A 115,159-nucleotide genomic window follows, 5' to 3' on the forward strand; every position below is an offset into this window, starting at 1 on the left:
CATTTTAACCCTTCTTCATAGGGAAAGTGTTCCAAACCTTTAATCATGCTAGTTGCCCTTTTCTGCGCTTTTTCCAATGCTATAATATCCTTTTTGAGGTACGGTGACCAGAATTGCACACAGTATTCCAAATGAGACCACACCATAGATTTATACAGGGGCATTATGATACTGGCTGATTTGTTTTCAATTCCGTTCCTAATAATTCCCAGCATGGCGTTGGGCTTTTTTATTGCATTCGCACACTGTCTTGACATTTTCAGTGAGTTATCTACCACAACCCCAAGATCTCTCTCTTGGTCAGTCTCTGCCAGTTCACATCCCATCAACTTGTATTTGTAGCTGGGATTCTTGGCCCCAATGTGCATTACTTTGCACTTGGCCACATTGAACCTCATCTGCCACATTGATGCCCACTCACCCAGCCAACAGATCCCTTTGGACCACTATGAGCCATGACAGCTAAAACGAACCTCTAAATTCAGAAGAATTTTGTCCATCTGTGCCGGGGGCAAATGGGGAGAACTGCTATGTTATGATCTGCATGTCCGGCTGGCAATTGTTGGGTACAAGATGCTGGATCAGATGCAGTTTTGGCTTGATCTAACTGCGATTCCCATATGTTATTTTGAAAGCTGAGATCAGGTCCCTCCTTTGGAATCTGGGAAATAAATGGGAAATGCTATAACCATTTCCATTTATTTTAGCTATGCTATTCCCAACTTATGTCTTGCTCCCTTTGTAAGAAGAGACCACAAGATACCCAACTGGGTCTGTTGGATATTGTGCTTTCATATGCTATCACAGATTTACTTCCTGGATTGTCTTGTCCGCAACAAAAAATCCAGTTGCAAATTATTTCTAATGCACAATGAAAATGAAATATCCAATATCAAGTGGATTCAGCCTACATGACAAAAGCCCACCATTTAGCTAGGTGCTAGAGAAGGCCTGCTATCTCTAGGCTACACATTGATATGTCAGATTTGCATCCCAAAGCAACTGATATTTAATAATGCAGTAACCCTGAAAGAGAGGCCAAGTACCTGAATGGTCCCATCTTGAGAGAACAACAAATATAACACAGTGTTATTGGGTCCAACAAGGCAGTAGAAGTAGGAAATCATTTATCATACACAAGGTGCAAAGAAAGGGTCAATGCGAATGTCAGAGGATGATATGCATGAATTTGAGATAGTGCTTCTTCTAAACAAGTTAGAGAAAAAACTGAACAGAAGCGTAAAGCTACTATTGAAGAGAATTAAGAAAGAGACTCACGAAAGAATGAAGAAGTGCCTTTTCTGACTACCATTAGAAAAAAAGCCACGAGCAATAAATCCAGCAAGTCCATCATCACCGTATCTCAAGTGTCTCAATGCTGTGGCGAGAAAGGGCCCAGCATGTTCTTCATTTCATCCTCTAGACCCTGCAAATAGTTTCCAGGCAGTAGTTTCTCTGAGCTTCTTAGTTCTTGTGGTTTATTATCAGGAGGAAGCTGTCAGCACTCTCCAAGTCCTGGTGGCAACTCAAGCAGGCTGAAAAGAGCAGCAAATAAGAGAACAATATGTGTGCAGAGGCAAACTCAAAGTCTTGTGAAGTCGTTGGAAAGTAAGATTATTATATACATTGACCACCAGGATCCCCAAGGAATAATCATGCATGAAGAGCCAAAGCTTTTTTAATAATTATTTTTTTTATTAATTCAGGATTTTTGGTAGTAGCTTCTTCAGCTGCTGGTCTGCTTCCGTGAATAAGATATTAATGCTCTTTGAAGACCTGACTTTTAATGGAAACTGTTGATTCCAGTAAAATAATTAACATCCCAGTGAATTTCCATATCTTCTCATCTGATATTTCTACAATGCTATCGGGATAATAATTTAATTGCCATTCTAATATATCTTTTGTTTTAATTTCTTCTCACATTATAAAAATCAGTCAAACTTTGTGGCTGAAAAGGCTGGACATTTGAAGACAGGCATTAATAAACAGCATTCTTCAATGCTCTAATGTGAATGTATTGAAACGCTTTTCTTCAACCTTTAAGATGCTTGTGCTAATATTTCCATTGGACTAGCACACAATAAACTTTCATCTGATTCTCTTATATTGATAAATCAAAGGGAACCATGAAGAGACACAATGACAAAACTATCATCACCAGATACTTTTGCATTTGTCTTCTCCTACAGTTTTTCACACAAACCTTCCCAAACACCCTTCAGAATGCTTTGAAATACTGCCCTCTAAAGGAAACCAGCTAGTACTACAGAAGTACGTCAGTGGGAAAGACTATGAAGTTGACATCTACCTAAACCCTGACCTGGATGGCCCATCCTCATCAGATCTTGGAAGCTAATCAGGGTTGGCCCTTGTTAGTACTGGGATGGAAGGCCACCAAGGAAACCCTGGGTTGTGATCTGGAGGCAGACAATGGGAAACCACCACTGAACATCTCTTCTCTTGAAAACCTCAAGGGATTGCCAAAGGTTGGCTGTGACTTAACTGCGCTTTCAACTAGCACCATCTACCTGGAACGACATGAACAACTTGACCCTGTGTGGAGATGGTATAACACTGGCTTAAATATGGTCACTCCAGCAGAGGTCTATAAGGAAACTTGCTGCCACATTTTGAACAGACTGAAGTTTCAGAATTGTCTTCTGAGGCAGCCCCATATAGAAGTATGCTGTAGTAATCCTGGATGTTTGCAACGCTGGCAGAGTAATTAACACAGCAAAGGTGCACAACCTGACTAAAGTGTAGATAAAAGTTTATTCAGGAATATACTTATCAGGAATATACCTACATACTTATCATAAAGAGGAGAGACAGAGATAGGGCGTTTTTGCACAGGGCTTACCCTGGAGTGACGTCCCTCTTCACCGCGCAGCGTCTGCACGGATTTCGCACCAACTGCTCCGCAGAACCAGGAAGAGCTGCAAAGTGCCACGGCTTTTGCGTCGCAAATGTAAACCGCCAAAAACCAGTTTACATTTGCGCCGCAAAAGCCGCGGGACTTTGCGGCTCTTCCGGGTGCTCCGCAGCAATTGGTGCGAAATCCGCGCAGATCCTGCGCGGTGAAGAGGGACGTCGCTGCCGATTAAGGTCAGTGCGAAAACGCCCTAAGTTAACTTCCTAGAAGAAGCAGGATATTTCCTAAGAGTAGCAATCTGGAGACAGACAAGGAATGACACTCAACAGAAGGGAAGGTGCTGACCTCACTTTCCTATTTTATTGTCTTCTTGCTGCCCCCTGCAGGGTTTTCTCCTCTACTTCTTTGAACACCAGACATTGCCTATTCCAACATGCAAGGCGTATTTGATTGTGACCCCCGGTCAGCTATCTCAAGAATTATTCATCCAATTCTATCATAATTTGTATTCGAGCAGGTGCACACTTCGTACTGTTCAGCATATCTACTTTCCTTAACCTGTGTGACTGGTTTTAGTGAGGGAGAGGTGCACTGCTGGTGAAGTAGGCCACACTGGTGCTGGCCATGGGGGCAGTGTTGGCAAGATTCAGGGTTGTTCCGTCGACTGTCATATTGGGTTGTTTTTAGAGAGGAACAATTTTGTCAAGCTGTATTACTACTCCTTAAGCCAGTGAGGGAGCATGGATTTTGTACCACCAGAGACATTGCCTGAGACAGAGGCATACTTCGCTTTTGGTAACAAGCTACTTGGCTATAACTCAGGCAGAAGATATTCTTGGAGAAAAGCCTTTGCTGAATGGCTGTTTGGAATGTAATTTCCATGTCAGATGTTTTCCTCTTCCTCTTAATTTGTTATTTAAATTAGTTTAGATTGTGACTGCCAAAATCATCCTAGATCAGGAAGTGTGTAAGCAACATATGTCCTCTTAGCCATATTCAGTCCCACTTCAAGGTTGCTTAATGCCTCTTACTTTGAAGAGTTTTTCCTTATTCTAAAAAAACTGAAGCCAGATACTGGGATATAGGAAGTGGCCCTTTTAAAATCCTACTGAAAATCCCAATAAAAATCCCTACTGAAAATCCCAATAAAATCTGGGTGCTCTTTGAAAACCTACAACTTTTGCTTAAAGGTGACAAAAAAAGAGAACAAAGCTGCAACCACACTTATAGGTCAGAGTCACAGAGACAAAACTTTTAAAATGTTCTGATAGACTGCTCAGAAGGTTTAGACCAGGAGTGGCCAAACTTGCTTAATGTAACAGCCACACAGAATAAATGCCACATGTCTGAGAGCCAAAAGACATGAACATCAAAGGAAGGAAGGAAGGAAGGAAGGAAGGAAGGAAGGAAGGAAGGAAGGAAGGAAGGAAGGAAGGAAGGAAGGAAGGAAGGAAGGAAGGAAATAGATGCAGGGAGAGGTGGGAAGAAAGCAACTTTAATTTTAAGCTGGCTGATGGGGCGGTGGGGCTTTGAGACCCACAGTTTGGCCACTCCTTGCTTAGACATTATGAGTCTTATTTATTATTTATGATTTATATCCCGCCCTTCCCACAAAGATGGCTCAGGGCGGCTCACAACAGATAATAAAACAAAATTTGAATTAACATTTAAATATATAAGCCGTTAAAATAGTCAAAACGTTTAAAACCTTAAAACCTTAAAAGTTCAAGTGAATAGCATGCAAGCTAAAGTGATTATTTTAAAGTGCTCCATTACTATAATTTAAAACATACTTGGAATCTTAAACATCCCCCTTACAACTTCATGGAATGTTCCTCAGAAGAATAAACACTTCCCCCAAACCATCTGGAACTGCTTTCTAAAATAAAGAAACACATCATATAGGAAATTCAGGAAATTTCCTCTTTGGGGTGGTTACTTGTTTTCTCTCCTCCAATCTATTTAAAACAATTTATTGTAATATACTGTAATAACATATCATCATTTGTCATTAAATGTTAATACAAATATATAACATTTTCTCCACCACCACCCCTTTTGTGACCCCCAGCAGTGCATGCCCCCTTATCAAACATCCCCGTATTTTTATTTAATCTAATTTGTTGTAAGGTGATAAGCTCTGTCCATTAGAAAATCTTTCTCCAAAAAACTCAAAAGTTATAATCCCTCTTCATGTTATTTCTTCTTAATCATTGGGAAAAAGAAAAAAAATTATAATCCATTAATCATGTCTTTTAGACTGTAATCCGTATATCGTTTTTTAAAAAATTAACCATTGTCAAAGATCACCAAATGTCCTTTAACGTTCCATTGTTCACTCAAAAAGTTTGTCATTTGCTGAATGGTAAATGTCTGTCCTTTGAATTCAAAACTCAAACCCTCTGGAAGTTCCCATCTGTATCTTATTTCTTTTTCTCTCAGCTTTTCTGTCAACCTTTTGTAGAGTCTCCTGTCACTGATGACTTTCCTTGGCAGTTCTTTCATAATTCTTACTTTGCTGCCATCCGCCTCCAGTGGGCTCTTAAATTGTTTACTAAGAATTCTTCCAACCATGTCTCTTGTCACAAATCTTACCACCACATCTTTTGGTAATTTATTTTGGGGGGGCGTATTCCGAATTTACCCTATAGATATAATCATAGTAATGATCAGTTTCTTCTGGGTCTTCTCCTAAGAATTCAGCAATAATTTTAATTATATATGTCCTTAGATCAGTGGTAGTAGACTCAGGCACCCCTCTTAGCCGTAGTTGGTTCTCCATGAATTTACAGTCAGCTAGTAATGCTTTCTCCTGCAGTTTTTGCATAGTGTAATCTGCATAGTCCATTCTCATATCTAGGTCTTTCACCTTTTCTTCTACTTTTTGCACTTTTTGTAGAGCTGTTTGTGAATCTTTTCTGAGATCTTCAATATCTTTTTTCAAGTCTTTTTTCACATCTTCTGCACTTATCTTGCTTCCATAGCATCCATTGCTACTTGCCATCCTGCTTTATCTGTCTTATCTGGTTTAGATTTAGCCATTTCACCTTCAAGTGATCCAGCCCTCGTACATTGCTGCCTTACTGCTGATCTCAGCTCCATCATGGCTGCTTAGCTGTTGCTTTAAATAAGTTCAAAAATTGACCTCTCAAATCCACATTTTGAGCACACAGTCTTATAGATTAGATCATGCCCTGTTAAATAAGCCCAAAACCGCCATTCTCCGATGCTCCTAAGTCAAGATATTAATTTTTTAAAAAAAAATTTGCACAAAATGGCCACCACCGTTTTTCTGTCAGTTTAAAAGCTTTTTTACTTTTTTCTCCAAAACAACACCAAAATTAGTTCTAAATATATAGTCCAATAGTTTTTACCATTTAATGATGATATCTGCCAGCTCTGCTATTTTTCAATGTCCAGATTTCTTTTTATTAACTTTTAAAATTTTGACCTTCTTTTAATGGCGTCTGATACTTTTCTATGATTTTGAATCCTAGAGAGGGCTGGAGGACTTGCTATTTTTCCCTTCTCATAATGGCACCATCCTTTACCTTCCTTCCTTTCTTGACACTAGGTCTCATTTTCTATGGTTATGAAGTCTCACGTTGTTTCAATGACGACACTTCCTGTATTATAACCACCAGCTCAGCCGATCTTCTGGGAAGGGCTCTCTATTCAAACCGCAGGTATTCCAAACACAGTCTATTTTTTCTCTTTTTAAGCTCGTTTTTCACAATTTTAAAGTCCCAAATTCAGCCCCTCCTTTACGCTCCTAGATGTACTATTGCTTTTCTGGCTCCAGACCTTTGCTTTTAGTTTTATTTAATCTTTTATTTGCCCTTGAGTGATAGATATAAATCTATTACCTTCAGTTCTTTTAACCTTCTTTGCACTGCTCCATAAGTTCTCAGATGTTAATCAGTCTCATAGAAGCTTTGTATCTTGGTGGATTTAAGCCAATTTAATGGCCTCAGAGATCCTCTGTAGACGATAGAATGCAGTCCTTCTCGGGGGACTCTTCAAAGCCAAAGAGAAACCCCACTGGAGTTCCTCGTCAGCCAAAGTAAATCCCCTCAGAACTTCACATGCATATCTTGGCCCCCTCCCTACCTGGAAGGGGTAGGCAGCAGGTGTTAAGATCACCTTCTCTGCCCAGAACAGAGGTTCTGATCTGCCCGTCTGCTGAAGAGCAGCTCAATCCTCCATGACCAAAACTGGAAGCCTGTTTTCTCTCCTCCATTCAACCAATTTCAGTCATTATGACTTTAGCTCTACACACAGTCCTCTTGATACAAGTGAACACCATTTGTATGAATAGCGTAACATGTGTTTTTCCATCTTCAGTAGGCATGAATGTGTATCCTCAATTTTCTGGGTTTCTGTCCCCATTTACTGAATCTGGAAAAAGCACATGTTGCTCTGTTTACATAGAGAATCACACATAATGCAGTTTCTTGGTATGTGGACTGGGAAAGCAAATATCTTACCAAATGAAAATAGCTATAATGGGTCAAAATCAGACTAAGTTCCATTCTATCACTGGAAAATCAAGGTCCAACCCAACATCTGATAACTGGGACATCTAAAGTGTTCCTATACAGAATGGACTCTGTAACTACCATAACATCATTGACAAACTGCAACAATTAAGGGCATTTTCACACAGTACACTGAAAGTCATTTTGAGACTCCTTTGTGCTAGTTATTGTTCGAAATGCAAGAAAGAAAGCAAAAGAAACCTGTTTTGAAACAAAATGTATATCCTTGTCAAATATATATTTTTGTATTGCAGTTGCAGGAAATGGAACAAGTGCTTTCAATATCATATGAAAACACTTTTTAAGACAGCGAACCCTCAGTTTGGCTGGATTATGATAGTCCTGCACAGGGCTTTTTTTGTAGAAAAAGCCCAGCAGGAACTCATTTGCATACTAGGCCACACACCCTGACACCAAGCTTGCTGGAACTGCGTTCCTGCTCAAAAACAGCCCTGGCTCTGCATAGATCCCATACAGGTTTGCCTGCTCTGCTATGAATATAATTGTTCTTATTTTTAATATGTTAGTAATGATAACCCTATTTAGTATTTTGCATAATCATTCAAATTTGTTAGCACAGGGAATGGGAAAGGAATTATGTAGAGCACTGAAGCCCTTTCCAGCTTTCCCCCCTCCCCTTTCTCACCCCCAACTATTAGAAGCATGACATATCTTCATTGTCATATGAGCTAGAAATGTGCTTTTTATAAATAAAAACTGATATTCTCTGGAAAACAAATTACTCAGTATTAAATTCTACACTTTTTGTTGCTGATGTTATGCTCTCAAGAACTGTAGCAGTCATGCAATCCAAGTTAGACAGACAACCCAGGGTAGATAAGGGACGGAGTTAGCATTTGAATAAGTCTCTGGCTACCATCTCGGTTGATTCTCTAGTCTGTATGTCTTATTATTAGCAGACTTGGCATTTGGGTATAGCAGCTTGTCTCCAGCATCTCTGTACTTACAAGGGATCTGAAGAGCCTAGCTGATTGCGGGAGAAGGTTGTCAGGCTTGTAAGACTTTGGCTCCCATGGCAGACTGCATAACCTCTGCCTATCACATCTGTAGTTTAGCCTTCACTGTGTCCATCACTGCTATAACTCCACAACTGTTATGCAACACCCCCTCCCTTCATTCACACTATGCATGTTTGGTTCCCCATGCTGCCCAAGAGAAAATGTCATTCTTGATTATTTGTTAATTACCACCCAGAGCTGATTATTGTGGAGGCACACTGGTTAATGGCTGACTTGATTTATATGTATTCCAATTTGCCACTTAACTGCCCCTAGCAACGACTGTCTTCACAAATGCCTCATTAAGTCTCATTTAGTCAAATGTCTTTGCTTTGTTACTAAAAACGGGTTTTGAGAAGATACTAAGTATCTCAGCTGGTCAATACCTATTTTCTCATTATAGCTACAGGTTACAAGTGTATATTGAATTTTTAATTAATATCCATGATTCTTTCCTACCAATTGTGTCTCACATAATATTGCATTACTTAGGAACTGTGCTAGCATATATTAAATTCTGAATGTTTCAGGTACTTTGGTACTGAGACATGCTGAATGTGACCATATAGTGTGACATCTCATTGCAAAAAAAGAAAAGAGAAAACTGCAGTCTTATGGAAATGTGTATTTAAAGTTTATATTTCAAAATGGGGTTGGTGTTAAAATGGTTCTTGTTTTGCTTACTGCAAAATGCTGGGTAATTCCTAGCATTTCTGTATCTGTTCTGTATGTCCTTTGCAATGTTCTAAAGTTCCAGTCATTATAGGATTAACACTGTGCCTGATTCCCTATTGTCTGCTTGACCTAGGAAGAAGATACTGACTGCTGTCAATCAAGATCTAGAAGCGGAAAAATTGGTTTGTTTGGTCAGTTAGTCAGGTGACTTCCTTTGTTCAGGCAGAGAGGTCAAGGAGAAGGGGAAAGTAGCCTCCATTAAGCATGTGTTCTTCAATGTATTAGCATGTAGTTCTTAGGGTTTGTTATTTTCACCTCCCAGTACCCTTTCCCTGTAGTAATAAATATGTTTTTTGCTTTCTTGTTAAATGCCTCTCAATGATTATTTGATCCAGCGATCCATCGAACTGTTTGAGATATAGCGATTGATTTTTCAAACAGAATTCCCTACAATTCCAGACTGCAGTAGAATACCAAGGGCTGTGAAGTGTTCTACATGCACACTAGACCCCTCCTTCCTACTTTATCCTCCTGAGCATCCCAAGAAGCCCCTCCTGAAAGTCAGGGTGGGGGGACCCTAGAGTAGTATTGAGCATGGCACAAGGAACTGCAGTCTGAAACAATAATCAGTTCCCTGTCTGTGGGAACATCAAGTTCACAAAGAGGTAGGGTTCTGTGAGTTGGAAAACAGCTGGAATTTGGGGGGCAGAACCTGGAGAGGGTAGGGTTTGGGGAGGGACCTCAGCAGGGCTTAAAGGCACAAAGTGTTCTTTCAAAAGAGCCCCGTGGCACAGAGTGTTAAAGCTGCAGTACTGCAGTCCTAAGCTCTGCTCACGACCTGAGTTCGATCCCCGGCAGAAGCTGGGTTTTCAGGTAGCCAGCTCAAGGTTGACTCAGCCTTCCATCCTTCCGAAGTCGGTAAAATGAGTACCCAGCTTACTGGGAGGGAAATGTAGATGACTGGGGAAGGCAATGGCAAACTACCCCATAAAAAGCCTGCTGTGAAAATGTTGTGAAAGCAACGTCACCCCAGAGTCGGAAACGACTGGTACTTGCACAGGGAACCTTTCCTTTCCTTTCCTTTCCTTTCCTTTCCTTTCCTTTCCTTTCCTTTCCTTTCCTTTCCTTTCCTTTCCTTTCCTTTCCTTTCCTTTCCTTTCCTTCAAAAGTAGCCATTTCCCCCCCAGGAGAACTGATCCCTATTGTCTGGAGTTGGAGACCAGTTGTAATTCCAGGATATTTCCAGTAACCACCTGCAGGCTGGCGACCATCCCTGGGCCGAGAGAGGCCAGGCTCCAAAGCACCAGGGTGCGAGCCTTTTCAGTTGCGGCACCTGCACTGTGGAACCAGCTCCCGGAGGAGGTGCGGGCCCTGCGGAACCTCGACCAGTTCCGCAGGGCCTGCAAGACTGCCCTTTTTAGATACGCCTATAATGATACGGACTGCTGAGTTGCAATGAACGAAGAACCGCCATCTTTAACACCATTTAAACTGGCAGAATCAGCGCTAGAACAGCTATTACTGCCAGATATATATATAATGTAATTGTAAATTAAGTATTTTAACTGAATTAACGGGTTTTTATGTGTGTAATTTTAATTGCTAATCTAATGTTTTACTATTTATGTTAATATATTACTTACTGTTAGCCGCCCTGAGCCGCTTTGCGGGGAGGGCGGGGTAGAAATAAAATTTATTATTATTATTATTATTATTATTATTATTATTATTATTATTAGGACCGGCTTCTTTAGATCCCAGCTGGGGTTTGTTGGATGGAATAGAATACCTAAAATGGCCACAAGCAACTCAAGGGCTGTTCTGATACTCTTGCTAATTTGTGTTAGCTCAAACAACTCAGAGATAAGAGGATCTAGTCCAAAACAACTATTGCAGTGTAAAATCCTCACACTATTCCCTCTTGCAGTTCTGCGTTCTTTGTTTCTGATCAAGCACTACAGGACTAATACAAGCAGAAGTTGCCATTTGAAACATGGACATTTTGTTTCCTACATGAGCTGTATTGAACAATCTGAGAATTATCCCTGGGATCCCTGAGATGTTTCATGGAGCATTGTGCCCCAAAGCCATCTCTTTACATTGCAAGAGAAGGAATCAGGCACTCTGCTTCAGCACCTTTTAAGGCCCAACAAGTATTAGGTTTTCACCTTTTTCCTGCCAGAGTTTCTATGCCTTGAACCGTTACATAAGAAATATATAGCTGGTCACACTTTCTCCACCACTACATCTATGGACTGGGGGGGGGAAAGTCGTAAGTAGTGAATTTCTCTTACCATATAGCTGTTAAGACACAGGAGCCTACACAGAAAATACTGACATGACATTCCTACATATGCATAATGCCATAGAGTGGCTTGAACCCCATTGCTCGTATTGATGTGTCCAGATGATTTATTTTGGAAATACCTTACATGTAAATTAGTCTACTGCAACAGTGGGATATACATTATATTAAAAAGGATGGGGGGTTAATGACTTCCATATACAACAGCTTACTTCACAATAAAGGTACAAAAATATGGTTGCCAACTGTGGGTTGTGAAATTCCTGGGGATTTGGGAGTGGAGCCTGGGGAAGAGGGCTGGGAAGCAGATAGACCTTAGCAGGGTATAATGCCATAGAGTCCACTCTACAAAACAGCCATTTTCTCCAGAGGAACTGATGTCTGTCATCTGGAGATCAGTTGTAATTTTGGGAGATCTCCAAGCTCCATGTGGATATTGGTAACCCTATGATGGGGATCTATGATGATGACTGTGGCCGGATCTGCCTGTCCCGCATTGGTCTTGTCAGCCACCAGCGAGCCTGCAGCAGACGTGGACTACTGCACCCTTCTTAAATCTTCGTTCGCGAAGTCAAGCCGAGAGAGATGATGGGGAGAATTTTAGCATGTGCAACTTCTCCCATCATCACAGCACTATAACAGGTGAAGTGTCCACTAAATCTTCTGGACCATGAAGTTGATGAAGGACAGTAGTTCCGCTGTGTATAAAATCTTAATGAGGGAACATGGAGCATCCTGATATACAGCTCTCCTTTTGTTTCTGCTTCTTCAGAGTCCTGCTCGTGGTGTCTTACAAGTAAAAATGTTACATGCCATTAAAACTTGTAATTAAAAACAAGCTGTTGGACATAAAGAGCATAGTGCACTTTAATTATTGTTTCTGATTTGTCAATTTTATTGTATTCTTTTAAGTTTTGATCTGTGGGTTCTTATTGTTTTTTTAATATTATGTTGTGATCCGCCCTGTTTACGGGATAGGGCAGAATATAAGCCTACAAAATAAATAAAACTATCCATAAAACAGACCTCAGACCAGAACAGACTATTTAAAAACCTAGAGAGATAACTACTAATTAAAGGTGTTTTTACGTGTTCTTACCTGGTGCCTAAAAGAGCATATTGCAAAAAACATAAAGACCAACAATAAAAATTTCTTCAAATATATTAGAAGCAGGAAACCAGCCAGGGAGGCAGTGGGACCCTTGGATGACCAAGGGGTCAAAGGATTACTGAAGGAGGATAGGGAAATGGCTGAGAAGCTGAATATATTTTTGCCTCCGTCTTCACTGAGGAAGATGAGAAGTGTTTGCCTGTTCCAGAACCACTTATTTTGGGAGGGGTGTTGAAAGACCAGAGTCAGATTGAGGTGAAAAGAGAGGAGGTCCTAAAACTGATAGACGAATTAAAAACTAATAAGTCACCAAGTCCGGATGGCATACATCCAAGAGTTCTGAAAGAACTCAAAGGTAAACTTGTGGATCTTCTGACAAAAATATGTAATCTTTCATTGAAATCTGTCACCGTTCCTGAGGAATGGAAGGTAGCAAATGTCACCCCCATCTTTAAAAAGGGTTCCAGAGGAGATCCGGGAAATTACAGGCCAGTCAGTCTGACTTCAATACCGGGAAAGTTGGTAGAAACCATTATCAAGGACAGAATGAGTAGGCACATTGATGAACACAAGTTATTGAGGAAGACTCAGCATGAGTTCTGTAAGGGAAGATCTTGCCTCACTAACCTGTTACATTTCTTTGAGGGGGTGAACAAACATGTGGACAAAGGAGACCCGATAGATATTGTTTACCTTGACTTCCAGAAAGCTTTTGATAAAGTTCCTCATCAAAGGCTCCTTAGTAAGCTTGAGAGTCATGGAGTAAAAGCACAGGTCCTCTTGTGGATCAAAAACTGGCTAATTAACAGGAAGCAGAGAGTGAGTATAAATGGGCAGACTTTGCAGTGGAGGACGGTAAGCAGTGGGGTGCCGCAGGGCTCAGTACTGGGTCCCATGCTCTTTAACTTGTTCATTAATGATTTGGAGTTGAGAGTAGGCAGTGAAGTGGCCAAGTTTGCTGATGACACTAAATTGTTCAGGGTGGTGAGAATCAGAAAGGATTGTGAGGCACTCCAAAGGGATCTGTTGAGGCTGGGTGAGTGGGCGTCAATGCGGCGGATGAGGTTCAATGTGGCCAAGTGTGAAGTAATGCACATTGGGGCCAAGAATCCCAGCTACAAATACAAGGTTATGGGGTGTGACCAAGAGAGAGATCTTGAGGTCATGGTAGATAACTCACTGAAAATGTCAAGACAGTGTGCGATTGCAATAAAAAAGGCCAACGCCAAGCTGGGAATTATTAGGAAGGGAATTGAAAACAATTCAGCCAGTATCATAATGCCCCCATATAAATCGATGGTGAGGTCTCATTTGGAATACTGTGTGCAATTCTGGTCACCGCACCTCAAAAAGGATATTATAGCACTGGAAAAAGTGCAGAAAAGGACAACTAGAATGATTAAAGGTTTGGAACACTTTCCCTATGAAGAAAGGTTAAAACGCTTGGGGCTCTTTAGCTTGGAGAAATGTCGACTGCGAGGTGACATGATAGAGGTTTACAAAATTATGCATGGGATGGAGAAAGTAGAGAAAGAAGTACTTTTCTCCCTTTCTCACAATACAAGAACTCATGGGCATTCAATGAAATTGCTGAGCAGTCGGGTTAGAACGGATAAAAGGAGGTACTTCTTCACCCAAAGGGTGATTAACATGTGGAATTCACTGCCACAGGAGGTGGTAGCAGCTACAAGCATAGCCAGCTTCAAGAGGGGGTTAGATAAAAATATGGAGCAGAGGTCCATCAGTGGCTATTAGCCACAGTGTGTATGTGTTTATATATATATGTGTGTGTGTGTGTCTGTCTATGTATGTGTATGTATGTATATATATGTGTGTGTGTGTGTGTGTATGTATGTGTATGTATGTATATATGTGTGTGTGTATGTGTGTATATATATATATATATATATATATATATATATATAATTTTTGGCCACTGTGTGACACAGAGTGTTGGACTGGATGGGCCATTGGCCTGATCCAACATGGCTTCTCTTATGTTCTTAAGACGACAAAGTAGGCACCAGGGAAAGCTTCAAGGAGGAGGGTGTTTCAAAGAAAAGGTGCCATCAAAGAAAATGCCCTTTCTGGTTACTACCTCCCTCACCTCTGACGGTGGAAGCGCACAGAACAGAGCTTGAGAAACAGATCTTAACTGATGGGCTGGATAGTACAGAATTAATAAGAGCTTATGAGGCAGTCTGAATGGGCTCCTGGTTCTCTGTTTTAGTTACCTGTTTTTAATTATGTGTTTTAATTATTTTAACAGATGTCATCCACCTTACTGCTCAGGCCTGTTGTATGTCTTGCATGGAATGTGTGTCTAGATTATAGCCGCAGGACATTAGCACCTTCTTCGAGAGGGAAAACGTTCACTTCAAGGCCAGTAACTCCCACCTTAGAATGCCATTATCTGTAGCCATGCCCTGAGAGGATTGTTGATGTAACATTTAACCTTTGTAGTATGCAATGCCTGCCTTTGTAGTTTGAAATGCCTGACCGCTCTAAATTGGGCATGCTGTTACCTGTCAGTAACTGCCTATATAATCTTTGTCCTGTTCAAACTGGGACATTTCCTTCACTGACCCAGTGCCTGAAGTATACCATGCTACCTTCTATTAAAATGCTTATTTGAAAATACAAAGAGCCTCTTTATTGAAGGACTTGGGGACTTGACAAAGCCTATATTAAGTTTCTCCTCAACCTGCAGAAGCTGCACAATATGTGTGAAAGAGCTGCATGTGGCCGCTGAGCTGCAGTTTGGCCACCCCTGACATAGGGCCTTGAAGATTAATACCATAACCTTGAACTCAGTCCAGTACTCAACTGGGAACTGATACATCTGGCACAACACTGGCTGAATGTGCACCCGTGGGTGTGTGGCGACTGCTTAGATGGTCTACGCAGAATAGTGGAGCTCCCGTTGCCCTGAACCCTACCTGCCAAAAATTGCCTTCTTGACCGCTCAGATCATGTCCCAGATGGTACAAAAAGTTGGAACAAGAGTTCGACTGGACTCACCAAAAAAATCAACACTAAAAGTCTATCTTACCTCAGAAAATGCGCCGAAAAAAGCTACGCAACAAGCAGGCCCTCGGCAAAACATGGCCGCCGAAGCAGATGAAATGGAATTCAATCCATCCTCACCATCTAAACCAGGCATGTCAGATGTTCTTACCTCCTTTAAAAATGAACTGTTGACTGAAATTGCGCAGATTCACCAAATGTTAAAGCCCATGTCAGAGCTGCTTACCTCGATTCAGGCATTCCTCCAAAAGGTGTCTGAGACAGTGGACTCAGCCCTTAAAAACAGCATCACAAATCAAGAAAATATACAAGCTCTCCAAGGGCATGAAGACTGGGCCACTGAAATTCTAGCATACGGTATATTTTATAATCATTGTTAAGTAATGAAATTGGTCTGTAATTTTTTACATTCGTGGCGTCTCTATCTTCTTTCGGTATCAACGAAATTACTGCTTCTTTCCAAGTATTTGGTATTTTCCCATCTTTCTTATAGTATTCATCAACTTCTGAAGTTTTGGTAGTAGAGCCTCCTAAGCAAAACACCTGAAGCAGCATTCGAATAATTTTAGCAAAGAAGAGCAAGCAGGATTTCTTCCCAGGAGGCAAATAAGAGATAACATCAGAACGGTGATAGACATTATTGAATATTATGAGAAACATCCTGAAAAAGAAGTAGCACTATTTTTTGCGGATGCAGAGAAAGCATTTGATAATGTGCATTGGGACTTTATGTTTGCAGTGATGGAGAGATTGCAATTGGATGAAGATTTTATAAGAATGGTGAAGACGATTTATACTGAACAACAAGCAAGACCCTGCATAAAGGCAGATTTGACAGAAAAAATGATAATCAGTAAAGGAACGAGGCAAGGTTGCCCTCTATCTCCATTGATATTTATAATGACTTTAGAGGTATTGCTTATGCAAATCCAAAAAGACAAGGAAATAGAAGGACTGAAATTGAAAGGTTTTTCCTATAAATACAGAGCGTTTGCTGATGATGTAATGTTTATAAATGAAAATCCAACTCAAGTTACACCATTGCTGCTTCGTAAGATACAAGAATATGGTGAGTTGGCAGGCTTCTATATAAATAAAGAAAAGTCAAAAATTTTGTGTAAAAACATGTCAAAGAATAAACAGGAAGAACTACAAAGCTTAACAGAATGTGAAGGGACTTCTAAAGTAAAGTACCTAGGTGTAGAAATAACAAAAAACACTGACTTATATAAAAACAATTATGAGAAGCTTTGGCGGAAAATTGATGGAGATTTATTAAAATGGAATAAGTTGAACTTGTCTATACTGGGCAGAATTTTGGCAATTAAAATGAATGTGTTACCAAGAATTATGTTCTTGTTTCAAACAATTCCAAAAGTGAAAGATGACAAACAATTTAATAAATGGCAAAGGAAATGTTCAGAATTTATATGGGCTGGCAAGAAACCAAGAATTAAAATGAAAATTTTGACCGACGCAAAAGAGAGGGGAGGCTTCCAATTGCTGGATCTAAAATTATACCATGATGCAATTTGCTTGGTGTGGATCAAGGAATGGATAACGCTATTAAACAGAAAATTATTGACATTAGAAGGCCATGGAAATGTTTTCGGCTGGCATGCATATTTGCGTTATGGGAAAAGTAAGATGGATGGCTTTTTCTTACATCATTATATAAGAAGTAATTTGTTAAAAACCTGGTCGAAATACAAAAGATATGGGGATGAGAGGAAACTGCTTTGGATTGTGCCAACAGAAGTAATAAAGTTATATTCAGATATTAATGAAGAGAAATGGTTATCATATAAACAATTGTTAAAAATACATGGCGGTAAGGTGGAATTAAAATCGGCGGAAGAATTGGAATATAAGTATAATTGGTTTCAATTGCAACAAATTAAAAGTTTGCTTGAGCAAGATATTAGAAATGATGGAGTAAGACAAGAACAAACAGAACTGGAGAGAATGCTGTTTGGCGATAATGAAAAATTGATTTCAAGAATTTATAAACTATTATTGAAATGGTCTACAAAAAATGAAGTGGTCAAATCTCAAATGATAAAATGGGCGATAAATATAAATAAAGAAATACAGATGGAACAATGGGAGTACTTATGGAAGAACTCTATGAAGATATCGACATATAACAATATTAAAGAAAACTGTTTTAAAATGCTTTATAGGTAGTACATGACTCCTAATAAACTGTCGAAAATGAACAATCAGGTGTCTGATAGATGTTGGAAATGTAAAAAACATGAAGGATCTTTTCACCACGTGTGATGGACCTGTGAAATGGCAAAACAATTTTGGCAAATGATTCAGCAAGAGATTTCAAAGATTCTGGGTTACAACATAAAGGCACCAGAAATCTTTTTGTTGTGATTACAAATGGAAAATTTTCCAAAACAAGATAGAATGCTACTTGGGTACATGCTTTCAGCTGCACGGACATTATATGCGCAGATGTGGAAGCAAGACAAAACACCAGGAAAGTGAGACTGGATTATGAAAATTATGCATTGGAGTGAAATGGACAAGCTTACAAGAAGCATAAAAGAATATGATAAGGAAAAGTTTAAAAATGAGTGGGGAAAATTTCAGAAGTATGTTGAAAAACAATGGAAGGTGAAAGGACATTTGGTGATTTTTGATAATAGTTAAATGCTAGGGGAGATGTAAATGGACTATAGTTAAAAATGTGACTGAGATTATACCCTTTCTTTTTTTTCAACCTATTTTGATAAGGACTATAGTTGAAGTGAGACTATGGGAATATATATTTCTTCAATTTTATTTTCATGACAAGGATTGAGGACTAAAGGATTGTAACAAAGATGGATAATAATCATAGCAAATGGTTTTTTCCTTATCTTTATTTTACTATAGTTATAAGTTTTTTTATGAAGATTCTTAAAATGTTAAAACTGCCTTTTATTTCTTGTTAGTATTTCAAGTAAAATGCACCGGTGGAGGTCACGAAAAGGGAGAGAGGGAGGTGGAAAATGTGATGCAATGTATTGGTACTAAATTTGTAATAACAGTTGAATAATAATATAATATGTTGCAGAATAATAAAAATTGTTTTACACAAAAAAGACTGGGCCACTGAAAAAATTCTACTGCTGGAGCAAAAAATTAATGAAAAAGCTATCAAATTTCTTCGAATCTGCGGAAGGCAACACCAACCTCAGATCATTTATCTCATCTTGGCTGGCCACAACTCTGAAACTAAATGATGACGTCGCGCCATTAATTCTGAAAGCATTCCGGATTGGCCCGGTGCAGCAAGCAACAAGAAGAGGCCCGTGTGACATCATGGCCAAATTCACAGACTATCGCACATGCCACACTATATTGCAAGAAGCCAGAATAAAAAATGGACTAACGTATAACTCCTCAAAGCTACTGGCATTCCCAGACCTGCCCCCAGGTTAAACTGTTTATCTTTAGCGTTACTAAGGTAGTTTTCGAAGTGAGTCTTTTATATTTAGGTCATGTGTCAACTGTACCACACAGTACAGCACAAAGCACAATCCTTTTGACTTCTTTTGCTTTCAAAAAAATCCTTTGTACATTATTCTTTTAATCGTAAAAGCCAAAAACATCAATCTGAACTTATACCTCAACTTAGTGAGCCACCACTTCATTTGAAATTCAAGGAGCCAAACCCTTTCAGGCAAACCATCTCACCTCTCATAAACCAGATGGCTGACACTTTATACCTCATCACAGCTAACTGTAGGGGTCTCAACAATCCTACTAAACAGAAGCGCTTTGAGGCAGCAATTTCAAAATTACACCCTGACATAATTTGCCTTCAGGAGACCCACCTAAAATCACCCATGCACACTATTTTTAAATCCAAAAGGTTTGCCCACCAGTTCCAAGCTTGTGGCACATCTAAGGCAAGAGGAGTAGCTGTCATAATCTCCAACAATTATTCTTTCTCACTCCTGGATGCCTACTATGATCCAAGGGGCCAGTATATATTCATTAAAGGAACAATAAGAGGCTACAATAATGTCAATTTATGCCCCAAACAACCAACAGATACATTCTTGGAAGAGGTTTTTATCTACCTAACAACTTTTGCAAAATCTAGCATCCTAATTGGTGCTGATTTGAATTACATGATTGACCAAACTGGGTTTAGGGAAGGACGATCCAGGTTGGGACATAATTTGATCCTATCCCATTTGATTGACAAATATGCAACCAGTAGAACGGCCTCTCTTTATGCAGCCTTTATCAACCTAAAATCTGCTTTTGACTCCATTCCCAGAGGGAAACTATGGGAGAAGTTAAGTGCCACCTCAATTGACAGGAGACTTTTATTCCTGATCCAGGCATTATATACCAACTTTAGATAGATCGAACCCAAAGGCAACCAAACATAGAAAGGAAACCTCCACGCCACATACAAAACTTTATTTTCTTTTGGAAAAAATTAACCTTTTTGACATCTGGAGATCCTGTAATCCCTTTGTAAGAGGTTACTCGTACTTTTCACCCCGCTTTCAGCTACATACTAGGATAGACTTCCTTTTAGGCTCACCTGATTTAACAACCAAAATATTGACGTCCGAAATAGGCTCTAAAATATATTCTGATCATGCTTGGGTCAGTTCAAGAAATTCACTGGTCTAATACTATTAAAACATCTAGGCAATGGACCCTGAACACAGTGCTCCTATCTCACGACTTAATTAAAAATGAAATTGAAAAAGCCATATTGCATTACCTCCATGACAATGACAAGGATGACATCTCGAATGCCACACTCTTGGATGCAATGAAGCCCGTGGTACAAGGCCATTTTATTTCAACAGCGTCCCATTTTAATAAGCAGTGTAACCTCTTAAAAGCTCAAATACTGTCCAAAATAAAGGACCTAGAAGCTCTCCACAAACAGAAGTGTTGCCAAAAAGTTTTACAACAAACTTAATACACAACACAAGGCCTTGGAAGCCCTTGAATTGGCTGAAATCAGGAAGGACTCTTACAAATCGCAATTTAAGCATTTAATTCAAAATCCACACTCCATTCACACTTTAGCCCAAATAGTTAATCGTAAGGCACCTCTTAAATCCATTAAATTAATTCTAGATAATCATCGCAATCATTTTACTAATAACTCACAAATCCTTAATCAATTTTTAAAATTCTATAATTCATTATACAAATCAAATCAACCCAACAGTGATTCAATTAATTCATTCATACAATCAATTAAAAACCTCCCCAGTCTTAATACCTCTCATAGAAATCAACTTGATGCGCCCATTTCTGAGCAAGACATAATGCCATCAAACGGTTAAAAATGGCAAATCTCCAGGATCTGATGGTCTGCCTAGCGAATTTTACAAGGCTTTTCCCCATATCTTTTCCAAATACCTTATGAGGGCTTGCAATGACATTCTTAACAAATGTACACTCCCAAACTCCTGGGCAGAGTCAACAATAGTCATCCCCAAACCTGGTCGTGAGCCAGCAGATGTAAAGGTCTACAGGCCAATAAGCCTTCTGAATGTAGACGTCAAGATACTCTCCTCCATCCTCACACACAGACTAAATTTCTTTATATCCAGTTATATCCATAAAGACCAGGCAGGGTTCATCCCAGCAAGAAACATCACAGACAACATCCGCAAAACCCTAAATATAATCAATCATTGTTGCACGCAAAAAGTTGAATCAGCCCTCTTATCGCTAGACCTGGAAAAGGCCTTTGACTCTATTGAAATTTGCTATTTAATTCACCTTGTAACAGCAATGGGCTTTGTCGGAAAATTTATCACAGCAATAAAATCAATCTATGATTCCCCCAGAGTTAAACTCCAAGTAAATGGCATTTTCTCAGAAAACTTCTACTCTACCAGAGGCACCCATTGGGGTGCCCTCTCTCTCCCCTCTTATTTAATATTGCTATAGAACCATTGGCCTTACTACTGCGTTCGCACCCCAATATTACTGGAGTCACCATCTCAAATTCAAACTTTAAAATGTCTATGTTCTCAGATGATGTAGTCCTTTATCTCACTAATTCTTTGGAGTCATTGAAACATATTAAACCACATAAACAGCTTTAGCCAAATATCAAGGCTTCACTTAAATGACGCAAAATCAGAACTGTATCCGGTATTTCTTCACCATCCAACGCAACAGGCAATCAGATCACAATTTAATTATAAATGGATCACAAAAACTTGGAGATACCTAGGTTCCTCTTCACTTGGAAGATCTATGCTCAGTTAATTTAACTCCCACGATGTCAGCAGTAAACACAGAACTAAAGTCATGGAGTAAATTTCATCTATCATAGCAGGAAAAACTAGACCTTATCCGTTCATTTATACTCCCTAAGTTTTTGTTTTTATTTAGAGCTTTACCTTTAGAGGTTCCAAGAAAAGAACTCACACAATGCCATAAGGTACTTTTAAAATTCTTTTGGAATGCCAAACATCCAAGAATTAGCTACTGGGCACTGTGCAAAGTTCCACAAGATGGAGGTTATGGCTTCCCCGATCTGACGCTATATCATGACGCAACCCACTTAGCCTCACTTGTAAAAATTCTAAACTTAAACCCTCTCCCAGACTGGGCAATAATTGAAGGGTCTGTTGTAAAGCAGCCTCTTCAGAACACTATTTGGAACACAGCAAAATTGAGACCAAAATCAACTTTGTTGAACCCGTTCTTAACTAGCACTTTAAAGATATGGGATAGATATAGAAAAAAGATTGCACTGGACACATCTCCCCTATCCACATTCCTTGATCCACATTGGTTTATGCCAGCTTATTATAATACAAATTTCAAACCATGGCACAACAGTAATCTTGCCCATCTCATTGACATCTCCAAACAAGGGAGAATATGTGACAAACAAACTTTGGGGGGGAAAAAGGCAAATTCAAAATACCGTGGTACCAATACCTACAACTAAGTCACCTACTCTCATCCCATTCCTTTGCAAAGAGACTGTCCCTCCCTCTGACCCCATTTGAATCCTATCTGAAAACTCCACATCTAGGGAAACGGAATATAATATCAATTTTACATAAATGCCTCCTACAAGAAGTTGACACAGGTGAACCCAACTACATTAAGCGCTGGTCCAGAGATCTAAAAATCAATATACCCCTTCATCACTGACAAAGCCTCTGAGGCTCTAAGCTTTTTAAGTCTTCAAACTTGAAAATAAGAACTCAACTCTATAAAACCCTTGCAAGGTGGTTCCCCGGAGAGCACTTCGGTCAGGGTCACAAAACCTGCTCTCAATCCCTGGCCTTAAAAGGCCAGGCTCATGACAACTAAATCCAGGGCCTTTACTGTTGCAGCCCCAATCTGGTGGAATGAGCTCCCTGAGGAGGTTAGGGCCCCTGTGAGAGCTTGTACAGTTCTACAGGGTCTGTAAGACAGCGCTCTTCCACCGGGCATTTGTAAATTAAGATCACAGGATACAACAGACTTTGAAACAACTGGACCACCTTGAACATGAACCTGTGATCGGTCTTTCTATAGAACACCCAGCTGGAACAACAGAATAGGAAAATTCAAAGATTTTTATAGCACTTGAAGTGGTTTGATTTTTATGTTTTTATATTTTAATGTGATTTTATGTTCCATGTATTTACATGAGCGTGTAAGCCGCCCTGAGCCTGCTTTCATTGGGAGGGTGGGATATAAATTGAATAAAATAAATAAATAAATAAAATGCTGCATACCAGAGGGTAATATGGAGAATCCCTCTCCCCAAGCTCCACCCTCCGTTCCCAACCGTGGAGAAAGGAGACTAGCCATTGCAGGATTGTCTCCCATATCCCTGTATTGGTGAGGCAGTGGCTCATAAGATTGAAAGTAACTGTGCCCAAAGCTGCCATTAAGTCAAGCAACAACAGAAGGCTGTGTGGCCATTGTCTTGGCATTGTGAGACCTGACGTTTTGCCAGCAACTATCAGGACATCGGGACCACACAATGTAGCATCCAGACAAGAATAAAAGAACATGAAAGACACTGCAGACTTGGCCAATCTGAAAAATCAGCAGTGGCCAAACATAGCCTAACTCAAACAGGACACAGTATCTTATTCCAAGACACTGTAATGCTGGACAACACATCCAATTACCATGTTAGATTACACAGAGAAGCCATTGAAATCCATAAACATAAACACAATTTCAACAGGAAGGAAGGAATTTTAAAAATGAATAGGGCATGGCTTCCAGTCCTGAAAAACACAAAATGCTCTACAGCTTACAACAGCACTACAGATAAGATTAGAATTTCAGTAGCCAATCCAGATACAAAAGAACCCCTTCAGGTAAGCTCCTCCATTAGCATATCACAGCCCAGGAAGCTCCCACAACATAATGACTCAGCCCTACCCCACCTGCCTGAGTAGATATAAATTACATGCCTACCAACTTCTTCTCAATTTGACCCAGAGATAACGCCAGTTTCCTAGGTTACACCTCTGAGGAAGCCAGTCACAGTTGCTGGCGAAACGTCAGGTCTCACAATGCCAAAACCATGGCCACACAGCCTAGAAAATCTACAACGACCAATGGACTCCGGCCGTGAAAGCCTTTGACAACATATAACAGAAGTGCTGACACACCTCCAGAGGTCATCCATGAGGGTAGAAATTTTTTATCCCTCTGGCTCAATTGGCAGTTACTTTGTGGGGGGAGGAGGGGAAGAGTTCACCTACCCTACCCTGAAAGTGATACAGGTGCCATGTGGGAGCAGTGCAATAAAATGTTGCTTCAGTGGTATACGGTATAACTGGTGAGGAATCTGTTTGAAGGATGAAAGGATAACCCTCAGACTGGAAGCCTGGGGCCACAGTGCCTTCAGGGACCTGGGACAGGAACCCCTTGAGGAGTGGCACTATCCTTGACCCATAGACCTCATGGCTAGGGGGACTGGATGTGGCACACCTCCCTTGAGCACTAAAAGGCTTGGCAAGGAAGTTCATGAGCTGTACCCATGTGAAGGCCCAGGGCTCCAAGCTAGGGTGGCCTTGCCCATAAGATCAGGGATGCAGAAAACAGGTCTAATTTTTCTTCTGCATCCCACCAGTTCCCACACTGCAGTTAGCTCTGGATTGGGTTTAGATCTGTGTGCACTGCAGATCCCTCTTGAGCAATGAAAATAAAGTTGGCCCTTTGATTATCCCAGTTTATGCTGTCAGCTCTTCTTATTCTTCATCTGCAGAAAAGGCCCTGAGTCATAAATGGGTTTGCTTTTAGCACAAATGTAATATTATCTTAGCAAATGTAACTATTAAAAACCCGCAAATTTTTAACAATGTGTGTGTAGGGAAGATTTTAATATCAGAGAACAGCCTGACACATCTCCTTTTTATATTATGCAGCAGTTTAGACCAGAAATTCTTGAAACACAGGGCTTTTTTGAGCAGGAATGCACAGGAACGCTGTTCCAGCTGGCGTGGTGTAGGGGATGTGGCCTGATATGCAAATGAGTTCCTGCTGAGCTTTTTCTACCAAAAAAGCCCTGTGCAAAACACTGGCCCGGGGGTGTGGCCTAATATGCAAATAAGTTCCTGCTGATTTTTTTTCCTACCAAAAAGCCCTGTAAAAACAATGGTGATATCAGGGGGCATGGCCTAATATGCAAATGAGTTCCTGCTGCATTTTTATGCAAAAAAGTCCTGTTGAAACATAACTTCTCTACACACCTGTCTCCATCACCCCCACTCTCATTTTTGTATTTAATTGAACTAGCAAGCAAAACAGTGGCCTTTCCCCTCCCAATGGGGACTTTACACCCATCTTGACTACCTGTTTCCACAGGACAATGGAGAACAGCTCTTTATTGACTTGCAAGCTACTGGTTTCCCTATAAGGCTCCTCCTCCAGTAATAATACCTGCAGTAGTGCCATCTGGTTTTATTTCTTAGGAGTTGTTTGTTTCCAATTCAGGCTGAAGATAAAAGCGACCTTATCCTAATGTGTAGGTGTGGTAAAATGGAATGCATTGTTTTCTTGATTTAAAAAGGGAAAGGTAGTCAGTCCCCTGTGCAAACACCAGTCGTTTCCAATTCTGGGGTGACGTCGCATTACATTTTCATGGCAGACTTTTTGCGGGGTGGTTTGCCATTGCCTTCTCCAGTCATCTACACTTTACCCCAGCAAGCTGAGTAGTCATTTTACGGACCTCGGAAGGATGAGTCAACCTTGAGCCAGCTACCTGAACCCAGCTTCCACCAGGATCAAACTCAGGTTATGAGCAGAGTTTGGAATGCAGTACTGGAGCTTACCACTCTGCGCCACAGGGCTCGTTGCCTTGATTTAAGAAACCTGATTTCTAAACTTCCCTCTTTGAATGTCCTAATCAGGGAGATTTTACTGACTCATCAGCAGGAAAGATAACAAGGAAAGACTGATAAACAAATACCAAGAGGTCTTTATTTTTAAGACAGACTATTTCTTTTTGATCCCCCCATGAGTTTGTGATGGATGTACATCTGGAGCTAGAGCATGCACCAGATTCTATAGAACAGGGGTGACCGAACTTGCTTAATGTAAGAGCCGCATAGAATAAGCTTCCGATGGGCTGGATCTAGACTGATAGCTTCAGGCACTCCCACCTGAGTCACCCATATCCTGCGCGGGGGGCGCTTTGGCACAGTCAGGCGGTTGATGTGCACCATTCCCTTAACTCGGTTTGAGTTTCTTTTCCCCCCATTCATTTTAGTGGCCATGCGCATATGCGCTCGGTGGCTATTTTTTTACAATTTAAAAAATACCAGAAGCAGCTTGGGGTGGGTTCACACCACCAATCTGCTTCACTTGCACGCTTCCACTCCCAGGAAGATGGATGGCACATGGCAGAAGGATTTGCTACTACTTTTTGAGCTGCCTCAGAGATGCCAGAGGATAGGGTGAGCACAGGAGTGGGACAGGAGTCAGTTGTACATGTTTGAACTTGATTTTTTAATCTGTCTGTGAGCCGTCCCTGTGTTGGCTTAAACTGCCCATCTGGACCCAGCCATGTACTAGGCTGGCTTGGCTTGGAGAAGTGATTTAAAGAGACAAATGCCTTCTTCAAGCCAGCTGAGCCTGATGGTGATGTGAAGAGCCACACAATATGTGTGAAAGATCCACATGTGGCCTCAGAGCCACAGTTTGGCCACCCCTGCTATAGAAAAGGGGAGGGACGGTGGCTCAGTGGTAGAGCATCTGCTTGGGAAGCAGAAGGTCCCAGGTTCAATCCCTGGCATCTCCAAAAAAGGGTCCAGGCAAATAGGTGTGAAAAACTTCAGCTTGAGACCCTGGAGAGCTGCTGCCAGTCTGAGAAGACAATACTGACTTTGATGGACCAAAGGTCTGATTCAGTATAAGGCAGCTTCATATGTTCAATATACCCTCCTTTTCCAAAACATTGAAAAACTTTCTAAAGTTTTAATATCATCACTTCACCATCACAGAACTTGGACTGGCTTATTTGTGGCTAAAATTGGACCAGAAATAAGAATCGAAATATGAACCTTTGGATGTTTGTGCAGGGAGAGATTTAATCTGAACAAGCTTTTGAGAGAAAAAGGAATATGGTGTGGAAGGATTCTCTTACAGGAAGGGGGAAATAGAACTGGGGATATTTTTATTTATTTTTATTGTATGAGAAAGAACAATTTTTTAAGGGAATAGGGAAAGGGGGAGGGAGAAAACATGACGTAAGACTCATGTGAAAGGGGAACGTTCTCTGGCTAATGCAAAATGAAAGTTTCCTTTCAGGGAAATTTAGTGTCATATGATGCGTGTCCTGTGAAGAAATGGGGAAGTACAAGCAACACTGACAGACTTGGAGAAGGCAGGAGAACAAAAGACAGAGGCCAGTGAAGAAAGAGCCTGAGAAAAAAAGGAGAGAGAGAAAGATCTCCTGAGGCAGGGCTTGCATGGCCTCTCCAAGTGCCAGGGAGGAACAGAAGCCCTTGGTAGGCCAGGAGGTGATCCAAGACCAGCCTGCCATGTCCCGTTTTGAGGGCAGAAGGGCTGCCTGTGCAGCAGTGCTCATGGTAGAGATTCTGGAGCGGGCAGCATTTTTTGGCATTGTCTCAAACCTTGTCCTATACCTCAACAGCAGCAACTTTAACTGGGGCGGCCCCCAGGCTTCACGGGCAACTCTGCTATTTCTGGGGGCCTCCTATCTGCTCTCACCCATTGGAGGTTGGCTGGCTGATGCTTACCTGGGCCGTTACTGGACCATCACATTCAGCTTCCTACTTTATCTGCTGACAGCCTGCCTGTTGCCTGCCACGGCCTCACAAGATGGACAGGTCTTACTGTGCGGAGACAGGTCAGTTTATGCGATACAGCCCTCTTGCCAAAGAGGTGGCATTGAGTGCAAGCAACAATTACCAAGTCAGTACTGTGCCCCTATAATGTATGCTGGCCTGCTGCTCCTGGCCTTGAGTATCAGCTCTGTCAAGGCCAACCTCACACCATTTGGTGCTGACCAGGTAAGAGATCTTGGCTCGGATTCTCCCTTTCTTTCTTTAAGAGTGGGCCATTGTGGTGGGTCTTTCTCCAGCTCATTCCTTCTTGCCTCTTCAAAAGTGAATAATCTCAGATGTCTGTACCAAAAAGTTAATTTCCAGCATACTCATCATGCAGGAGTTTTAAAACTCCTGCCAACTCGCCTGCGATCATGGGAATAGATCAAAACATGTGATTCTCTGTTTTTCCCCAAGGTGTTTTTCTAGCCTTTGTGTAGCCTCAGCTGTAAGGTTTTTTTTTTTAAATCATCTTTGATAGTCTCCTGCTTTTAATTCTGTTAAATTTTGGAGAGAGTGGGTTCAGTTCCCCCTGTTCTGATCATGGAAAAGAACTAATGTTTTCAGCCTGCTTTTAGCAGGACAGAAGATTCCTCTCTCTCTTGCTACAAGCAGGCTGAAAATATCCCCAGACTGTGAAAGAGTCAATGCTATTCCTATACTGTGGAGTGTTCCTCCTTGCTCAAAACCTTTGCAGAGTTAACTCACTGTCTTCTGACTGTTTTATATTTCACTGCTGCTGAATTCCTCCACAGTTAACTTGCTAAATGAAGTAGGTTTGCCAGGTCTGTGTTGGGAAATACCTGGAGACTTTGGGGGTGGATCTGGAAGAGGGTGGGGTTTGGGAAGGGGAGGGGCCTCAGCATAGTACAATGCCACAGAGTCCACCCTTTAAAGCAGCCATTTTCTCCAAAGGATCTGATCTCTGCCAGCTGGAGATCAGTTGTAAAAGTGGGAGATCACCAGGCCCCATATGGAGGCTGGCAATCTTAAAAGGCATTCATGCACACTGAGATTCTCATCTGAAACACAATTTTTTTACATCTTTTTCAAACTTATCCCACCTCATTCCCCTTCCACTTCTTCAAAAGTTCCCTAAATGCTTTATTTTTAACTTTTATTTTAAATGTGTGTGGTCTAGTTGCAGTGTACTACATAACTTCCTCCCCCCTGCCCTAGAGACAGCTGTGCCTGTGGATATATGTAAACCAGTGGTTGCAATTCGTTCCGTTTCATTTTGCCTTTTCCTGCCCCATTGCTGCTCTCCATACATTTATTCTGTATTTGTTCTGTATTCATTCACTTAATTAAAACATTTCTATGCCATCTTTCTACCCATATGGGGTCCCCAAAGTGACAAACTTTAAAACATTAAGTGTGTGTGTGTGATATATATATAAACAATTAAATTAAAAACATATCAGCATACAAGGTCTGGAGACCAAGTCCTATGAGGAAAGGTTGTAGGAGCTGGGCATGTTTAGCCTGGAGAGGAGACCGCTGAGAGGTGATATGATCACCATCTTCAAGTACGTGACGGGCTGTCATATAGAGGATGGTGTGGAATTGTTTTCCATCACCCCAGAAGGTAGGATCAGAACCAATGGGTTGAAATTAAATCAAAAGAGTTTCCAGCTCAACATTAGGAAGAACTTCCTGACCGTTAGAACGATTCCTCAGTGGAACAGGCTGTCCCTCCTTGGAGGTTTTTAATCAGAGGCTAGATGGCCATCTGGCAGCAATGAAGATCCTATGAATTTAGGGGGGAGGTGTTTGTGAGTTTCCTGCATTGTGCAGGGGGTTGGATTAGATGACCCTAGAGGTCCTTTCCAACTCTATGATTCTATGAATCTATGATTCTAAGACACATAACACAAGTGGGGGGGGGGCTGATAACAGTTATTGAGGGTATACCAAGCCAAAATGAAAAAGTCTTCCCCCACTGGCAAATGACAAAGGGAGACCACTCACTTGGGAGGGAGTTCCAAAACAAGTAAGTCCACAGATGTTATTAGCCCACAGAAGTTTTTGTTAGCTGCTCTTGTGTGGCCTGTAAGGGTAAAGGCAATGAACTGACTTTGTAAAATGAACCCTTGTGTGGTCACCTACATGTTTTCCATATAAGGATGATTCCCCAAGGTGCTCTTGTTACTGCCATGGATGCAGTGGCAATGGAGAGGATTCTCCACACTATCCCCTTGTGCCTCCAGTTCCCCCTCCCCCCAAAACACACACACACAGCAGGAGTGTCTTTTGATGACTTGTTAAAACAAGTGGTCATAGATATCACTATAGTGTAGTAACACTATAATGGTATATCTGTTATCAATATTTTTGAAAAGAGCCTGTGGGGGAGGGAAGAACAGGCTAGCCCATAGGTACAAGAGGGCTCTCACCAGGCAAAGACCCCTCCCCAATTTGTCCAGCCCACTCAGAAGACTGATAGCAATGTGTCTGCTCTAGTAGACTTTACCAGACTTTCATGCGAAGTAAACTCCATCATGCTAAATCCCCCCTGCCTATCCACCCCAATTCCTGGCTATGGCCTTGATGACAGGTGCAAGAAGAAATGGTGTTGGATGTCACAGGGAGATGCAACTTTCCCTGCCTTCCCATCCACATGGATCCTAAACCTGCTTTGAGCACAATCTTTCTGCAAAGTTTATACCCAAACAAGTTTGGGGAAAATGCAGCAGTGGAAGGGAAAATGTAGAAGGTGGATGATTGCAGGGTGGTATTGTGTGGAAACACCCCCCCACCCCCAGGAAGTGCAGAACGGTTTTGTCCAGATGACCCCTCTTCCCCCAAAAAACCTGTCGTACGTTGAAAAGGAACCCTGAGCAAAACCCCCACGTGGAAGCAACCTGAAAGGCAATTCTAGTTTGGCAAATGGGGATTCACCAGGAACTTGTGGTGAGGGGGCGTTCCCCCGTTTTGGCTTCCTTCTCTCTCCCCTTATCTATCAATATACCCTCACTCCCTTCTCCCCCACCCCTTCTATATTAGTCTTTCCTCGCTCTTTCTTCCCCCTAACCCTCTTCTCTAGCAATCCTCTCACCCCCTCTTTCTCCTCTCATCCCCTGTATCTCAATCTGCCCCCTCTCTTACCTTCCATCCCTTCTCAATGTCCCAACTCTGTTCTCTCATTCCTTCTCAATCTGCTCCCTTTTCTCTCCCCTCTTTCCCTCAATTTATCTCCCCAATACTCCGTCTTCTTTCTTTTTCCCCTTCCAGATCCAGGCTGGGAAACTCCTGGGGATTCGGGGATGAAGCCTGGGAAGGACAGGGGCCTCAGTGGGGTACAATGCCAAACAGTTAACCCTTCAAAGCATCCATTTCCTCCAGGGAAACTGATCTCTGTGTTCTGGAGATTAGCTGTAATTCTGGGAGATATCCCACCTGAAGGCTGGCATTTCTACTGCTCTCTCTTTTTCCCTTAGGAAACCTTAGGAACCACTGCAGCTGCAGGAAGGCCACCCCCCTTCCCCAAAGAAGCTGCACCTGTGGCCTGCTTGTTGGGAGTCACAGTGTGTGTTAGGAGATGCTGCATGACCACAGGGCCCATGATAGCTGCTGAGGCATGGCCCCCTTCTTATAAGTGCTCTACACATGGTCAGAGAACTTTTTGGGAAGATTTAATCCCCTATGTGTGGGGTTTTTTTAAAAAATTTTGAGATTTTTCTGCAAATCTGACTTGTTCATGACTATGGCCTCATTCCCATGCCTTATTTTCCTTGCAGGTGACAGACCTTGGCCGTGATGCCACCCGACGTTTCTTCAACTGGTTCTACTGGAGTATTAACTTTGGTGCTGTGATCTCACTGCTGGTGGTTGCCTTTATCCAGCAGAATGTGGGCTTCCTTATTGGCTATGCCATCCCTGCTGTCTGTGTGTCCTTTGCCTTGTTAGTCTTCCTTCTGGCTGCCCCCCGCTTTGTCACAAAGCCTGCCACTGGCAGTCAAGTCTCCACTATGTTTCAGCTGGCCTTTAAGAGCAGCTGCTGCAGTCATGCTCTTCAGAAGATGACCACTAAAGCCAAGTAAGACACTGGATGACTGTTTCTATTGAGCAGGTTGGCTTCATTGTCACCATATTCCCATGAAGAAATTAGGCAACACTTGCAGACTTCATTTAGATAGTAATGGAGACCATCTTTGTTCACACGCTGAGAACTGAGTGAGAGACCAGAAAATAATCATGGCTGAACCACTTGAGAAGTCAGTCTATAGTCAATTCATAGATTTTCTTTGTATCAAGCATGACAACACAGTGGTTAGCGCATCAGAGTAGGACCCTAAACTGTCATGAAGCTCACTGGATGACTTGAGGCCAATCATTCATTTTTTAGTCTAATATACCTCAGAATCCTGTTGAAAGGATGAAATGGGAGGCCATGTATGCCACATTGGCTGAGGATTTTGGGGAAAAGGTGCAATACAAATATAATAAAAAATAAAGTAGAAAGGATTATGGTCATTTCCTGACAGGGATTATTCTTTACCTAGATTACAATAACATGGGCTCCAATCTACATGCAGATGTCAGAATCCTGAGGTAGTAGAAGCACTATTTTTTTAAAAAAGACTCCTAGCAATTTAAAAACTAACACACTAGAGATAAATATTTTAGTGTACCCTGTTCCCCAAACTACTAAATTTCTGTTTGCAAGAAAATTCTAGAAGAAAGGCATTACCATCTGCAGCCTGCCAGTGATAATAGGCTTAGCCTACTCTACCATTTCATTCAGCTGGAACTGTAGACACAGCTACAGCAACACATTCTGAGATGACTCATTTATTCTGATTTGTTGACATGATCAAGAAGAAATACAATTTAAGTAAGAATACTGAGAAAAGGAACCATAGAAATTATAGTATGGGAAATGCAAATAGTGCCCTCAAATGGGGGGGGGGGGGGAGTAGCTTCCAATTGTACTAGGAAAAACGATGGCCATTTCCACACAGGTGGTCTGTCTTGGGCTCTAATCTGTTGGGTGGCTTCCCACCCCCCCACCCCCCAGTATTATTGTGCAGTGCTCCTGTACAATACCTGAGTTTTTCTTGACTCTTCTGCTTATCTTTCCTACTCCTGCTTTGCTGTGACATGTCAGGAAAAACTGCAGCAAAGCCAAGCTAGTTGGGAAGTCTGGATTTTTCCTGTCCCAACCAATGGCCGTTATCCCTGCCCCAGTCCCCATTGCAGCTATCCCTCTCACATGTTACCAGCGGACTTTAAAAAAAATCCCCAGCAAGTGATATATTGATATAATGGTATATAAGTGTATCCATTAGCAGTTTAAAGGCGGAGGGAACTCAATGGCTCTGGGGACTGGGGCAGCAAAAATGCAGGCCCATTTAGGCCCATTGCCATGCATTAGCAGCTATAGTGATACCAGGACTTCCACAGGAAACTGTTGCTATGTGGAAAATCCAAATGTACTCCTCTTATTCTCCAGCTATATAGGTCACCCTTACAGGAAGGGTTGTGAACCTACAAGTATCTCCTAGGATTTATTATTTTATTTGCTTACAAAATCTGTTTCCCACAAGGGGCACCAATGTTGTCAACAATCTGAAGAAAAAAAGTTTTGTCCCTAATATGTGGAATTGGCAGATGAAACTTTTTATTACATGAAGATTGGTAGCATTGTGTGGCAAATAATGCCCCATTAAGTGTTTGTTAAAGGAACAGGCAATCTTTTTTCAGGCAATTGGAACTCCTAGTATCTGCTGATGTATTCTGTGCCCCGGCTTGGTGGGAACAAGATGGGTATGCTCTCTCCCTTGCTGAATTCCAAAGTATGGAATGTAACCTTAATTGACATATTGATCTGGAAGGGAAATTGCCCTTCCAGAATACACAAGCCCTCATCATATTTTTAAAAACTCTGAAATATTTTTTCTTTCTCCATTTCTCAACAGGGAGAACAATTTTCAGTCAGAAGAAGAGAGTGGCCTGCTCTCAGATCCTAGGCACCAGCCTCAGGAGCCTTCACATGAGAACACCTCCAACTTCCAGGCATTGATGAAAATCTTGCCTGTGCTGCTCACTCTGATCCCATACTGGATGGTCTACTTCCAGGTACAGCATGCAAAGCACCTCTTTATTGTTGTGCTTTGATATTTGAAGCTAGTTATTGTGTACAGCCAAAAAGTGCAGAGAGGAGAGATTGTATTTCTTTCATTTCCACATTTTCCTCCAAACATACATAACTCTTTATAAGAAATCAATAAAAATATTTAAAACGAAGAAATGTATGACCTTTATAAGCACATGATAGCTAGAGGCTAGGGCTGCCAACAACCTGAAGAAGAAAATGTCCTGTAGTTTTAATAGTGGCTTAATGGATGTTATTTACCTCCATGCCATTAAAAATTTCAGCTGTCCATTTCCTCACATTAAGCCTTCAGGTTGTCGGTAGCCCTGTTAGAGATGTTCTTTTTTTCATTCATTTGTTCTATCCTGCTTCTAGTAATCTTCGAGAGAACAGTGACTGAAACATTAAAGCACAGGTTGGAACAAGATAACACAATAAAAGGCAGCCTCCATGGTGGACAGGGTTCCTAGAGGGCAGAACAGAAATATACGATTTTCAGAAAAGGTGAAGGCATTGGGTGGGGTGTGAGGAATATTTTGCTGATTATTTTTTTCACCTCTAGGGAATAAGGAAACCCCAGTCGTCTTTGCATGTTGTTCCTCTTTATTGTTAGGTGTACTCCTAAGATGTTTTAAGTGTGTACATCTTAAAAGCTAATGTGTGAGTGCAACAAATATGTGTTTGCAAACATGTGCATCATACAGAGGTGTTCACTGTATAATATAGGGTTGCCAACCTACAGGTGGTGGCTGGAGATCTCCTGAGATTACAACTGATCTCCAGGTGATTAAGATCAATTCACCTGGAGAAAATGGTTGCTTTTGAAGGTGGACTCTGTGGCATTAAACTTCATTGAAGTCCCTTCCCTCACCAAACCCTGCTCTCCTCAGCACCACCCTTAAAATCTCCAGGTATTTCCCAATCCAGAATTGGCAATCCTACTGTAGACTTATAAATCATATAGAGGGCTGCTGCCAAAAATGGCAGCCTATTCATGTGCTGCCATCACTCTGATGCACAATAAATGATGTGGACGAGAGGCAGGAAAATGCATATTGTGATAATTTTAGCATATAGGTAAGTTGAACTACACATTATGGAAGGCGAAACTCATAAGAACAAAAGAGAGGCCATATTGGATCAGTCCAATGGCCCATCCAGTCCAACACTCTGTGTCACACAGTGTCGTGAGGCCAGCCCACGCACCAGCGAGAGAAGTAAGATTTACACGACAATGAAAACACACACACAGAGACACACACAGGGAGGCGCCTGGATCAGTCTCTAAGGTCCATCAAGTTGCGCAGAAACAGTAACTAGAAGCTTCTCATAATTCAAAAAACCTGCTGCGCAACTGTGATGGCTGGTTTTATTTAAGTCATTACCTCATAACATTCCACTTGCTCCAGCCAATTATCCACCGTATCAGGTCAGCGTGACCACAAATTACACCTGCGCAAATCTCTCAAACCTAGCAGTTTCTCTGGTACCATAAATCAAGTTTGTCTGCAGAACATTCCGTCCACGTATTTTACTCTCTCCATTCTCAAACCTACATTAACACCTTCTCTGCACTTAAACTAAATCCCCACAACACAGTGACCAAAAAAATCAAGTGCCATCAGGAGGTCCATGAGTGGGGCCAGGACACTAGAAGCTCTCCCACTGTGCCCTCCCAAGCACCAAGAATACAGATCATCACTGCCCCAGACAGAGAGTTCCAATGATAAGCTGTGGCTAATAGCCACTGATGGACCTCTGCTCCATATGTTTATCCAATCCCCTCTTAAAGTTGTCTATGCTTGTAGTGGCCACCACCTCCTATGGCAGTGAATTCCATGTGTTAATCACCCTCTGGGTGAAGAAGTACTTCCTTTTATCAGTTCTAACCTGACTGCTTAGCAATTTCATTGAATGTCCACGAGTTCTTGTATTGTGAGAAAGGGAGAAAAGTACTTCTTTCTCTGCATTCTCTGTCCCATGCATAATCTTGTAAACCTCTATCATGTCACCCCTCAGTTGATGTTTCTCCAAGGTAAACCTTTATCATGTCACCCCTCAGTCGACGTTTCTCCAAGCTAAAGAGCCCCAAGCATTTTAACCTTTCTTCATAGGGAAAGTGTTCCAACCCTTTAATCATTCTAGTTGCCCTTTTCTACACTTTTTCCAATGCTATATCTTTTTTGAGGTATGGTGACCAGAATTGTACACAGTATTCCAAATGAGGCTGCACCATCGATATATACAGGGGCATTGTGATACTGCCTGATTTAATTTCAGTTCCCTACCTAATAATTCCCAGCATGGCTTTGGCCTTTTTTATTGCAATTGCACACTGTCTCGACATTTTCAGTGAGTTATCTACCATGACCCCAAGATCTCTCTCTTGGTCAGTCTCCGCCAGTTCATACCCCATTGCCTTGTATTTATAGTTAGGATTTTTGGCCCCAATGTACATTACTTTGCACTTGGCCACATTGAACCTCATTTGCCATGTTGACGCCCACTCACCCAGTCTCAGCAGATCCCTTTGAAGTGCCTCACAATCCTCTCTGGTTCTCACCACCCTGAACAATTTAATGTCATCTGCAAACTTAGCCACTTCACTGCTAATTCCCAACTCCAAATCATTAATGAACAAGTTAAAGAGCATGGGACCCAGTACTGAGCCTTGCGGCATCCCACTGCTTACCATCTTCCACTGTGAAAAGTGCCCATTTATACTCACTCTCTGTTTCCTATTAATTAGCCAGTTTTTGATCCACAAGAGGACTTGTCCTTTTACTCTATGACTCTCAAGCTTACTAAGGAGCCTTTGATGAGGAACTTTATCAAAAGCTTTCTGGGAGTCAAGGTAAACAACATCTATTGGGTCCCCGTTGTCCACATGTTTGTTCACCCCCTCAAAGAACTGTAACACCCCTCCCAAAATTAGCTGTTCTGGAGTGGGCAAACACTTCTCATCTTCCACAGTGAAGACGGAGGCAAAAAATGCATTCAGCTTCAGTCATTTCCCTATGCTCCTTAAGTAATTTTTTTACCCCTTGGTCATCCAAGGGCCCCACTGCCTCCTTGGCTTGTTTCCTGCTTCTAATGTATTTGAAGAAATTTTTATTGTTGGCCTATGTTTTTTGCAATATGCTCCTCATAGACCCTTTTTGTCTGCCTGATCACAGACTTGCATTTGAGTTCCCTTTTATTAACCTCACTTGGACTAGCTTTCCACCTCTTAAAGGAAAGGACTTGCATTTGTCTGCCTGATCACAGACAACATGAGTTCCCTTTTATTAACCTCACTTGGACTAGCTTTCCACCGCTTAAAGGAATCCTTCTTATCTTTTACAGCTTCCATTACTTTGTTAACCATACAGGCTTTTTAAAATACCTATTTGTGCCTTTCCTGACTTGTGGCATATATTTTAATTGAGCTTCAAGGATTGTAATTTTAAATAGCCTCCAAGCTTCCCCAAGGGTTTTGACCCTATTTACCTTTCCTTTCAATTTCCTCTTCACATGCCTCCTCATCTCAGAGAATTTACCCCTTTTAAAGTTAAAAGTGGTTGTGTTGGTCTTTTGGGGCAACTCCCTATTTATACAAATGGTGAAATCAACAACGTTATGGTCACTGCTCCCAAGCGATGCAATCATTTTTACATCTCTCACCAGGTCTTGGGCATTACTTAGGACCAAAGTAGTAATTGCTACTTAATGCAGGTCTACTCACTGCTACTCAATGCAGGGCTGCCATTTTTTATGGAAGTCAGGTGCTTTTCCCCAAATAAAGCCAGAATTGGCTGGTGCAGTTCAAGGGCGAATCCAGGTTTGCAGCTTAATAATGTGTGAAATGGTCCAAATATATATTAGGGCAATCTGATTAAAGCAGGACAAGGCTCCTGTATATCTTTTATAGGTGGGTAGAAAAAGGAATTTTCACAGGCTGCAGGGTTTTTTTTAATCAGTGCATGATAAGCTGCCCCTTCCAAAATTCTCTCTGCAGTTCAACTGCCAAAAGTACAGTAGCCCTGTACACCCTTGCATCTTATAAAGAACATGAAAGTAACTTAGGGTTTTGCCGATATAACCTCTCTGTTGTCCTTACTCTTTAGGAGAAAGACTGCAGTTCTATGCACAGTGTCTTGGGAATGAACTCAACTGACTACAGCCTTTTTTTATTTATTGAAATATTTGTAACTTTCCTTCCCACCCCCCATCCTCCATGTACATTGGCTTGGGCTTCAAGGATTCCAGTTATTGAAGCTGAGGGGAGACATAAAAACAGCAGCTTTCCAGATTCATTTCCCCCCAAGTTCTTGTTTGCTGCCATAACACAGCTATAAAGTTGATACACAGTGACAATAAAACAGAAATGAAATGTGCATTAAAAAGCAAAGATATGAAAGCGACGCTGTTTGGGTTTTCATAAATTTTCTAAAACAAGGATACCAAACCTTGTTGTACGTCAGTGGTTGTGGATTTAAATTTAAAACCAATTGTCCCTAAGATATAGTTGGAAACCGCTGAATGCAGAGATGACAGCTGGGATTAGTTTAGACCAAACTGTTTAAAATTGGCTAGGATGGTTGTTCTGAGTCTGCCTTGTAGTGCTTCTGTGTACAATACAGTGGTTTCAATGCAAGGTAGAAGTGAGGTGGCAGTTATCATAGCTCTTTTATTAAGTACAGCATAGCAAGGGCTGAACTCAAAAGACTGGAGAACTGGACCAACGGGGCCAACTATATACACATTCAGGTTCCCACGCAAGCCGTGTGATGCAAAGACTTGGTGGAGGGCACCAATGGTGGCCCGGGAGGACATAGATGCCACAGGGGCTATCTCCAGCCATTTTGAGTTGGAGTCCACTATGAGAAAGAAAGTCTGCCCCTGAAACAGCCCAGCAAAGTCCAAATGCAGGCAGGACCAAGTGTTGCACGTGGACTCCCAATGTTGAACTGGAGCTCGGGGTGGTGCTGGTCGGGTCTCCTGACAGGGTTGGCATTGGGCTACCCAGGACTTGACCACATCATCAATTTTGGGCCACCAAACATAGCAGCGGGCGAGTGCCTTCATTCTCACGATCCCGGGAGGGGGGGGTTTCATGCAGTGCTGTGAAGACTTGCTGACACTGCGCCGGGGGCACCACCACCCTACTCCCCCACACCCTTTATGCACCGAGAGTTCGATTCGGTGGGAAGCGTGTGCTGTAAAATTCAGGCCCACCCGACTGGTGGGCCATCCCCTCCACACCCAGTCCAAAACTCGGGAGAGGATCATGTCCTTGGCAGATAAATGGGCAATGTCCTTCGTGTGCACTGGGCAGTCCGGGAGGGACTTGTAAAGTAGAATCTGGTGTGCTGGAGCAGGATCTGGGTTCCCCAACGGCAGCGGCAGGCAGTTCAGGGTGTCCATGTGGCCCATCGCCTTCCCCAGGCAGTACTGGAGGGAGTATTGGTACCCTGCAAGGAAGATGGACCACTGCAATAGCATCTGGGGCATTTGGCAGTCGGGGACAAAGAGGCCAAGCAGGGGTTTATGGTCTGTAAGGATGGTGAAGGGCTGGCCATAGAAGTAATCATGGAACTTTTTTATCCCCGCCATTATGGCCAGACCCTCCTTGTCAATTTGCGCATAGTTGCGCTCTGGTTTCTGCAAGGTCCTTGAATAGTAAGCCATTGGGACCTCATGGCTGTCTGGTAGCATATGCACTAGGACTGTGCCTATCCCGTATGGAGATGCATTGCAAGCTACAATGACGGGCAGCGAAATGCGTCAGCAAACTGTTAGGAGGTCCTTTACTGTCTGAAAAGTGGTGGCTTGCCAGCAGCCCCAAACTCACAGATCCCTCTTGTCCAAAAGATGGTGGAGAGGCTCAGCCATGGCTGCCTTGTGCAGAAGGAAGTTGTGGTAGAAGTTCAGGAGGCCGAGAAATGCCTGTAGTTCTGCCTCGTTGGTGGGAGCTGGGGCATCGCAGATGGCCCTGATCTTATCCTGGGCCTGGTGGATCCCACTAGTGTCCACTGTGTAGCCCAAAAAGTCTATACGCAGGACTCCTAGGAGACACTTTTTCCACTTTACCTTCAGCCTGGCTGCATCAAAGCATTGGAGCACGGCGTGGAGGTGGAAGGCAAACTCTTCCTTGGCTGTGGTGGCGATCAACACATCATCAAAGAACAGCTGGACCCCGGGATGCCTTTTAACAGAGTCCATGCAGTTCTGAAAAATCCCAGGGGCTACACTAACCCCAAACTGTAGGCGCTTGACCCTGAAAGCACCCCTATGTTTGACAATAGTCTGTGCTTCCACTGTGGTGTCGTCCACTGGAAGCTGTTGGTAGGCCTGGACCAAGCCAGTTTTCTGAAAATTTTGGCCCCCACCAGGGAAGCCAAGACATGGCTGACTACTGGGACCGGATAGGCATGGTCCTGCAACACTTTATTGATAGTGCATTTGTAGTCCGTGCAGATGTGGATGCTGCTGTTAGGCTTCATGGGGGTCTCCCACCATGCATTAGCCACCGATTCTAAAACCCCTTGTGCCACGAGGCAGTCTAGCTCCTCTTCTGTTTTTGGTTTTAGGGTGAAGGGAATGCGTTTGGCCTTGAGCCTTATGGGCTGCACTGTTGGGTTAAGCTGGAGGGATATGGAGAGCCCGGTGTAGGTTCCCAGAGACCAATCAAAAACAGATGGCAACTCCACACAGACCCATTGGAGATCCATGCCCAATGGGACCTGATGGACGTTTGTCACGTGGATCCCTAGCGGATCGAACCACGACTGACCTAGCAAGCTCGCAAGGTTTTCTGCCACGACTAGCTGAGGCAGGGTTCCCTCATAAAACACATATTTGACCTGAACAAATGTGACCCCATGTACAGCAACCTCCTGTTTTTGAAAGTCCCGAACCACTATCGGTGAGGGATGCAAATGGGGTCCCCCCTTGGACCATAGTTGCTTAAGAGTCTTGACCAAGATTACCTTAAAGGTAGCCCCAGAGTCTATCTCCGTCCTACATGGAGCGCCCTCTATGAACACAGTCACTTTGAGCTTATCAGGTGAGGGCATGGATAGCTGGCATACCTGGCTGGAGAACATGGTGAGGGAATGTAACTCCTCTACAATGGCGGCCTTGTGGCGTCAGCCATTTTGGCGTTCAGCTGAGGAGCAGGATGACTTGGAATGGCAGACCCGTGCCAGGTGTCATGTCTTCCCATACTGGTGGCAGATGGTGTCCCTGAATTTGCAGGATCTCCATTTGTGGGACTCCCTACAGCTCGCGCAATCCTTGGCTGTCAATGGCTCAGATGCACGTGGATGCTGGCATCGCGGGGCCACTCTGTTCAGTTTGAGAGCATTGTCTCCTTTGGAGTTGTCCAACGTTGCTGTGGAAGGCAGTTGGTGGGCACTGGCGTCGGGGTGGCAGCCTTTTTCCTTACTTGCCTCTTCGGCTGCTGTGGCTATCTGAAGGGCCTTTTCCAGAGTGGGGTTGGCCTCAGCTGTGATCTTTTAGCAGGTTTTCCCATCGCGGACGCTGTGGGTGAATTTTTTGAGCAAAGCATCCTCTAGATGGGCAGCATATTCCACTTTCATCCTGATCTCACGCAGGGAGGTGAGGTAGTCCACAGCAGCCTCGTTCGGCTACTGATTCCTATCGAGGAACTGCAGCTGTCGGGTGAGGTGGGTTGGCTGTGGAGCAAAATGTCCGGTCAGTGCCTTGATGATTTGGTTGGAGGAGACTGTTTTGAGCGTGGTGAGTGCAACCAGGCTTTCAAGGTGTTGCTGCCACAGGCTTTCTTCATCTCTTGGTCCTCTTCCTGGTCTTTGAATTTTTGGGCCATGAGGTAGTACTTGAGTCATTTGATCCAGGATTCCCAAAACTCAGGATGAGCTGTGTCAAATTTGGGCAGCGTTTCTGGAGCGGTAGCGATGTCGTCCAGCGGTGGCGATGCAATGCACGGGGCTGGATGCCGAGTGCAGCGATGTACAGTGCGGTGCTGGGGCTTCTCGCTCATCAGGATCCCATCCTTGTCACCACTATAATATAGTGGGTTCAATGCAAGGAAGAAGCAAGGTGGTAGTGATCATAGCTGTTTTATTAAGTACAGCATGGCAAGGACTAAACTCAAAAGGCTAGAGAACTGGACCAACTGGGCCAACTATATACACATCCAAGTTCCCATGCAAGTATGCAGTTGGATCATTCAAACCAGCAGGGAGCCCGTGGGGAGGGACAGTGGCTCAGTAGTAGAGCACCTGCCTAGTAAGCAGAAGGTCCCAGCTTCAATCCTTGGCATCTCCAACTAAAAAGGGTCTAGGCAAGTAGATGTGAAAAACCTCAGCTCGAAACCCTGGAGAGCCGCTGCCAGTCTGAGTAGACAACACTGACTTTGATGGACTGAGGGTCTGATTCAGTATAAGGTAGCTTCATATGTTCATATGATTGGAGCGGGACAGCAGGGATTTGGATCCTACTGCTCATTGTTCCTGAGTCTCCAAGCTCAGGCCTAAAGGCTCCAATGAGCTAGGCAGAAACCCCATTATAATACAACATCAGTTCATATATACAACACTGTGCAACACAGTTTCCACTGCAGTGCTTGGCACTAACTCCCTAGGTGTACTGGCTTGTATCCCATCAGCCACTAGCGGAAGGCATAAGTGAACACAGATTTCCCCAGAAGTCCCTTTTTTGTCTCTTTGGAGACATGATGGCTGGGCATTACAGGAGACATGCAGGAAAAATGGCATGAGGGTTGGGGGGCTGCAATGATGATGAGGAAACAAGTAAAACCAGCTCTCTCCTGCTAGTGGGACCCCATGTACACTGTGCTTGCAGTTGGTTGGATACAATCAGACATGCTACAGAATTCTGATTAATAATATATCACAGGGTTAACCATTAATGAGTGCATTTATAATTAGAACTGAGCAAATATATAACGGGAATGGGGTAATGTGTTGCACAAAATACATAACACCCCTCCCCCAAAGTAAAACACAGACCGCCCTGTTCCAGTGATTGTTAGGGGGGCTGTGACACAGGATGAAACTGGTCAGGCATTCAGAACAAAGGTAGCAGGTGTTGCCCTTGCTGTGTCTGACGGGTTACTTGATGTCTTTGGGAGAGCTGTTGCAGCACACCCCTGAATGAATTTTGCAGCTTGAAGGACTCCAATGACATGCAGTTCTGTCCCTTTTAGCAAATAGATGCAGAACCATCACGAGATAGTTTTGCACCTGAAGCCTGAAGAATATAAATTGTGCCCCCTATATTTTCACAGTAGTTATTTTGGTTAAAAGGTAAATACAGAAATAACAACAGTGATAATAGCACAAGATTTATTTTAGCTTTGTGCATCTGAGGCCAGGGCCTCACTAGCCTTGACCTTGTAACAAATCTGTGCAGAAGGATAAGACTCTCTGAGCAGAAAATCCATTTGCATTCTGTCCTATTCCCGAGCAGAACCCAATGTTGCACTCAAATTTCCCATTTGCTATATTAGTATTCAAGGGTTTGCAGATGTGCTTCCCACCCCCCAAATGCTTCAAAGGCTGACTCCATTCCTCCACCCTCCTTTATGTTCTGCTCAAGCCTTAAGCAAGAGTTGCTGCTTTTCTCTTCACTCTGCGTTCTGATCTCGAAGGGTGTCTCTTCCTAGTCCAGCTCAGTATTAACCCACACAGAGGGCAAAACTGTGTGCATATTGTCTGGGTGGAAGGGACTGCTATAGTAGCAAAGGAATGAAGGGCAAGGCATGCAAAGAACAGTCAGGGCTGCATCAATAGTTTTTAGGCAGAAGCTGTGAAATCCTTCTTCAGGGCATTTGATATGAACCAGTTCTGGCCAGCCTGATCCATTTTTGATGCCTTAACATTTCAAAGGTTGTTTATACTACTAATGAACCTGGACTTCACAAATGGGTTCCTTGTGCCTGACCCTTGGTGTTTGGGCACATGGATAGCCAGGGCTTGTATTTGAGCAGGAACGCACAGGAACGCAGTTTTGGCTGGCTTGGTGTCAGGGGATGTGGCCTAATATGTAAATTATTTCCTGTTGGCCTTTCCCACAAAAAAGCCCTAGGCGAAACAATGGTGGCACCAGGGGGTGTGGCCTAATATGCAAATGAGTTCCTGCTGGGCCTTTTCTACCAAAAATACCCTGTGGATAGCAAATGTAACCCAAGTTCTGTATTTGTTAGCCTCTGGGACTAGTGTGGCAACATCTAAGTGACATGCCGCTGAGCCATGTGATTACCAAAGGGCTGCAATTAAATAGCAGTTTGGGCCAGGTCAAGGAGATGGGGATTTGTTCAATGGAGCATCTGTTTCTTTAACGGCATTCCTTTTCTTTTGAATTTTAGATGCAGTCAACCTACTACTTGCAGGGGCTGCACCTCTATATCCCTAACATCTTTCAACACAGCAATTTGAATAGCAGTGTTCTCTCAGCATCTGTGAGAAATGGCTACACGGTAAGTTGAAGCGGTGGTGACTGGCAATGTAATCTATGTTGGGTTGTCAGTTCCTCACTGGGAAATTCTGGAGATTTGGGGGAAGAGCCTGGGGAGGGTTGAGTTTGGGGCAAAACAGGACCTCAGCAGGGTGTAATGCCATACAGTCCACCATCCAAAGCAGCCATTTTTTTCAGGGGAGCTGATCTCTGTAGTCTGGTGATCAGTTGCAAAAGCGTGAAATCTCCAGGCAGAACCTGGAGACTGGCATTGCTAGATCTGTGGGAACACAGAACAATGTGGTTTTGTTAAGCCTTCAGGAAACAAGTTAAGGGTGACCCCTCTGAAGTAGTGTGATTATATCTTGTTCCATATTTCAAGGGGAAGGTATCCTGTGATGAGGCTGTTCAGCAACATGGGGGCTGGAATTCTCTTGTGACAAGTAGGGATCTGAGTCACGTAAGGATCCAGAGGTTACGGTGTTAGACTGCAACTGTGAAAATCCGGTTCAAACCCCACATCTTGCTAAGAAGCTCACTGGGAAATCTTTGACCAGACACCCTCCCCTGGGCCTCAGCCTACATCACAAGGTTGTTGTGAATTTAAAGTGGGAGATACCAAGGACGCCACCTTGAATTCCTTGGAGGAAAGGAGGGATAAAATTGTAAGGAAGGAATGCTGCTCAGCCAAAATGGTGACACTGTATTCAAAAGAATGCCGTCACAAGCAACAGTTTTTTAGGTAGAAAGAGGTTATAGAAAGCCAGTGCATGAAACTGAATAACCAGAGCACAAAGCCTGCTCCTTGAGCTCAGCTCCTGCTTTTGTCAGCTAACTAGCCCTCGACAGGCTTCATGCTGCTCTTGCTATGATCAGAAGGCTCAGCCCACCACACGCAGCACAGAACAGAACAGAACAGAAATCATTCCACTTCCCCTCAGGCTACAAACTGTGAGAGAGGAGAGGGCCTGGTATGAGTATGTAGCACAGGGAAGGAACCCGGGATGATGAATGATGGCTGTGAAAACTAGATCAAATACTGGTGCTGACAGCAGAATTGTTTCTTTTGAAGACCCTTTTCTATTTCAGGATGATGAAGCAACCTCTTTTATTTGAAGGCAGAATATGCTGATTTATTGCCCATGTTTTTGGCCACGCCATTATCTCTGTGCAGTGCTTGTGGGGCTTGTATTATAGTTCAAGAGGTGTCTTTTAACTTTCATTTGAGAAAAAAAAAATCTGTGTAACTGAGACCAGTTCATGGAACCCTGTGTCATAGAATGGTCTCTGGAAAACCGTTTCAATTTCTGCATGTCTCTTTTCCTCCCTGCAGTCAGCCAACTATGTACATTTCCCACCATGTATAATACTGGGTTTATGGAACTTTGCTGTAAAACACTTTAAATGGATTTTAGGGCATGTGCCATCAGTTAGCATGGCGCTGCTGCTTGCACACAATCAGTTCATGATAACTGGGGGTGGAGGCAGGGAATACACTGCAATTTCAAGCAGTTGCTGTGTGCTCAGCTGGGTGGATGACTTGGTCGCGCCAATGAGGACTGCTTCAAACAATCAGATTGCAATACGGAAAATGTACAGCAAGCGGCTCTATGCAGACTTCAGCATGGAGCACTCAGTTTCATCAGGTGCTTCATCTGAAACAGTCCACTCACCACAGCACTGCTCATCCCACTTCTGGCAGCTGCCCTAGATGCAATGAGTGGGGATGGAATTACAACCTGTGGACACATTTGCTGGAGCAGTCACACAGTTGGTGGAAATGCCCATGGGCAGCCGTGTTAGTCTGTTGCAGCAAAAGAAGCAGGTGGGGGGCGGGATCTTGTAATGCCTTCAGGAGCAACAGGTTTGTTTTTGTTTTTTTTTAAGTATCCATTTCTATGGACTGCAATCAGATGGATGAAGCAAAGCATCATTTAACAGATATAGGGGAGAGGTGAACGATGGCTAAAAGACTGTGAAATGTAGGAGGCATCATGTGACATTTCTATGTTAAACGCAAAAGTACAGAAGAGAAGCACAGTAACCTTTCACAATTGGAATTGCTGATGACAGATTATTTTGTTATGTTAAACTATTTAATGCTAGTATAGGAGACAATAGGTACGTTAATCTCTTGGTTAATACAATCATAGCCTTCGATAAATTTGGATTCAGATATTTCTCTTTGGAGTTTGCCTTTAAAATGTCTTTGTTAAAGACTGATGAGTTTCTGGTCAGTGGCCAGGTGTCCTGGTAGATTGCGGTGGTCTGCCCTTTTGGTGTCCACTTTGTGTTCATTCATTCTTTTGCACAGAAATGGACCAGTTTGTTCAATGAAGACAGCAGAAGGGTGACAGCATATGGTAGATGGCATGTAGAAGTTGGAGGAAGGGAATGACCCCCTTGATGGTCTGGAAGATATTTAGATTGCATGCTACTTCCTACTCCCTTACCTCCAGTTTGAGCAAAGGCTTGGCATTTCTCAGCTCACTGCAGATGTTAACCACCTTGGCATAACCAGTGAAAGGTCTCTGTATTTTTCTTGAACAGATTTGAATTTTGCATAATAACATTTTGAACAGTACATCCTGTATTTCATGGCCACTTAACTCTGCTTTTTTTAAATCATCTCCCTACAGACAATAACAGCATAGTGAGCTCCACTACATGCATCTGGTGAAGTGGGCTCTAGCCCACAAAAGCTTATGGTGGAATAGTATTTTAGTAGTCTCTAGGGTCCCACAAGACTATTTTTTGTTACAACAGACTAACATGGTTACCCCTCTGGAATTAGTTCTGGAATAGTATTTGAGGTCTGATGTGTACATTGTAAAATCCAAGTGATGGACATGTGGACTGTCAACTAGATGTGAGCAGGGAATTCCTGTTCCTAGTTCCCAGATGCCTGGCTCCTTCTAGCCAATGTGGTGTTTCTACTGATCCTGGTCCCACTGAAAGACCGTGTCATAGACCCATTCCTGGCAAAGAGGAAGCTATTGCCTTCACCACTAAAGAGGATGGCTGTGGGTATGATCTTTGGCTTTGCCTCAGTCATTGCAGCAGGTAAGTAATTCATTCACCCTTTGCTGTATAGACCATGTCTGCTTTGAGCCCTAAGCATAAAGGATCAGAGAGTTATTTTTTTAACCCACAGTGCTCCTTGAGATAAAAACCAAAATCTAAAATTTTGGGACCCAAGAGCACACTTTCAAAGCTCCTCAGAACTAATTTTCACCTTGGCCACATTTTTTTCCCCCTTACCCATTCACCAAGTCGCTCAGGGTGACATTAATAGTTCTTCTCCCTTTCTTCCCTTTGTCTGACAACAAAGCTGTGAGGTGGTCTAGCTTGACTTGCCTAGCTCATTTAGTGAGCGTAAGGCCCAGTTTGACACTCAAAACACTGTACCACATGGGGTCTTGCATTCGGAAAGATCTAGGACTGTTACCAGTTTAGTATGCAAATGGATTATATATATGTTTACATGCTATTTCTTTTAAAGAAACAAACAAAAAAATCCCCTAGCACACCAGGGAGAAAATGATGCAAGAGGCCTGCTTTACAACATATTATTCTTATGTAGGCAGGGAGCTTTTGATGTGGAGTGTATAGTCATACCTTTCCTACCAGTGAGGATACTATATACTTCCCCCCTGAAAATTTACGTCTGTCTTGAGCCATGGGATGCTTTGGCTAGGATTGATTCCCTGCCAAGCTATATAACTAAGCTATATAACAGGGGGACGGATGTGGATCTGTTGCACATGAGTGTGGTGCTGTGGTCAAGACAACTTTGCTTTTGAGGCCTGGTTGAACATCCCACGACCTCCCTGTTTAGGCAGCAAACTGATTTGTGCTCACCTGCAGAGACTTATGGATCCATATGGCTTCTTGAATGCTCTGCGGGAACAGATACCCCCCAGCCAACTCGGATGAGCTGGCGGAAGATCAGCACAGCTGTCTTTCCAAAGCCATTGACTGAATTGCTCCACAGTGCCCTGTACCAAAATAGCTCTGTGGTACACCCAGTGCTGCAGAGGATGAAATGGGGCTGAGATGGCTTGAGCTACTTGGGTGGCGTTCTTGTGATGAAGTTGCAAGAACATTTTATAGGGTGATTGTGAAAACCTATGAGATGGCAGTGAAAGTAGCTAAGAACGATTTCTGTGTGACCGTCATTGTGTCCACAAGCTCATGCCCAGCCCAATTATTTAGAACGATTTGATCTTTGCCTTTACTGCTGCAGGACAGACAAAATAGTAGGAAATTGGACATCGTCTGTGCGGCTTTTGTGAGCTATTTCATGGATAAAGTATTGGCCCTCTGGTGCGATCTCCCTGCCGCTATTGATAAGGTACTGGAAGCCCCTTGGCCATCTTTTGGTCCTGTTTGGAACTCTTCAGCTGCCTCTCACAGGAAGATGCTGACAAGGCTCTTGCAGCTGTGAAGCCTACCACTTGCCTCTTTGATCCATCACCATCTTGGCTGGTTATGGCCTGTGGAGATGCAGCGCAGCCCCCACCCCCACGTGACATTATAAACTTATCCCTGCTATTGGGGGTTTTCCCAGAGGGGCTGAAGGAGGCACTGGTGCATCTGCTCTTGAAGAAGCCATCTTTAGACCTGACGGTCTTGGTCAACTACTGTCCAGTTTCAAACCTTCTGTTCCTGGGTAAGGTAGTTCAGAGAGCAGCAGCCAAACAACTTCAGGTTTTCTTGGATGATGTCTCTGTCCTGGATCCTTTCCAGTCTGGTTTCTGACCTGGCCATGGGACTGAGACTGTGTTGATTGCACTTACAGATGACCTCCAGAGGCAACTACATTAGTGCCGCTGTTACTTCTTGAACTGGTGGCAGCAACTGACATGGTCGACCATGATTTTCTGGCTCACCACCTTGCTGACACAAGGATTTGGGAGACTGCCTTGCAATGGCTTCTCCACATCTGTGAACAGAGGGTGGTACTGGGGGAGAGGTTTTCTCCACAGTTCCTGTTGGACTGTGGCATCCCCTAAGAGGTGATCCTCTTCCCAATGCTCTTTAATATCTATATGTGCCTCCTCACCCAATTGATCTGGAGCTTTGGGCTAGAGTGTCATCAATATGTGGATTACACCCAGCTCTGTTAATGGACAGACTCAGTCCCAGATGTTTTGGACAGGGCCTTGGGGGCTGCTAATAGATTCTGAGTCCATTTCAAGGTGCTGGTACTACGCTTCAAGGCTTTGAGCGGCCAGGAACTAACATACCTTTGGGACTGCCATATGTGCCCTATTGAGCCTTGTGCTCCTCAGATGAACACTTGCTGGTGCTGCCAAAAGACATCTGCCTAGTCTCAGCCAGGGTCAGGGCGTTTTAATCCCTGGCCCCAAACTGGTGGAATAGAGATCAGGGCCCTGCAGGACCTTTTACAGTTCCATAGGGCCTGTGAGATGGAGTTATCCTGCCAGGCTTTTGGGTGAGGCAGTGGAAGTCAAACACCATCTTGCCCCTCCTGTTATCATCTACAAGGCTCTTTTGAGGACTCTGGATGACAATCCTTGCCTTGGTTTGGCATTTGCCATCTCTTCTAACTGAATACTATTGGGACACCATGAAATAATTAAGTAGTCTAAATAAGGGGTCTCCAACCACCCTGCTGTGGACTGGGACCAGTCCGTGGCCTGTTAGCAACCAGGCTGCGGAGTGAGGCAGAGGCGCTGCACCTTCCCTTTCACCTGCCTGGGGGAGGCAGCCTTGTAGCTAGGCAGAGCAGCCCCATCACCCAGGCCCGGCCCTAGGGTACATGGCACCCCAGGCAGACTGATTGCCCATTGCCCCCCTCCTCATGGGCGCCCCCAGGCCACCCACCTCTTCCCTTCTCTGCGGCACTGCAGTGCGGCACCATGCTCTGCCACCCCCCCCTCCCCCGCAACATGCTCAAAGGAACGTTGTGTGGGGGGAGGTGGCCTCTGGGAAGCTCACAGGGAGGAGGTGGGAGAGCTAAGGAGGAGGGGAAGGGCTGGGCAGAGAAAGAAGACAGCGGGTGAGGGGGGGAAGGGCCAGGCGGGCGGAGGAAGAGGACGGTGGGTGAGCTACTGGGGGGGAGGGGCAGGCAGGCAGAGGAAGAAGACGGCAGGCAAACTACTGAGGGGGGGAAGGGAGGGATGAGCAGAGGAAGAGGCAAAGTAGAGATTTGTCTAGGGCATGGGGAGGAGGGAGGGCCAATTCGGCGCCCCCCGCCTTGCCGACACCCTAGGCAAATGCCTAGTGGGTGAGCCGGCCCTGCCACTGCTCCTTCTGCCCACTTGGGACCCAAGCAGACAAAAGAGGCAGTGCGGCTGCACTCTGAAGCACCACCTCTTTCATCTGCCTAGGTCCCAGCCAGGTGGAAGGGGCAGTGCAGCAGTGACCTTTGCCTGCCCCTCATTTAAAGACCCCCATGGGGGTAGGGATGAGGGGGGCAGCCTGGGGTTGGCAAAATAACCAGCACCCCCACCGATTCATGGAAAATTTGTCTTCCACGAAACTGGTTCCTGTTGCCAAAAAGGTTGGGAGCCACTGGTCTAAATACCATCCTGTTAGTTTTGAAGATGTGTAGTTTTAATGTCTGCTGTAGTATTTTAAAACCAATGCTGTAACTTGCACTGAGCCCATTCACGGGAAGGGCGGGTTAGAAATTGAACCAAATAAATAAATAACTAGCAGAGAACAGTAAGATCAACACATGGTAGTCCTGATTTTAAAACATTTACATTTGCCCATCAAACCTTCTGTACAATTGAGCATTACTGTGCCCATTTGGACCATCTGGACATGTCCATAAGGAGCCCTACTTTTTGCTTCCCACTTGGGCTACATTGTGTATTGGCTGTTAGGCAACCATTCTGCAATGTCATTGTAATTCACAAAAACAGTACATTATGCTGAGAGTAAATTGAAGTGCACTAAATTGCCATGAAAGGAATCAAGTGGCTATCTTGTTAACTGGCAACAAGTAGAGCTGTTATTGTGTGTTATTAACTGAACAGCAACCCTAATTGGGGGTCCCTAAATAGGAAGACAGTTGCTCAGGTATTCCTTGAACTGAAATGTTTCTATTGAATAGGTGTTCTTGAGACTAAGAGGCTAAAATATGTGCACAACAATGAAACCATCTCCCAGCAAATTGGGAAGGATGATTATATTGCAGCAGCACTTCCCATCTGGTGGCAAATCCCCCAGTACCTGCTCATTGGAATCAGCGAGATCTTTGCTAGCATTCCAGGTAAGCTGCATAGGAGAGACCTATTGTCCATGCAAACAGATATCTGAAAAGTTGCTGTGCTGGAACAGGGAAAAGCAGCAAGGGGAAGAAATTAGACACCCTCTCCCACTTGATGCTTCTCCATTTCTGACCAATCCAGCATCAGATTTTCCTCTTTATAGGAGAGGTTGGACAGTATGTTTCACAAGCTTGTGTATATTTATTTATATGCTTCCTTTGAATATATAAAGCAACTTACAAAAATATAAGCAACATTAAAGTACACAGTAAAAACTGACAAAGAATGCAGTCAAATGAGCAGTTCGGCTCAATATAGTTGCTGTTCCCTTATGGATTAAATGGGCTCATTCACACAGCCACCTTTAGCACCTGTTCCCCAGTTGTACTCACCCTGTCATACAAGTTGGATGTGGAATAGACAGCCACTGGAGAAAGTCTGGTGCTTATGGAGGTCAGCTTATTCATCCTTCTTTTATGTTCTTATTATAGCCACCTTCAAGCCACCTTCAAGAGGGGTTTGGATAAAAATATGGAGCACAGGTCCATCAGTGGCTATTAGCCACAGTGTGTGTGTTTATATAACATTTTTTTTGCCACTGTGTGACACAGAGTGTTGGACTGGATGGGCCGTTGGCCTGATCCAACATGGCTTCTCTTATGTTCTTATCCCACATTTCTGGATGTCTGAACTCCCCCAGTGTGCACTCAACCAAGTTCCGAAGTGTGAACCTTTTAATTCCAGTTTTGCTGTTCTGTTTTTTAAACTGGTAGTGAATGGGTGCATGAGCACTCAAGAAATATTTTGGTCAGTTTTTTCTTTAAAAAAAAGAAAAAAAGACCAGACTACGTGCTCTGTGGTTGATACACAGCACTAATTTGAATGGTCAATCATAGAAGAAACACATGGTGAAGCCAAATCAGGGTGGGAGTGTAATCAAAAATCTCTGTCACAAAATGCGATGGAGTAATTAGTGGCATGCCCAAATTGTGCCAACCTTCCAGTCTGACTGCAGCCCAACGGAGCATTTATACTTTTTTTTTAACTGATGTGTTCAGATATTTTTTTTCTTTTAAAATAACTCTTAGTGTGGGTGGGTGGAGTGAGGGGAGCTGCACTGTTGTCTTGTTACCAACATGATTTCAGAGGAGTATACTGTCTTTGTAATCTCTATGCCACTTCTTGACAGTATCTTGATCTCCTGGCTAACTGATTCACTGAACTCTTTCCTAGGGCTGGAGTTTGCCTACTCTGAAGCTCCCAGATCCATGCAAGGAGTGATCATGGGTCTCTTCTACTTCATTTCTGGTGTGGGATCCCTTTTAGGATCTGGCCTCCTGACTCTTCTATCTTTGCCAGCCAATGGTTGGATGAACTGCCCAGAGGACTATGGTGAGTAACAGAACGAGTCACACATTGCCTCCTAGCCATAAGAGAAGGCTTCAGAGCTAAGAACAAGAAGAGGATGGTTACCATGGAAAAGCAGGACTATGGGATTTTAAATTTTACATTATGTGTGAATAAATACTATCCCTTAGAACTTACATGTGAATGTGGATTTGAATGATGAAACTGCCCTTGGGAAACAATTCATTTTTGGTTTAAAAAAACCTTTTTCATCAGCATTTTTAACAGTGATGTCCTGATCTAGCAGGCTTCCGTATGGGGTTCTCTTTTTGGATGCAGAATTGCATGGGCAGATTGGCTGTGGATGTGATGTATGTCCAAATGGGCAGGGTCCAGTGTGACTCACAGTCCTATCTTCATGTGGACTAGAATGTCTTGTAGTACAGAAACAATGACATGTTCCCTACTTGATTGAGACCTTCTTCACATACTTACTTGGTGGTATGGGGACCATTTCCTTATGGTACGATCCTGAACTACTGGGGTGTGAGTGTGGGTGGGGCCTTTTCCATCTCATGCACACTCTACTACTCTAGAGAAGATTTTCACAGTTGGATTTGTTAATGTAGTTGGACGCTCCTCAACAGCACTGGATTGTACCACTAGGAAACAGCTGTTTGTATGAGACGGGGTGTGTGATGGGGCCTCAGGCTAGCTAGATATGTTCAGTGCAATAGTTGTGCATGGTTCTGTCTAGATAGATCAGGACCTGTGATTGCTAAACATCAGTTATTAGAAGTAACTACTTAAAGCCAAACAATTGGCATTTTGGGGCTTCCACTGCACCTATCAGTTTCCTGAGAATCCAAGTGTTCAAGCAGGCCTGGAAAGGCAGCAAACAAATATCTCAAATAATTTCCCCAAATAAACTTTCATATTTTTTTTTCTAAAATGAGGATTTTCCCAAGAAACTACAAAAGTAGAACATCCTGTGTAAAATTTTTGTGACTGCTTGGCATGGCATTAATGGCCAGTGACAGAATGTTTTTCCCCTCAGTTTTCATAGCACTGTGTTCTAAAGTCTATATGGCTTTATCTTGTCAAGTCTGTCATGATGCCCTGAGCCCTTCGCATGCCTTTTTAATTGAAGAAAAAGGTATGATGCTTTCTGGATTGCCACTGTTTTTGCTAATATGAATGGACAAGGCTAAGCATTTCTATCCCATTCCTGATTCGATTGCTAATGTAACCAACTCATTAGATGTAAATAATCAATGTTATGTTCAATTTATTCTGCCTGTGGTGGATTGTCAAAATATGAGACTAAGCAGGTAAAACTTTGTGTTTGTAGTAACCTAAAGTCTATGCTTGCAGAGCTGGCATCAGGTTTCTTGGCAAGCAGGCTCCAATGCCATATCAGTGGCAGAGGCATGGTGGTTGGAAGTTGAGAAGGGCTATTCCAGAGTGACACTTAGAGGTGTCAGCTGGCCTTAGACCTTGTTGGCCTCCTATGAATGGAGAGCTACTTTGGTGCAATTGCCCAGCCCCATCAGTAGGTCATATCTATTTATAATGACGGCAGGAGGGCAGGGCAAGAAGAACCTGGGGTTTGAGGGGATGTCCTTTTGGATTGCTGTGCATGGAGAATCCAGGAAATGAAACACCATGAATAGTGAATGCTGTAGAGTGTGGTAAGGGGTGCTTCCTGATGGGTATGCTGATGAATCTCCCTTCCCCCTCCCCAGGGAACATCAACAAGTGTCAGATGGATAATTATTTCTTCCTGCTTGCTGCAATCCAAGCAGTAACCTGTGTCCTCTTTGTCTGGATTTCTATCCGTTATGAGCATCAACAGCGGCCCAACTCCTGCCTCCCGTGCATTGGACAGGAAGACAAATGACATGCTTGGTTTTTGCAAGACTGCGAGGAGATTGCCCACATACAACAGATCTCAGCATATGGCCAGACATCACCACTACCATTCTATATAGATAGCATGCAGGGAAGTTTTGAACTCAGACAGTATATTAAAGGATTAGAGACACTCATGGAAGACAGCACAATCAATGGCAGACTGTGAAGTTAGGCACTACAACCCTCTATTCAAGGTGTCATCAACATCTTATTTCCAGAAGCTGAGTATGAATAACAGAGTATGGAGAGCCTGAGAACTAAAATTACCCTGAGACACAAGCCACTGTTTAGGTCTCTGGCTAGATTGGGGGGACTGCTATCTGACTCAGCAAGGCTGTTTCTGTCAACAGACTCACTAACACCTATCAGTCTCCCTGCAGCTAAGTCATACTTTGGCTCTGAGGAGGAGAGGAGGTGGAGAGGAGAATTAAAACAAAAAAGGAGTGGGTTTTACCCACCACTACCACCTCAATGTAAAACTGATTCTCAGGGCCAAAATAATATCCTATCCTCATATTGCTGTGGAGATGCCTAAAAAACTCCACCACTTCCATAAAAGCTTCAGTGCAGTAAAACAGGAGTACAGTGGCACCTTAAGACCTAACAACAATTTGCTTCTGCACAAGAGTGCCACTGAAGTCCTGATTTATTTTGCCGCTACGGACTAACATGGGTACCCAATGAAACTATCAAAAGTTACAAGATTCTCACTGGCTAAGGCCAAAATGGTATAATAAAGAGAGGAGGATGAGGCTATGACAGAACATCAGATTGATAGCAAACCTTTTAGTATTACATACAGAAATACAGAGTGGGGGGGATCAATGTGTTTCTTTTCCTGTAACTTGATGTAGTCTTAAATATGCACATTTGTTGTTGCTGAGAAACTCCATGCCTTTTTTTTTTTGGCATAAAAAACTACATCTGCTGTTCTCCTGGGGCCACAGCCTTTCTACCTAAAGTATGGACATAGTAGTTCAGAGCACAACAGCAAACATTTTGCATATAGCCTATGAGATTGGATCATGCTTATCTGGGAGATATAAGAATGGACAGGTGTGTTCTTGTGGAAAGCACCTGTTTGAAGACTGATGCATTTTTGAGTCTTTGGACTCAAAACATTGCTCAGCTTGTAATGCAATCCCCTATGTGCAACATCTAAAATAATTTTTGTTGTAGTGCTGTTTATGGTCTAATGACATTTAAGCCAGCCTTGCTATTTTGAAAGCTTCACTCTTTAGACACAGCTCTGTTGGAACAGCAAAAACTAGGAATACATGGCTGTAGTAAAACCAGAACACCTAACACAAAAGATAACAATATATCAAAAGTGAGTTGTGTGGGAAAGGTCCAGCGTGTGCCAGTCCAAGGCAAGGAGTTATTGGAACTTTGTTTTTAACGCAGCATCATCTTTTAACTGGTCGAGAGCACTGAGCTTGAGCAAATGGGATGGAATTTGTCAGGGCTCATTTCCACTTTGAATATGTTGGATTTGCTCTTTGGCTATATTCATGATTTATTTCCTGTTTTAAAATAGATGCTAAAATCCCTACAGTAACATTTCATGCTTTGCGTGACTTATCTTGAAAACCAGAGATAAATTTCATGGGTCTCGTTGGGGCTGTTTCTCAGTAATGTAAAATCTTGGTTCTGTGTCAGTGAACTTGTCGTCTTGTTTGAAGTATTAGCAAAGAAAGGAAGACAGACTAGGCCCACAGAGCTAGCACACTTCCAGGACACAGACAGGATTTTTCAGAAGATATGTGAAGTGATGGGGGAAGGAGGCTGCACTTGCTGAGGCTTCCTCTGTTGCACAAAAGGCACAGGAATCTCAACTTACTGGGAAACAACAGCAACTGTGGGGCAGGGAGGCTGAATCCCATTATTGGCAGGCTCCACAAAGTAGGGGTGGAAACATGAGGCTACTAGGTCCATGTTGTTCAATAACATGGCTGCCGATTGGCCAACTGTGCTTGGTATAGGCTGGTAATCTGCCCAGGATCTACACTTGGGGGCTGCTGGCCAGTAAGCTACCATACACCTAGACTGATTCCCCCAGGCTTCTGCTTTCCCCCACTCAAGTGATCAGTTCAATTCCCCATCAGTTGCTGCCTGGGGATTCAAGTGATCAATTCCCCATCAGTTGCTGCATGGGTGCATTTTGATCTGCGGCTCCCTCCAATTTCCCTCGCAGCTTCTGGAACTCTAAAAAAACAAGAGCAGGAAGCTGCGAGGGAAATTGGAGGGAGACATGGATCAAAATGCACCCATGCAGCAACTGGTGAGGAATTGATCACTTGAGCAAGGGAAAGCAGAAACTCATGGGCTGCGCAACTGCTAGCGAGGAATCGGTCCTAGGCAATGTTGACCTTGCAAGGCCAATGCCTCTTCTAACTCTGTATGACTGCTGCTCAGTCATAAGGTGGTCCCCCTTGTTTGCTGCTCAGCAGTGGCAGCCTCTGTACTTCCCACTGTACCATCTGACTGGTGCCTGCTGAAAGGTGTCTGCTGCATTTGCATCTATTTTGCTTTTTTTTTTTTAAGATCCTGCTGTGCCAGATTGTTTTTCTGCCTATTACATTAAAAACTGTTCATACAATGAGAGGGATAGAGCCACAGGAGTCAGGCAGGCAGCTACCCTGGGGTTTCTCCTGAACTGCCTAACAATTGAAGACATTGTGTTCCTTATAGCTTAGGTGAAATCTTGCCCATGCGGGTTAGAGATAAGATCAGGGGGTGAGGAGAGAGCCTGCAAGTGTCTGGCTTTCATCTCACTAACAGAGAGCAGATGTTTAGATCAATCTCCCCCAAAAAACATAAACATTTGCTGCTGTTTTAATTATTATTTTATTTTAATTTTTAAACAATGTAAGAATTAAAAATCTTCCATAAATAAAGGACTTGCCTGGCAGCCTCCCAATACTACAGGTATAAAATATGAGCGATTGTACAAAACGGTTAAAGACACCAGGCACACAGCTGGGGAGAAAAAGGGCAATCTCTTGCTCTCTAGAACTTTGCCCTTGCCTGGCTTTGAGGTGTGTGGGGGGAGAGGGGGAGAGCCCCAGGCTCAGACCACAGTAAGGAAGGACACTCGCTGTTGAAACCATCACAATGGACACAAATTGGCAATGAGAGTCAAAGCAATAAGGGAGGTCCAGGATCAGGCTCCCCCCAGAGTCCCCTCCAGAGTGCATCACAGTTGGCTTGCTGCTGGTGTTCAGCTGATTTCTAGTCTGTAAACTCTTCACCCCTACCTAATAAAAACTGGTGGGGTAGGGAAGAAGTAATGAGGACCTGTGGGTTTTATGCCCAGGAGGAACTGACTCTGACCCACAAATCCCTCTCCAGAATAAAAAGGAACAGCCAAGGAAGGTCTCTAACATAGAGATCTTCAGGGTATCACTGGGCCAGCTTTCTCCAGCACAGTGACCCCAAGGCTGATTTTACCTGTTGTGTAAAGCCCTCTAGAAGATAAAGGTGAAATGCCCAGCTGGATGATCCTAAGAGAGCACCCAAGGGAGAGCAAATGCTGATCCCTTATTGGTTTGCCCATATGGGGTATTGGTAGGGCACAGTAGAAATGGAGGTCAGGAGCTGCCCCGAATTCTCTCCATGTAGCTGCGTAGCTCATCGGGGTCACGCAGCCCCATGTCCTCACACACCCAGCGGATGTCATCTTCACTGGCCACCAGGATGGACTGAACTGCAGGAGCAGAGGCTGGTGGGCTTGGAGCAGAGCCAGGGGGAGTAGCAAAGGTCACAAACTCCACACGCTTCCGACGACCACCAACCTCCCTCCCGTCTTTTTTCCTGGATAAAGTAGTGGTAAGTGCTGGGCTTCCAGGAGCAGTCAGGCCCAAAGTACTGGTAGAAACATCAGGTTCTGGCCCTGGTGGAGCTGGGCTCTCTTGGGCCACAGCCTCTATCTTGCCTTCTGGCCCCACACAGCAACAGCACCCATCATTGGTACTGGAAGGGTCAAGGGGTTGGTCTTGGCAATGCTGGTTGCACAGATCCAGCTGCCGACTAAGTTCCTCCTGGTCAGTACCCAGCCAGACCCAGTTGTGGGGCTGCTGGGCAGAGGAAGCTGCCCCTGACCCAGCATCAGGGGGCTCCTTGCGCTGATAACGAAGTACAAAGACCACACAGTTGATGAGGAAGATGAAGATGGCAAGGCAGAAAACACCCAGGAGAACATACATGCCAATCTCCAGGTCTGTCACCCTCTCGGGAGCCTTCACCATCTCATCTTCTTCCTCTTCCTCTGGTTCAGCATCCTCATAGGAGCTACTACCAGGCCCCTCAAATTTGGTCATTGGTGGTCCCACCCCTACTGGATGTCTCCTCGATCCCTTTCCACTCTCAGTGGCAGCTGCAACTGTCACAGCTTCACCTGACATAGCACCTTCTGCTCGCTGGAAGGGGGACTCACCATGGTGATGGGGATCCTGTTGCAAAGGGCTACTTGTTGTTGGTAGATGCTTACCAAAGTTCACTTCCACCCATACTGTGCTTTGAGCAAGTGGAGCCCTATGTTTGCCCTTGCGGCAGGAGTCTGGGGAATGCAGGCTGAGTTGCAGGAGAGATCCTTGTCCTGCTCCCTCAGCAATAATCACTGGGCGATCCTGCTCCTCTTCACGCCGCACAGATACCACACTGGGATTCAGAGAGGAGAGTGACAGTACCAGATCCCGCCAGCCATACAATTCTACAGGAGCCAAGGTGTGATCGGTGAATACTAGCCAGATGCTTACCACTGCTTCCTACACAGAAAAGGAAAACTTGGCTTAGAGCAAAGACAACACATGTGCACACACAGTTTAATATGACCTAAGGCTTGTCAGCTTTTGGTATTAGTTTGCATGCTAGACTTGAGTAGAATCTGATTGCATCTAGTTAGGGGTTAGAAGACCTTAAGAGATGGGCTTCTCGCATTTTCGGACCCATTAATATACAGAGTCCCACACACTAATTTCAGTCAGGAAAGAAGTGTGGCCACCTTCAGCATACAACAATGAGTTTCCACATCTTCTGTGCTACTCCAGTGCTGCCACTTGTGAGAATGAGGAAATTGACAGATCACAATGCCATGCAAAGGGCTTATATATCTAGATTTTGCCAGTGTAGAGAGGAGATACAGGGTTGCTCTTTGTGATGGCAGCTGCAAATTTCCCATTACATCTTGTTCTAGCCTGAATGGACCACAGCAGGACGAACAGCCTACATTTACAATGTGCTTTGTCAAGGACACAAAGGACCCCAGGGCTCCTTGACTCAGGGGATCCAAGGAACTGCATTTGGCATTTACTCCCCATGTTAGCAGCACATGTGGCCCTGTTAAAACAATGCTTGGTCACCAATTTAGCAGTGACTGGCCCTTTAACAGCCCACTGCCAGACAATCTAGCAGTGACTGGCCCTTTAACAGTCCACTGAGACAGGGGTTGGAAAATGAGGGGATGAGTCACAACTGAGATGTGAGGGAAAGGGGAACAGTAGCTTCCTATGGGAATTGTTCATAACGCACAGGAGTTCCAGAAGGGTGAAAACACCAAAGGGGCTGGCCTTACAATAAGTAAGGATGGGCTCGAACTGGAAAAATGCATTTGTGGTGTGCCTGGCTTGTGAGCCACAAACCATAATGAACTTTTTAGCACCCAACAAACCAGTTTGGTTTGTGAGGTACATGATGTGGTAGAGACACCAAACTTCCAGGGGATTTCCAACTGACTCTCCTCTACCCCAGGCCCGTAGCCATGGGGGGGGGGGGGGTGGCCTCTCCACTGAACCCCCCCCCCTTTGACCTGTATGGCCCCTCCTGTCATCTCCACTCTCTGTGGCTCTTGCAGCCCCCGCTCTCTCCACTGCCACGTCTCTGGTGGCCCCGATCTCCCCGCCACTCTGGCGGCCCCCGCCCCCCCTCCGCAGCGCCTCCCTCTCCCTCCCACCTGGTGAAGCGCTGGTTCCTGGGCCTCTTTCAAGGCCCCCCCTCCTGCTGATCAACTGATTGGTGGGAAAAGCCGCAGGGAGGCGGGCACTCCTCTGATGGCCTTCCAGTGCTCTCCGAACCTTTAGCGCTGGGGCGGTAGTGAAAGGAAGGACCAGCAAGCCCTGGAAAAGCACCCAGTGTCTCCGCTGCTTCCTCCCCACTTCCTTCCCACATGATTCGGGGAGGGAAGTGGGGAGGAAGCAGCGTGGGAGTGAAGTGGGAAGGAGACCGTGGAGATGGCGGCCGCTTTTCCAGGGCTTGCTGGTCCTTCCTTTCGCCCTAGTGCTAAAGTTCCGGAAAGTGCTGGAAGGCCAGCAGAGGAGCATAGGCCTCCCCGTGGCTTTTCCCGCCGATCAGCTGACTGGCAGGAGGGGGGGGCTTGAAAGAGCCCCAGGAGCCAGCGCTTCATCAAGTGGGAGGGAGGAAGGGAGGGGGAGGCACCATGGAGGGGGGTGGGGACCACCAGAAGGGTGGGGAAACACCCTTCCTTCTCATTGTAAGACCTGTGGGAAGGTATACAGTGTTGCCTCCTGGCAAGAATCTGCCAGACATGAACAGGTCTTCTACATGTACATTCATTACCTGCTTGGCCCATGAAACTGCTGCATATTAAATTAACAAAACCAATGACTGCCCATTGAGTTCTTCCTCCACTCTACTAGCCTTCTTACCTGCTTCAAAGAACGCAGGGCAGAGAGTCCCTGACACATAGCAGTGAAGACATTTGGGTGTTCTGATTCCACAGAGAATGACAGTGAGAGACCTGATACCAGCTGGGTTTGTAGTTCAGAGATGGAAACCTTCTCATCAGACACCACTAAAGTCTGCTCCCCCAGGATTGAGTCAGACACTGGAGAGCGCACCTGAACCAGGGAGCAGAGAAGACATGATGAACTTCAAGAGTAGACAGCTCACAGAACCAATACCCAGGTTCCCTGATGCCCCATCTTATCTGTCCCAAAGCCAAGCTAGTGAACAGCTACAGTCCTGGTCACTTTGAGTAAGAATTGCCTCCAAGTAGCCAAGCAGAGATTTGTCTTCCCCTTTCCCTTTTAGTTCACAAATTATTCATGCATGGCCAGAAAAGATCATGAAGATATTTATGGGCTAGTAACTTCCCTGGGAAATTTCCAAAACTGCTTAGCATTTTTTGCTTTTTAGATTCCCTCCCCCACCATTCACCATATGCCTTTTCGTGTTGTTTTCAATCTACCCGGGAACCTGACATCACTCATACTAGTCTGCTTTGTTCTTCACTTACCCACCTCTCCTTCTGCTGCATCCAAACACATCAGCAATCACAACTCTACCCAAATTCAAAGCAACTGTTTTCAAAAGTCCATGCTGGTTATGCAGCTGCAGGTCATCATCCAAAGCACCCTTACACAAACGGAGACAACTCACAGATCCCAACCGTGTCAACAGTCCCTCGGCAGTAAGTTATCAGTACACAGTGCATATGTCTCATTCCAGTCCACATCAGTAATGAACAAACTTCTTACCTCCACTGATGTCATTCCTGGCTCACGACCAATCACTACACTCCCATCTTCCAATGTTGCCACCCGGGGGTCCTGGATCCTAGCATGCTTTTGCACTAGATGTGAGACATCCAGCAGCCAACTGGAACTTGGCATGTAAGTCAGGTGACGGCCACCATCTAATGGATGAGCCACGAAGTGGGCTAGGAAGCGGACCCCAGCACGCTGGTACTGGAGCCGGCAGCCACGAGCTCTCCTTTCCAACTCCTCTCCACCCTCTTCATGCTCAGCCAGGTTCCTGGTTGGAAAAGAAGCAATAATAATACTTAACATGAATGAATTTCAAAAGTTAGAAACATTCCACACACATTATTTCAGTAAAGTCACAGAGATCAGACTGGCCAACATTATCCCCAAGGAAAATCCACATAACAGAAAACAACTAGCAGAATAGGTTCACAGGATCCAATGAATGAAATGCTGCTTAAACTGATGTCTTTGTTCCAGTGCACAAGTATCACTCTAGTAACCAACCATGAGGATAACGGGAACCATTTATTAATATGTTAAATAAACTAAAACTATCTCAGCAGAGAAAGTTGCCTGGAAGATCTGGCTGGAATCAGCACAGTGATGGGGAACAGGGACCTCAGTAGTACTCCCTCCTGCCTTGATGGAGCCATATATTCCTCATACAAGTTTGCAGATGTATGCTGGCAAAGTCTTTGGTCTATTTCAGAACCTCACATGCTTCTATACCATCGACAGAGTGTTCAGTAAGCATAAGGTATCAACCTATTTTTGCACTTTGATCTCTTGGACCCTCACACCAACAGCTGTCTATAAGCAAAACATTTGCTGGGTTTGCATGGCTGCACGTTCAGATGGACCTGTGCTAACATAAAGGTCCTCTCCCTTGTTACAAGTTATCAAAACTCTGGACAAGAATGCTAAATATCTGCTTGAAATTGACCTCCTACAGCCTTCCTCTCCTGTAGTCAGGATCTTATGCAGTAGATCAGGGGTGGCCAACGGTAGCTCTCCAGATGTTTTTTTTTTTGCCTACAACTCCCATCAGCCCCAGCCATTGGCCATGCTGGCTGGGGATGATGGGAGTTGTAGACAAAAAAACATCTGCAGAGCTACTGTTGGCCATCCCTGCAGTAGATTAATCATAAGGCTTACACCAGGAGGCAGGAAATCACCACCCTAGACTGTAAACAGTATGCTCAATCAAGCAACATGATGCTGGTAACCCACTTGATTCCATATGACTTACCCTTCTGGGGCAGTGCCAGGCACCCTCCAGCCTCGCACCTGCTCAAGGGAAGTGTCTGTCAGCTCGATGCGCAGAGGCAACAGTGGAGCCCAGACAGTAAACAGCAGTGAAGCATGGAGTCGACGGTACCAGAAATCTACTCGTACACCACGTGCTCCTCGGCTCTCTTTACCCCCTACGTAGACAGCATCACACACATCTGATACCTGATGATGTATTAAAGAAAAAGTTAAGAGACTGAGTGCCCAGAGAGATATTTACAGGAAGCGTGAGAAGGCAAAGTGTGTTAGAAAGAGGATGTCCTAGCCCCGTTTTCAAAATCAGCCAAGCCATGTGAGTAGAATGGACATTCTCTGCCATCCCTTGCTGTGCAGTTCAGCAAATAGCCTCCATCTTTTGTACCTTACTGGGGCAAAGAGGCTTCTCAAGACAGATTTTTTTAAAGGTTTCACACAGTAAAACCCACCTTGGATCCTGAAGACAAATGATTTTAAGGATGAAGCACTGTCCTCCTGAAGTTAACAAAGCTTTAATTTGGATTTTCCAAAACTTGTTCTGCTTTAATTTTTGTCGTTCCTGCATTTTATCCTGTGTGTGATACCTTAAAAAATCTTTTTGCCTTCAGAGGCAAAAGTAAGTTTAAAAGAGCCCATATGAAAAGGACCTAAGGGGAAGCTTGCAAACTAAGAGGCATGAGAGCATGATGAGTAATAAGGAAGATACACAAGATAGACACAGGGGGAAAACAGAACCTTGTCTGAGAGAAGTAGGCATACAGTGTGGAACACATGAGTTAAGATATAATAGGGAAGGGATTCCATTCCTGAAAGTGAAGACAGAGATACATCATTTTGAAGCATGATAATTTCTCACCTGCAGGACCTGTTTATTAGAAGACTCACAGCCCATCTGCTCAGTAACCTCAGACACAGCTCCACCAGTTTCTACCACAACCAGCTTCACAGGTACTGACTGAGAAATTCCTGTCAGGAGTGCAGTGTTCACAATCTCCTGCTCCTAAATAAGGCAGAGGAGAAAGTATAATAAGATCAATGATTAATATAGGATGCCCAGGAATTTCCCATGAGGGGAAAAGATGGACCCTCTGGTCTTACCTTCACCAATGGCACCAAGGCTCGCACATCTCGTTCTGACACTTGGATCTCCCACACCATCTTATCCTTCTCAGCCTCAGGGTCCTGGCCGGGATATTCCACTTGCCAGGTCACAGTACGTGTGGAAGCTGGACTCGCTGTGCCATTCTCCACTACAAAATCCACATACAGGAAGTCTGGGAAATCTGCTGCCCTAAGTGGAGATGGGGATAGGAGATAGCAAACTAAGTGAATGGGGTATTGCTGTAATGATGGCATAGAGTAATTAGTTCATGTCTTTTATGAATGCAAAGTGTATAGTAAGCACAGGGAAACCTTCCTGCCTTCTATGATTACTCCCCCTACCAGCAGTCAAAAATATACCAGCTTAAAGAACTGGCGGGCAAATATCCTGCAGATAGATCCAAGAAGGCAGCCGTGTTGGTCTGAAGGCAAGGACTCCTGCTTTGTTCAAATATCCTGCAGTCACTCTTAAAGTAGCTAAATTTGGTTGGTTCGCCTTTAGGACGAGAAAATTATTAGTAGCTTAAAATGCCAGAATATGTTTGTTTTAATGGCCATTTCTGTATATTTCTCAATTTTAATAATGTCATAATACTTTTATCCTGCTTTTACAGATAGTTCTTATGGATATGTATAGATATTCTTTTTGTTTAAGATGGTGGCTTTTGCCTTAAATAAATACCTATCAATTCTAAATGAATGGTGTACACAGTCCAGGAGAAGGTGAACAGGAAACAAAATTCTTTGGAGCAATGATAATGAAGAATCTCATCAGTATGAACCACATGGTGTCAGTGTCCAAGCAGTATCTAATTGGTATTCCCATACAATTCTTTTCATGTGCTCAATAATTCAGTCCTTGTCTCCTCACCAACAGCAACTCTCTTTGCACTGAAATGGCTTGCACACCATCAGGTTAGCTGGACTGTGGTACATGAGGAGCTGGGCCCTTTATCTGTTATGTAATTCCTATATTTCTATCCAACCGGTTGACCAAGCATATGGGGAATGTACTGATCAAATATAGTCAAATATCTTTCCCTAAAATAGCTAACAAAAAGGAAGGAAGTGCTGCTCACATCTTCTGTCCTACTAAAGGAGAGACACTTTGAAGCCATAAAGGAAATCTCTAAATATGGGAGCTCCTCCATCATCTAGAGGTCTGATCCATTTATAATTGGGTTAAGATTCCATTGTTAGTGTGTATTTTTGCCTTTTTTATCAAGAAGTCTTCCCCAGAAAAATAACTGCAACTCCTATGAGGCTGGATCAGGATTAGAAGGGCATGAATACAGTGCAAAATAAGTAGTTCGCATTGCTTTCCTACTGAGAAAGACTGGATCAGGATGGCACGAATACAGTGCAAAAATACACTTGCACCTAGGAGAGTCCTGGCAAAATGAGTTTAACAAAACACACACCCCCAAAACACACACACAACACACACTCACACAAACACACACAATAGTAAGGCAAAAAGGTCTTGCCTTGAATAAAACTGCGCGGAAGGGTGCTTTTTGTATTTCTTCCCTGCGATGCAGCCAAGCAAAGGAGCCTCCCACTTATTCCCTCTTTCCCAATGGAGGACGAGGAGCCTCAGCGAATTGAGGAGCTTGGCTCTGTAGCTCTGCTGCACAATTGAGAGAGCCTGGCACAACTCAAGCTTTGATTGAGAGAGCTCAAACTGTGCCAGGCTCTCTTACCTCACAGCAGCCCTACAGAGTCAAGCTCCTCCATTGCCTGAGGGTCTTCTTGCCTCCTACTTCTTTGGGGGAGGTGGAAGAGGGAAAGAGGCAGAGGCTGCTCTGTTCTGCTGTATCACACAAGAGAAATGAAAAATGGTGACTGAAGGAAGCAGGAGAGGGGAAAGGAAGCAGACAATAGGCAGTTGTTCATGCGCTTGATAGGAGCCCTGTGGGGGTGATCAGGCCCACAGGCTGCACATTTAACATCTCTGGTTTAGCAGGTTTCCAAATAAGAGATCTGTTGGGAGCACATAGCTTACACACTACCAGCCCCACAACTTGTGTCCTCCTTTCTATCTGATTTGGGGGGGGGGGTTAAAGAATCTATAGGAGAGGCCAGAGTGGGGGACTGAACATTCAGTCCAGAAGACAGTTGCCACAGAGTTGCCCCTCTCTCCATAGCCACTACACATGTTTTCTTAAAACCCTGGCCCTGGGAGGATCCAGGTTGCATGAGAGGAGGGAAAGCCAGGCCAGTAAGTGCAGCTGAGCTGCAGCCATAGAACATGGGCAATTAGAGAAAAGCTGACATAGGGGGAGAGGGGAGGAGATATATGATGGAAGGAGAGTGCAGTGGAAGTGGGAGATAAAATTGGATGAAAAAACTGAGGTATGAGTGAGAAATAGGCACAGACAGAATGGCAGATACAGGTGGAGAAGAGAAAGATGCAATAGAGAGAAGGATAGAAAAGGAGGTGATAACAAAGGAATTGAAAACCAGTTAGAATGAAGCCAAGGAGAAGGTGGAGAGGAAAGACTAAGCTGGGCCAAGAGGAAGGCCTGTCTGCAAATAATACAGGTTTATTTTAATTGTACAGCTATCAAGCAATAAAATAAAAGGACTGAAGCATCTTAGTATATTCAACTCATTCATGGAAGGGGGAGCTGTTCTGCAGCTGTTCACTGGCATAATTTATTGTGTAGTTTGTATTGTTTTGCATTATTCTGCTTTAGCTGATCATGAGTTATGATGAACATGAAAACCCTGCTTTCATTGGCTGAAATTATTCTGTTGCCCCTTTTCTGCTCTGAGATTTAAGCAGGTGCATACTTATACATTCATCATTAGTGCTTGACTATTGTCCTTTAAAAATATAAAACAGATACTCAGGAAACTCCATTCTGCAACACATTCTCTGTGTGTCTGTGTTGTGTTTGTGTGTTTGTTTGTTTGCTTTTGTGGAATTGTGAATAAGGGATACTGGAGATGAGCTATAGCAATGTGGACAGCCACAGAGAGCCTTGCACTTCTCCCTTGTTTTAAGTTTTTAAAAATCTTTAATTGTGTTTGCCCTTTATAAAATTTATACCTCCACTACCTGGCATTACATTTTATGACACATGTGGTCCAGCCTGACAAGATCTCATTTATGTCAGATCCTGCCCTCAAAATGTTTGACACTCCTATGCAAGGCTGTACTATTTGGGAGGTTAATAGAGATCATTTTTTTCTTAGACATTTGCCTCAACAAACAAAACTCAGATAGAGATGAAGAGTAAAAGTTTATTTAACAGGATAATGGTTATGTGTGAGTGACTTCACTGTGTAAAATAAAGGAAAGGAAAGGTCCCCTGTGCAAGCACCAGTCGTTTCCGACTCTGGGGTGACGTTGCTTTCACAACGCTTTCACAACAGACTTTTTATGGAGCGGTTTGCCATTGCCTTCCCCAGTCTTTTACACTTTCCCCCCAGCGAGATGGGTACTCATTTTACCGACCTCGGAAGGATGGAAAGCTGAGTCAACCTTGGGCCAACTACCTGAATCCAGCTTCCACTGGAATCAAACTCAGGTCGTGAGCAGAATGTTCAGACCTCAGTACTGCAGTACTGCTGCTTTACCACTCTGTGCCACGGGGCTGCTTTGTAAAATAAAACCTGCTCTCAAATAAAGTAAATAAACTCTGAAGGGAGGTTTGATTCCCCTTTCTCCAGTCAGTTTACCTCAACAAGTTCAAGGCTGCTCTTTCCCCACACAGAGCACCTTTCCACAGATTCTTCCCTAAACTGATCCCAAACCTTAAATAAAAGCCAAATAAAATCCTGGCTAAATTGATTCTCCTTTCCAAATCTGCAAGATCCATGTCCAAAGAAGGTTTTTTTTCTTGACAGCCCTGTCCACTTCCCTCCCTCAGAGACAAGATTTTCCCTCCATTTCTATTTGCCTTTCTGATTGAGCAACCCTAGTGGTTTGTTTCCTTCTTTCCTGAAGAACTCTGGCTGTCCCACCCTGATTTCTCACTAGCACTGCTCCACCCCCAGGTTGTCTTCCCACTAGTTACTCCACAGTCGATTTCCCACCAGTTGCTCTGTGGACACATTTTGACACATGGCTCAGTCCAGTTCCCCTCATGGTTTCTTACTCCTTAAAAGTCAGCATCACAAAGGTGTAAGGGAAAGTGGAGGAAGCCACATGTCAAATTGCGCCCATGGAGCAACTGGTGGGAAATTGATAGTTTGTGCCGGGGAAAACAGAAGCCTGGGGGTGGAGCCTGGGGGTGAGAAATTGGTATCAGTATATTTTTCTGCTGGCTCAGCTCAGGAACCTGAAGGAAGGGTTGGGATCACCCCTTAACATAAACCACTGAAAATGGCATTTGAGACATTTTGAAATTCAAAACTAACAAAATATTTTATTTGGCATAGAGAGGAAAGGTCAGGTGAAATCAACAGCTGAAATTTCTGAGGTAACAATATAAACTCTGAGGTAAAACCAGCACATGCACAGATTTTAGTTTTTTGTTTCAGGCTAATGGAAGAGCCCCATGGCACAGAGTGTAAAAGCTGCAGTACTGCAGTCCTAGCTCTGCTCATGACCTGAGTTTGATCCCCAGTGGAAGCTGGGTTTTCAGGTAGCTGGCTCGAGATTGACTCAGCCTTCCATCCTTCTGAGGTCGGTAAAATGAGTACCCAACTTGCTGGGGAGAAAGTGTAGATGACTGGGGAAGGCAATGGCAAACCACCCTGTAAAAAGTCTGCCATGAAAACGTTGTGAAAGCAACTTCATCCCAGAGTCGGAAACGACTGGTGCTCGCACAAGAGACCTTTCCTTTCCTTCAGGCTAATGAGAGTTTCTTAAGCTAATCACAGTTATTTAAATTTTTTATGTTGAGAGGCTTTTGTTTCAGTGTTTTCCAAACACTTCAGTAAGGACACAAGGGAAGCCATGTTGGATCAGGCCAATGGCCCATCCAGTCCAACACTCTGTGTCACACAGTGGCCAAAAAAACCAGGCACCATCAGGAGATCCATCAGTGGGGCCAGGACACTAGAAGCCCTCCCCCTGTGACCCCCCCACCCCAAGCACCAAGAATACAGAGCAACACTGCCCCAGACAGAGAGTTCCAACAATATGCTGTGGCTAATAGTCACTGATGGACCTCTGCTCCATATGTTTATCCAATCCCCTCTTAGAGCTGTCTATGTCTTAGAGCAGCCGCCACCATCCCCTTTGGCAGTGAATTCCATGTGTTTACCACCCTTTGGGTGAAGAAGTACTCCCTTTTATCTGTCTAACCCAACTGCACAGCAATTTCATTGAATGTCCACAAGTTCTAATATTGTGAGAAGGGGTACACAAAGTACACTTTCTTTGTGTATTCTCTGGCTCTTTTGGTTTACAGAAGGCTGATACCCAAACCCCTTCTCTTGAAACACCAGTACTCGTCTTGAGTTTTAAAATAACTCTTAAGGTTTCTACAGGCAGTTTCTAACCACATCAGACCAGGGATTTTTCAAAGATATAACCCTGTTTAAACTGGGTAGGGAAATTCCTTCTCTCTAAAGAAGATCTATCCTCTTTCCATTCTTGCCAACTATCCCCAGTTCTCCTGTCTGTGTTAAATTGCTCTCAATCAGGGCTGAATTCCAAATGAATTCTCCTCTTCAGCTCTCTCAAAACTGTGCCTATTCAGCTGATGCTATCTAATCAGAATGCTTGGAGCAGCCTGTCACTCAAGGCTCTCCATTTCTGTGAAGAATTAACCATTCACAGTCCTTTAGCTGTTTGTACAGCACTTCTAAGCTTTTAAAAGTGCAGTCCATCACAACACCACAACTGCACTTTAAACTTAAACTGGCTCACCCCCTCCCAAGGATTAGTTCAGAGCCCCGGAGGAGAGGTGGGATTTTTAAGGATTATTTTAACGATTATTGCCACGACATGCTTGGCAACTGGTGAGTCTGGTGCTGGCAGACACATGCTTGGCAGCTGAGTGTGATGTTACTGAAGTGCCAATTTTGCCACTCCTTTCCATGGCTGCTGCTGACCCACCCCTTCTGGTCCAATGGCAGTCTACAGCAGCAGAGGATGGTGCTCTCATCAAGGCAGGTCATCACAACCTCAAGTGAAAATTTATGCATATTCAAACTGTGTAATTTATACAGCCTGCAGACTGAGATATTTTTTTGCAAAACTCTGATTTTTCTTAAATATGAAATACACATAGACTTGACTTCAGTACTGCCTTTGAAGCTACATGTGCAATTGGGCACTGCCATCTTCCTTTCATTGGAAGGTACCCAGAGCATGTGCCCTGACTTCTATTAGAGTTGCAAGGATTCTCATCTTCAGTCTATTCATATGGTTCTGTTGAAGTAAGCTTGCACTCCAAACCTACCTCCAGTCCAGTGAGCTGCCAATAGAACGGCGACAAGTAACCAGAGCAGTATGGTGTTTGGCACCCTTGAACTTGTCTAGCTTTGCAGTCCAAGCCTCAGGCTTTGTTGGACGAACAGCCAGAACCTGTAGACCCTTCTTCACTTTGATTCTGAAAGAGAAGTAGGAAAATAAGGTTTACTAATAGGTAAGAATCAGTAAAACAGCCAACAAACACCTAGATGGTAGGCCTTGGGGGAGCTTGAATCAACCCCAAAGGAAGGAGCATTTCAAGGCTTAAGCCTTAAGCCATCTGAAATTGAGGAATGTTTGAATCTTAGATAAGACCCTGAAGACTTTTTCCTGAAATTCAAGCTCCTCTGCAATTCAGTGGAATCAGTAAGTTCTGACAGAAATCAATCCATGACAACATGGCCTTTTTAACTCACCGGAGCGTCAGCAAATCAGCAGTGAAGTTCTGCTGCAGGATGAGGGTGGCAGTGAAGAGCTGCCCTGGGCGCAGTGCCATGTCAGGAACTCGGACCATCACATTGTCATCCAGCCGAACTTCCTGGCGTCGTGGTGGGCTCATCACTCTGATGTCAACAGGACCAACATAGTTCAGCTGCTCCTTGGTGCCCTCAGAAGCCAGTTGTGGTTTTTCCTGGGGCCTTGCATGGGCACACTCTCCAGGAATCTTCCCAGGCAGTACAGGTTCCAGAGCATAGTACAGCTCGGCTCGCTGAGGAGTGATTGGGAAATTCTCTGATCCGTGCTGGCTCATGGGCGGTGTAGGGGAGAACCAGTGAGGGGGAAGCTCTAGTTCTACTACACACACACCCAAGGGTGCCTGGTTATGAAAAGCAGAGAGAGTCAAGTCACTTCCTTTGCCTCCTGTTAAGCACCCCCTGAAGACACACAGACCCTTAAAACCTTTCTTAGTTTGTCTATCTAGACTAGAAACTTCTGCTCTGACCAACAGAGGTTCTCAGAAATTTCAGGCAAGTCTGCTTTAGCCCAGCTGTCAGAAATCCTGTTAACTGGATATGAGAATGTACTGAGACCTTCTGTACAGAAAACATGTGATCTACCAGTGAAATATGCCCCTTTGTGCAGTGACCCATTTTCTTTTTGCAACCCTTTCCTCGACCAATCTTACTTTATCTCACCCACGTAAGCTCTTTCACAAGCAACTGGGATCAGTTCTTTGGGAGAATTTGAAAGATCTTCCTAAGTTCACATTTTAACAGGCAGTACAAAAGTAGTGACTTAGTTAAGAGAATCATTCAGATACTCCTGAAGAACTTATATCAAGTGTAACTTTTCCCTCCATTCACAGAATATATGATGGCTAAGTATCCTTTCCCATACAAACCCCACATACTGGCAGGCACCTTCACCCACTGCAGAATTCACTGTGTCTATCAACTGTGCATTTAATATGTTCACTTACAGGAAAGAAGCAAAGGTGGAATTCATGCAGCTCATTGCATGCAAAGCCAATACACTTCCAGTCTAGAATGGGTTAATGTTTTGTTTTTCTTATCGAGAAATTACAAAATATTTTAATTTGTGTTCCAAATGGAAATTATTTCAGGAAGTATATTCGATTTTGCTTATGGCAGGTATGTGTGGATTGAACACCCCTCTCCCCATATTTTAGAAGTCAAAACATTTGCTTTACCTACAAACAGCTGAAACACTCAGAAACCTGTTAATTTTAAGAAATTTTTTTCCAACATTGGAACTAAAAATGCTCATATTAAAAAGAGCTGGTTTCATGCAGTGGAAATACTCATCCAATGGAATAGAAGGATCACTAGTTTTAATACATAACAAGGAATTTTTGACATCTTTTCTCACTTCTCAAAAATGACAGCATAATAAGCTGCCCTTTTCAACAGCCACTATTTTATACAGCCATGAAAAGGAGAGACATATTGTTGAATGGATGCTATCCCTGATGTAGAGTTACAAAACTGAAACACAAGTCATGTGTCACTTGGAGCAAGAGAGATTCTTAAACCATGCCAGACCAATGTTCATTCATTCTCTACTTTGCAGCTTCCAAAGAATGGAATCTCACACAATGTTTCTGTGTACCAGGTCTTATTAGCAAAAGAATCACTCTCATAAGTGCATTCCACTTCCATTTTGTCATTTGGCACTTTGATCCTCTTCTGCAGAGCTCAGATTTACTCATCATAACGTAGCCAAGACCTGCAACTTTTCTAAGCCCCAGTTTGCTTCCTGAGGCTTTTCAGTGCCAGCTACCTTACTACTTCACAGACAGAAATGTTATTCATGCAGGCAGCACCAACCTGGAGGTGGCAGGCTCTGTGAACAGCCTGTGCCTGGTGGAAGACATGCAGGGTGACACATGGCAGGGCCTGCTGTTCTGACATCCAATCCTGTCCCTGGAGGTGGAAGAGGACCCTGGCATATGGCTCATAAGGAGATACTGTGCCTTCAATGGACACAGCACGGACATCCCAGGCAACAGAGACATCTTGGATTTGGGAGCTGTCAGCTGGTATTGCCTAGGGAGAGAGAAGGACTGAGTTCTGTGGTGAAGTTCCTCTTAGAATAATTAAGGTGATCCATTATTATGATGCATTCCTTACACACTGAGGAGTTTCCTCCTCATAGCTGGACAAAGTAATTACCTGTTGGGCAATGAAAGGCAGATAGGCGGCTTGGATGGTGGGTTTGGCTGTGAGGTGACGGTGGAGGAAAAGGAATGTCTCAGAGCAAGAACTTAGGGATGCATTTCCTGGAAGATAACGATCTGTACGCTGAAGACGGAAATGATCCTCGCTATTTAGCACCTTTAGTTCAGTGGGTAGATACACAACCTCAGGGGGGTCGGATTCACAGTTCACTGCAGAGAGGAGAACCACATCTATCAACATCAGGTATATAACTTCTCCCATACTTCATATATACACAAGAAGAGATCCCCCCTCAAATGTTCCATGTTCAGCTAAGATGAAAAGCAAATCAAAGGCAGTATTTGGCTATCATCAGATTATTTAGTTTTGTCCTCATCATGGATTAAAGCCTCACCTCCTGGAGTCCAGCCTCATGCCTTAGATCAGAGATGGCCAACTCATGGTTCAAGGACCAGAGCTAACCTCCAAAAGAAATGTGAAGAAGAAGACTGCAGATTTATACCACACCCTTCTCTCTGAATCAGAGCGCTTACAATCTCCTTTATCTTCTTCCCCCAAAACAGACATCCTGTGAGGTAGGTGGGGCTGAGAGCTCTCCCAGAAGCTGCCCCTTTCAAGGACAACTCTTGCGAGAGCTATGGCTAATCCAAGGCCATTCCAGCAGCTGCAAGTGGAGAGTGGGGAATCAAACCCAGTTCTCCCAAATCAGAGTCCGTACACTTAACCATTACACCCAACTGGCTCTCTTTTGCTTTTAGAAGCCCTACTAAGTTTTAATCAAGGTGGAACAAGAGGTAAAGAAGCAATGAATCTCTGTGTTTATGCATGTTGTATTATTTATGCACACTAAGAAAAGGCAAAGGACAACCACAGATTTGTCTTATAAAAATATTTCAAGAAGCTAATCACCTCCTTGACCTCCCTCCTATCAATGTTCATATACTCTAAGGCAGGGGTGTCAAACATGCAGCCTGGGGGTCAAATCAGGACCCCAAGCAATTGACTGTCATCTTCTTCCTTCTCCCTCTCTTTTGCTTCCTTCTGCTTGCTCAATCACACAGGAGCTACAAAGCAAAAGCTCTGTTTTCTCCATTGGCTGAGGCTCCTACCATGGGGAGGAAGTAGGGGAGGGAGAGCTTGCTTTGCCAGGTTCTCTCAATCACACAGCAGAGCTACTGAGCCAAGCATCTCTTCCTTCTATTGGCTGAGGTTCTTCCCCCTCCTGGTCCCCTGGGGAAGGAAGGAAAGAGTCAGAGCTTCCTTGGCCCAGTTCCCTGGATCCCATGGGAGAAATTCAAAGAAAGTACTTTTAAGATCAATGAGTGTTAATGTTTTAAGCATGTTTTATTTTTTAAGTTTTAAAAAATATTTAATAGTGTTTGTCTGTGTCCTTTATACAGTTTATATCTCTGCTAACTAATCTTAAATAGGTACACACATAGCCCAGCCTGACATGGCCTGGCCTAACAAGGTATTATTTATGTCAGATCCGGCCTTCATGACAAAGGAGTTCGACACCCCTGCTCTAAGGACATGTATCCCTCACTTGTGTCTTTGGAGAGGCCATATCCTGCCTGTGAGGGAGGTAAAAGCAAATCACCACTCTGCCATGGAAGTTTGCTGGTTGGCCTTGGGCCAGTTATGTCACAGTGTTATTTTGAGGATAAAATGGAGGACAGGAGAATGAAGTAAGCTGGTTTGGTCCCCATTGTGGAGAAAACTGAGGAAGAAATGAAGTAAATGAATAATAAATGTAGCTGATGATATTGGGAAACATAAGGTAAGTTGTCTAGTGGGTGGGAAGATTAGAAGGAAACAAGGAAAGCTGAGGAAATGGGGGCTGCCAGGAAGGAAACAGGAAATATTGTGGGAATGGGGAGACGGGGAAAATTGACATATCTCCACAGGTTTCCCACGGGGCTAAATCTAAACCAATGGCCAGCACCACACAGTGGGCCACAGTTTACCTGGGGAGACACATTTGGGAGGAGAGAAGGATAGAAAACTCAAGATGGGGCAGGTAAAAGTAGGTTAGCTGGCAGATGGAAAGGAGAATCCTTGCAGGTCCCCAGCTTGTATTATTATTTCTTGTCTTCTAAATAGTGCAAGCTTTCATATTATACTATTAGTATACTATATGCATACTATTCTATTCATACTCCCATACTATTCAACCTGCCAGTTAAGATCTCAAGCCCTGTTCCCTATGCCCACTGCCTTCAGAGGTGAGACAGCATTTTCTTTGGTGGCACTTTACCTTGGGAACACCCTCCCTCTTGAGACTTACCTGGTGCCTACTTTACTGTCTTTCAGGCACCAGGTTAAAGCATATCTTTTTACACAGGCTTTTAATTAGGGGTTTTATTTTTTCTGCTTTTTAATGGTCCTCTCTATTTTTTATGCTGTTTTATGTCTATTGGCTTGTTTTTAATAGCTTATTTTTATATTGCGGTTTTTAATTGTAAGCTGCCTTGAGCGGGACTCTGACGAGGCAGCATAGATATAGGTAGCACACATGCCAAATAATGCAGTTTCAATCCACTTCAACGGTTGTTTGCGGAAGGACTTTGCCATTTCACACGGTCAAATCCAGCTGCAAAGTACATTGAAAGTGGATTCAAAGTGCATTATTTAGTGTGTGTGAAAGGCCCATATTCTAAATAAAGAAACAAACCCTAGATATTCAAGACACATCATTTCACGCATTTGCACTCCACAATTTGATCATGTGACATGAATGCAGGATTTGATTTATTTATTGCTTCTTGAAGGCAGCAGACACCTGCCTCCCATCAGAGATGTTGCCATTCACAAGGATTCTGGGAAGGGATGCCCCACAAACAGCAAGGGTCTACTTTATATCACTTAAGGACAGAACACTCCTATTGTTCTGTTTTTTAAAACATGATAAACATCACTAAGGCTACCTTACCATTCCTCTCAGGAATATATTACCATATCTAAACCTATGCTTTATTACATTCTGAAGAAGGCTCTGTGCTTCCCCTTCCTTCTCCAGTGCTGGACTGCACTTCCTTCCTGATTCTTGTAAAACAAGAAGAAGAAGAAGAAGATATTGGATTTATATCCCGCCCTCCACTCCGAAGAGTCTCAGAGCGGCTCACAATCTCCTTTCCCTTCCTCCCCCACAACAGACACCCTGTGAGGTGGGTGGGGCTGGAGAGGGCTCTCACAGGAGCTGCCCTTTCAAGGACAACCTCTGCCAGAGCGATGGCTGACCCAAGGCCATTCCAGCAGCTGCAAGTGCAGGAGTGGGGAATCAAACCCGGTTCTCCCAGATAAGAGTCCGCACACTTAACCACTACACCAAACAAGGACAAACAAGCAAACAAAAACAGCATCCTGAAGCAAAGCAGTTCTCAAACCACACCCCATTACTCAGGTATGGAATATACTGACTCAGGATCACTACTAGCATTAATGGAAAAAAATACAGTTTTTAAAATAATGTTAGTATCCTAATAAAATGGGGGGGGGGGGGTGGGGTGGGGTGGAGGAACCTATGGCTCCACTGCACTGAGGCACTTTCCTGTGGCTCAAGGAGCCTTCCTCCAGTGCAAGGAGCATGTTCCACTGGTGCAAGAAGTGTGTTCTGCCTGTGGAAAGCTCTTATCATAAGCAAAATGGGATCTCAGTGGAATCTAACTGGTAATAACAGAAACTGTGGAGTCTGCTTGATTTAGTATGGGATTTCCAACACCTTAAAATGTGTCTTCTAAACAATGAAACTGCATTTAAAAAAACTTGCCTGAAGAGGCCCTACGTGTTCATGGGGAATCGCCTACCTCTCTTTAAAATGTACACAAGAGTTCCAGTGGTATATACAGAACCAGTAAATGCATGAGTAGCAATGTGAGATGCATGACATTTGGCAGTTAGATATAAGGCAATCTACTTTTGTTTATGGGATCAGACAGATTCATAGCCTGCAGCTGATAGAACACTTCCTGCCAAGATCTGTCTAAAGATGGCTTTATGCTTGATTAGCCATTCACACAGAAAGGCTACCTAATTTTTAAAACGAATCCAAGATTTCTGAATGAAACCCTTTCAATACAGTATTTCAGGCTGCCTATGAGCACATCTGAGCATCAAACCCATTTGGAAAAATCAAGCTCTTTAGCTGCACTTCATAAATACATTATGGCTAGAGAATTAAGGTGAATATATAGCCACGCATAAAATGACAGGAAATACACATCTTAGAAACGGAGACAGTTGATACCTGAATTGTGTTCTTAATTCTTGTTGAGTTTTTATGAAACTCCCAGAAATGAAATTATTGTCTCACCTCTTAATTTCATTTTCTACCGCTTCTTTTCCCCACTCCCTAATAACCCTTGTTGATTAGATTTCAAGGTATTTAATTACCGGATGAAAACATGTCCAATTGTTTCTTTGGTCTCATGGACAGTTACAGATTGGCAAATTGTTCCTAAAATACGGCAGCCTCAGTTAACAGGAGACAGGATGGCATACTGCCAACCTATAAAACAGGGGTGGCCAATGGTAGCTCTCCAGATGTTTTTTGCCTACAACTCCCATCAGCCCCAGCCAGCATGGCCAATGGCTGGGGCTGATGGGAGTTGTAGGCAAAAACATCTGGAGAGCTGCCGTTGGCTACCTCTGCTATAAAACATTAAAATAAGTTTCAAAAAAAAAAACCTGGAGGGAAAGAGTATTTCCCCACTCCATTCCCACTCCACAAGGCATGCACCAAAGCTTGCTTTCACTGTAAATAAAACTACTTTGTTTGTCTGAACACATGAAGATGAATCAGAACATCGGTGCATCACGGTCAGTATTGTCTACTCAGATTGGCAGCGTCTTAGACAGAGGTCTTTCACATCATCTTCTACTTGGTCCTTTTAGCTGAAGATGCCTAGAACTGCACCTGAGGCCTTCTGCATGACAAGCAGATGCTCTATCACTGAGCCATGGCCCCTCCATGGCTTGCATATACAGAATGGGGCTCATTTAGACACTAAATTTGGAGCCTACCCAAAATACAAAAAATTGCCTGGGAAGCAAGTTTCATTAACTGCATTGGCATCTGGTCCCAATTAAACCACGGGATGTCTTTTCATATTGTGATCCCCAGTATGGCCCAAAGGCAAAGCACTAGGTAAGCCACATATGGGAATGATACTCAAAGTACACAACACTAAATTCCTGTCCCCAGCACAAAGCCAGTGTGGACCATGGGCAACCAGAAGGCAAAAATGCTTCTTCCACTGTTAAACAGTCCAAGTTCCTGTGCAAAATCCAGGCTTTCAATGGATAAAGGATGTGAAACCCATGGAAAAAGCATATAATGTTGCCCTATATCATGTCGGAATTAGTGACTGGCAGCAACTCTTCAGGGGCTCAAGGGCCTTCTCTCCAGCCCAGTTCCCTGATACCCTTTCCATCAAAATTCAGTTATTTGTTTCAAATTACAGATTTTTCCAGCACATAATTCTCAGGTGTATTGTGAACTGTGCCACTTCTCAAAATATCATTCTCGTGTGTGGAATGTTAACTAAGCTTCTGCCATCTTCAAGAAGCCCTGGGGCCAGTGTTCCCTCTAAGCTGAGTTAGCGTGAGCTAGCTCACAGATTTTTAGCCTCCAGCTCACACGTTTTTGTCTTAGCTCAGGAAGGATGGCCCTAGAGCTCACTAATTTATGCCGTAGCTCACAACTTTAATGCCAGTAACTCACAACTTTAATACTAGTAGCTCACAAAGTAGAAGTTTTGCTCACAAGACTCCATAGCTTAGAGGAAACATTGCCTGCGACATGTAGTTTCCAGGGTGCCTGCCATCCTGACCCTGGTACCCTGGAAAAAGAGGTGTTTCAAAGCTCCTGGCACCTGGGACAATACTGTTTCTCTATTCCAGGTACCAAGCAAGAATGAAGACCCCCTTGAAAGGCCTACTGGTCACTGTTGCCCCCACAGTAAAATAAACACTGGTTGAAAAAAATGGGGAGCACAACAAATCTCAGGGTCTTGTTGGTAAGAGGTTTAAGCGATATGAGTGGCTCACAGGGAGAAGTTTTACTCCACTTTACTCCCTGTGGTATCATGGGAACTGATAGTTTCCAAATTTTAGAATGGATTTGGATTTTCCATTAGGATTGCCAGGTCTGTGGTGGAAAATACCTGGAGACTTTAGGGGTGGATCTGGGAGAGGGTGGGGTTTGGGGAGGCGAAGGGAGGGGCCTCAGCATGGTACAATGCCACAGAGTCCACTCTTCAAAGCAGCCATTTTCTCCAGGGGAACTGATCTCTGCCAGCTGGAGATCAGTTGTAAAAGTGAGAGTTCTCCAGGCCCCACCTGGAGGCTGGCAGTCCTATTTCCATACTCTTTAAAAACTCATATTAACTGTGCCCCTCCCAAAGCAAGATATTGGATTTATATCCCGCCCTCCACTCCGAAGAGTCTCAGAGCAGCTCACAATCTCCTTTCCCTTCCTCCCTCACAACAGACACCTTGTGAGGTGAGTGGGGCTGGAGAGGGCTCTCACAGCAGCTGCCCTTTCAAGGACAACCTCTGCCAGAGCTATGGCTGACCCAAGGCCATTCCAGCAGGTGCAAGTGGAGGAGTGGGGAATCAAACCCGGTTCTCCCAGATAAGAGTCCACACACTTAACCACTACACCAAACTGGCTCTCCTTTTAACTGGTAATTCCAGAAACTGAAGCTGGAATCTCCTAAATGCAAAATTTGTTCCATCACTGAATTATGATCCCTTCTTATAGAACATAATAATGGGGCAGTTCTAGGAACCCATGCACTAACCCTTCTTTTTAATACCTTCATCTCATTCTGGTCTTGAACAAATTATGATTAGAAATTAGAAGGTGGTGACAAGTATCCAAAGTGCATGCATTTCTGGAACACAATCGCCTCCCTGAAATCTACTTGCCAGCAAATAAATCTTTTGAGTTTTAGAAAGAACTGGATACATTTATGTGAGAACACCCCATGAACTAACTCCACTGTAACCTCTAGTGGCACGAGGATGGGTCTCTCCCTTTCCTCTGTTTCCTTAGGAGTTGCCGTAAAGACTAGATGCTATGTAGCATGAGCTTGTGCCTCATTAAAATTTCCTTTGAAATGACTCTTTGGATGGACTTTGTCCAGACACACAATCAGAAGTATCAACATGTTTGAGATTAGGATGGCACTTTCCTCTAGCTCAGTACTGACTAGTGATCCTAAAGCAATGGGAACTTTTTTGGTTAATGGCTTAACTCCCTTGCTTGAGTCATGTGCAAGCACTGTATAGCAATATACAGTACTTGTAGCACAAAAATTCCTGGATTGCAAATGTTAATCTGTGGAGGTAGGAGCTGGATTCAGTGGTTTTGGAATCCTCTCTTTTTAATGTAGATTTGTTTGTCTGTACTGCAGCTGTAGACACTGTCCCCTACTACATCATGGCTCTGGATCAACACAGCACAAAGGAATGTGACCTCCTGTAGGAACCCTAAGTAGTCTTATAAGTAAGAAATGTTATAGAAACCGCTACTCACAAAGATCCATACACAGTGAAATTATTACAGAGATAGTGATCTGCTTGTGTGGAAATGCAACGGGGCTATGAACTGAACACTCATTTGATTAGACTGTCTCTCCATCTAATGTCTTTTCACATCCATTGCAGACTACTGCCCCAAGTCTTACCTGCAGCAATTTTTGGTGTGCTAACAGTGAATGCAGTTTGGACAGCTGTTAGGCAGAACTCTTGTGCAGCTCCTGTTGTATTTGAAGCGAGGCAGGCACAAGAGAACTTCCAGTGAGGTGCAGCACCAGTGACTGATTTTAAATCCTTAGCTGCCAATGCCATGCAAGCCCATAGCCAGGAATTCTTCAGTGGGGGGCACTGGGGAAACTGATTGGTCGTGATGCAATTTTAATAAAAAATTAAAAAATACAAGAATAAAATGGCTCACTCACTCATTTTATTTCACTGCTTGACATGGGGCTTCCTGTATAACAAGAGGATTGCCATTCTAGCTCTCAGGAGGCTAAGAAACAGAATCCCAAATTTTCATGGAAGACCAGCAGTTCAGTTAGCTGTCCTTGGCCAAGAGAGAAATGTGCTGTTTCGACCCCAGTTTTTGCGGATCCATCAGGGCAGCTGATCGCTGGTTGGAGGAAATTTTGAATCATAGTGAGCATTTCATGCAGAAGGTCAGGAGAGAGGCCTTCCTAGCTCCCTCCTGTGTCGTGGCCATCAGATGAAGTGGTGGAGAAGGCTCCTGCCATGGCTGCCCAGCTTGGGCTGTTCTGCTGTCTCTGAAGAACCATGGCACCACCATAGTGGAGCTGAGATAAGAGCAGTGCGCAGTGACTCACAGACATGAAAACAGAATGCTTGCAGCCCTCTGGCATATTGCTCTTGTGTCATTGCTGGGCAACCCAGGCCCTCAGCTAACAGCTATTCAAGTGCCTGAATGTGCGGGGGTCACGGAGAGATTTGCTTTAAGCAATGTAGAAGAAGTTATTGGATTTATGCCCCGCCCTCCACTCTGAATCTCAGAGTGGCTGGCAATCTTCTTTACCTTCCTCCCCCACAACAAACACCCTGTGAGCAATGCTCCCTCTAAGCCATGGAGTCTTGTGAGCAAAAATTCTACTTTGTGAGCTACAGGAATTAAAGTCGTGAACTACTTCATAAATTACGTAGTTTGTTCTGGGGCCATTTTTCCTGAGCTAAGACAAAAATAAGCTACAAAACTGTGAGCTAGCTCACACTAACTCAGCTTAGAGGGAACACTGCCTGTGAGGTAGGTGGGGCTGAGAGAGCTCTCACAGAAGCTGCCCTTTCAAGGACAACTCTGCGAGAGCTATGGCTGGCCCAAGGCCATTCCAGCAGCTGCAAGTGGAGGAGTGAGGAATCAAACCCAGTTCTCCCAGAGCGCACTTAACCACTACACCAAACTGGGAGGCTTAGCCAAACTGAAGGGACCCCAAGGTACGGCAGTGGCTCTCCTCTGCCACCACTCTCAAATCAGCAGCTAGCAGGGCACCATCCAGAGTGGTGCTATTCAAATGTATTTAAAAAGTAAAAAGCTTTAAAAATTGATTAAAAATACAATTTCCAGTAAAGAAAAGTTGTGAGGCATGGAGGAAGAGTTGGGGGGCATGGCTCTGTCATGGCTATGGACCGAATGCCATGCTATTTGTGGAATCTTCACTGCCATGGGATTTTAAAAGACAAAATAATATCATTTTGCAAAATACGTTCATTATTTTTTAATCCTAGGAGCCAGCAATAGTGCCTTCGTGACATTCACACTGGATATATCAAACCCCAAAAATGTTTGCATTTTTACTTTTTTTTTCCATTAGAAATTCAAGCCTCATCTTCCACTGAATTCTCTGGGCACCCAGAGAATCCATATGAAGACACAACATTAGATGAGAAAAGGAAATGAAAGCCAAGTTGCTGAAAGAGAAAGGGATTTGCAGTCTGACCATTTAACTCTAGATCACACATTCATGGTTGCCTATTGCCAAAGAACTGATCAACAGCAAAAAATCCTCCCTTCCATGGCTCTCCATGGAATAAGCTAGGATCAGATCAGACTTCTGAAAGAAGCTATCTGCTTTACAGTGGTGCTAGAAAGGGTTATTCCTTATGACGAATAGCACTCTAAAGGTAGTAAAGGATAGGTCAGCATTAATTAAGCAAGGGAAAGTAGACACTGGGGATAGCCATTAGGAAATGCTCTCTATTCCACACTAAAGCTCAATGAAACACAATGAATGCTCCTTATTTCAAAAGACCACTGCTCCAGAGGTGGAACGCCATAGAGTCACTATTTTCAAAATGCTGAGTAATAGACACAGTTTGAGCATACAAAAAAAAGATATTCTCATTATTTAGTTTGTGTAAAGTTGTATTTTCTTCGAGGTTGAAAAATGCTCATAAAAAAGATAAATGGCAACAATAGGCTGTTTTCTGACAACAGACAACGCCTCTAGTGGAATAAACGAATACAGTTTCAGTGACATCCACTGTTTCTACATACACTTATGATTTGGTTGTTTGGTTTTATTAATATTTCTGTCAGCACCTCAGTTCCACCTGGGAATTGAGGTTTTTTCAGAGCAGCCATTTTAATGCTGTCGGATAAATAAGGGAAGGAGAGTACAGTTGTGGGTTTTGGGTTTTTTTGCAGTCCTTTTGGGGGGGGGAATACACAAGAAGGTTTTGCATTTTAGCTTTAATTTGGGATTTCCCCAGCTTCCAAACAAATGTTAAAAATGATAATGATGTTGTTTCTAATTAACTGAGATCTAATTAGAGTCTCAGTGAGTTATCTATCTGGAAAAAGGCAGCATGTTCTTAGTATTGAAGAAGCCTGAGAGGGGGGAGGAGGAGTGTGTGTAATTATGTGTAGTGGAATGTCCATTGGGAAGGTATTTGCAGTGATCCACTAAGGCATGGGAACTGCATTATCTTGCACTACATAATACATACTACATAAACATACCAGATACCCACAAATCACGAAACTATTAAAAACACATAAACATCACAATACTCACAACGATAACAAATACCCAATCTTCAAAACCAATTCCCATAGAATTGGTTTTGAATATTGGATATTTGTTATCGTTGTGAGTATGTTTATGCAGTATGTATTTTTATATTGTGGTGTCATTGTGGAATATCCCTTGTTGATAAAGGACTGAAACAGGTGTGGCAGAAGTCAACGACCTGTCCGGGGATTTTTCCTTTCCGCTATTATCGGAGATTGTCCTTTTCTACCATCCAGCAATATGGTGGAATCATCAAATTTGAAGAGTTTCAGTACATTCCGGATTTACCTGGTTCCTTTTGGGAAATGGACTTCATTCATGATAACAGCTATAGTCGTTGCTAAGGCTTTTGGTTCATGTAGGACTGTATATTACACTGTTATATTATATATTACATGTTATTTTGTCACTATAACCTTATGGTTGTGCTTTATTGTTTACTCTAGAGTGACCTCTCTCCTTGTTAATAACCACCTGGAGTCTGGCAACCATATGTCAGATGCTGTGGGGCTTGAACCCAGAACCCTGGATCAGAAACTCCAGTCTCGTTTGGTGCGCTATCAGTGTTGCCAGAATGCAGAGAGAACAGCTGATCCAATCAATTCTGCCCCACAAAACCACTCTCAAGATGTTCAATGGAGGGATGACCCTCTGACTAGAGGCTAGAGAAGTTCAATAAGAGGTGCTGAGATCAGATGACTGAAGGGGCCCTGGCAGGATAATGCTGTTCCCATCATTACTGGAAGAGGCTGTTCTATTGCGGCTGGATCCTGATACCAGAACACTGACTGTACCTTTGTCTTGCCCTTATATGTAGTGCTCTTCAGATTCTGATTCCTTACATTGACCCTGGCTGTGTTTCTGCTAAACCTGTAACTAACTGCCTACTTTGAATCATGACTTCTGGCCTAACAGCTGATGCTGTCTTTGCTTATGGCTAATACTCCCTTTAAGCTGTGGAGTCCTATGAGCAAAAATCCTACTCTGTGAGCTAGCTTACACTAACTCAGGGTAGAGGGAACACTGCTTATGGCCTATGGACCAATTGTCTGTTTCTAATTCTCTAGCTTTGTGACTTTTGTCATGACTTGGAGTGTTCTACTCGGTCTGATTTGCCTTAGCACCTGACGCTTCCTATCTTAACATTTAGCCCAGTTCCCCCTCGTCCAAATCCAGTACAATGAATCCAAAGGAGCTTAGTGCTCCACTATGGGAAAGTTTTCTTCAAAAGTCACATTACGTCAAGGAACTGCTAACACTAAAGGTGCACCACCACTGTATAATTTTACTTATTTATTTATTTACAAAATGTATACCCCCACCTTTCCGCACAGATTTAAAATATATATATAATAAAAATTCATCTTAAAAAAACATTGAAACTGAACAAAAAAAATCATCAAAACATTCAAAAACAAACTAAAAACAGACATACAATACAATAAAATACACATACATTAAAACGACAATTAAAAGACAGGGCATGGTGGATGACAGAGGGAAAGCCAGACAGACATCTTCACCCACTGGCAGATAATGGCAACATAAGGGGAAGGTGAGTTTCTCTGGGAAGAGAATTCCTGAGTTTCAGTGCCATGACTGAGAAGGCCGTCTTCTAGATTGTCACCTGCCTAATTTCAGAAGGCAGGGGCACTTGAAGAAGGGACTCAGAAGATCGTCATGCTGGTCAGATAGGTTTGTAAAGGAGCAGGTGGTCCTTTGGGTATGCTACTCCCAAGCTGTTCAGTTTCAGCTCCCATCCCCAACTTAGCCCCACTTTCCTCCCACCCTTACCCAGAGAGGAAGGCAGCAGGGAACTCAGAAACAGTGGCCAGTCTGGTAGGGCAGGCAGTGATAGGCCCAAACCAGATAGTAGCTCCTATGGCTGCTACAGAGGAAGCTGGAGATCTGGACAGCCCAGTGGCAGCCTGAAAGGCTGAAGGCTGGCAGCCAAGATGGGCGAGGGCAAAAATGGAAGAGGAAGGCTAGTCCTACTTTTAAAGACCAGGAAGGACACCAAAAGACAGGCAGCCCTGAGAGTGGATATTCATCCAACTTTAATCACTTCCAGAAATAGGCTGGCTCAAATGCTGATTGAAGCCAACGTCCAAGGGGTGGGACCAAGAGTGGCATATAAGGGGGGTTTCCCAGCCAGACTAGGGAGGAAAAATTGGGTGGAGCACACAGGGTTGAGAGAGCAAGGATGTGCTCATTTGGAGAGGAGAAAAAGGACCATGGTGTCGAAACCCCCTCTCCTCATTCTGAGGCCGGCAGTTGGCCCAAATACATCCAGGATGGCAGAGGGTGGATGAGCCAGTACAGCAAAGGGGAGGCCCCACACAAGCCTCATAGGGATAACAGTCAACACCAGTACCTTGAAGTATGGCCAGAAACAGATTGGGAGCCAGTGATAGGGTCCCTACAACCTACTCCAATCAATATCCTGGCTGCAGCATTCTTCAACAATTGAAGCATCTGAACACTTTTCAAGACAGCCCCACATAGAATGGGCTGCAGTAATCTAATCTAGATGTAACCCATCATGCACCACAGTAGCCAGAACTCTTCTGCCCAGAGAAGGCGGCAGCTGACTAACTAGACAAAGCTGGTAAAAGGCACTCCTGGCCACAGCTAATACCTGCTTATCCTGGGTTCAAGAGCACCGCCCCCCAACTATTTATTTATTTAGGGTTTGTAGAATCTTTCGGGCTCAAGTGCCAAGTTCTACTGGAGAAAGTTTTTCTTACAGACGTTTCGTTCTCAGCTGCGGAGAACATCCTCAGTGGTGTTGCAGCCGGAGCAGGCACTCTGACCTTCTTGGCTGCTGTGCATTGAGTGAGGCCAGGGCTGCTGGAGAGCTGCTGTTTCTAGGCTGGAGGGGGGGGTGTTGAGAGGGCAATTGGTTTGTGGATGTGCCCATTGTTTGGTGGGGCTTCCTGGAAGTAGAATAAGAGTAAGCACCTGCTGCTACTTGCATCTGGCCTCACTCAATGCACAGCAGCCAAGAAGGTCAGAGTGCCTGCTCCGACTGCAACGCCACTGAGGATGTTCTCCGCAGCTGAGAACGAAACGTCTGGAAGAAAAATCTTCTCCAGTAGAACACGGCACTTGAGCCCGAAAGATTCTACAAACCCTAATGATGATGCCAGCCATGAAAACCTGAAATCTTTTATTTATTTGTTTGTTTGTTTGTTTATTTATTTATTTCAATTTATAGCCCATCCTTCCCCAAATGGGCTCTGAGCGGGTAACAACAATCATTTATTACAAAGTTAAAATCAGATTCATATAATAAAACAATATAATAGTCTAAAAACAAACTCTGATTCTGCAACTGGTGGTATCTGTTGCCTCCACTCCTCCCATACATCCCCCAGCTGGTATAAGACCCAACCGAGTTATTTCATCGGGGGCCCTACAGCAGGGAGGTCACAGATTAACAAAACATCCACTGCCTCAGTTGAATGTCTGGTGGAACAGCTCTGTCTTACAGGCCCTGCGGAATTGCAACAGTCCCCACAGGGCCCTGATCTCCAGTAGGAGTTTGTTCCTTCAAGAGGAGTGCTCACACCTGCCACTCACCAGTACCAATTCTGTTTTGGGATTAAGCTTTAATTTTGGATGCCCCCTCAGTATATTAGATCCTCCACATGCCAGATGGATGCTACACTGACTCCTCATACATCTGTGCAGCAGACAGGAGCTAGATCGTGCAGCACAAATAAGAAATAGAAACACGGGGACATCACATACCACATCATTTCTGCTCTTTTTTGACCACATATCCCAGCGTTCTCTGGTTAATGCTCAGGTATCAGTCTGGATCATGGGCATATCAAGAATGCACTTTCCTGCTCTCTGGGTTTGGTGCTTACATATTCATCTGGAGTTCAGAAGATCTTACAAAACAAAATAACATTTTTTTCATTGAGTTACAAAATTTTTGCTTGTACTGGTCCTCCAGCTACCACCACCTATGATGTGGGCAGGCATGATAAAACACAGACAAAAGCCACTAGCATACTTGGACTGCATGCAGTGGATACACAACCTTGACACTTTGAAAGTGGAGCACTGATGCCTTTCCAGAGTTGACCACTTAATCTATGCAAGGAATGTGGAGAGGAGAGGCAGTATTAACTGTACTAGATATAGGGCTAAACTAGATGAAATGCTGGAGATCCAGGATCAGATCTTCTATCTGTTTTAATTTTCTTTCAGGAAGGGAAGAGATCTAGGAGGGGGAGGACATATGGTCCCTACAACCCATTCCAGTCAATATCCTGGTTGCAACATTCTGCAACAAGTAAAGTGAGATGCTCCTGATCCCACATGCTGCTGTTTGCCCCAATAGAGAAAACATACAGATACCAGTAAGTTATTGGGCCCAAAGTAGCTGGAAGGCAAAAATATAAAAGAAACAGGAGATCCAGTCATGTATTTGCAACATCTTATCTAATATGGTCTTCCAAATTTAAGTAAAATGAGCAACTTGAACATGGAAAATGTAATCGTAGGAACTGGCAGATTTCAGTGTGATTGGCAAAGTCCACTGCAAGTGGTAGCTAGAATTGTGCATGTATAATCCCAGCTGAGGGAATTAGAAAACCCACCAAAATAGTTTTGTGCCCACCCAGCATTACAAAGTGCATGTTAACACAGCCACAAAGGAATTCTTCAGAGGATACTGGATTCCCTCAGACAAGCAAACTCAGCATGAAAGGACCAAGGAACCAAAGCTGATTACCAGACCCTATCAGAAATTATCTGAAGGGAAGGAAAATTCTCCTAAGGAAACATACATTTGGGGTTTTGCTGGTGTTTTTTTTTTGAGGGGGGGGGGAACTATATCATGGTGGGAGTTTTTTGTTTTTGTCTTAATCCATTTCCCCTAAAGGTGTTTTTAGCTGTTGGGACAGGATAGTATATAAAACACAATTACATCAAACAGATATTTCTGACCAAATAACATCATGGCTAAACTAAACAGAGATCGTAGGACAATTCCATCTTGGACTTACACCAGGTGGATGAGGATACCATGTACAATGACACAGATGCACTCTCTCTACTATAGCCTTGATACAGCCTATAGAAACTCAGTTCTTCCATCATCCCTTCCCCTCTACAATATGCATGTGCAGACCAGCAAACAAATGCCACCCCTCAGGAGTCCATTAAACGATGCAGCATCCTGCTAGGATCCTTGATAATACCTCTGGGTTACAGAATTTCCCTGAAGAAGGAGCAGATGGTGGAGAGATACCGTGACATCATTCTCTGTCCCTTCAGGTCCCAGAATGAGAGGGGGGAAGGAAACAAGTGGGTTCTTTACAAATCCAGACCATCCCTCCCTTAGGGCATGACCTCTATCACCTCTGTTCCCTTCTCTGCTAATTACTATCCCCCCCCCCATCAATTTCCCACTCATCAGCTTGACAACCTGATCCAGAGTTGCCCTCTACTATGATGGACCTAGTTCTACCTCTCCTCATCAAACAGTCCTGGGGGAAGTCATATTCCTCCACAGTCCTCCTATATTCATTTGCCTCTGGTTCTGCCCTAAGAACCTCTTTCTCTCTTAAGCCATCTTGTACCCCAGTTTTTCTCCAGATAATTTCCATTAAAACAACAACTGACTCTGCCACCAAAAGCAGCAAAGGCCCCTTCCCCCCCTCTCCCATAGCAAATAATAACCATCACCCATCAAGATTTCAGACATTGCCACACTTTCTTACTACCTCTCCCATTTAACATCTAGCACCAGGAGGATTTATTCAGCACTGTAAAAATGGATGCAGTAGTTCAGAGCTAGGACTTTAGCCTACTATTAATGGAGCAGCACTTATGAATGGAACCACTGATGGAGCAAAATAATACTAAGGGCAGCTTGTCTGACCACAAATATCACAAGAAAAATTAAGGAGGATACTACTACCAAAAATACTCATATTAAAGGAACAGCTCCAGTAGCACTGATGAGCAGAGAGGCTGCAGACTGCGCTTGCTTTACAGAAATATGTACCAGAGGTGGGACAGCTGCTGCTGGCAAAGGGCTGTACGTTTGTCTTTTGTCTTCAAACTGTTGCTATTTGAGTACCTTTCTAGTTAAGAAGTACTGACACTCTCATGCACTGAGGTAGTCAAAAGTACTGTTAACAGCGACAGAAGTATTAGGTCAAGAACACACTCTGAGAAGGGTTCAAAAATACCGTAAAACATACTGCTACATTTTCACTGCGAATCATTGTCAGAGAAAGCACTAGCCTCACAGCATACAGAAATTACCACAGATCTCCAGACCAGGAGACCTACAGAGTATTATAGGGCGGGATTTGGGGAGCAAGGCAAAACGTTACAAGAATAATACTTAGTCAGAACAGGTAAAGGCAGGACTGAGCTGCAGATGCTAATTCCCCTGAGACACAGTTTTATTAGCTTCATTTCCCCAAGGGAAGCGGCTTCAGTCCTATAGCCCTTGTCATTTGCAAGTGGTCCGCCCTCTGTAATAAGTGGCTCTGGGTGGATGGGTGGGAGATATACTGTGGGAATTAATCTTGCCCAACTGGAAGGGGGAGGGGGCTTCCCAAAGCTAATTGAATTACAGCAGCAACAGACCTAGGACATTTCATTTGCATTATCAGCGAAGCCCTGGGGGCAGCGGCTCGCCCTGACTACAGCAGCAGGTAGGTTTCATAGCAAAGATCCAGAAGCTACAACAGAGCTCATGGATAAAGGGAGCGGGCAAGCCACATCACATCTTTTAGGAAGCAGAGAAGGACAGTTCAACAGCGAATAGACGGATAATAAGATATATCCTCTAACCATATCAACACAAACTTGACTGCAGGGGAAGCCCTCAGGGATGGGGGTGGGCAGGCATCGCTGTCTCGGGAAAGGACCATAGCAGCAGCACTGCTCCGGAGCACCATGCATGGGTCAGAGAAAGGGAGCAAAGGAAAAGGGTCCCAGCGCTTCAACCTCCTTCTCCCCCACCCCTCGACTTGCAGAGGTGTTCGGCGTTTCCATGGAGATCAGGACAAAACGCATTACAAGATCCCGTAGTATTCCAAACCGGGGTGTGTGTGTGTGTGTGTGTGTGTGGAGGGGGGGGGGTGACAGTGAAAAGTCACGGTGGGGGGAGGGGATAGAGTGATCACCGACGGGAAAAGACCAAGAGATGCCCCTGTTAGCTGATCCCACTGGAACAAAGCACGAGGGACCAGCGGATTCAATTTCTGCGTGCTCAGGCAGGCTCTCACTTCCCCCTCCAGCTCTCCCCGGCCAAACAAACGCCCAGCACTCACCTCCAGGAGCGCGCAGGGCAAGAGCCGCGACAGCAAGCAGGAGCCAGGGGGCAGCGTGACGCGCCCCCATTCTCCCGGACCCGATTCGGCCTCCTGGCGACTGGGGCTCCTACTTCCGTTCAGATCCCCCCTCTCGGTACTGCGGGGCGCATGTCCACACCGATCCGACTCGGCTGCAACCACCAAACTCAGGCAAGCGATCAGCGCAGCACTGGCCAGCCGCACATCTCTAGCCGGGCCGCCGCCGGGCTGCTCAGACAATAGAGATAGGCAGGCAGGCAGGGGGAGGGGAGGGGAGGGGACCGCTGCACAGGGGATCAGCGCCCGCCCGCCCGCCTGCCCGCCCGCCTGCCCGTCGCGTCGCTGGGTCCTAAAACGCCTCTTGGCGCTCCGACGACCCAGTGCCCTAGTAGCCGCGCCGCCTCCGGGCAGGGACAACGGGGGAGGCAGGAATCAACCAGCACCAAGGCGGGGCCGAGCCGGAGAGGGAGGAATAAGAGACGAGGGAGAGAGAAAGAACCTGAACGTGCCAGGGTGCAAAGGGAGTGAGAGAAAGCTCAGCAAAAAAAAAAAAGAGAGAGAGAGAAGTGGGAGGAGGAAATAAAAGAAAGCCATGCCAGCTACCTGAAAAGAGAAGGTGATTAAATAATGGCAAAGGGGCGCTAGTATTGCCTTCGGTGATCTCTCAGGGAAAGCGTTCGCACACGTGGCTTTTTCTTTAAAAAATATTACTTGCACCCATTTTAAATCGTCGCACAGGGCAGAGACAACGGCCGTTTTCGTACGAAACAACGGACATACCCCCAATAGTTGTTCTCTAAGCCTTTGCTCTTTCAAGCTTTATTCTTTCGTTTTCTTTTGCAGGGAACAGCTCTGGGCAAAATAGGGATTGATGGGCAAGTTAAGAGTTACAGCGCGACCCTAAATACACTTTTCGGTGAGTAAGCCCCATTGCAGAGACCTGGGTAGGATTCAGAGTAGACCCGAACTGCTGACGCTGCGTGCGAGCAGCGAAGTGTTCGTTGCCCAGTGCAGATAGTAAGGCGAGCTGCTGTGCTTCGTATCTGTTCTTCTAGGGGGTGTTTAATTAGTGTTCCCATTCTAGCTTCCACACAGTTCACATTTTAAAGTAACTCTTTTGCCGGCTTTGATCAACGCTTTGTTTGCAATGTCTGGAGCAGTATGAAATAACCACAGAGAATCTACAATGGGAATTCTCAGTCCACATGAGTTGGAAGCTTTTGGGCTGCTTATGCAGAGTCTCTCACTGAGCTCTTAACAGATGACTGCGGCGGTATTTATTTTGGGTTGGCCCTCCTTATGATCCTAACCATATTCTTTATGAACTTAAACATACTCTTTATGAAATTGGCTACAAGAACTCTTTATGAAAGTAGCTATGCTCTTATGAAATGAGCACTAAGCCCATCAAACACCTTAGAAGCCTCTATATTTCTCGTTGATGCAGTTATAGCATTTGGCCACCAGATGTTTCAGTCTGTCAGCATCATGGAAAGGGCAGCTGCTGTGAGTGCCCTCTCCAGCCCCACCCACCTCACAGGGTGTTTGTTGTGGGGGAGGAAGGTAAAGGAGATTGTGAGCCGCTCTGAGACTCTTCGGAGTGGAGGGCGGGATATAAATCCAATATCTTCTTCTTCTTCTTAAAGGGGGCCAGATGGGGTAATGGGGTACAAGGTCAACCCCTGTGGCAGCCATTGGCATAAACCCAGCAACTAGGAGTAGGGAACTGGTTGCCTGAGGCGTTCCCAGCCATTATTGTTTATTTGGCTGAAAAAAATGACACAAGTCGCTGTGTGTATGAGGTATGAGATATGAGGTCATAAAAGTCTACTTAAGCTGTGGATTTTTTGGCTCACGCTGCTGATCTGGACCGGAAGGTAGCAGAGACTTCCTCTGTGTTAGATTATGCCACACTAATTGGGACTTAGAATCCTGGACTGCTCTGCAGAGACAGTTTCTTCTGCTGAGCAGCCTAAGAGAGGAAACAGCCTTTGCTGATTTAAACCACCTTTGGTTTGAGATCTCAAACATAGAGAAAATGCTCAGATTTATAATCTAGAGCATAGCATCTACTAAGACATGGGACTCTGATTGTAAATGGGAAAATGTAACTAATAGAAGAAGTCCCTATTGGGACTTACGGTAGTTTTCATTATTGCTTTATTGTATTTTATGCTTTATGTTCTAAATGTGTAAATGTTTTCTGTCTTGTTCTCTGTCCATATATTTTAAGCCTTCTAAAGGAGTCTTCTTAAACGTACTAATGTAATATCTTGTTTTGCCTTTCTAACTGTATTTGAAGCCTTCTGTCTAAAGAGAAACTTGGAGTCTAATAAACTGTTTTTGCTTTGAGAAGCCTGGAGTCAGATAAAGTTTATCTACGAGGTCTTAAAGCTTATTAGCAGGTATGTATTAGCCTTCTGATAACTGCAGGTTGTTTTGGTAGCTGCAGGTTTTGATATTGGTGTTTTATATTGTTGGGGGTACAATAGAAATCCCCCAACAATGGCTACAAATCCAATGGGCAAAGCCAACTGAAGGTAAGAGTATTTTTCCTCAGCCTAGTCAAATACCGATTTAAGTAGACATATGCCAACTAAAGAATCTTGATTTGAATTTGATTAGATCTGACCTCAAATATTCAAACTGGCACTCATCCACTCTGGAATTTGTTTGATGGGGTTCCTAAATGCACTCTCATTGTTAAATTAGTTTCACTGTGAAATTGCTTCCAGACAGCTGATTCTTCCAGCAATGACAGCTGTGAATAGGATGTGAGGGCAAAAAGGCTTCATAATGCCAACTCGTACAGGGATTGGGGCTACTGTTATTTTTGAATCGCTGTTGCAGTGATTAGCATCGACAGGGTCAGATCAAGTTTTTTACGACCTGAGGTGAATTAAAAGTTTGCTTCTATCCTTGCTTCATTGTATGCAGAGCAGTATATAAATAGCACATAACACAGACAAGGACACTGTTTTCCTTTCACTTTTGCTGTTTGCTTCTTTGCTTCCCGTGGCTTACAGTGACATATGCCACGGGCAGCCAGAGGAGAGTGGAATGCTCTTGATAACATCTCCCTTGAACATGAATCAGCCAACAAGCTGCTTCAGCAGGGTTTTTCCAAAAGCGCAAACAGGACTCTCTCTCCCGAGGCATTTATGCAACCGAGGCAAGCATTCCTGAGTTTTGGAACCCTAAATAATTGCTGAAATAGCCTCCAAGGTTCAGCAAGCCCTGAGGATTGCAAAAGCCACTTCCTGGAGGAGCCTAGGCATAATCAAAATAGATCCTGAATATCTACAAGACTGGACTCTAATCTGCAGTAGTTTATATTTCATTTTGCAGAAGTTTATAGTCTACAGAAGTTTATTTTTTTCATTTAAATCTCCTTGGGAGTCTGAGGAGAGTTTGGCTATCTGGTTGGTGTACTGTCTGCCTAACACAGCAGCAGATACCCTGCCTGGGCTATTGGATGCTGCTTCAGTTCTGACTGGGCAATGGAGCACCCCAGGCTATTAGTTCTGAGGGATTTCAATGTCCATGCCAATAATGCTCTCAGGCCAAGGACCTAGTGTCACCCATTGAGGCTCTGGGGCTGTTCCAATTTGTATCAACTCCCACTCACCAAGCAGGCCACACTCTGGATTTGATTATTGGGATGGGGATAAATGTGGATCTGATGACTATAGATGCAGTCCCATAGTCAGATCACTTTGCCCTGAAGGTCTAGCTGAGCACACCAAACTCTTCCTGTTTAGGCAGTGAGTGTATTTTTCTCACCCGTGGGCCCTGAATGGTTTCAAGACAATCTGTGGGAACTTATGCCCCCGGATGGCTCGCTAGATGAGCTAATGGAGGAGATTACAGGCATAATAAAACAATTAAAACCTAACAATAAAATAATAAAAAGAGTCAAAAAAGCACAACAAAGTAAACTGCAGCATAAGCAGTGCGGGCACATTTTACAGATTAAAACATAAATGTCATAGATATGGGCCCGAAATCTAATAGTCAAGATGGTAAATTAATAGGTCATTGTAGGGGAGGACAAATAGATGGTATAAGCAGTGAAATTATACTAGCTTGCCTCAACCAAAAGCCTGGCAGAATAGCTCCATCTTGTAGGCCCTACGGAATGGTAGTAAATCCAGTAGGGCCCGAATCTCCATGGGGAGCTGATTCCGCCAGGTTGGGGCCAGGGTCGAAAAAGCCCCGGCCCTGGTCGAGGCAAGTCGGACGTCCTTTGTTGGACGTCCTTTGTTGGTTGGCTGATTGGCTGATTGCAGTAATCTCCAGGGCTCATATGGGGAGAGGCAGTCCTGCATGTATGTCAGTCCCAGGCCACGTAAGGCTTTGAATGTCAGTACTAGAACCTTGAAGCGGATCCAGTACTCAATTGGTAGCCAGTGCAATTTGCACAGCATAGGCCGAATGCTTGCTTGTAAAGGCAATGCAGTTAGCAGCCGTGCTGCCACATTTTGCAATAGCTGGAGTTTCTGGATCAGCCTCAAGGGCAAACCTGCATAGAGTTACAGTAGTCTAGTCTGGAAGTGACCGTTGTATGGATCGCTGCAGCTAAGTTCTGGGGAATCAGATAGGGCACTAGCTCTTTGACCTGCCAAAGATAGTAAAAGGGGGGTCATGCAACTGTTGTGACCTGGGCCTCCATAGAAAGGGAGGCATCCAGTATCACTCCCAGACTCCTCACCTTCTGAGCTGGCACAGGGTCGGGAGTAGGGTAGGAAGTCGGATGCCCGATCTTAGGCCCCCTCAACTCAGGTACAGGACCTCCATCTTAGTTAGATATAGCTTCAGCTGGCTTAGTTGTAACCATCCAGCCACGGCTTCTAGCACCCTGGTCAGATGGTCTGGGGCGGAGTCTGAATGGTGGATAAAGTCTTATTTAGCAGATAAAGTCTTATGGCTCTTGTAGGACCTCCTGGCCAAAGCTGATACATTAAGGGAACCAGAAACCCCTTGTCTGCCTTCAGGTCCAATGTTAGACAATTTCAGCCAACTCTCAAAGGAGAATGTTGACAGGGTCCCAGTAGCTGTGAAGCCAACCACTTGCCTCATTGACCCATTTCTTTCCTGGTTAAAGCCTGTGAGGAGGGCATTCGGGTCCCCCTGGGAGAAATGATCAACTTGTTCCTTTCTTCTTTTCCAGAAGGGTTGAAGGAGGCAGTGGTTCATCTGTTCTTGAAGAAACCAACATTGGACCCTACAGTCCTGGCAGGCCCAGCGCCAGGGGTTCTGGCACCCCTAGATCGAGGCCCGTTCCACTGCCCCTCCCCCTGTCTCAGAAGTGACATCATTGGGCTGTACGCACTTGCGTGCAAGCACTCAACCTGGCCCTCTCCTGCTGGCTCCCTTTGAGCAGGGGCGCGCAGGGGCCAGCCCGAGTGCTTTGGGCGCAGGGAGCATGTCACAGCCCAGGAAGCTCCCACAAGATGACTCAGCCCTACCCCACCTGCCTGAGTAGATATAAATTACTGCTTACCAACTTCTTCTCAATTTGACCCAGAGAGAACTCCAGTTTTCTGGGTTACACCTCTGAGAATTCCAGTCACAACTGCTGGCGAAATGTCAGGTCTCACAATGCCAAGATCACAGCCACCAGCACCGGTCCAAGGGCACAAGGCGCCCCCTGCCGCCCCCCGCTGGACCCCCCCCAGCGGGCGGCCCGCCCACTGCCCGTGCCTCCTCTGCCGCCCTGTCGCTGCTTGCTACTGCCGCTGTCTGCTCCTCCTTTCCCTTCCTGTTGCCCCCCTGCACAATCACACCACAAGCTGCACCGCGGCTGGCAGGGCCCAGGCATGGCATGCTGTGATTGCAAGGGGGGAGGCGAAGGGTAGGGAAAGGAGGGGTGCGTAGTTGCGGGCCAGCGAAGGAGACACGGGTGGCACGTGGTGCACTGGGGGGGGGTCAGAAGGGAAGGGAAATGAGGGGTGGGTGGCGGTAGTGGCGGGCAGGTGGAGGAGGCATGAGCAGCCGGCAGTGAGTTGGGGGGTGTGCGAAGGGAAGGAGCGGGCAGGCACCACGCCTTGGTGGGGCAATAGGAAGGGAAGGGAAGGGAAAGGAGGATTCTGCAGCAACCACTGTGGTGGCAGGCAGAGGAGGCAGGCAGACTAGGTGCTTGCCTGGGGCACCAGGAGGACAGAGCCCATTTTGGTGTCCCCACCCTCCAAGCACCCTAGGCAACCACCTAGTTTGCCTAGTGGGCAAGCCAGCCCTGACAGCCACACACCCCAGAAAATCAACAACATCCAATGGACTCCAGATGTAAAAGCCTTCGACAACGTATAAAATAGGATTCTTCAATTTTCACCCATTCTGGAAAGAGTTTAAAATAAAGAACCTTAGTCCTACTCACTAAAATTGTAGTCTTATAATATAGAATAATAACAGGATGTCCTAGAGAGCCCTTAAATTTTGATCTACAAACAGTTGAGAGCAGGGCTTTTTTGGTAGTAAAAGCCCAGCAGGAACTCATTAGCGTGTTAGGCCACACACCCCGATGCCACCATTGTTTCACATAGGGCTTTTCTGAAGAAAAACCCAGCAGGAACTCATTTGCATATTAGGCCACACACCCCTGCCACCAAGCTAGCCGGAACTGAGTTCCTGTGTGTTCCTGCTCAAAAAAAGCCCTGGTTGAGAGTCTAATTCAAGGTTTCTTATATTTCCATAGAAACTGGGATAACTCCCTTTGCCATTTCTGCAACAAAGAAAGGGGAATGTCTTTAGGGAAACTCTTAAGCAAATACAAACCTTGGAAAAACAAAAGATTTGATCACATGAATTCATTTTAACCATGATAAAATTGCCATATCCCATCGCTGAAGCAGTTTAGTCACATCCTTAAAGACTTCACCATATTTAATGAGGTCACTGAGCCTTAAAGGGATATTAATTCCTAAATACGGCACATAGCTGACTGTTGGGAGGAATCCCTGTCCTGAAGAGCTCTGTTTGCACCTGATGTGCCTGGTGCAGTGATGTCACCCAGAAATGATATGATCATGTTGGGCACATCATGCAGGGGATGCTCTAGCGCAGGGGTGGCCAGCGGTAGCTCTCCAGATGTTTTTTTGCCTACAACTCCCATCAGCCCCAGCCAGCCAGCATGGCCAATGGCTGGGACTGATGAGAGTTGTAGGCAAAAAACATCTGGAGAGCTATCGTTGGCCACCCCTGCTCTAGTATTTGAGTAAAAACGCTATGGCACAAGTGATGTCATCGTGCAAAGCATGCATGAGAAACATCCCCTGCCGGAAGCCAGGTAAGACCTGGCAATCTTACCCAAGGGACATCTGTTTAGCCTCAACCAGGACCAGAGGCTTTTCTGCCCTGGCCCCAGCATGGTGAAACATGCTTCCAGTTGAGATCAGAACCCTGCAGGGTGTTCTATCTTTCCACCGGGCCTGTAAAATAGAGCTGTTCTGCCAGGCCTTTGGCTGACAGAGTGGGCACCCAGTAAAAAAGTTGGCCTCCCCTTCTGAAATTACTACTCCTACGTGACCCAGATTAACCTCATAGTCCAGTGGCACCAGTTTGGAGATTGTCCGTGTAACAAATGGTGCAACCTGTGTTTAATTTAACTTGTTTTAATGTGTTTTAATTATTTATTAATTTGTATATATCAGGGGTTGCCAACGGTAGCTCTCCAGATGTTTTTTTGCGTACAACTCCCATGGCCAATGGCTGTGGCTGATGGGAGTTGTAGGCAAAAAACATCTGGAGAGCTACCGTTGGCCACCCCTGGTATGTATGTTGTGATGCCAAATGGCCTGTCTGTTGTAACCTTTCCTGAGCCCACTTGTGGGGAGGGCGGAATATAAATTTGAAATATAAAAATAAATAAATACATTTACTTCAGTTACGCCCCACCTTTGTCCCAGTACACAGCCAAACCCACTAACATCATTCTACTCTCCTCCATTTTACCTTCACAACAACCCTGTGAGGTAGCTTAGTGTGTGTGACAAGCCCAAAGTCATGTGTGACGAGCCCAAAGTTAAGTTCTTTCTTTGTTTCTTTCAAAGGCAAAGGCACTCACTTGATGCTCTATGCAGCCAAGTTTTCCTGTATCAAAAATTAGCAACCCCAGGTAAGATGATAATGAGAGGTAAAGAGATCAATGTAGATAAAAAGCCACAGAGGAGCTTTCAGTGGATTCAAGACTATGTTGTGCTGCAGACAGGCTATGTTACAGCCTGCTTGGAACTCTCAGGCACCAGAATCACCTCCCTCTTGGATTATTATCAGTTTCAGGTGTTCACAGCCGAAGTACAAACTCTATCTTGCTTGGGCCTGGAAAATGAGACAAATATAACTCTGTGCTTAGCAGGAAGTATCACCAGAATAATTACTGTATGCATGGAAAGGCTGGTATTGTCTCCCTACAGGCAGAGTGGGAGCACTCTCTGAGTTCACTTCACATTTCTGGAGATGGGTAGTCACCTCATTCTCTCTTCAGGAGCTGCAGTCAAAACAAAATCAAGAAGAACTGAAGAAGAATTGCAGATTTATACCTCGCCCTTCTCTTTGAATCAGAGACTCAGAGCGGCTTACAATCTCCTATATCTTCTCCCCCCGCAACAGACACCCTGTGAGGTGGGTGGGGCTGAGAGGGCTCTCACAGCAGCTGCCCTCTCAAGGACAACCTCTGCCAGAGCTATGGCTAACCCAAGGCCATTCCAGCAGGTGCGAGTGAAGGAGTGGGGAATCAAACCCGGTTCTCCCAGATAAGAGTCTGCAGACATTTGGGTTGCTTATACTGTTTCAGTAAGAATTTTGACAATTAGGTGTATATCAGCACAAGGTATTAAGGAGGGTCAAAGCAAAAGAATGCTATGGAACTTGATCAACCTTCCTCCTGCAGTCCCATAATACTCAGGGCTTAACTACACTGCATAATTTTCCCAGGGCTGACTCCAGGCATAATTGAAGGACAAGATCTGGGACTTCTGTGCCTGGAAATCAATTCCCAGGGGTGTTAGTGCCAATATATACTGGGTTGCCAACTCCTAATTGGGAAATTCCTGGAGGTTTTTGGGGGGTGGAACCTGGGGAAAGGTAGGGTTTGGGCAGGCAAGGGAGTTTAGTGGGGTATAATACCATAGAATCCACCCTCCAAAGCAGCAGTTTGCTGCAGGAAAGGGGATTTGTGTTGTCTAAAGATCAGCTGTAATTCTAGGAGATCTCCAGGCCTCATAGAATCATAGAGTTAGAAGAGACCGTACAGGCCATCTAGTCCAACCTCCAGCCCAATGCAGGATCACCTGTAGGCTGGCAACCTTAGATTGCGATCATGGTGCATGCGGAGAGGGGCTTAAGCCTCCCTCTGTCATTTTTCTGATCTGAAGCAGATGCAAGGAATTGCTATTTGCCCTGTTGGATAGACTAGGTTCCCTTTCCCTGCATGCCATAGTCCCAATACAAATCAGGCCCATTAGGGCTGCCAGAAACTCCCCAGGCACCAACGGGATGGAGAGGTAGGATTGCCATCTCCAGGTTGGGAAACTCCTGGAGAATTGGGGTTGCAGCCTGAGGAGAACAGGGACCTCAGTGGGGTTTAATGCCATAGAGTCCACCCTCCAAAGCATCCATTTTCTTCAGGGGAACTGATCTCTGTAGTATGGAAATGAGCTGTAATTCTGGAGGCTCTCCAGGTCCTGCCTGGGTGCTGGCAGCACTAGGCCCATGGGCCAGGAATAGGCCTGCCAGTCCCCAGGTCCCAGCGGGGGATCCCCTGGTTTTGCAGGCTCCTCCCCATCAGCAGCCAGCTGGCCAGCAGGGGGAAGCCTTGTCCCAACAGCCACCATGTGCCTTTAAACCTCAGCAGGCTTAGAAGATGCTTGCAACTGTTTGTGTTTTGGAAAGTGTGTGTATGCCTTTAAATCTCAGCAGCACGAAATCGGGACAGGGCAAGCAGACAGAGCCATGAGTGTGTGAAGCTGTGAGAAAGGCAGACAGCAAAGTCCCTCTGCTTTGCATTTGCTTCAGAAACCATTTCTAAAGTAATGATAGGAAAAAGCTAGAATCTTATTATGGGATGGCGAAAAGCTCCACCTCTTAGGCTGCTCTCCTTTCCTGTTCCTGTCTGAAGAAGCCAGTTGAAATACAGCAGAGTTACATTCCGCAACTCCCATGAGTAAATTGCTCCAGTGAGATAACAGAAGTGTGAGCTTGCAAATTCAGTTCTTTTGGCTGCTTTGTGAGTGTGCATGCATGTCCCTTTAAAAAGCCATGCTTGGAAATGCTTTCAAGGCCTGAGAAGGAGACTTGTGGGAGTATGACAAATTTCACTTTCATTTAGTGGAAGTGCAGCTCCCAGGGTAAAAAAAGAGATGAGGAAATGAAGACTGTATACAGGGGAACTGCATTGCTGTATATTTATTTGTTTGTTTAAGGAAGTCTCCTGGCTCCACCCCAAAGTCCCCAGATATTCCCTCAGTCAGATTTGGCAACCCTAGCCAGGACCAGTTTCAAGCATGAAACTCCCAGACCATTTCTGTTAACCAGACCTGGGGGTGAACCCAGGAAAAGTATGACACGTTGTTAGTCCCTTAGCTAGCATCATCAGTGAGTAGGCCTGAACATCAGTATGACAGATTTGTATGGATTCAAAAAATGCCTGCTATGCCTAGGTTAACGGAAGCACAAAGGGCCAAGCGGCGTGTGTACTGAATCAACAAATTCAAAGCAGGAAATCAGGAAAATCTCCGAGCCTCCCACAACCCATATGTATTTCAACTATTTTGTGATTCTATGTTATCTGAGATGCATCTGCTTATTAATAGGTCTCTGTCAGTTGGGTCACCTGAGGATATAGAATGGAGAAATCTACGATTGCATTATGAAGTCCCTGGTTCAAATCTCACCCCAGCCTTGAACTTACTAGATGGGCCTTTGCCATCTGGGGTAATGCTATTAACCTGCTTCAAGGGTTGCTGTAAGGATTACTGAGATAATACATGTAGAACGCTTGAAATGTGCACTATAAACGCTAAGTATGATTATTTCTCAAAACATAATTTCAAGGGAGGTTTCTGTTCCAAATTGTAGATGGGCAAGTGAATTGCAATATCTAAATGGAAAAAATGAACTGTTTTCAGTTGTGCAAAGGGTTGCATCTGCTGTCATTTGCATATCAAACCACACACGTACAGTGGCTGCAGCTCTCTGGAATCTGCTTGGCTGGCTCACCTGCTACCCCACAGCGAGTCCATGCACTTGTTTAATGAATAGAGTTGCCATATCAAAGCCCTACAAACCCAGGCAGTATAATTTACATACAATGTGATTTACTTATGAATACTAACTGTATGAATGCACTCAGCGCACATGCTAAATTAACATCTTTCATTGGTGGTATTTTTCAGCAGATGCTTTCTCTCTGTGTGCTAGCCACATATAAGCAAAAAGGAATGGAAGAACAGGCAATGGAAGCTATTATCTGGCTATTTTTCAGCGTCAAGGCAGACAAAACCTGATTCCTTATCCTTCCAAAAGCATAGCACTGCAGCTCACTCCTTTGCTCCCACTTCCATTCCTTTTACATCTGTTCAAAATTGGCAGACCTTATCCCTATTCCCATGGTTAAAACCATGAGAAAAGTCCACCTGACAGTGTCTGCACTTTTAATAGAGATCTAAGCAAACTTAAGCCTATGGATTTCAGCAGGCTTAAACATTCTTAACTGTGTGTTGAAGTCTGGCCACAGTAAAAAAAAATACAAACAAAAACAAAGACTGTCAATGCAATGCTTTGGAGAATCTAAATTAAAAAAATGAATTCAATTAGAAATGACCAGACAAAGGTTGAGCCACAAACACCAAATGGAGATGATAAAAATCCAGGGGCAGAAAATCTTTTCCAACACAGCATAGGTTTGCCGACTCTGGGTTTGGAAATACTTGGAGATTTGGGGGTACAGCCTGAGGAGGGTAGGATTTGGGGAGGGGAGGGACTTCAGTGGGGTACAATGCCATAGAGCCCGCCTTCCAAAGGGGCCTTTTTCTCCAGGTCAACTGATCTTTGTTACCTAGAGGTCAGTTATAATCCCAGGAGATCTCCATCCACCACCTGGAAGCTGGCAACCCTAATGAGCAGCAAAGCCAAAAAGGGAACATGCAAGCAAGTGGTGATTTGAGAGAGCAATCTGCTTGCTGCTCCCTAGCCTCAAATGCATGGGATTCTGGGAGTTTCTTTTCCAGACACTCAGCTCAAAGAGCATAGTTCAAGTAGCTGCAGTAGCACAGCTAGACAAACTATTTCTTCACAGAAGATGAGAGTTGTTAGGTTGTGAATCAGAGATCACATCTGTCTCTTTAAACCATGCTCTGCTGAAAGAGACTGGCATGCTAGAGAACAATTATATTGTTGTCCAATGTCGGGTCAGTTATATACAGCCTGGAGAAAGATAAAAGCTTATTCAGAGGGCTGAAGGATGTGTGATAAAGTGATTCTCTTCCATGTGATAGTTCTACTATCAGCTCTCTTCCCCATCTTGGCAGGGTTTTGTACTGTTTCAGGAATCAGCAAAATGTGATGGAACAGAGATGATGGTGGGCAAAGTAAAACAAGTTGCATACATTACAAGAAGCAGTGCTTCTGTCACATTACCTTGAATTCTTATTTAAAATGACTGTTGATCTGCGGCTATAGAGAGACGGGGTAGGCGGGCAATGTTCCTGAAAAAGAAGGAAGTGAGAAATATATCCATGAGAGTGCAGCTTATAAATATGTGCACATTTCTTGGGTGCCAAGAGATTTGAGACTTGCTTATTGATATGGTACAAGAGGTTCAGAATGCTCTTAATGCACACTCCATGGGTTGGGCCCTCTGTCATAGCGAGGTGCCAAAATAAATGGGCAGACTGGAAGGTTTCCAGCCAGTCCTGAATGTCAGAAATAATTCTCTTCAGGTCAAGAAGAACATCACTGTTAGTAAGGTTTCTGGCTCTATGTGAATAAGGAAAGCAGCAAAATCAGGCCACCCACAAACAAGGGAGGGTCTTGATGTACTTGATGACATAAGCATTTATAATTTAACTATAAAGATGGAAGAACAGAAAACCAGTATGATAAAAGCTAAATATACTCAAGAAGGGATGGAATGTCGAAATAACTGAGTGTGGGGTTGCCAGCCCTCAACAACCTCCCAGGAGACTGGCAGAGGCAGCATGAATGATGATTTGCACTCTAGTACTCACACCCTCTCTCTCTCTCTCTCTCTCGGCTTGGCTTCGCGAACGAAGATTTAAGAAGGGTGCAATAGTCCACGTCTGCTGCAGGCTCGCTGGTGGCTGACAAGACCAATGCAGGACAGGCAGGTCCGGCCACAATGGCTGCAGGGGAAAGTCTGATTTAGGGTTGGTGCTGTAGCAGTGCGATTCTTCCTCAATCTCCTTTTGTCCTCAACTCTGTGGTAAAAGCCATTGAGTTTTACAAATGGGCATTGCTCAAGTCAGATCTTGGACGTGGTGCCGACATGACCATTCAGCAAGGTGATCACCCAGGGTGAAGATTTTGAAGTGTGCCAAAAAAGTGAGAGGAGTCTCCTCTTTCCCTTATGCCTTTCTGCTGAAGAGAAGCTACTGCCCGCCTGCCATCTTTCTTTCACTTCCTCCTCCTAGCCCTACCCAAACACTAGCTGCTGCCACCGCCACCCCCATCCCCACAATAGCCCAGTGGGTAGAGCTGCTGCTGCCTTCTGCAGTTGCTAATGCTAACACCGTGACCCCAGCAGACAGATTGACCCTGCTTGTTCCAGACAGCCATACTGTGGTGGTAGCTTGAAGGTAAGCTTGGCATTAGTTTGCATTGACTGTGGACTTCTGCAGCTGCCATGAGGGGAGCATGGAGGATTCTTGTAGAGCTTATATATTTTTTACTTTTACATTTTTCATTTTGCATGCACAGTAAACAAAATATTAATTTTTAACTTCTTCACTTTTCTCTCTATTGAATGGGGAGGGCAACATTACAGTTTACCATGGATGCCGAAAACCTTGGGCTGACCCTGTTTTGACTGCAAATCTCTATTCTGTAGCTACAGCCTGCTGACTCCTGGGGAGAGGGAAAAGGAGCCAGGGAACCTGCCATTTGCTTTTGCTCTCAGGGCTGCACTGTGCAGCCTTCCTGCCCGTGCATCACAGAAGGCACAGTGTTTCTATTGAGCTTTGCATTAGGTACAGCAAATTCACTGCTGTGTGTTTTTATCAGAGGAGAGGCGGTGGTGGTGGGAAAGGAGAAGATATACTTGCATTGCAGATAGATCGCAAGAGGGCAGTGTTTACTCAATGAAGAGATTATGTGGGCCTATGAAAAAAGAGCAACAAAGGAGCACAGCAGGGAGAGGATTAAAACATAAGCATCTTTGAAGTTCAGAGCATCCCAACAAGTGTATTTCCCCAGAGGATTTGATAGCTCATATGAGTGGCGGTAAGATATAGAGAATATAAAGCTTTTATCTCTGCATTGCTAATTTAAATCAATATTTGTAATAACTTGTATATTTTTTGGGGGGGAAGATCTTTTAAAGCTTTCATTTCAGTTGCATCTCTCCTGAAAATGAAAGTCAGGCAGTGTCATGAGCCCTGATGAGGAAGAGCTGGAAGGGTTAACAGACCTGGAAGAGTTGCCAGCCAGTTCTTCAGCTGAACAAACAGCAGCTGGCCCATCAATCACTTTCCAGGCACCAGTGTAGGCTGTTGACAATCAATCTCCTCCAAGCTCTCCTCCTCCCATCTCAAGAGTTCGAAGCAGGCTCCGGAAAGAACTTTCAGAGTGAAGACATGAGGCACGCCGATGCTTCAGATCTCTAAGCCCTGAGTTCTAGCAGAGTCAATGCCACCCAGGGAGCAGGCTGGTTGGTTTAGACTCCCATATAGCTCCCACCCAGAACCTGGTAACCTTGTGGAAGCAACAAGTCTATTCTCTGGCTTGCATCCACGCTCCTTCCTGATTCTGGCCTGCTTGATTTCCTTGGCACCCTGACCTTTTGGCTTTTGGACACTGACTTCGGATTCTGGTTTATGATTCTGCATTGGTGACTTGGCTCCTGCTTGACTTCCTGGACCTTGACCTTGGACTGGCTTTGGACTCCTGCCTGCCTGCACCCTGAGAACGTGACAGAGAGCAACTGTTAAATTCTTCTCTCTTTCACAACAGCTGCTTATTTAAGATTCACAAATGGGCTAATTTCATATCATGGGATTGGGTGATAGTTGTCACATGATACTTTCCTTTGATGGAGAAGTCGAGTGTGATGTTGCCTAACATTAACAAATAGAACTTAAAATATCCAGCATATGAAATTATTAGTTTTATTTTCTTGTACAAAAATCTAACATACCATATGTCTGGGGGAATATGTAAGATCCGTTTGCATATAATTGAAATGTATTTGAATCGAAACAACAATACATCTACATATGAGAATAAGCCATAGTTGCAAATCTATCTAAGGCTGCCAGGTGAAAATCACCTTCTGTCTGGCAAATGACCCCCATGGCCATTTACGGCCCAGTTCTCAAGCTAACACTGTCTAAGATCAGGTTAGTTAGAGAGCTCCAGCAGCAATGTGAGGGCATAAATAGCATGTTTCTGCCACCATGAGGACCTGACACAATCACCAATTTAGCAATAGATCTTCCAAAAAAAAGTTATTTGCAGGCAGAGCCAGGGGTAGCAAGCAGTGGTTCTTCAGTATGCCATCATAATGCCACTGTGATGGCCCCATCCACTTCCCTCTGTCAGAAGCAAGACTTTCTCTCCAGTTTTCTTTCCCTTTACTGACTAAGCTACCCTAGTAATGTGTTTTCTTCTTTGCTGAAGAACTCTGACTGTCCCACTCCATCGCATTATGATATTTTGGCTGCTAGTGCAGCGCAGGAACCTGAGGGAAGTATCAGGAACCCACTTTAACTCAAATAATTTAAATGGTGCTTCAGGCATTTTGAAATTCAAAAATAACAAAATATTTTAACCCTAAGAAGAAAGATTAAAACGCTTGGGGCTCTTTAGCTTGCAGAAACGTCAACTGCGGGGTGACATGATAGAGGTTTACAAGATTATGCATGGGATGGAGAAAGTAGAGTAAGAAGTACTTTTCTCCCTTTCTCACAATACAAGAACTCGTGGGCATTCAATGAAATTGCTGAGCAGTCCGGTTAAAAAGGAAGTACTTCTTCACCCAAAGGGTGATTAACATGTGGAATTTACTGCCACAGAAGGTTGTGGCGGCTACAAGCACAGACAGCTTTAAGAGGGGATTGGATAAAAATATGGAGCAGAGGTCCATCAGTGGCTATTAGCCACAGTATATATATGTGTGAGTGTATGTGTGTATGTATATATATATATATGGCTTCTCTTATGTTCTTATTTTATGTAACACAGAGGGGAAAAGTCTGATGAAATCAGGGGTTGACATTTCTGAGGTAAAACCAGTACATGCACAGACTTTAGTTTTTATGTTCCAGGCTAATGAGAGTTCCTTAAGCTTTTTACTTAACCCTTTTTGTCCCAGTGTTTTTCCCAAACACCAGTGTATTCTCTAACTCTTTTGGTTTCCAGGCTGGTATACTCTTTCCAGCACCCAAATCCCTTCTTTTGAAACACCAGTACTTGTCTTGACTTTTTAACTGACTCGTAGTGTCTCAAAAGGCAGTTTCTAACCACACCAGATGTGGGATCTCTGCACTCTTCAGAGCAAACTCCCTGCTTGACTGGGTAGGGAAACTCCTCTCTTAAGAAGATCTATCCCCTCTTCTTGGCCTGAATGGGAATCTCCATCTAGCTACCTACTTGTTCTTGCCAACTTTACCAAGTTATCCTGTCTGTGTTAAACTGCTCTCAGTCAGGGCTGAATTCTGAATGAATTCTCCTCCTCAGCATTCAGCTTTCTCAAGTCTGTGTCTGCTCAGCTGATGCTAACCAGTCAGATTGCTTGGAGCAGCCTGTCATTCAAGGCTCTCTGTTTCTGCGAAGAATTAACCATTCACAGTCCTTTAGCTGTTTGTACTACATTTCTAAGCTTTTAAAAGTGCAGTCCATCACATCTACTTAAGCAGTGTAGGTTCAGAAGTATCATCTAGGCAGGGGGGCATTCTCTTCTCATACCCGCTTCTTATACCCATGCTATTTACTAGGAGTATATGTGCAGACAAGTGAATGTGTGGCTAACTCATAGGTTCTGCTCACTGAACGACTCTTCTTATAAATCAACTAAATAGGTCTATGCACTAGATACGCACACCAAAAGCTGCAAGTCCTAGCGTCAATGTTCATGCTATAGCTGTTGGGAAGGATTTAAAAACTAACTACATTAAATACCTTTAAACATACACTTCTCTTTTATAATCTCAAATACACCTGAATATACAACCCTTTGAATATTTCTTTGAATCTTGCTCTCCTTCTTTCTCCTTAACTTTCTATTCTAAAAATGTTAAAGAATCTTGTCATTTCCCCGCCCCGCCCCCCGCCCTGGCAATTGAAATGGTGCCCCAGTGTGGACTAATTGGCTACAACAGAGGAGCCAGATTCAGTCTCTCCATGCTAACAGAATAGGAAGAAGCTCAGGCCCAGAGAGGCAACTGTGTGGAAACAGCACCATTCTGATCTCTGGCTAGGCATGAAGGTATGATTGACGGTACAGATAAAGTCTATTTGTAGAAGCAGCTGAGGAAGACAGAGGGCTCTAACCACAAGCTGGGCAAGCTGGGACCAGTGATTGATCCATCTCAGTGAGATTTATTCCCATTCTGGTTTCTATGGCAGATCGAGCCAGTAATTCACACAAACAGCCTCAAAGCTATTTGTTGGTGCAGCTGTATAAGTGGGTTGCAGCAGGATTGTTTGTAATATGATGTAAGGCAGATCTGGATGCTTTGCCTCATCCTTTAACAAGTAAACAGGTGCTATTTTAGCTGTTAACAGTGTCAGTTGGTGTTTTGTTTTCTCCAGGGCTTTTTTTGTAGAAAAAGTCCAGCAGGAACTCATTTGTATATTAGGCCACACACCCCTGACACCAGGCCAGCCGGAACTGCCTTCCTGTGTACTCCTGCTCAAAAAAAGTCCTGGTTTTCTGTGACAGGGAGGCCAGTTTTCATTGTACACACCTTGCACTGGGCACAAGAGACAGATTAGGATCCTGCTGGTATACTGTCAGCTTGCCAGTGGGATCCCTGGCTGAGCTGATGGAGATGATCTCAAACTTGGTGTTGAGGACCCTGAGGATAATTGTGCTTAGGAATTTCAAGACATGTGCCAAGGCTGCCTTGCCAAGTACAGGCTCCGGAATTCATAGCTGCCATGACAACCCTGGGTCTGTCTGTCTCAGGTTGTGATGGGCCCAACACACAAAAAAACAACATCGTCTGCATCTTCTTTTCTGCACCAGGCTGGAGGCTCAGTCCTTGCATGGTCTGATCACTATTTTCTGAAAGCACAGTTCACTTTGCTGCCCTTGCCCTGCGGATTCAGATTGTCCTTAACATCTGCATGCACCCCCTCGCCCAGATAGCCCAAAGCTTTGAGCTGGGTTATCACCAGTATGCCGATGACACCCAGCTGTATCTGATAATGGATAGCCAGCTGGACACCACCCCAGACACTCTGACCAGGGATCTGGATGCCATGGCTGCATGGTTAAAGCGGAGTCAATTGAAGTTGAATCCGACAAAGATGGAGGTCCTGTACCTGGGTTGTGGGGCAATGAGGTTGGTGAACCAGCTCCCAGCTCTTGATGGAGCATCACTAACGCCTATGCTTACAGAAAAGAGTTTAGGTGTGGTGTTAGATGACTCACTCTCAATGGAGGTCCAAGTCATAGCAACCGCCAGATCTGTATTTTTCCATCTACAGCAGGTCAGGCAACTGGTACTCTACATCTCCCCCTGCAACTTAGCTACTGTGATCCATGAAATGGTCATGTCCAGGCTGGAGTACTGTAACTTGCTTTACACAGGGATACCCTTGAGATTGACCCAAAAACTGCATCAGCATGTGTCCTTACAGGGGCATCATTGAGAGCACATATACATCCAGTGCTATGCCAGCTGCACTGGATCCCAGTTGAATTCCAGATCAAATTAAAGGATCTAACATTTAAAATGGCATGTGGACCAACATATACTAAACCATCTCTCCCAGTATATCCCCCAAAGGGCCTTGCACTCTTCTGACCAACATCTACTGGTGATTCCCAACCCAAAAGATATATGCTTAGCCTCAACCAGAACTAGAGCCTTTTCTGTTCTGGTGCCAGCCTGGTGAAACATTCTCCCTAGTGAGATCCATGCCCTGCAGGATTTAATACAGTTCCACAGGGCCTGTAAAATGTGTATCAATATTGTTTAGAATTTATAGTTTTTAAGGATTGTATTATATTTTAACTTTCTGTAAGTTGTAATCTGTGATGAGCTTGCTGTGCAGGGCAGGCAGGCTGGCAGGCAAGCTAGAAGTTGAAAATACAGGTAAACAAACAAATGGAGGCTGTTAGTTTATAAGGCAGCCCTGGGGGATTTTGAGAGCCTCCCTAGTGATTCTGTGGAGACCCTTGTAGCTGCATGGAATGGTGGGCTGGCTGAGACCATAACCCAGTTGCTTCTAAGCACCCTCTTCTATGCTTCTGACAACACCTTGGGTCTTTGGTTTACCAAGAAATGGAAGGATATGAAGTGGATTGGAAAATAACTAGAACAATGTTGGTAGAAGACTTGGGATGAATCTGCCTATGAGGTATGGTGACAAAGGAAACTTTCTTCACTACCACTATTGCTTCAGCAGAATCTTGTCCAGCTCAATTGTTTAAAGTGGCTGTGACTTGGTAACATCTAAATCTGACCCTGTTGGTGATGTCACTTTGGCCCCAGCCTGTGATGTGTTTGCAAGGGTCTTTGTGGAGAAAGGTTCTCTTATCTGTTTCAAATCAGAAGCCAAACTGAGAACAGATCCAGTATGTGCGGTATCAGAAACCTGTTGTCCTATTTTTATGGATACTTCCAGAATAATCTTACCTATGAATGTTGGCAGGGTCCTTTGGAGTGTGAGAATCATCTCTTGTGCTCTTGACTGAACCAAATACAACCCCCCAAAAACAGCTGATTTGGCTGTATTTGGTGCCATATGGACTTACTGTGACATTATATGGACTTTCATATTTCCTTACTTATTTGAATGAACTGAGGACTTTATTTAAAGAGTAATATAGTTTTGGAATGTTTTTGATATGAGGAAATTTGATACTGTGTGGAGCTATTAGAACACACCTGTGTGTGCACTTCATAAGTGGATCCTCGCTACAGACCTCTTTGAATGATTCTGGAACTTAAATAAGTTGTTATATCTTCTGCAATAAATGTTATTGTAAGATTGTTAGTATTGATGGCATTTCCTTGACTTTTTTTAGGATTTAGTCCCCAGGACATGGTGGGGGGAACACTATCCCCAAACAGTGACCTGGAAGTTACATCATCATGTCAGGGTGTTTCACAGCGATGCTCTGGTTTGAGGGCAAAACTCTATGGTTTGAAGCCAGTTGTTGGGGCCTGGTGCCAGTGGACCCTGACTGCAGCCCACCCCACTGCCCGAGGCCCATCTCACCAAGGACCCAAGCACCTGATAGAACCACCACTACTCACCTGAGGTGGAGCCCAGTCAGATAGGTAGAGGGGGCAGTAGGTGCAGCAGTGTGATGGAACCAGGCAGAAACTGGGGCTGTGCAGAGGTCAAAAACAGGCAGGGTGACCTGCTGAGATGGAGGGAACTCCCCAGTGCCAAGTGGAACTGTGCTGACAGCCCCAAAAAGGCTGACCAGATCTTTTGAGAAAAAGAAAAAAGGCTTGCTGGGGCCATTAATTTTCAAAAGGATCTGGAGAATCTGAAGAGATTCAGCTGTATGCCTGAAGAGACGATGTAGTGGACTTTGTGTCCTCCTAGCTCATCTCTTCTGCCTTCTTGGCTTTGTAGAGGATATCCAGGTAAGGATAAAGGCAGCTTCCTTGTTGTTGTAGGTAATTAGAACTACCAGGACTTTGGCAAACACCCTTGGAGATGATGCCAGCCCAAAGGATAAGGCCTTGTATTGAAAATAAAAAAGAAAAGAACTGTCTGGAAGGTGGAAGAAGAAGAAGAAGAAGAAGATATTGGATTTATATCCCGCCCTCCACTCCGAAGAGTCTCAGAGCGGCTCACAATCTCCTTTACCTTCCTCCCCCACAACAGACACCCTGTGAGGTGGGTGGGGCTGGAGAGGGCTCTCACAGCAGCTGCCCTTTCAAGGACAACCTCTGCCAGAGCTATGGCTGACCCAAGGCCATGCTAGCAGGTGCAAGTGGAGGAGTGGGGAATCAAACCTGGTTCTCCCAGATAAGAGTCCGCACACTTAACCACTACACCAAACTGGCTCTCCAGTATACAGGTAAGTAGTTTTCTTTCTAAGCTGAGTTAGTGTGAGTCAGCTCACAGTTCTTTAGCCTCTGGCTCACACATTTTGTCTTAGCTGAGGAAGGCTGACCCCAGAGCAAACTAATTTATTCAGTAGCCAAATTGCTTATTCACAACTTTAATGCCAGTAGCTCACAAAGTAGAGTTTTTGCTCACAAAAATTTTGCTCCACAGTTTGCTCCACAACTTTGGAGGGAGCATCTTAAAAGTCTAAGGATGGCATGTGATCATCACAGAGTGTCCACCTTCCAATGCTTTCGCTATAGGTTCATTCTAACCACTATAATGTGAGAGCCAGTTTGGTGAACTCTTATCTGGGAGAACCAAGTTTGATTCCCCACTCTTCCACTTGCAACTGCTGCAGTCAGTCATAACTCTCTCAGAGCTGTTCCCTCAAGAGCAGTTTCTATTAGAGCTCTCTCAGCCCCAAGGCTTTTTCTGAGCAGGAATGCACAGGAACACAGTTCTGGTTAGCTTGGCACCAGAGGGTGTGACCTAATACGCAAATGAGTTCCTGCTGGGCTTTTTCTAAAAAAGCCCTGACCCCACCTACCTCACAAGAAATGTTACCTCTAAGCTGCAGGGTTTTGTGAGCAAAAATTCTACTTTATGAGCTACTGGCATTAAGGTTGTGAGCTACTGGCATTAAAGCTGTGAGATACTGGCATTAAAGCTGTGAGCTACTGCATAAATTAGTTCGCTCTAGGGCCATTTTTCCTGAGCTGACACAAAAATGTGAGTTGGAGGCTAAAAATCTGTGAGCTAACTCAGCTTAGACGGAACAGTGCCACAAGGTGTCTGTTGTGGGGAGGGAAAAAGAAAGGAGATTGTAAGCAGCTCTGAGACTCCTTTGGGTAGTGAAGGGTGGGGTACAAATCCAATTTATTCTTCTCCTCTTCTTTCCTGCAGAATGCAGTGAAGTGATTAAAAGTGGAACTTGTGCTTCTTTACCCATATTTTCAACTGTCTTGATTTAGAATTGTTCTGCAGTCCTGGATCTTTTAGAGACTACAAATAAAATTGAATAAATTCCATGGAAATGCTGTTCTAAAGGCACCTGTTCCACTGCCCCTGTGTGCACTAAATATTGAGTAGAACATAAAAGAAAAGTGTATCTGTTCTGTTTTAGGATGTGGGGAAGCACAGAAGTGATGGGGGCGGGGGGGAATTCTATCCTGTGTCCCTTCTGGAGAGTACCACCTCATTGGTCATAGACTCTATCCAGATGTGGAGAACCTGCTGGAGTCAACCCACAACTATATAGTCAGGTGGCTGGTCTTTGTTTTGTTGGTTCCTGTCCTGTTTGTTAGGTAGGATCTGTCTCTGTTGGAATCTGGACCTATATTCAAAGGTGGAGTTCTTAAAACCCTCCCCCCTCTCTGAATCTGAAATACACAGGGGGTCCACCTTCTAATTCTTTAGCCATGGATTCATTCTAATCACCATACTGGCCAAATCACAATGAAACTCGAGAGCGCGGCAAGGGCTCAGATTGTCAGAGAGGCTGCTTCAGGGGATACCCTAGGGCAATATCATCATCTGAATTTTTAACATGCATTGGCCACATCCTTAGGCAAAACTGCTCCTGAATGTAAGACAACTGGAACATCTAGCAGAGGGATCTGAGGTCTTCCATGTTGCCTGAAAGAAAAGAGAAGCCCTTTTTCCCCTATACCTGCAATTAAGTGCCACTGTCTGGAACTGCCCATTCTGCCTTCAGCACGTAATCAAAGAATTTGGAGAAAAATTGAGGACCCTTTGGATGGTCTCTTAAAGCCTCTAGTATCTAAAATGGTTGAAGCCGATGATCCAGGTTTTTCTGCTGTATCCAACTGGTAGTTAAGAGAAGGAAAAAGAAACCTTTTAAAATCTCTGGAAATGTTCTGTCTGGAAAAACCGAAAAGAATCAGGAAAGGCCCAGGAGAATATTTTTTTTTACCATTCCCCTTCCTCTCCATCAGATCATATCCTATTGTTGAAAGGAGCTCCTCCACCCTTGAACCCAAGCCTGACTCTGGTGGTG

General features: G+C 44.3%; 2 protein-coding genes across 2 annotated transcripts; one reads left to right on the forward strand and one right to left on the reverse strand.

Annotated features, from left to right (window-relative positions):
* The first annotated feature begins 27,437 nt into the window (after nucleotides 1-27,437).
* On the forward strand, nucleotides 27,438-56,522 carry SLC15A3 (solute carrier family 15 member 3). The gene is made up of 8 exons (XM_060261893.1): nucleotides 27,438-28,041; nucleotides 31,596-31,894; nucleotides 33,777-33,936; nucleotides 44,307-44,417; nucleotides 47,290-47,458; nucleotides 51,483-51,641; nucleotides 52,873-53,031; nucleotides 54,732-56,522. Exons 1-8 carry the CDS (start codon nucleotides 27,478-27,480, stop codon nucleotides 54,884-54,886), a joined length of 1,776 nt encoding a protein of 591 aa, XP_060117876.1. The 5' UTR covers nucleotides 27,438-27,477; the 3' UTR covers nucleotides 54,887-56,522.
* Nucleotides 56,523-57,728: 1,206 nt separating this feature from the next.
* On the reverse strand, nucleotides 57,729-91,766 carry TMEM132A (transmembrane protein 132A). The gene is made up of 11 exons (XM_060262558.1): nucleotides 91,651-91,766; nucleotides 73,776-73,990; nucleotides 73,431-73,649; nucleotides 71,559-71,959; nucleotides 71,132-71,281; nucleotides 64,767-64,959; nucleotides 64,525-64,668; nucleotides 63,652-63,857; nucleotides 62,394-62,670; nucleotides 61,563-61,754; nucleotides 57,729-59,666 (listed from the first exon to the last, which is right to left on the reverse strand). The coding sequence occupies exons 1-11, from the start codon at nucleotides 91,718-91,720 to the stop codon at nucleotides 58,491-58,493; spliced, it is 3,243 nt and encodes a 1,080-aa protein (XP_060118541.1). The 5' UTR covers nucleotides 91,721-91,766; the 3' UTR covers nucleotides 57,729-58,490.
* Between the last annotated feature and the right edge of the window lie 23,393 nt (nucleotides 91,767-115,159).

Source organism: Heteronotia binoei, chromosome 21 (assembly GCF_032191835.1).
Source record: "Heteronotia binoei isolate CCM8104 ecotype False Entrance Well chromosome 21, APGP_CSIRO_Hbin_v1, whole genome shotgun sequence".
Taxonomy (NCBI): Eukaryota; Metazoa; Chordata; class Lepidosauria; order Squamata; family Gekkonidae; genus Heteronotia; species Heteronotia binoei.

Excerpts from the sequence above, each read along its gene's own strand:
- SLC15A3 (XM_060261893.1), top strand. The coding sequence starts at position 27,478 with ATGGCCTCTCCAAGTGCCAGGGAGGAACAGAAGCCCTTGGTAGGCCAG. Across the intron at positions 44,418-47,289 it reads CTGTGAGAAATGGCTACACG|TTCCCAGATGCCTGGCTCCT; the intron begins GTAAGTTGAAGC and ends TCCTGTTCCTAG. Across the intron at positions 47,459-51,482 it reads TGCCTCAGTCATTGCAGCAG|GTGTTCTTGAGACTAAGAGG; the intron begins GTAAGTAATTCA and ends TCTATTGAATAG.
- TMEM132A (XM_060262558.1), bottom strand. The coding sequence starts at position 91,720 with ATGGGGGCGCGTCACGCTGCCCCCTGGCTCCTGCTTGCTGTCGCGGCT. Across the intron at positions 73,991-91,650 it reads TGCCCTGCGCGCTCCTGGAG|TGAACTGTGAATCCGACCCC; the intron begins GTGAGTGCTGGG and ends TCCTCTCTGCAG. Across the intron at positions 63,858-64,524 it reads CTAATAAACAGGTCCTGCAG|GTATCAGATGTGTGTGATGC; the intron begins GTGAGAAATTAT and ends ATACATCATCAG.